We start from the raw sequence: 144,179 nt of genomic DNA on the forward strand, positions 1-144,179 counted from the left end.
TATATTAGTCTATGGCGACTCGAAAATTGTGCTTTAAAATGGTGGTAGAAAGGGCTAGGGAGTTAGAGCAGGGGCATTATTCTTACTGAGTCTCACTACTTCCGGGGCCGTTCATTACTCTCATACATATTTACTGCTTCCCCCACCCAACAGCAGTCCTAGCATTTCTGGTTGCAGTCAGACTGCACCCCGACCCTGTGTGACAGCATGTGCAATTGCTTGGAATCACACACTGTCTGCATCTCTATAGTGGTGTAAAAATAAATAAATTAAAAAAATTACATCATAAAGCCGACAGCCGCGGACTGGTATTCTCAGGGTAGGGAGACCTCATGTTATTAGCTCCCTGCAGCTGCCCAGAATTGTCGCATGTATTAGATGTGACAATCCCGGCACTCTTCCTCGGATCATCCTGATTGTCCTGGTGTGGTGGCAATCGTGGTAATATAATAGGTTAATCACAGCTCACAGCTGCCACTAAGCCCTAGATTAGTAAAGGGAGCAGTCTATGAGACATTCATCCCTTTATTAACCCCTGAAAACATCCAGATCCGACGTAATCCACACGAGGGCCCATGATGACTCCAGCTCTGCTATTTCCTGTAGTCGCAGTGCGCGGGCACAGAACATGACGCAGCTGTACGCAGTGACATCACTGAGTTTGTGTGACCAGAGCTGGAGGTTCCCACGGAGCCCCACCTGTGACTGCAGGTGAGCTGAACCCAGGTGACCTCAGTGAACTCAGTGACCTCACCTCATGTGAATGGAGTTCAATCAGTCCTGCATCTCCTAGCAGAAAACCGCGGGGGAAGGGGGGTTGCTAAGAGATAGAAATTTGGTGTTGAAATTTATACACCATATTCCAGCACCAAATCTGCATCTTCTGGCAGAAAAATGCATCCAAATGTAAAGCAGTTTTGATGCAATTTTTTTTTCCAGGTAATACAGATTTGGTGCAAGAATATGGTTTGTAAATTTCAGCACCAAATCTGTATCTCTTGGCAAAAACCCCCACACAAAACAATTTTGATGCCATTTCCATGCAGTTTTGTCAGGAGATGCAAATTTGGTGCTGAAATGTCTTCCCAGCCTGAGAGTACCAGCCCCCAGCTGTCCTCTTTATCATAGCTGGATATCAAAATCACACACTGTTTTTAAAAATTATTATAAAAAAGCCAAATGGGGTATGTTGCAGCCAAGATAAAAATACAGCTAGGGCTGCAGCCAGTAGCCGTATGCTTTATCTGTGCTGGGTATCATGATATAGGGGGACCTTATGCCAATTTCTTTCTTTATGTTTCCACCTCTATGGAGACGCAGACAAGCGTGTGTGATTCTAAGCAATCACATACGCTATCACACAGTGTGAAGGAGCAGTCTGACTGCAACCAATCAGAGACGCTGGGGCTGCCGGTGAGCAATGGAAGCAGTGAATATGTATGAGAATAATGAGCTTGGGGTCAGTGCACGGATTCTAGGTATCCAATATGGATCCCGATTTTACAGTCCAGGTACGCCCACCTTTTATTGGCATTGCTCCGTTTCCGCGGTGCCATATTGTGACCGTTACCTTTAACTTCTGGCAGTCAGAAGTTGTGGTCTTAAGCTCTAAATGCAAGTATATGAGAGCCGGAATGAGGCTCTCGTAGCCTTGCATTGAAAATTGAACTCCGTTTTGCTCCAGCAAACACCTGGAGTGATCTGACATGTCATACATTGCTGGTGAGTGCTGGAAGCAGCGGCGACAGAAGGTGAAGATGGAAGCTGGTAAGTATGAGCAGGGGACTTAGATTAGAAGCACCACTACAACGACAACATTTTATTTAAAAAAAAAACCTTGCTGAGTTGGTGCTTTAAAATATGAAGCCAGAAATTACACTTAGTATTTTATGTATTGCATTTTTGAATTCTACCACATGAGGGCAGCACAGCCTTATCTAAGTGGCTCCTTGCTGGTTCTGCAGCTTTTTATTTATAATCATGGAAAGCTTTTGTATACAATATTTATATAAGTTCTTGGGCTATGACCACATACAAGTCACTAAGGCATTCTATGGATACTTAACATGCATAATATTCTTTAATGCAATATCTAGAGACAGTGCCCATGTCCAGTAGCACGTCAATATGGGATACCATAGAATTAAGCCACAGGAGTTTTGGGGATCTGTTCTTTATGGGTCTACAGAGCACCAGTATGTCTGCTGAAGAATTAAGGACACCATAAAAATGAATGAATGAAGCATTGTGGTGGCTTGGTGATGTTCTGGGGTTGCTTTGCTCCCTCTTGTACTGGATACCTGCAGAGGGATTTAATCAAGTGCTATGAAATCCTGGGAGACAATGATTAGCCTTCCGAAAGAAAGCTGAAGATCGGAGAACATTGAACCACACCTACCAACTTTCAAAGAACAGTAAGGGCTCATGCGCATGTAACTGCTGATTATTCTGCAGCGATTTGACAGCACATGTGCGCTTCAAATCGCTGCAGAAACACTGCATAATGGATGCAGTTTTTTTGTACAAAAAAAGCCGTTCTCATGCGCTATGGCTGCTGCCCCCACCATAGACAGAGCGGGAGCTGCATCCAGAATGCAGGAATAATTGACATGCTCATTTTATGAACGCACGGATTTGGGTCAAAATTCTAGCACCCAAATCCCTGCGTTCAAAAAAGCAACATGCGCACGTATCATGCACAATCTACATAGATTGTGCTGGGGACGCAGGACGCATACATTTACGCTGCAGTGCTATACGTAGCGTATATGCATGCAATTACGCAACGTGTACGAAGAGCCCTTAAAGTGACAAACTGCAGCACGCTGTGGCAAATTTTAACCACGCCCTTAGTCACACTCCAAGAGCCACACCCATTTGGCAGTGACAATCTGCAGATTCCCAGGACTGTTTATTCATTCATAGCCGTAGCAGGCAGAATTTTCCTATCTGTAGCTTTACTGTACAATATTTGGCTTTTTGTTTGTTTGTAAGGCCGTGTTCACACATTGCATAAATACTGTTTTTTGTTCTCTGCAGGTGTCCGCACCAAACTACTCAATAGTAATGTTCACTGGTTATTGTGTTTTTGCTGTATTTTGTAATGCTTTTTCAAACTTATTTGATGAGTTTGTGAAGCCGCGTTTTCAAGTGGTTTTTATTTACAGAACAGCTTTGATTATGCACTTAAAAAGTAACTGCAATTTTTTCATGCTTTTTTTAGGTTCCGCATAGAAGCCTCCAGAGAAAAAAAGCACAAAACCACAGAGTTCAGCAGCGTCTTTAGGCTATGTTCGCACGTTGCGTTTTTTACCGCGTTTCTGCAGCGTTTTTAGCAGCAGCGTTTTTGCGCTAAAACGCATGCGTTTTTGTTTTTCAGCAAAGTCTATGGGAAAAGCAGAAATCCTGTCTGCAGTTTGCTTTTTTTTTCTGCAGCGTTTAATTTGCATATTTGTGGTCAAAAACCATGCTGAAAAAGAAGCAGCATGTCAGTTGTTTTTGCCATTTCTGCAGCGTTTCCTTAACATTGGAGTCAATGAGAAATGGCAAAACGCAACCAAAATCACAATTCCTGCGTTTTTCATGCTTTTTACTTGCTTTTCCACTGCGTTTTTGGCTCCAAAAACGCATGCTTTTCTGGCCAAAAATTAATGGGTTCTAATGTTCCTTTACACACACAATAACCGAAAATTTAAATGCTAAAAAATAATAAACTTCACCTATTTTTCTGTTAAAATGTGCATAACCACTATTTTTTCATTAAAATTGATAATTTCCCATATAGTTTTATTAAAAGTTAATTTTATACTTTTTTTCTCTTTTTTCATTCTTTTTGACTATTTCAACTTTATTTCTCAGTGTCTTGATCTACAAAACGCATCTGCAGAAACGCAGGTGAAAACGCAGGTAAAAAGCGATAAAAACGCATGCGTTTTTAGCGCTAAAAAATGGTCAAAAGCCATTTGGTCAAAAACCAAGGGAAGGAAAACGTGCAGAATAAACTGCAGGTACTCCGACGCAACGTGCGCACATAGCCTTAGGTGCACATTGGGTGAAGTTTTCATTGAATCACATCCATTTTGCTTGGATAGTTAAAGGGATCTGTCAGGTCAAAAAAGCGTTATAACCTACAAGCAGCAGCCTGTGTGAGCTATTAACCCCTTCCTACCCATCAATCTCTTGTAAATTTGTCTAATATGAAAGTAATAAAATACATTTTATTACTTGCTGCCTATGTAAATAGCACAGGTCTCTAGTCCCATGGGCACTGCATCGCCCTGTGGGCGTTTGCATGCGTTCCATGGTATCACAACCCTGTGGGCGTGATACCATGGATTTACATGAGAGATGTCACGTCTGCTCCTTCACAATCTCGCATCCGCGCGCTTTCCATTCTCGCCGCCACCTCATCCTGGTGCCTGCTTCTTGGCTTCTGACGTGCACTGCGCATGACAGGAACCGCAGGAATCATCTGAGCATGCGCAGTGCGCGTCAGAAGCCGACCAGCAAACACCAGGAGGAGGCGGCGGCGAGAATGGTAAGCACGCGCTCGCGAGATTCTGAAGGAGCTGACGTTGACGTCGCTCATGTAAATCCATAATATCACGCTCACAGGGGCGTGATACCATGGAAATCATGCAAACGCCCATGGGGCTAGAGACCTATGCTATTTACATAGGGAATATGTAAATAATAAAACATTTTATTACTTTCATATTACACATTATTACAACGCAGGGATGGGTAGGAAGCGGTTAATAGCTCACACAGGTTCCTGCTTGTAGGTTATAACACTTGTTTGACCTGACAGGTCCCCTTTAAACCGGAATGTCAGGACAAAAAAAGCTGCAAAAAATATGCAACAGTTAGGGTATATGCGCACACTGCAGTTTTGTTTCCTCTGGCAGAGAAAACGCATGCGATTTTTACCTCGTTTTCGGTGCGTTTTTGCCGCGTTTTGGACCATTTTTACCATTTTTTAAAATGGTTAATGGCAAAATGCAGGGAAAAATGCAGAAAAGAAGTGACATGCTGCTGCTTTTTTCTGCAACCAAAACTGCAGGCAAAAAAAGGCAATGTGTGCCATAGCCTTTTGGATTTCTGATAGACTTTACTGGGGAAGGATAATACATGCAGTTTACAGCAACTAACTGCACCCAAAACTGCACCAAAAAAGCAGCGAGCACACATGGCCTTACACTACATGTGAACATGGACTTGTGCACACGCTGCGGTTTTTTGGGTGCAGTTTTTTGTCCTAAACTATATACAGTCCTTCCCCAACAAAGTCTGTTAGAATTCAGAAAGGCTGTGTGCACATTGCTTCTTTTTTGCCTGCAGTTTTGGGTGCAGAAAAAAGAAGCAGCATGTCAATTTTTCCTGCGTTTTTCCCTGCGTTTTGAACCCATTGACTTCAATGAAGTCATGAAAAAAAGTATGGCAAAATGCAGGTAGTTAATTTTTTGCGTTTTATTACGTTTTTACCGCATTTTCCTGCGTTTTGTCCCTGTATTTAGGAGGACTGGCAGATCAATCCCCCACTGACTCGGGGTTGGCGGGGGATTGATCCACAGTATCTGGCTAGATGCTGGTCCTCGTATAAAGTTCATGGGAACCAGAATCCGACACAAAGGGGTAGGAGCAAGCAAGCGCTTCATACTGATCACCAGGGTGGCTGTCGCACTGCTCTCGCGACCTCTCATTCTTCTTCCCTACCCGCTCATTAGGCTCATACATATTCACTGCACCCGCTCATTAGGCTCATACATATTCACTGATTCTCCCAACCACCAGTTTCTCAACGCTGGCACCCTAAGGTCAACCATCCTTACCTATATAGTTACCTGCCAGTGTTGAGAAACATGTGATGGTGTCTCCGCGGCTTCCTTGCTTTGCATATTTCCCAGGGGGCATTGCTCTAGAATCACTGCGTTGAGAAAACACGTGATGGTGCTCCACAGTGCTGGATGTTGACCCTAAGGTCAACCATCCTTACCTATATGTGATTGGTTGTAGTCAGACATGCCCCCACGCTGAGTGACAGCTTAGGCTACTTTCACACATCCGGCTTGAGCTCTGCGGCTCAATCCGGCTGTGAAAGCTATGCAACGGATGCGGTGAACACACCGCATCCTTTGCATAAGTTTTTCCTTTGCGGCCAGTCCGGTTTTTGCCGCTTGCGCAGTGGCAAAAACTGCATGCGGCGGCCGGATGCGGTTATTGCCGCATCGCGCCGCATCCGACCGCCATAGGCATGCATTGAAAAATGCGCCGCATCGGCCGAATGCGGCGAGATGCGTTTTTTTTTTGCCGCACGAAAAAACGTGCCAGGCAACGTTCCATCCGGCCGCCGCATCGGCTAAATCTGCCGCATGCGGCAAAAAAACGGACCGAACGGGAGCCCATGCGGCACAATGCGGCACTAATTAAAGTCTATGCAGGAAAATCGCAACCGGCAGCAAAAAAAAACGGTTGCGATTTTCCTGCAAAGTGCCGGAGTGTGCCGCATTGCAAAAACCGGAGATGTGAAAGTAGCCTTACTGATTGCAACCAATCACAGATGCTGGTGGGCGAGTCTATATCATACAGTAAAATAAATAAATACTTTAGAAAACGGCATGTGGTCCACTCAATTTTGATACCCAGCCAAGATAAAGCCCCACAGCTGGGGACTGGTATTTTCAGACTGGGGAGGTCTATAAAGTATTAGTCTCTCTTTAGCCTAAAAATATCAGCAAGCAGTCGCCAGTAATTGCTCCATCCATTAGATGCGACAGTCCAGGCACTTTACCAGGCTCTTCCCTATTGCCCTGGTGCGGTGGCAATGGGGGTAATAAGGAGTTAATAGCATCCCATAGCTGCCACTAAGTCCTGTATTACTTATGCTAGGCGTCTGAGACACTCCCCATCATTAATCTTAAGTGACAGTAAATAGACAGCTGCTGCTGTGGCTCGAGGGTCTCCGGACCCGGGGGCTTACAACCACTTCAAATGGAAAGGGGGGTATTTACAGGGGATAATAGTTTGTGATGCCCCCCTTGGTTTGCGGTAAGGGGAGTACCGCCGCTGCCGATGGGAGTACCCGGGGGAGATGGAGTGGGGCAGCCAGATGATGTTCCCTTCATGGGTAGGGGAGGCCCCAGGACTCTGGATTGTGGGGTGCAGGGGAGCGCAGGGCTAGGTGGTAGCAGAGGATGATCATGTACTCACTCAGACAGTGTCGGTGATGAAAAGCTGACTCTAACAACAAGGTAAACCAAGTCTCTGGGTGCCACTGCCCTCTTGAGACAGCCCGTCGGGGTATCTGTCCCCTACAGTACTGCCTGAGAGAGCCCGTCCAGAGCCTGCATCCGTGCACAAATTTGAAGTGTTCTGTTGGCATAAAGCTGTCCGGGCCCCGCTCCCTACTGTTAATAGTGGAGCTTTGCTCTCAAGGGCTCACGCTTGGAATTTCTGTGGGCTGCTTGGGTTGTAAAGACCTATCTCCCTCGTTGTGCTAGTGCCCCTGATCTCTGAGCTTCATGGGGACAGTCCATAAAGTCACTATCCGCAGGTTAATTGCCGGTTTGCTTGAAGCTACTCTCTGATCTAGGGTCCAGTACCCGCCGTGCTTTCGGACCCGGACCGCCTATTGAACTCGAGCTGCTGACCGTCCTCCAAGACTAGGTCCAGACACCCAGTCCCAATATCCTGCGACTGGGTCTCCGACTCCTCCGAGTCCAGACCACCATCTGAAACCCAACCTTTTACTCCCCGGGACCCACACACTCCCCCTAGCTCCTCACTGCTCGAGGGCTACTCTGTTCTCTCTCTTACTTCCTCTCCCTTTGCTCCCCTGGAGCCGACTACTCTGTCACCTCCCACCAGGCTGCCGGACCCCTAGGTGGGCGGCCCTATTCCAGCTCAGCAGGCTACTGGTGTGTCCGACAGGGTGTGGTGTAAGGTGTGATTGGGATTTTGGATGCTGATGGAGGCAGTACTATAGGTTGGGAACCCAGAACCATGGGGGGCTGAGTCCTGCACTAGAGATAAAGAGCGTGTAGTACCCTGTAATGACTCGACTAGTCCAGGGGCATCACAAAAGCACCCTCTTTCATCACTTTATTAACCCTCCCATACACCCCTCCAGGTCTGACGTAATCCACATGAGGTCCCACGATGCTTCCAGCACTGCTACAGCTGACAATCACAGTGAGCAGCCATAGAGCATTACTGCCCGTTGTGAGGTGACTCACTCAGGTGAGTCATCCACCTGCGGCTCACTTCAGTCGTGGCCTGATTTGCAGTCACAGGTGCAGGACTCCAGCTGTGACAGCAAATCTCCAGAGACTTGCTGTCGCACTGCTTCCGAGGCAGGTCATTCACTTCCCGAGCCACTGATTACCTTCATTGAATATGCATTGCTTTCCACACCCACCAGTGTCTGTGATTGGTTGCAGTCAGACGTTCCCCCACGCTGAGTGACAGCATGTCTGATGCTTCCAATCAGAGACCTGGTCTGTGGGTCTATCGTGCAGTAAAATAAGTAAAATTTCACACCGAGCGGCCATAGAGCATGATGCACGCTGTGAGGGTCAGGCAGAGACTGAAGGAGCTGCTCGATGAGCGGTAACTTGACCTCAGGTGAGTTCATTGAGGTCCCCTGAGGTCAGGTTACATGTGATCACAGATGAAGGACCGTGGAAAACTTCAGCTGTGGCCTCGGCTAACTTGAGTGATGTCGCTACTCATCGCAGGGCTCACTCAGTCTCTGCCTGAACCTCACAGTGTGCAGACATGTTCTATGGCCACTCGGTGTGAATTCAGATGTGGTAGAGTTGTAGTCGTCATGGGACTTCGTGTGAATTACGAATGACCTGAAGGGGTGTTTTGGGGGTGTGGTGCGGTTCTAGATGGTAGGTATATTTCTCCTGGCAACATACGGTTTTGCTGGAGCTCTGGCTAGAGAAAACAGAACTCTGGCCTGGAAGCCAATTGATTATCCATGTTTTCGGGGCAATGCCCGAAAATACAGCTGCAGCAATTAGGGAGGCATAAGGTGCTCTGTGTTCAGTGGATAGTGTGTAGAGAGCTAGGGCTGGAAAAACAGCTCAGTAGGTCACCAAGATTTCAAGGAGGAACTACTATCCCACACTGCCGGGCAGTGTCTGTACGTGATTACTGTGGTGTGACTGGCAACCTACCCGGGAAAGGGTGTGCTCCAGTCCTGTGGAACAAACAGGACTGAGGGAATGGACTTTCTTGTTGTTGTTTTTTTTTTCCTTTGGAACTGCTAACTGTCACCGTAAGTATGACTAAAACCTTTACGTTTTTGCACTATATGCCTGTGTGAGCCTCTTTACTGCATCCTGACCCGAGCAAATCGCTACATGTGGTGGAGAATGCAGGCATTGCAGTGAGGTCAGCGTATTTTTTTTATTTTTTTTTCTGCTGGGGATTGTTTTTTTTTTTTCTGGCTGGTCACCAGTAGATGTCCTGGGTGAAAGTTGTGGCGCAGGACAGTGGCAGAGATGGAGGCTGCAATTAAAGTACTGCTAGCCGCTACGCAACAGCAGCAGGCCGCAATGCAGCAGCAACTGGTCTTTAATCAGCAGCAAGAGACCAATCAGCTGTTGCTACGGCATATTATGTCAACACCAGCAGTGGGAGCTAACCAGGAATCCATGAGGTCCGGAAGGCGGTCCGTGCAGAGCTACCTAAAATGGAAAAAACGGATGACGTTGAGGCGTACCTGGAGACCTTCGAGAGAGTCGCCGAGCGAGAGAGTTTGCTGAAGGACCAGTGAGGGGGAATCGTCACTCCGTTTCTGGCACCCGGACCGATGAAGGCCTACATTGACAATCCGTCAGATTCCGACTGACTACGCCATCGTCAAGGGTGAGATAGTTGCATGTATTGGTGTGAATAACCCGGGCCCAGTGAGTGCATCAGTGCGAGTTTGACCCTTCCGAGCTGGCAAGGTCCCAGTACTATGATTTGTTGCATACCATGCAAAAGTGGTTACAGCCGGAGAAACTGACTTCTGCTGAGATGGTGGATCGACTTGTGGCAGATAAATTTTGGAGGGCTTTGCCATGCTCCCTCCAGTACTGGCTTGGTCAGGCATCCCCTACTAATGCACTGCTCATGGTACATCTCATAGAGCGATATGGGGCTACCAAGGAAGTCCAGGGTGGACCTCCTGGAATGGGGCAGGAAGGTTCCCTAAGTCCCCAACCCTGACCCACCGAGTGAAGCCCAGGAGGGCCTCTTCAGACCATTCAGAGGTTGAGCGGAGACCCGTTGTCTGCTGGCGATGCCAGGAGCCATGTCATGTAAGGGCAGATTGTCCTAATCTGGCAGTGCCCATGGACATGAACTTGGGTACCGTCAGTCCCCGTATGCGACGCAGCTCTGCGCCATTGTCACCCCGGAGGGTTCAAACAATGGACACTTATGTCATGTGAGTGTGGATGGTACCCCAGCGGTGGCTCTTCTGGATTCAGAGAGTCACGTCACCCTGGTGAGAGCCAACCTGGTGCCTTCCAGTGACTATACCAGACGGAAAGTGGGTGTCCTCTGCATCCACGGAGACTTAAAAAACTATCCTACTGCTTTATTCGTGATCAGTACACCTGCGAGAAAGCGGTGTCATGAAGTGGGGGTTGTTGAAAGTTTAGATTATGAGTTGATAATCTGGAGCGATTACCCCTTGTTTTGTTTTGTGGTTTCCAAAGGTCCCACATAGTGACCCTCCAGCGACACCAAGGCTGACAATGCTGTTTTCACCCACAGGGGAGCAGGAACCCGGTAGTCCTGAGGAGGAGGTGCTTGCAGTAGGGGTGACGTCCACTCAGGGGGAAGAGGGAGAACAGTCCCCCATAGAAGTGTTGGCCGGGGATGTAGACAATTTGCTGCCGGGACCTGAATTATCAGATTTAAATATCTCTGGTGACAATTTCGGTACCGTGCAACTCTGAGATCCCACGCTGGCTCATGCAAGAGAGAACATACTGTTTATTAATGGGGAGCCACAGAGTCCCAGGGCACATACAGTGTGGCCACGATTCGAGATGATGCAAAATTTGTTATACCGGGTAACCCGAATACGGGAAGAAATGGTTGAGCAATTGTTGGTACCAAGGGCACACCGTAGGTTGGTAATGGACTTGGCTCATACACATGTGTTGGGGGGACACCTAGGTGATAAGAAAACCCTAGATAAGGTCCTGCAGCGGTTTTTCTGGATAGGCATTTTTGAGGAGGTAAAACAATACTGTAATTCCTGTCCTGTCTGTCAGGTGACCAGTCCACTGGTGCCTCTGCCAATTATAGAGGTACCCTTCGAACGAGTAGCTATGGATCTCGTCGGTCCCGTGAACAGGTCTGCCCGTGGACACCAACACATACTGGTGATCCTTGATTATGCAACTCGGTACCCAAAAGCAGTACCCCTGCGACATACTTCCACCAAACTCATTGCCAAAGAATTGATGAATATATTTTCTCGGGTGGGAATTCTGAAAGAGATTTTGACAGATCAGGGGACTCCGTTTATGTCCAAGATTATGAAGGAACTATGCCGGTTACTAAGTGTAAAGCAGTTGCACACCTACGTGTATCATCCCCAAACAGATTGCCTAGTAGAAAGATTCAATAAAACCCTCAAAAAATATGCTAGAGAAGGATGTGCCTCAAGATGGGAAAGACTGGGATCTTTTACTGCCTTACCTATTGTTCGCAGTGCATGAGGTGCCACAGACCTTCACAGGGTTCTCACCATTCGAAATTTTGTATGGCAGACATCCCAGGGGCTTACTGGACATCACCAAGGAGGCATGGGAACAACAGCCCACTCCACACAAAAAGTGTTATCGAGCACATTGCAAAAATGCAGGAAAGAATGGAAACAGTCCTTCCACTGGTCCGGGAACACATGAAGTTGGCACAGCAGGCTCAAGGTCGAGTTTGTAATCGAGACGCATGGGTCAGGACCTTTATTCCAGGGGACTGGGTATTGGTTCTAGTACCCACACTAGAAAGCAAGTTTCTCGCCAAATGGCAGGGTCCCTATGAGGTTATAGAAAAAGTAGTGCCGGTGAACTACAAGGTTCATCAACCTAGACGGAGAAAACCTGAGCAGTTATACCATGTAAACCTTCTAAAGCTATGGAAGGATAGGGATCTTACTGATGGAGATAATCAGCTGCCAGCATTCCCTGTGGAGACTGCTCCATCATCTTCAAGGGTCTCGGAAGTTCGGGAGTTTGTTAGTAGGAATACGAATGTGTTTTCCGAACTCCCTGGTTATACCTCAGTCATCTGCCATGACATTGCATCAAACTTAGATAATAGTATAATGCCAAAAGCATACCGAAAAATATTGAAGCATACAATGAAAAATGCCACTTGCTAGCTTGAAAGTGTGAATAGCGAAATGCATACCTGCCATGAATATTAGGAAAAAGGAAATATTTAGCAATTGCATTGATCAATGTAACTGATCCCCCAAACCTCGTCAAGGTATATCTCTATATTGGGGTCCCTAGCTCTATGACCCAAGTTAGCAAGTGGCATTTTTCATTGTATGCTTCAATATTTTTCGGTATGCTTATGGCATTATACTATAATCTAAGTTTGATGTGCAGCCTTATCCTAATGTATTATGTATTTTTTTGGTTTGCACTCATAATATATATTAGTGCTTACTTCAGGTATCCTATTTAGTAATATGAAGTTTTTTTTCTGAATGTGAACAGAGCTCCGCCCCTTTCGGCCATGTTTTTTCCATCTCCTATATAAGCAAGTCCTTGGTTACCCCTCTCCATACACAGCAGTTTTTAATTGCACTGAGATGACACACAGTTAGGGCCATAGAGCTAGGGACCCCAATATAGAGATATACCTTGACGAGGTTTTGGGGCTCGGTTACAGCAGAGCTATGATGGACTTTATTCTGAAAAAGTAAGAAATAGTGCAGATTTTGTAAAACTGTCAACAGATTCATATATCCGAGTGTTGGGGACTGGGTATGGACTACGATATACGGACTATCTGCAGGTCTCCAGACTACTGATGAGCAAACCCGAATGGTAAAGTTGGGGTTTGTACTGGAGACCTGTTGTCTGGGGTCAAACTCAAACACTGCTTTTTAAAAAATAAAATAAAAGTCAGTGTCTGAGTTCAGGTGCTTTTCGTATGTGAATAAAGTTTATTGAAAGGGGTCACTTCTGGGATGGCTGCAGGCTGCTATTTTTAGGCTGAGAAGGACCAAATAACCATGGTCCTTCCCAGCCTTATAGTACCAACCCCCAGTACGGGGTCCCCACTATTTTTCATAAGCAGCCAAAGTAAAGCCCCATTACTAACTTTGATGACTCAGCGTCTGGCCCCTTGTGTGAGGGGTAAGCTGTTCTTAATTAGGCCAGACATATTGTTGCTTTTGTTTGGTAAATTACTGTCTCATGTCAGACTAATTGGAACCCCATTGTCTGTTAAATACAGATTGTTAAAAGTGTATTGCCTTAGCCCCTTTGACTACATAGTTCAGAGAAAAATGATGCAGTCAGATTGAACTAGCAACCAATGAGAGACCAGTGATCTCCCCCCAAACCTGTAAGAGCCAATACTCTGAAATGAGATCTGAGGGGTATAAAAGGTGCCTTGCTTCTGTCACCAGGTTGATATGCTGCAAGACTTCAATCTTGGACCTACTATTCCAGCTGGAGGATCAGAGAACTGCTTCAAGATTCATTAATTCTACAGGACTTCATTCTAGAATCCACAGTTCCAGCTGGAAGATCGAACAACTGCTTCACTGTTCTACTCTGAGTCCACAAATTTACCTGTAGAACCCAGATTGGGACAATTTGGTTGCCTGGCTACATATCTTGCAGTGTTCGGTCAGCTTCCTAAGCTTGCTGCTATCTCCTCTCAGCTGATATCTACCCTAAAAGTATTACCCTGATTACCAACGCATCAGAGCAATCAGGAAGACCTGGGCAAAACGTCAGAATTGGCACATCTAATGGTGAGATACTTCTGGGGCTACTATTTTTAGACTGGGAAGAGCCAAATAATTATGGGCCTTCCCAGGCCTCAGCTGTCTGCTTTACCTTGTCTGGTTGTCAAAAATAGGGGTGACCACATGCCATTTTTTAAATTATTTATTTAATTTAAAGAAAAAAAAAATGGCTTGGGTGCCCCTCTATTTTTAATAACCAGCCAAAGTAAAGCTGGCAGCTGCAGCCTTCAAAATTAGGGGGGATCCCAAGCCATTTTTTTTTTTTTTAAATTAAATAATTTACAAAAATGGTGTGTGGTCAAGCCATTGTTGATGGGAGCAGGGAATGGTGCATTTCCCTCTGGGGTGTGTTAAATTCCACTGTTAGAGATTGACAGCAGGATTTAGCTATTTAAGAGCAGCGGGAGGATCTCTGATCTGTGGAGTGCTCTTAAAGACGCAAGTCGGCTAATCAGATCAGCTGACATATGCAAAAAAAGATGCGGGCTCGGCATGCGAACCTACATCAAAGGGAGGGACACAACCTATGACGTACCAGTATGTCCAAGCTCATGAAGAGGATATGATACAAAGCATGTAAAGCAATTTTCAGCAAAATCTGCAGCAATATTCTGGTGGATTTAGAATAGTAAATCTCCCCATTGTGTTTGGACTTCGCTCTCAAATTCAGTGATGGAAAATATGGGGCTCTGTTTTTGCAGGCTTTTTGGCATTATGGACTTATTGTCAAGATCACACAACTAAGGCTGGTTACACACTATGTTTTTTTGACATGCGTTATGAACATTTTTTTGCTGCAAAAGCGGATCCTATTTTTCTAAAGAAAAACGCATGCAAACGCATGTGTTATTTTACAGGATCCTGCCACTTGACTTGCAGTTTATGGGTGGGCATTGGAATCATGTGATCGGGAATCAATGGAACTGAACATGACAGACTGGAAATTCAGATGTCGCTGGGGAGAGAGAGAGAAAGAGAGAGAGAAAGAAAGAGAGAGAGAGAAAGCGAGAGAGAAAGAGAGAGAATAATAGAATAAGAGAAAAAGAGAGAAAGAGAGAGAGAGAATAAGAGAAAAAGAGAGAGAGAAAGAAAGAGAGAGAGAAAAATAAAGAAAGAAACAAACTCACTCTCTGTGGGTTCTGGGCATGCTCAGTACACCAAACAGGATCCTATCAGTAAACCACTGTTCACATACGTTTGCGTGCTGTTTAGTCAGGATCCAGCGACTTGCAGTATTTGGACGCAGCTCAAAAACGCTACAAGTAGCGTTTTTAAACAATGTTAAAAAACTGCAAGTCGCTGGATCCGGACAAAACTGCACGCAAACGCATGTGAACGCAAGTCCATTGCAATTGCATTCAAATGAAAACGCATTTGTACTGGATCCGCTTTTGCAGCAAAAAAGCGTTCAGGACGCATGTTAAAAAAAACGTAATGTGAAAGCAGCCTAATATTCCATTCTTCTGTTGATACATTGTACAGGATTAATCCGGGCCATGTTATTTTCTTAGACACAGACTACAGCAGCTGTAACAGTGAGCAGAATGAGAGCAGAATTTTTAATACAGATACATAAAAAAGCATAAGATTTTCTATTCACAAGTAAATTAAGTCATAAAAACTGAAATACCTTTTTAAGCTCTTTTCTCATGCTATGTTTATGCGCACATCTCCTTTTGCATCTAGAAGCTACAGAATAGAGCCTAAACTCCATATTAGTTTTTTTTAATATATTGCACAGTGTATATTTACAATATTCGACGGAAGATTCATAGGACCAAACTCACAAGACAGATATATCAAAAGTCTCTGCCTGGTAATTGTCAAGTTTTCCAATTTTTTTTTTTGTGCTGTATAGATTAGTGCAGCAGAGTACGGTACATTCTTTCACACAGAGACATCTAGTGAAAGTTGTAAACTGCGGGGAGTTTAACCATTGGTGTACAAAGAAGCTTGTGGGTCATAATGCAAAATTTCAAGCAGTTCCCTTGCTAGATACTCAAGTATTGGAGTGCTCAGGTATGCTTGAAACTCGATCAATCATTGTGGGTGCTTGAGTGTCGCGAGCGGAGGAGGGGACGCCGCGCTCTCCCTACTGCTCGGGTCCGGCTGCCGCGGCTGCTGCGGCCTGCTGCTGCTCGGTGGCTCAAGCGATGGGCCGGACCCCGGGGACTCTAGCGGCGCTCCTCGCCCGTGAGTGAAAGGGGATTGGGTGTTGGGATATAGTTTATTGTCCGTGACGCCACCCACGGTTGTGGTGATTTCTTGACACCACCGCTGCTCTGTATGGGGATCCCGGGAGGGATGGTATGGAGCAGCCAGTTGTTGTGTTGCCCCTCCGTGGGTAGGGGTTGGTGATCCCGGGGCCCAGTGATGAGGTGGGAGATGCAGGGCTTGGTGGGCGCAGGGACGCGGGGGCAGCGCTGTGCCTTGCGGAACTGTGGTACTCACTCAGCCTGAGACGATGACACAGTTCTCGGTAAAACACACGGCTGGAAAGACGGTTCCCACGGACGGCTGCACTTGCTTTCCCCAGTAGGTGACGGTGACGGTCCCTCTGTCCTGCACCTAAGTTGATAATGGTTGCGATGTGTTCCCACCGGTAACCCGCTCCCCGGCTTGGATATGGGCCGGAGGAGCCCTACTTTGCCTGCAGGCGCTGGCCCTGAGAAACTGGTGCCCTGGCGGTGGCGGTGTCTCTCCGTAACGGTCGGACTGTTGCCTTCAATCGGGACTTGGTTGTTTGGAGACAGACGTCCCCTTCACTGACGGATTTGGCAAATTCACAGCGACTCCTAGCCTTGCCGGGGTCCGAAAGGCCCCTGCCCTGGTGCTGACTGTTCTTCGTATACTGCTCCAGACCGCCGGGCCACTACCCGTCCGCGGTCCTTCCAGCAACCTCCGAGCAGTCACCCCTGCGGACAATCACCGACGTCTGCTGACCTTGCTGTCTCTCAGTCCGAGGCACACACCCGGACTAACTTCAGGCTTTACAAACTGTTCCTTTTTCACTTTACTTCAGCTTCTCTCCTAAGCTCCTCTACCACTTCACTTCCTTCTACTTTCACTTCCTAAACTCCATCTACTTGTTTACTCCTTCCTCTAGCTCGTCCCTGAGCTCACTGCCTGGTTCTCCCGCCTCCAGAGCTGTGAACTCCTCGGTGGGCGGAGCCAACCGCCTGGCCCACCCCCTGGTGTGAACACCAGCTCCTGGAGGAAGGCAACAAGGATTTCTGGTTAGCTTAGATGTTCCTAACTGGAGTGTAGGGTGTGGTGGTGTGATGACCTGTGACCCCTGGCTTGCCCAGGGCGTCACAGAGCGCTATGCTCATGTCTGAGTCCTGCATGTTTAACGGCTTTTAGACAGCCAATCAACATGTGGGTATTGCCTGCCATACATGGTAATGCTGTAGCCATGTTTGCTACTGGCATTACTGTGATTGGCTGGCCACATCACATCATCGGATCTTATATAAAACCTGGTGATGCGATGCTCGGCTCTCTCTTGAAGCAGTTTAGGGAGAGTTGATGTAGGAGGGAGAGCTGACTTTAAAGCAGACATGTAGGTGTGACGCCCCTGAACTAGTCAGGGTGTCACAGGGTACTGCACCCCCTTTCACTTCTGGTGTAGGACTCAACCCCCCATGGTTCTGGGATCCTAACTTTTGGTATTGCTCCATCAGCATACAGATCCTAGTCACACCTAACACCACACCCTGTCAGGCACACCAGTGGGTGGTCTAGCTTGAACAGGGCCACTCACCTAGGGGTCAGGCAGACTGGTGAGAGGGAGGAAGTCAGAGAAAGGAAGTGGAGAGCAAAGCTCAGGCAGAACAGAAGTAGTTCCCAGAGAGTGAGGAGCTGGGAGTTAGAGCTCCCTGGAGAAGAGTAGTAGCTCCCAAAGAGTGAGGAGCTGGGAGTTGGAGCTCCCTGGGGACTTTTGGCTAGGTCGCAGACGATGATCTGGGACTGAAGGAGTCAGAGACGCGGTCGCAGGGTGGGTGTCCGACTTAGTTTAGGAAAACGGCTGAAGTACCTAGTAAGCGAACTGGTGCCGAGCACGGCGGGGTACTAGACCCTAGATCAGGGAGTAGCTTCACGCAACCTGATGATTAACCTGTGGAGGATAGTATCTTTATGAACTTTCCCCAAGAGCTCAGAGATTGAAGGCATAAAAACAAAGAGGGGGATAGGGCCATCTAGCTTATGCGGCCCACTGAAATCCCAAGTGTCAGCCATCGAGAGCACTGCTTCACTACTTAACAGTGGGGAGCGGGACCCCAACAGCTTCAAGCATAGGGCTCACAACGAACACTAAAATACAGTGCATGGAGGCAAGGTACAGATCATCAGCAATACCAAAGGGAGTGGACACCCGGACAGGGCTCCCCTGAAGTGGCAGCAGAACCCAGAGACTTGTTTTACCTTCATATTAGAGTCTGCTTTGCGGTCGCAGCACTACCAACACTGCCTGAGTGAGTACGCTGTCTTCACCTGCTTCCAATCTACACCACGCTCCCTATACCACCTCCATCATCCAGAGTCCCGGGGCCTCCCCTACACGTGGAGGGAACGTCATCTGGCTGCCCCACTCCATCTCCCCCGGGTACTCCCATCGGCAGCGGCGGTACTCCCCTTACCGTGAACCATGGGTGGCGTCACAAACTCTTATCCCCTGTAAATACCCCCTTTACATTTGAAGTGGCCGCGAACCCCCGAGTCCTGAGACCCTCGAGCCACAGCAACTGCCCCGGATCTGAGCGGTTCGACCGCTGCAGGGGCGGCACATAGGCAGTGTTGAATTTGTATTGCAGTAATTGTATACTGCTGCTGCACCATTAAAACAAAAGTCCTTTTTGGGCCTACATACTGTCCTTTCTTTATAAAAATTGCTGTTACCTTCAGTCAGTGTAGAGCTGGTGGAGGTATATAGGTAGGGTTTATTGTCTTCCAGTCCTTCTATACATATACTACTGCTGCACCCTAAAAACAAGTCCTTTTGAGAGCTAAACATTTTGTTTTCCCTATTAATAGCGAACGTTTGATACCACACTTGAAGCCAGCACATTGCAAACAGGTTGTTGGTTGGATGGCAGATAATGTTTCCAGCATATTTACTAGCGCCATGCTGTCTTTCACACCGTCCAAACTCACTAGCCTAGAGTCTGGACCACATAGTCCTCACCCTAATCCTCCTTTCTCCCACCATGGCAAGTCCCAGGAGACAAGTAATCACATACTCGGTCACTCCAAGAGGTCTATATGTGACGCCCTGGCCTATCAGGTTGTCACAGGGTATTGTGCAATCTGCCCTTCTGTACAATATCCACCTCCTCCTTGGTTAAGGGTCCCTAATCTTTGGTGTTGCCAAGTAAACAAGCTAATCAAAATCCTAGGAACTCTCTGCACAACACCCACCAGACACACCAGTGGACGGCCTGAGTGGAATAGGGACGTCCACTTGGGGGGTTGGTTAAAGGGGGTCAGGAGTGTCAGGAGTCAGTCAGTTGAGCAGTGACTCTCAAGAGGAGAGGTCACAAGTGCAGTGTAGTTTTGGAGGTGAAAGAGAGAAGAGGTCAGGAGCTGGGCTCCTTGGAACTACTAGGTGGTAGACGTTAGTCCGGGCCTGGTAGAAGCTGGACCCCGGTCGCAGGGGATCGTGACAAGGGGCACAGACTGTCGAGGAGGACAGCCGGTGGCCTTGTGCCATCACCGGGCAGGGGCCAAGGTACGTGGACCCTAGGTCAGGGAGTAGCTGCAGGCGTCCTGACAATTTACCCGACAAGGACACAGCCTTCAAGATCCGTTCTCCACCCGCTCCAAAATCGGGGTACTAGTGCAACGAGGGGGATAGGACTTTCCACACATACGGTCCAGAAAATCCCAAGCGTGAACCCTGAGAGCAAGCTCACCCAGTTAGCCATACTGGGGAGCGGGACCCGATTAGTTTCACACTAAAGGGACCAACTAGAAGACAAGGTGCCAAGGCAAAGGTCACAGACTAACAGGCAACACCAACGGGCACGGGATCTAGGTGTGCTCCCTCCCAGCGGCAGCGGTGTCCAGAACTTTAGTTTACTACAGTTGTCGGTGTCAGCGTTATTGTACTGAGTAAGTACACAAGTGACCCTTACCGTCCCAATGGCACATCCCTGTCCTCATCACAGAGTCCCGGGGCATTCCTTCTACCCGTGGAGGGGTTAAACACCTGGCTGCCCACACCATCACCACCGGGTACTCCCAACTGCAGCGGTGGTACTCCACCTTACCATTCACCACGGGTGGCATCACAAACTTTCCACACCATCTCTTGTATATAACCCTCTTTGGCTTGAGAAGCCACACGACCCCCGGGTCTGGAACCCTCTCAAACCACCGCGGATCCAGATCCGAGCAGCCTGGCTGCTGACATTGGGGCGGCACACCTCCATGTTCATTTATTGATTCTGGCCTCTTGCCATGCATGTTTCAAGAGGGACAAGAGAAGATCGTGTGTAATGATGCCCAAATTATTGAGCAGCCACGTTCACAAGAAGATGACAGTGGGGAACGGCAATTAGTATCTCAAGAGATAGAAAATGATGAGAAACAATTGCCAACAAGGGATGTTGATAAGTCAGCTAATCAGGAGGACCAGAGTGCGGAAGTGTGAGATGAGGTGGTGGATGATCAAGTCACTGACCCAACCGGGAAGGTGTCATGTAGTGTGAGGAGAGCAATGCAGGGGGAGGGATCCACAGCACTCCAACAGACTGGAAGAGGCAATGGGGTGGCCATAGAGAGAAGACGGGCAAGCAGACCCCATAGCACCCACACACAGCAAGATCCAGGGCTAATAGTTAGGTTTTCCTCCATTTTACACTTCTTTCAAGAAGGTGTTGACCATACCAGCCTGACCACCAGCATGCACATGCACGCCATCAAAGTAACAGACTAGGTGGGCCAAACGTCTGGGTCCACAATAAGTGTGTGTGGGTGAGACCACTGCCTATTCCCCTGTGCTATGTTCTTGCTAATCCTCTGTCCAGGATGGAGGTCCAGATGCCTCCTGCCCTGCACCTGTCATTGCTCATTAGAATGCACCATCAGCAACCACGTCTGGTACTTTGTCCCCGCGCAGTCTTCAGTTGTCCCTACCCCAGGCCTTAGAATGCAATTGTAAATACCCAGCCACCCACCCACAGGCCGTAACACTAAATAGGCACATTTCCATACTGCTTGTCCTGGAAATGTTGCCATTTAGACTTATGGACACTGAGACTACTAGTAGCCTCACTACTCGGTCTCCAACCACCATTATTTTTCCTGTTGTGCTATCCCTGCCTTACAGCAGCAAGTGTCCCTTAACATCACCCATGCCCAGACCAATGCAGTTACTTGGAAGGTCCATTTAATGACCAACACATGGACATGTGCTCGTGGCCAGGGATGCTACATTTCCCAGACAGCACACTGGGGGAACCTTTTGGAGACCAGGACCGACTCGAACCTTGAAAAGGCACACGTGTTACCAATGCTGTGGATTGCAGACCCTAGTTCCATCAGGGTTTCCCCCATCTCCTACACCAGTTCCTTCACCCCCACCTCCTTCTCATCCTCCATCTCTGAATTTTCATCTTGGAGCATGTTGTCAATATCACTCAAAAGCTGGAAACACTGCAGCACTGCCACAGTGAAGCAGCAACAAGCTCTGATGTTACTAATTTTTTTAGGTGACAAACACCACACCATTGCAGAGTTGTTGAAAGCTGTAACAAACCAAACAGATCTGTGGCTCTCACCACTAAACCTATAACCAGGCATCATGTGTGACAATGGCTGTAACTTGGTGGTGGCTCTGAAGCTTGGCAAGCTTGCACAGGTACCATGCCTAGCCCACGTGCTCAACTTAGTGGTTCAGCAGTTTCTGACAACCTACCTTGATTTGCCTGAGCTACTTGTGAAGGTATGCAGGGTGTGTGCCCATTTCCGCAAGACAGCTGCAACTGCGCTTGCAAGTGCCAGCTCACCAACTGGTCTCTGATTTGCCTACGCGGTGGAACTCTACATCATACATGTTGGCAAGGCTTCGTGAGCAGCAGAGGGCAGTCGTTGAATACCAGATACAACATGCCCGTCTGTATTCTGCACAGCCTCCGCAGTCCGCACATATGAACCGATGAGTGGGCATCTGTGAGATTCTCCAAAACTATGAGGAATCAACCAAGATGGTGAGTGGCAATGATACCATAATCGGCATAACCATCCTGCTTTTGTGTCTACACAAACGATCGGTGCTCACATGTAAAGAGAAAGCATTGCATGTGGACTAGGTGGAGATACAGCAAAAAAGTATACAGGATGATTCTACCCAAACCAGTGTCATCTTTTCTTCTTAGGCTAAGTTCACACATTGCGTTTTTTTGACACTGCGGTTTTGTGCATTTTTTTGTGTCAAAAAACGCACAAAAACGAACCCGCGGCAAAAAAACGCAGCAAAAACGCACACATTTTTACCGCTTTTTTTGCTGCATTTTGCTGCGTTTTTATGCGTTTTTTTTTATCAGTGAACAATGCCATTAAAGATTGTTGAAAAAAAAAAAGGAAAAAAGGTCTGATGTCATTTCCTTCTTCAATATGTTCTTCATTCTCCACTAGTGTATGCAGGAGACCAGACAGCTGCAGAACTACAAGACTCAACATGCTCCATCCAGGAGTGTATGCTGGAGGGAGAGGCAGTGGGAGCAGAACTACAAGGCTGAGCATGCTCCATCCAGGACTGTATGCTGGAGGGAAAGGCAGAGGGAGCAGAACTACAAGGCTCAGCATACTCCATCCAACAGTGTATGCAGGAGAGCAGACAGCAGCTGCAGAACTACCAAGCTCAGCATCCTCCATCCAATAGTGTATGCAGGAGAGCAGACAGCTGCAGAATTACAAGGCTCAGCATGCTCCATCCACTAGTATATGCAGGAGAGCAGACAGCAGCTGCAGAACTACAAAGCTCAGCATCCTCCATCCAGGACTGTATGCAGGAGTTTTTTGCCCACCCCAAAAAATGACGTGGGCTTTGCCATATTTTTGTATGCTAGCCAGGTACAGCAGGCAGCTACGGACTGCCCCCAATCCCCAGCTGCCTATTTGTACCCGGCTGGGAACTAAAAATATAGGGAAACCCTTTTTTTTTAAATTATTTCATGAATTTCATAAAATAATTATAAAAAAATGACGTGAGCTTAGCCCAATTTTTTAGTCCAGCCAGGTAAAAATATGGAAGCTGGGGATTGGAATCCGCAGTGCAGTCCACAGCTACCCCAGAAAATGGCGCTTTCATAGAAGCGCCATCTTCTGGCGCTGTATCCAACTCTTCCAGCTGCCCTGATGCTGGGTGGCTCGCTGGGTAATAATGAGGTTAGGGCTACCTGTATATTATTAGCTGGCCCTAAGTCCGAAATTCATGGTGTCACGCCAATATTAGACATGGCCACCATGAATTTCTAGTAGAGATTAAAAAAAACACAACACAGAAAAATATTTTTATTAGAAATAATACACAACACAATTAGTGACTCCATCTTTATTGAAATAAAGAACCCCCCTCCGCAGTAATCCTGGGTCAAGGGTCCCGTGCCGTCCAATCCAGATCGAATATCATCTGATCGGTTTGCTGGAAGACAAAGCGATCAGATGATGTGTCAGGTTCAAGGATGTGAATCACATGACACATCAGCTGATTGTATAAAAGCCGTTCATACAATCAGCTGATGCATCAGTGCAAAAAAAACCCCAACAAAATACTCACTTATGAGCTGATTACCGGCAGCTCCTGGAGCGATCGGACGGGAGTCTGATCCCGTCCGATCGCTGCAGGAGTTGCCGGTAATCAGCTGATGAAGTCTCCTGACGGCATCAGTTGATAGCTGGCCGGGCTGTAAAAAGCCAGCGTCACCGCGAGACTTACGATCAGCTGATGCGTCAGGTGACCGCATCAGGTGATCCACCGCCAGGTTCTGCAGCCATTGGACGTGCCTAGGAGCCGGCACACAGGTGTAGCGGGGGTGGCGGTACCAGGAGAGGAGCTGGGAGCGGACATGGCACCGGGAGACTGCTGACAGGTGCGTATGACTTTTTTTTTCTACTGTTCACTTTTGATTTTGCAGCAGCTTCCATCTCCCGTCCGGACATGGTGCAGGACGGGAGGTGGAAGCAGCAATGCCGGTACCGGGAGGATTCACGTTTCTGTGTTTACTGACAGAAGGAATCCTCTTCCTGTACATATCACTTTACTACCCACCCCTTGTGTTTATAGCTGCGTTTTTAGTCAAAGAAACGCACTAAAACGCAGCTATATTTGCAATTTGCGTTTTATATTGCGTTTTTGAACATCTCATTGAACTCAATGGGTGGAAAACGCAGTGAAAAACGCAAAAATAATTGACATGCTGCGTTTTTGTGGGCACCACAAAAACGCAGCTAAAAAAAAATGCTGTGTGCAGACAGCAAAAATGAAAACTCATAGACTTTGCTGGGGAAGCAAAGTCATGCAGTTTTCGGAGCAAAACCGCACCCGACAAACGCGCAAAAACTTACCCTTAGACGGGTTGGGTGATAATAAGGAGGAGTAGGTGAATGAGCAACAGGAGGTGGTAGTGTGGCTCCCTGGACTAGCCAGGTCATCACAAATAACACACAAACAGGGCCATCGGACCCCGACCAGGCTTGGAGCCGCCAACAATAGTCAAATCCGAATGTGACCGGAATCCCAGGGGTTTCCTAACAACCAAAGACCTGATAGAAGGCAACCGCCCACACCGTGAGGGTATACAGCTACCGCTTAAGGCTAGAGACCCAAGGGCCAGCGCCTGCGGGCAAACAGGCTCCTCCGGTATCCATACACCGGGGAGCGGACTACCGTTGGGGATCCATAGTAGTCAAACGAGAACATCAAGGTGCAGGGAAAGGCAGCCGCCATCACCTATCTGGGGAGAGACACTGCAGCCGGCTGCGGGACCCGTCCATCCAGCTGTTTGGTTTACCGAGGACTTTGTGCATCTCTTAGTGAGTGAGTACACCCGTTGCATCCGGCACCGTGCCGCGCTGTCCCTGCAACGCTGCACCTCACCAACCCTGCCTCCCCATCACATCATCGGGCCCCGGGACCACCGACCCCTACCCACGGAGGGGAAAAACAACATCCCAGCTGCTCCCTACCATCGCTCCCGGGATCCCCGTCACCAGCAGCGGTGGTGCCCATCTTCACCACGACCCGTCGGTGGCGTCACGGACTAAATCCCCCAAACCAACCACCCCTTTCACTCACGGGCGAGGAGGCGGCGTCCTTCCCCGCCCGCGACAAATTGGCGTCACGAACAGGATTGGACCCCTCTACTTACTAATAGAAGTGCGCCTTGTGATCTCCGCCTGCGGTGTCCGGCCAAAAATTTTGAAGCGCCGCCATCTTGGCACGAAAATCTCCCGCTCGAGCGTCTTCTCCGAGCAGGGAAGGCACGAAAGTGAAGCCCCGCCCCCAACAAGTGCTGAAGAGAACCAAGAGGGGGCAGGTGTGGGTCTGCCTAATGTAGCCGAGGCTATAAAAGCGGGGACGCCAGGACTCTGCAAACATAACCGGTTCCTGGAAGCAGCTTGCAACATGTCCGCACCATCTGAGAGGCCTGAGTCTCCGGAGCCTGCCCCCGGGACGGCGGCTTGGCTGAACACCCAAGTGATGCTGTTGTGCTGCTGTAACCGGGCCCCAAGTACGGGACCTGCTAGATTGCTGGACCGCTGAAATGGAGGAGCTGGCTGCGGTCGTGCGGGCGCATGAAATAGAGACCATGCTAGAGGAGCTGGTGAGAGATCCACATCCTTGTGTCCCTAAAGGACCGGCCGCTGTGGCTGAAGGACTCGGTCTACCCCTGGCTCCAGCAGGGCCCGACCCATCACCTGTGCTGACCGCCCGTACAACCCCGCTCAGACCGCCGTCCCCGATGGAGGTGGCGGAGTCCGTGTTGCCCCGCCAGGGCCCGGAGGCCCGAGAGGAAGCCAGCCAATCAAAAGAGGGAGGGGGTGACTAAGAAGAACCAATGGCAGACCTCCATACACCGGCCATTGACGGGCCACTCGCCATGGAGGAGCCACGAGTCTGGGCTCAGCTGGAAACAGTTACCGACCTGCCAAGCCCCACCATTAGTTCCCTGGAGTCGGATGACAGCAGCTCGGGGGCTGATACAGAACCGGTCTCAGAGTCTGAGGAAGCGGGTGAGAGTCTTCCCAACGGCGATGCGCCAGTAGCTTTCTATGTCCCGCGTGGTGGAGGGAACGGATACCGGGCGGCCCTCTCCCACCAGGCCTGCCACCGGATGTTTGCAATATTAACAGCAGAGAGCGAGGCCACCTCGGAGGAAGAGGTGGAATAGGCAGCGGTCCGCCGTTGCAAGCAAGTTGTCCCCCGTTGGGACCCTCAGCAGTTTAAATGAATGACATTAATCAACCGTGACCTTCATCTGATTGTCTACCTGATTATTCCGGCCGTTGCTGGCAGGTTGTCCCCGGAGGGACTCTGTGTGTTTGTACCACCTGCATGAGAGACTACACATGGACATGGCCGAGAACTGGCAGGCCACCCGCGAACTGGTGGGCATGTAAATAGTTTTATGGGATGGAAACCGTTGCCGCCTCCGGAGAGGCAGATTGGAGGAAGGGCCCGCAGCAGAGCAGGCTGGGGCCCGGCCACCACCAGGTCCGGTGGCCATCCTCCGGGGGTCAGGTGTCCCCCTGGACGTGGGGTCCCCTGAAGTGACAGCTGGGTGCGAGTAACTGCACCCGTTCCCGCTCGGGCAGCCTGAACCTGGACTGGGGTCAAGGGGTGCTGCCCACTTTTTAGGGGCAGCATCAGGGCTAGGTTGCTTGGGTGGGAGAGCGGAAGACATCCGTCCGTCCGTCCGTTATTATTAAAAATGTTTTTATATGTGCAACGTTTAAGTGTCCTAACAAAAATGCTTATATGTTTGAAATGTTTACATGTTATTTATATTTTTCCAGCTTTTGAAAAAAAAAAATAAAACCGGTGATGGACGGGCAGTCCGCGGACGGTCTGCATTTCACCAAGGGGGAATGTGGCACCCTGGACTAGCCAGGTCGTCACAAATAACACACAAACACCCCCCACCCCCATTAGACAGTGACACCAGCCAAACAAAAACCCTTGTGACCTCCCTCCAGTGTCTGATGTCCACACCAGGTGAGGCGGAGCCAAGCGGTTGGCCCCACCCACCGAGGAGTTCACAGGCCTGGAGGCGGGAAAAGAGACAGATAGAGTTTGGAGTTTGAAGTGAGAGGAGTAAGCACTTGGGTGTCTGGGTTTGTGGCCCAGGCACTGACAGCAAGGTTGGCAGACGGTGGTGGCCGTCTGCAGGAGTGGTGAAGCAATGCAGAACCGTAGGGCCGGGGTCGGGTGTTGGCCCGCCGTTACCGACCGGGGAGCGAAGTGAAGCCAGCACACACAGGCAGGGCCATCCGACCCCGACCAGGCTTTGAGCCACCAACAATAGTCAAATCCGAATGTGACCGGAACCCCAGGGGTTTCCTAACAACCAAAGACCCGATAGAAGGCAACCGCCCACACCGTGAGGGTATACAGCTACCGCCTAAGGCTAGAGACCCAAGGGCCAGCGCCTGCAGGCAAACGGGCTCCTCCGGTATCCATACACCGGGGAGCGGACTACCGTTGGGGATCCATAGTAGTCAAACGAGAACATCAAGGTGCAGGGAAAGACAGCCGCCATCACCCGTCCGGGGAGAGACACTACAGCCGGCTGAGGGACCCGTCCATCCAGCCGTTTGGTTTACCGAGGACTTTGTGCATCTCTTACTGAGTACACCCGTGCCATCTGGCACCGCGCCGCGCTGTCCCTGCAACGCTGCACCTCACCAACCCTGCCTCCCCGTCACATCATCGGGCCCCGGGACCACCGACCCCTACCCATGGAGGGGGAAAACAACATCCCAGCTGCTCCCTACCATCGCTCCCGGGATCCCCGTCACCAGCAGCGGTGGTGCCCATCTTCACCACGACCCGTGGGTGGTGTCACGGACTAAATCCCCCAAACCAACCACCTCTTTCACTCACGGGCGAGGAGTGCCGCTCGACTCCCCGGATCCGGCCCACCGCTCGAGCCACTGAGCAGCAGCCGCAGCAGCGCCGGACCCGAGCGTTAGTGAGCGACGCACAGCAGCGGCGGCGGCCTCCCCACCCGCGACAGTAGCCTGTGTTAACCAGGCTACTACTCACACCAACTTCATCCTGTCTGCTCAGCGTGGATGGGCTGAAGAGGAGAACAAGGGGGAGATGGAGAGTCGTTCTTCTTTTGGGGACAGGGAAGTCTTGCCTGTTGGGAGTCTGGCACACATGGGTGACTTTATCTGCTGCTACTTTTCCCGTGATCCTCGCGTTATACACATTTTGGCCAACAGTGATTTACTAGTTGTTCACCCTTCTCGACCCATGTAGCAAGGATTACTTTACATTTCTCCTTCCTGCGGCGAAGAGGGCTAGTAAAATAGTGCAATACCAAAAGGCCCCAGTTGAATAAGTAGTACAACAACACACTATTAGGATTTTACATGTTACTATTCTCCTGATATAAATTTATGTGTATGGGTTGCCTACCATAGCGTTTCATTTCATTTAAATGACGAAGGATAGTTTGCACCAAAATTGATGCACCCCAACCCTGCAGGACAACTTTAATTTCTTTGAAACTTGATTGGAGCTGCTTTTCCACCATGCAGACTATCCTGTGTTGCATCCTTTAATTTTCTTTTTTCTCTGAAGCCACATACAGGCAGTATACAGTGCCATGGGTTGTAAACGTCTTGATTATGTTGTGCATAATATTGATATTTTTCAACAATTTTGGTTCTGAAGTTTTCTTCTCCTCTTTTGGTGAGGCACATACAGATACACAATGCAAAGACTGAGTCAACTTTTCCCCTTTTTGTCTGGTTCAAGTGTGATTTTCAGATTGCCCACACCTGTTACTTGCCACAGTTTGGTTTGAGTGACCATCACGTGCAAAGTTGCTAACTCAAAATTTTGGAAAGGTGCCAACAATTTTGTTCAGCCCATTTTATGGGTTTTGTGTGAACTTACTGTATGTCCAATTTTTTTTCTCTGTGTTTTTTTCTGTTGTTCCAATACACACATAGGAAATAAACATGTGTATGATAAAAAAAATTGTAATTGCAATATGTTTTGTGAGAAATACTTCATTTTCTGGAACAATTTTAAGGGTGCCAACACTTTCATCCATGACTGTATATGTGATGAATAAGTCACCATGTGTTAGGGCCAGATGGACGGGTAGACCCTGGAGGTGGATCCACTGGGCCGAACTCCCGGATGAGGGAAAGGAGTCCGGTAGCCGGAGCACTGTAGGTAGCAGGACAGTCCGTGCACTGGGAGAAAATGGAGAAGTCCCTGGGACCACGAGGTCACTGATGGTGGTCCGGGTGACGGAGCTCAGGTTCGGAAGCCGTGATGGTGTCAGGCGGGGTCCGGAACCGTTGGAGCGAGATGATGGGTCACCGCAGGGATCCGAGATGGTACGGACTGTCAGGATGGCAGATGGGCAGCGTTCGGGGTTCGAGGTACCGCAGGACCGGATGGCGATGCAGGATCGGCTCTAGAAGACAGAGAGGTAAGTATCTCACAGAACACAAGGAGACCTGACTCCTAGCTTGGGAAAACACGAAGAACAGGCCCCGCTCCCTTGGACATTAACCCCCTATATACCCTGTACCTGTGTGCATCATTTCCTGTTAGTTGACACTGGCCCTTTAAGAAAGGGTCAGTGACCGCGCGCGCGCCCTAATGCGCATGCGCGCGGCTCGGGTGCCAGAAGCCAGGGCAGGAAGCTGAGAGGAGAACGCAGGGGAGCCGGCCAGGGACTGGGAAGCCGTCGGGCGCCGGGAGCGGAGACCAGGGGGCCTGGGAAGTACGGGCACCGGAGGCTGGAGAGCGGGGAGCGTGGCAGGTGAGCCGGGGAGCGGAGCAGAGGACCCAGGGAACGGGGCAGGAGACCCGGGGAGCGGAGCAGAGGACCCGGGGAGCGTGACAGTACCCCCCCCCACGCCCCCCTCCCCGCAACCGGGACAGGAAGGCACGGATCAGAGGAGTGCCCACGTTCTCCCTGGGCTCCCAGGACCTATCCTCAGGACCATACCCTTCCCAGTCCACCAGGAAGAACTGCCGACCACGTACGGTCTTCATGGCCACGATATCTCTTACCGCATAGATGTCGTCCTCAGCAATAGCAGGAGGAGCCGGACTGGCGGCAGCGGAGAAGGGACCAAGGACAACCGGCTTGAGCAGAGAGATGTGGAAGGAGTTGGGTATTCTCATCGTGGCCGGGAGCTGCAGTTTGTAGGAGACCTCATTGATCTTGCCGAGGACTTTAAACGGTCCGATGTAGCGAGGTCCCAGCTTGTAGGATGGTATCTTCAGTCGGATGTACTTGGAAGCAAGCCAGACGAGATCTCCCGGAGAGAAACACGGAGGATCCAGGCGTCTCTTGTCCGCGTGTCTCTTCATCCGCAGGGTTGCCCGTGCAAGGGACGCCTTAACTGAGTCCCAAATGGTTGTAAAGTCACGGAGTACTGCATCAGCAGCAGGGATGTCCGAGGACGAGGATACAGGCAATGGGACAGACGGCTGAAGTCCGTAGACGACATGGAAGGGAGAACTGGAGGAGGACTCACTGACGTGGTGATTATGGGAGAATTCAGCCCAAGGAAGAAGCGTGGACCAATCGTCATGATGGGCGTTCACGTAGTGACGTAAGAAAGAGGTCAATATCTGATTGACCCGTTCCACTTGGCCGTTCGACTGAGGGTGGTAGGCCGAAGAAAAGTCCAGAGTCACTCCCAGATGTTTGCAGAGAGCCCTCCAGAAGCGGGAGGTGAACTGAGTTCCTCTGTCGGACACTATGTGTGATGGAAAGCCATGCAAGCGGAAGATGTGATGTATATAGGCATCCGCGAGTTCCTGAGCAGAGGGCAGTCCAGCCATAGGAACGAAATGGGCCATTTTAGAGAACCGATCCACCACGACCCATATGACTGTGTATCCGGAGGACAATGGCAAGTCCGTAATAAAGTCCATCGCTATGTGTTGCCAGGGAACTGAGGGTATGGGCAGAGGCAGAAGACGGCCGTATGGCAGGTGTTTGGGTGTCTTGTTCCTGGCACAGGAGGAGCAGGCAGAGACAAAAGAGGCGACGTCCGTGCGAAGGGATGGCCACCAGTAATGACGTACAATAGCGCTCCATGTTTTCTTCTGACCTGCATGACCGGCTGTTTTCGAGGCATGGCCCTAGTGTAACACTTTTTGCCTGTCAGTCTCCGAGACATAGGTCTTCCCGGGCGGTATCTGGGCCAGGGTGACAGGAGCCACCGGAATAATCTTACTTGGACAGATGATGGGTTGAGATGTCTCTTCCTCCTGTTCCACGGGCACGAAAGACCTAGACAAGGCATCAGCGCGTACATTCTTGTTCGCGGGTCGGAAATGAAGCTGGAAGTCGAACCGGGCAAAGAACAAGGACCACCTGGCTTGCCGTGGGTTCAGTCGCTGAGCAGTCCGCAGGTATTCCAGATTTTTGTGGTCCGTGTAAACAATGACAGGGTACACTGCTCCTTCCAGAAGATAGCGTCATTCCTCCAGAGCCAGTTTGACCGCCAATAGCTCTCGGTCACCGATGGTGTAATTGCGTTCAGGCGCGGAGAAGCTCTTGGAGAAGAAACCGCACGTCACCATCTTCCCGGAGGAGGACTTCTGCATGAGCACTGCTCCGGCTCCCGAGGAGGAGGCATCCACCTCCAAGGTGAACTGGCGGTTTAACTCTGGACGGTGGAGTACAGGAGAGGAGGCAAAGGCTCGCTTTAGAGCGCCAAATGCGGCGTCGGCCGCAGGTGACCAGTCCTTTGGATTAGCCCCCTTCTTGGTCAAGGCGGAGAGAGGAGCAGTCAGAGCCGAGAAGTGAGGAATGAACTGGCGGTAATAGTTAGCGAATCCCAGAAAGCGTTGGATTGCCTTCAGTCCAGAAGGAGGAGGCCAGTTGAGAATGGAGGAGACCTTCTTTGGATCCATCTGCAGTCCGGTATCGGTGATGAGGTACCCCAAGAAGGGGAGAGAAGACTGTTCGAAGACGCACTTCTCGTACTTGGCGTACAGACGATTCTCTCTCAGTCTTTGTAGAACCAGTTGCACGTTCTCTCGGTGGGTCTGGAGGTCCGGAGAGAAGACAAGGATGTCATCCAGATATACCACCACACAGACGTAGAGAAGGTCCCGAAACACATCGTTCACTAATTCTTGGAAGACTGCTGGTGCGTTACACAGGCCGAAGGGCATCACGCAGTATTCATAGTGCCCATCGCGAGTGTTGAACGCGGTCTTCCATTCATCCCCTGAGCGGATACGGACCAGGTTGTAGGCACCCCGAAGATCCAACTTGGTGAACACACGAGCTCCTCTGAGCCGATCAAACAATTCGGGGATGAGCGGCAGGGGGTACTTGTTTTTCACGGTGATTAGGTTCAATCCCCGGTAGTCTATACATGGGCGTAGGTCACCCTCTTTCTTCTTTACGAAGAAGAAGCCTGCTCCAGCAGGAGAGGAGGATCTCCGAATGAATCCCTTAGCCAGGCTCTCTGTGATGTACGTAGACATGGCCCTTGTTTCGGCTGGAGACAGTGGATATATCCGTCCTCGAGGTGGTGTAGTTCCCGGGAGCAGGTCAATGGCACAATCGTAAGGACGATGTGGCGGAAGTACTTCGGACTCCTTCTTATCAAAGACGTCCACGAAGGACCAATAGGCTGGGGGCAGTCCCGGTAGGGACTCGGGAACCGGAGGTCGCCGGATGGGTTGTATGGTCTTCAGACACCTCTCATGGCAAGAAGACCCCCATCGAGTGATATCGCCAGTGCCCCAGCTGACTGAAGGCTCGTGTGTCCGCAACCAGGGAAGGCCCAGCAGGATTTGATGTGACATATGTGGGAGGACGTAGAGAGCGATGTTCTCGGTGTGCAGAGCACCGATACGCAGTTCAAGCGGCTTGGTGATCCAGGAGATGGTGTCAGAGAGAGGTCTCCCATCCACAGAGGCAATCACAAGAGGTTTGGCGAGTGGAGTAACAGGCACCTGGTACTTGTCCACCGTGGCCTGCTGGATGAAATTGCCTGCTGCCCCAGAATCGAGGTACGCCTCAGCCGTAAACCGCGTCTCTCCCGTTGTCACTTGCACAGTCCATGTAACTGGATCTGAGAGAGTCCCAGCACCTAGGGTGGCCTCTCCTACCAACCCTAGGCTTTGGAGTTTCCCGGCCTCTCTGGACAGGCGCGTAGCAGGTGTGTGCCCTATCCGCAGTAAAAGCAGAGACCCTTGGCGAGCCGCTCTGCTCGACGTTGTTCAGACTGTCGCACTCGGTCGATCTGCATGGGCTCATGGACGGAGACACCAGAGGCCGTTGACTGGAGTACGGCGGGCTTCTGTGGAGGGGAGGAATGCCGTACCGGACGTCTCTCACGGGATACCTCTTTGGACCGCTCCTGAAAGCGTATGTCCACTTGAGTCGCTAGGGTAATCAGGGCGTCCAGGGTGGACGGTACATCACGTCCAGCCAGCTCATCTTTGATTCGACCCGATAGTCCTTCCCAGAAGGCGGCGGTTAGGGCCTCGTTATTCCACCCGAGTTCTGAAGCCAAGGTGCGGAAACGGATGGCGTATTGACCCACCGTCTGTGTTCCCTGACGTAACCGGAGAAGTGATGACGCAGACGCGGAGGCGCGTCCGGGTTCGTCAAAGGTGCTGCGAAAGGCCTGCAGGAACTCCTGGAGGTTCTTGGTCATAGGTTCCTCCTTCTCCCACAAGGGGTTCATCCACGCCAGTGCCTCGCCCTCTAGGTGAGACATGATGAAGGCGACCTTGGCTTGGTCGGAGGCAAACAGATGTGGCAGCTGCGTGAAATGGAGGGAGCATTGGTTTATAAACCCCCTGCAGGTCTTGGGATCTCCGGCGTACCGGGGTGGTGAGGCCAAACGCAGTCTGGAAGCATCCGAAGAGGCAGCCACGGGAGCGGGGGTCGTGGCTTGACTAGTGGAGGCTCGGGATGTTGAAGACGTGACTGCCGCTTGTAGCGTGGTCAGGCGGGTGTCCACGGAAGTCATAAAGTTCAGCATGCGGGTCTGGACTTCACGCTGGCGTTGGAGTTCCTCATGCAAGGCCGCTAGTGCTTCGGCGGGATCCATGGCCTGTTCTTACTGTTAGGGCCAGATGGACGGGTAGACCCTGGAGGTGGATCCACTGGGCCGAACTCCCGGATGAGGGAAAGGAGTCCGGTAGCCGGAGCACTGTAGGTAGCAGGACAGTCCGTGCACTGGGAGAAAATGGAGAAGTCCCTGGGACCACGAGGTCACTGATGGTGGTCCGGGTGACGGAGCTCAGGTTCGGAAGCCGTGATGGTGTCAGGCGGGGTCCGGAACCGTTGGAGCGAGATGACGGGTCACCGCAGGGATCCGAGATGGTACGGACTGTCAGGATGGCAGATGGGCAGCGTTCGGGGTTCGAGGTACCGCAGGACCGGATGGCGATGCAGGATCGGCTCTAGAAGACAGAGAGGTAAGTATCTCACAGAACACAAGGAGACCTGACTCCTAGCTTGGGAAAACACGAAGAACAGGCCCCGCTCCCTTGGACATTAACCCCCTATATACCCTGTACCTGTGTACATCATTTCCTGTTAGTTGACACTGGCCCTTTAAGAAAGGGTCAGTGACCGCGCGCGCGCCCTAATGCGCATGCGCGCGGCTCGGGTGCCAGAAGCCAGGGCAGGAAGCTGACAGGAGGACGCAGGGGAGCCGGCCAGGGACCGGGAAGCCGTCGGGCGCCGGGAGCGGAGACCAGGGGGCCTGGGAAGTACGGGCACCGGAGGCTGGAGTGCGGGGAGCGTGGCAGGTGAGCCGGGGAGCGGAGCAGAGGACCCGGGGAACGGGGCAGGAGACCCGGGGAGCGGAGCAGAGGACCCGGGGAGCGTGACACCATGCATATTTGTCATAATTATGGATTTTCTAATATGTGTAATATTTACAGTATATTTCTAATAATTTGTTCTTTATATTCGACAAAATCATATTTTTTCTTTATTATTTATTTATTTTACATTATGTATCACCATTTAGTATGTGCTCCATGATGCCTTGAACAGCCATTTGAGGGTGAATATGTCTGCGCTTGATATCAGCTTGTTACATATTTGGAAGAATAGGTAATGGATCTAAATATGCAGCTTGCAAGACTCAGGAGCATTGCAAACCTGGAGAGGAGTTTGGAGCTCACTGATCATGCTCTGGCTGGAGACAGTAATTTAAAGGAGGGTGGAGGTGGGGAAATTCAAGACCCAGAATTAGGTGCTGGGTAACAGAAGAAGGGGCAAAGGGAAAAGTATCAAGGAGCCTAGTCCTGACCTGGCACAACCTAGTAAATACACCTGTTTGGCTGATATTGGGGATGCAGGGCCAGGACTAGGATCACTACAGCAGGACGTTGCTCCTAGCAACAAGGAAAACGACTGCTGTAGGAAGAAGTGAAATAGGAGAGCAGGAAAGGCCACACAGATGTTAGTGGTAGAGGACTCTATAATTTGGTGGACAGACAGGGTCATCTGTCGCTGAGACAGTGAATGCCGAACAGTGTGTTGTCTGCCGGGTGCTTGGGTTCGGCATATTGCGGATGGCATAATCAGATTGCTGGGTGCGGAAGGGGAAAACCCAGAAGTCATGGTGCACATTGGTACTAATGACAAAGTTAGAGGGAGGTGGAAGGTCCATAAAAATTATTACCGGGAACTAGGAAAAAAGCTGAAGTCCAGGACCTCCAACGGTGTTTTTTTCCCGAAATACTACTGGTGCCAAGAGCATCACTAGCAAGACAATGGGAGCTTAGGTAGATAAATACATGGCTTACAAATTGGTGCAGGAAGGAGGAGTTTGGGTTCATGGAGAACTGGGCCAACATCTCTGTCGGCTACAGGCTCTATGATAGGGATGGGCTGCACCTCAGTGTGGGGGGGCAGCTGTACTGGGGGAAAAAATAGTCAGAAGGATGAGTAACTTTTAAACTAGGATCTTGGTGGAGGGAGGTTAGTTGTGTAAAAAAGTAAAAAAATACAGTAGTCAGAGAGAGTGAGACAGTAGGGGTCAAGTCAAGTTGGGAGGTCAGGGACATACAAAGAAAATAGGAAAACGAGGAAAAGGAAATGATTAGTTTTAAATGTCTGCTGGCAAATGCAAGAAGTCTTGTAAACAAAATGAATGACTTGGAGACTCATATGTCAACCACGGATTACGATGTGGTGGGCATTACAGAAACCTGGCCTGATTAGAGCCATGACTGGATGACAAATGTAGAGGGCTACACCACATTTAGAATGGACAGGAAAGACAAAAAAAGGTGGAGGAGTGTGTATATTTCTCAAATTTAACTTAAGCCCTGTCCTCAATGCTGACATTGGGGGGGAGCTGCGACAATGTAGAGTCAGTATAGGTAAATATACATGGGAATGGCAATAATGAAAAACTAGTAATTGGAGTTTGCTATAAGCCACCTAACATAGCTGAATAGATCAAGTATGAAATGCTGCAAGAAATTGAAAAGGCAGCAAATTATAATATTAATTGGGTCCTTACTATGGGGATTTCAACTATCCAGATATTCAGTGGCACATAGACTTTTCGGGTTGTGCTAAAAGCTGCAAGTTCTTATCTACAATTCAAGACAATTACATCTCTCAGATGGTAGATGAACTGAGCAGTGGATATCATTTGCTAGATTTGGTCCTTTCAAAAAGACCAGATATAATATCAGATATAGAGGTCTGGGAGCACTTGGGCAGCAGTGACCATAATATGGTAAGTTTCAATGTAATATTCAGTAGAACATTTGAAAGGGGAAATGCTAAAACCTGGAATTTTAGGAAAACTAATTTCAATAAATTAAGGGAAGAGCTTAATCATGTAGATTGGGACAATATCATGGTAACTGGGGAAACCAAACATAAATGGGGCAGGATTTAGGATATACTACTAGAATCCTATAACAAAAAACGTATACCCTCTCGGAATAAAATATCCAGGAATGAAAAGAATAAAAAGAAACCACTGTGGATAAATAAGACAGTACAAAAAATATAATAAAATAAAAATTAAGGGCATTTAAAATCTTGAAGGCTGACAATACAAAAATAGCATTTCAGGAGTATAAAACTCTCAATAGGAAATTTAAAGAAGAAATCAAGCTATCAAAATTAGGTACTGAAACAAGAATTGCCAAAGACATTAAAATAAATGCCACCAAATTTTACAAGTACATCAATGCCAAAAGAAAAAAAAAGGATGGTATCGTCCCCATAAAAGATTATAACAGGGTAATTTTAGAGGACAAAGAAAAGGCTGAGATATTAAAAAGGCACTTTTCATTGATGTTCATCAAGGAACTGACTTTTCCAGGGATCATTCAACAAGGAAAGTCCCCCCAATATAACAAATTTAACACAATAAGAAGTACGCCTGCATCTGAGTAAATTAAACATTGACAAATCCCCAAGGCAAGATGGCAATCATCCACTGATAATGAGGGAATTGAGCTCAGTAACTGACAGACCGGAGTATTTTATCTTCTTAAACTCTCTTGTAACAGGGTTGGTACCTTAAAATTGGAGAACAGCCGACGTGGTACTAATATTTAAGAAAGGTAAGAGGGTGGATCCAGGCAACTACCATCTGGTAAGTCTGACATCAGTGGTGTGCAAGGTTTTTGAGGACAGTTAAGAGAGGGCATGCAACAATATATGAGAAAGAATAATACTATAACTGATAACCAGCATTGATTCTTGAAAGATAAGTTGTGTCTAACCAACATGCTGAGTTTCTATGAGGAGATAAGTGCAAACAGCTGATGTGATTTATTTGGACTTTGCAAAGTCATTTGATACTATGCCACATTACAGTATTGGAATAAAGCTACAGAAGCAAGGACTAGGGGAAACTATAAGCAGATGGGTTAGGAGTTGGCTAAAAGATAGGAAACAAAGAATAGTCATAAATGGTACATTCTCTAAATGGGCTATAATCAGCAGTGGGGTGCCACAGGGATCTGTGCTAGAACCAATTATTTTTTATCTCTTTATTAATGAACTTGTGGATGGGATTGAGAGTAAAGTGTCAGTCTTTGCTGACGACCCCATACTATGTAGGATGGAATGGGCAGACACTTCACAAATGAGATTTAACCCTAGAACGCATACCTGGGGCCTCGCAGGCCTGCTAGGTCACTTGTTTTCTATGGTAGATTTCTATGGTTGCGTGTTCTAGGGTTAATATTGATAAATGTAAAGTAATGAACCTAGGATGGAGTAATCTTATTGCTGCATAAACATTAAAGGGAAGTAAACTCAGGACTACAGAATAGGAGAAAGACTTGGGTATTCTGGTTACAAGTAAGCTGAGCACCAGTACTCAATGTCAGGCAGCAGCTGCTAAGGCAAAGAAGATTTAGGGTGTATAAAAAGAGATTAGAGCCCGTGATCCTAGCATATTGTTACTCATTTATAAATCACATGTAAGGCCACATCTGAAATATGGGAACCAGTTTTGGGCTCCACAATTTAAAAAGAGTATTCAGAAGTTAAAGTCAGTTCAAAGGCAGGCAACTAGATTATTACAAGGATTGGAAGGCCTCCTATATGATGCAAGGTTGAAAAAGTTGGATTTGTTTAGCTTAGAAAAAAGACGTCTCAGAGGAGGTCTCATTTATACGTATAAACAGGGCTGGCGTCAGCACCCGGCATACCCGGGCAAATGCCCGGGCCCTGGAGAGCTGGGGGGGCCCACTCGGCCTCGTCACTTCAGCTGCCCCCAGGCCCTGCCCACTCTCCTCCAGTTCTGCTACCCCCGGGCCAAGTTCCGGGGACCCAGTCCTTGGCAGGAAACTGTGGCTGCCGTCTCTTAGCTAGTTTCACACTTGCGTTGCAGAAAGTGTGATAATAAAGGCCACGGATTCCAGTGAAATAACGCGTTGCGTTAAGTTTTTTTTAACAGAGAGAGAGCCCTCATCATCACCGCACACATCCCGACATCACCGCACACATCCCGACATTACCGCACACATCCCGACATTACCGCACACATCCCGACATCACCGCACACATCCCGACATCACCGCACACATCCCGACATCACCGCACACATCCCGACATCACCGCACACATCCCGACATTACCGCACACATCCCGACATCACCGCACACATCCCGACATTACCGCCCTCATCTTCACTGCACACATCCCGACATTACCGCCCACATCTTCACCGCACACATCCCGACATTACCGCCCACATCTTCACTGCACACATCCCAACATTACCGCCCACATCTTCAATGCACACACCCCGACATTACCGCACACATCCCGACATTACAGCCCACATCTTCACCGCACACATCCCGATACTATCGCCCACATCTTCACCGCACACATCCCGACATTACCGCACACATCCCGACATTACCGTCCTCATCTTCACTGCACACATCCCGACATTACCGCCCACATCTTCACCGCACACATCCCGACATTACCGCCCACATCTTCACTGCACACATCCCGACATTACCGCCCACATCTTCAACGCACACACCCCGACATTACCGCACACATCCCGACATTACAGCCCACATCTTCACCGCACACATCCCGATACTATCGCCCACATCTTCACCGCACACACCCCGACATCATCGCACACATCCCGACATCCCCGCACACATCCCGACACTACAGCCCTCATCATCACCCTACACACCGGCACTACCGCACCCATCATCACCACACACACACATCAGCATTACCTCAGTGACGTCCCCAGTTGCTACATGGAGCTCACAGGAGCCGCGGTGTTCTACTGCAGCTCCTGTCAGCTTCATGTAGCAGAGCTGGATGTGGGACCTCGTGTGGATTACGCTGGACCTGGAGGGGTATTTGGGGATTATAATAAAGTGGTGAAAGAGGGTGGGTTTTTTTGTCTTTTATTCCAAATAAAGGATTTTTTCGGGTGTATCTGTTTATTTACTTTCACTTACAGGTTAATCATGGAAGATATCTCGGGGAGACGCCTGCCATAATTAACCTAGGACTTAGTGGCAGCTATGGGCTGCTGCCATTAACTTCTTATTACCTCGATTGCCACCGCACCAGAGCAATTCGGGATGAGCCGGGTTGAGTCCTGGAACTGTCACATCTAATGGATGCGGCAATTCCGGGCGGCTGCTGGCTGATATTTTTAGGCTGGGGGGCTCCCCATAACGTGGGGATCCCCATCCTGAGAATACCAGCCTTCAGCCGTGTGGCTTTACCTTGGCTGGTATCAAAATTGGGGGGGACCGCACGCCGTTTTTTTTAATTTATTTATTTATTGTACTGCATGATATAGACCCGCCCACCGGCGGCTGTGATTGGTTGCAGTGAGACAGCTGTAACTCAGTGTGGGGGTGGGTCTGACTGCAACCAATCATAGGCGCCGGTGGGCGGGGGAAGCAGTGAATACGAGATTGAATAATGGGCAGCCGGCTTTTTCAAAAGAGAAAAAGCCGCCGGAGAAGTGTGAGTGTGTCTGTATGTATGCAGCAGAGCAGTGTGTGTCTGTATGTATGCAATAGAGCTGTGTGTGTGTCTGTATGTATTCAGCAGAGCTGTGTGTGTCTATGTATGCAGCAGAGCTGTGTCTGTATGTATGTATGCAGCAGAGCAGTATGTGTGTGTCTGTATGTATGTATGCAGCAGCAGTGTGTGTGTCTGTCCGTATGTATGCAGCACAGCAGTTTGTGTGTCTCTGTATGTATGCAGCACAGCAGTGTGTGTGTCTGTATGCAGCAGAGCTGTGTGTGTCTGTAGGCATGTATGATGTGTATCTATGTACAGTATGTCAGTGTATATGACTGTATAGATTTTTCTGTTTATATGTATTTTGTGACTTTGTCTTTAAATATGTATATGTACGTATCTGTGTATGTGTGTGTGTCTGCGTGTTTATGGGGCCCACTGGGACTCTTCCGCCCGGGGCCCACAGAAACCTGGAGCCGGCCCTGCGTATAAATACATGTGTGGTCAATACAAATTACTGGCACATGACTTATTTCTTCCAAGGACAATACTAAGGACCAAGGGGCACTCACTGCGAGTGGAAGAGAGGCGATGATGGCAGCTGAATAGGAAAGGGTTTTTTAGACTGAGCACACATGGGGAGAAAAATGGAGCGAGTGGAATGTCATAAAAAAATCGCTTTCCACCCGAACCCTTTACTCTATGGGCCCAAACCGGACTGAGAAAACAATCGCAGCATGCTGCGGGTGGAACTCGATTCATTTGCAGTCGCACCCATACAAGTCTATGGATGCGAGAGAAACATCGCATTGCACTCGCATTACACCGGTGTAATGGAAGTGCAGTGCGAGAATCGCATCAGCTGACAATGAAGGAGATGGGGAGATTAATCCCTCCCTCTACTTCGCAACACCCGCCCTGTCCTCCATGGCTGTGCTGCGATCGCAGGATCGCATCACAGTGTCATGACAGTCAAATGACACTCAGCTTACACTCAAGCAGAGCAGGAGCAGAGTGTTATGTGATTGTCTCGCATTAATGCCCGTGTGTCCCCAGCCTTACAGTTAGAGTAGTCAGATTGTGGAAAACCGTTCTGAAAGAGGCAGTAATGGCAGACACTATAACAGCTTTTAAAAAAGGGCTGGATGATTTCCTCAGTACACACAACATTGTTGGTTATAAATGATTTAGTGACAAAATGTAGAATTGGTGAAGGAAGGTTGAAACAGATGGACCTAGGTCTTTTTTCAACCTATTTAACGATGTAATTTATGATTTTGTTATATTTGCATATATATTTTTTGTAGGCCAAGATCAAGGACATGTGACCAAAATGTTGGCCCATTTGTTCTATACAGACTTACGTCAGTCTTTGTATTGCTACTTCCTGCCTCCTAAATAACATAAATGTGTGGTGGTTGCCTTTTACTTTGGGCGTGCACAGTGACCTTTTGCCTTTATTCCACTGGCTTGACCCACTAAGTCCACCTTGGACCTGTGATATACAATCTGAGCATATCATCAAACATTTTATTTTTTTTTAACCATAAATTTTATTGATTTTTAACAATAAAAATTGAACATACATGTAATGAGTTATTTTGACCAGTCGGTTATCCTTAATAAAGTAAGTAAAGATTTTCCATTCCTAGTCATTCGTTGCTAACAATTGAACTGTCAACATATAATATCAAACCCCAATGATTATACCGCCACTTCAGCACCAGATGGACGTGAGCATCAGCATTCCCCTTCTCCTATTCTCACCTGGAATCGGAATAATCTAGCCACTTCCCCTGTTACGTCGAACTTGAACCCTCTATTGTTTCTAATTGCAATCATCCGCTCCATGCTACAATTGTGTTGCATCTTGGCCCTTATTTCTTGAGCAGTCGAAACCTGCGGTGTTTTCCATTTACTCGCAATGCACACTCTTACCACTGTCAGAAATTGTACGGTTATTATTACATCATTGTAATCCATGTCTTCCAGGCCTATGAACAACAGAGCTTTTTCGGGGCCCAGCTCCATATTATATCCCAGTATTGAACTTAAGCACTGTTGTGTTTCTGTCCAAACTGGTTGTATCATCCCACACTCCCACCAGATGTGAAGCAATGTACCTGACTGGTTGTTACACCTCCAACATTTATCTGAGTTCCGAGGATATATTTTCTTTAGCCTTACTGGTGTGTAGTACCACCTATATAGGAGTTTCCTTGATATCTCTAAATGGATAATACAATGGGACATTTTTTTTGTGTATTTGAAACGAATACTCCCATTGTTCTTCCAGGAATTGAGTTTGCAAATCTTTTTCCCATTTCTTCACATATGGTAAGGAGTGCGGGTTTTGTGTGTCATTCTGGGCTTCATACGCCCTTGATATCCCCCCCTTTGTGTCTTTGTTAACCTCAAAGAAATTTTCATATGATGATACCAACTCCTGTTGTTTTGTTTTCACATTTGACAATAAGTGTCTAATTTGGAGGTATTTGTAAAAGTCCCTCTTATTTACCCCAAATGTGGTAACAAGGTCACCAAACGGTCTAAGCTCCAAGTTACTCATGATGTCTCCTACCTTGGTTATCCCTTTTGAAATCCACTCCACCAGATTCATATTTTGGATCATTTTACCAATAATGGTTATCGGGAGCTTATGTGTTCTTGTGGGGAGTAGTCTCTGCCCCATCTTCTGTGATAACCAAATGTTTGCTCCCGCTCGTATTGTGGGGTAACCTGGTGATTGCTCTTTTTTGGCTAAACGGAGATACCACATATATGAGGCCATAGAGGAATGTCCCACCAGTTGTGCTTCCAATTTTACCCAGGTTTTTGGGGAGTTCCCATCCCACCAGTATCTCAGTTGATTTGGAATAGTAGCTCGGTAGTATGCACGTACACACGGGCATCCTAGCCCCTCTGACCTTATTGGCATGAACAGGAATTTTTCCAATACTCTCGCTTTTTTGTCGGTTCCATATGAAACTCATTAGAGCTGAGTGGAGCTTATTGAGGGTGTGCAGTGGTATTTGAATAGGTAGGTTGCGAAAGTAATATAGGATTTGGGGTAATAACATCATTTTTACTACTGATATCCGGCCTAACCAGGATATCATTGCCTTGGGGGTATGCTTGTATTTCCTTATTCATATTTTGCAATAGATTTGCATAGTTTATTTTTCCCAGGTTTTTGATCGGATAAGTTAATTGAATCCCTAGGTATGGGATTTTGTCTGCCTTCCAAGTCAGTGGATACTGATCCATTAGTTTCTGTTTTGTGGCCTGTGGGATACTCATATCAAGGATTAAGCATTTACTCAGATTAATTTTATAGTAGCTAACTTGCCCAAATTGGGTAATTATTCTAAATATATGAGGTAGGGAGACCTCAGGGTTCGTGACACATAGTATGACGTCATCTGCAAATAGGCCTATCTTGCTCTCCAAGTCTCCCACACTGATCCCGGAGATTTCTCTCTCCTTCCTTATGGCCTGAGCAAATGGTTCCATCAATAGAACGAATATCAGGGGGGAGAGAGGGCACCCCTGCCTCGTTCCATTTGTTATATTAAATCCTGAGGACAAATACCCATTTGAATATACCTGGGCCGAGGGCTTAGAGTATAGTGCCATGATGGATGATAGGATCGATCCCTCAGAACCAAAACCACGAAGCGTCCTTTCCATGAATCCCCAGTGGATTCTGTCAAACGCCTTCTCCGCGTCCAAAGATAGGAGCAGAGAAGGCGTTCGACTCCCCTCCAACTCAGCGATCAGGTCAATAAGGCGTCGGATTCCGTCACTGGTTTGTCTATTTTTGACAAATCCAACTTTGTCCCAGTGAATTAGCTCAGGGAGGATGTGCAGGGGCCTTAGAGACAATGCTTTAGCATATAAATTGACGTCCGTATTTAATAACGAGATTGGCCGAAAATTTGCTGGAGTGTCTGGGTCTTTTTCAGGTTTGGGCAGGGTAATAATATGAGCATTCAGCATTTCTATAGGAAAGGAGCTGTTCTTGGTGGCCTCATTGAACACTCTTACCAAGTATGGTGAGACTGAGTTTTTATACTTTTTATAGTAGTCATTTGGAATGCCATCTGGTCCCGGGGCCTTGTGTAATTTCAGGGTATCTATAGCTCTATGAATTTCCAATGTTGTGAATGCCTGGGATAGCGTTTCCTTCTGTGTAATTGATAGTTTTGGTAGATTTACTGATTCTAAGAATGTCATTATTTCTGCGTCATTTGGTTGGTGGGTCCGTTTGTCTTCTTTTAAGTTGTATAGGGTTTCGTAATATTTAGCGAATTCGTTTGCAATTTGTTGAGGGTCCATTATTTTTTCCTTGTTGGGGCCGATTGAATATGGGATTTGGGATTTTGCTGCACGTATTTTCACCTGTTTAGCCAACAATTCCCCCGATTTTATTCCTTGCCAATAATACTTCATTTTGAGTTTTTTGAGGGCCTGCTTGTATGTGTGTAGATTAAGCTCATGTAGCTGTTTATGTAGATCTGAGATCTCCGCCGCTCTAGTGGGTGAGTAGGATTGTTTATGCAATCTATGTAAATTCCCCAGCTTGGTTTGGATATCAGTTACTGCCATTTGCGTAGTTTTTTTGTAATGTGAGGCCTGTTTTATAAAATGCCCTCTCATGACCGCCTTGTGTGCACACCATAGGGTTGTGTCCGATACTTCTCTATTGTCATTTTGTGCAAAATAATCTTGGATGGCTTGCTGCGTTTGTGGTGCGTAAGTAGGGTGGTTCAAGATATAAGTATTGAGCCTCCATATTGGAGATTTATCTATTTCATGCTCCTCCTCTATTTCCAGCGTGATGGGAGCGTGATCACTCCAAGTGATATTTCCTATTTTTGCAGCTAACACTCGTGGAATTACTGTTTTATCAACTAGAAAGAAATCAATTCTTGTGTAGGTATTGTGTGGGTGTGAAAGAAACGTGTAATCTCTTGTGGATGGATTCTTTAATCTCCAAACGTCATATAATTCATGTGTGTGAAACAGTTTTGTAAGTGGGCTAGGGTTAAGCTTTTTTGATCTCGATGTGGAATCCATGTTTGGCCACAGTGCTACATTGAAATCCCCTACTAGTATTAGAGGGCCCTTTTTAACTTTGTTGACTTTTATTATTGTTTTCCTAATGTGTGTATATTGTTCTTTATTAGGGGCATATACAGTTTCTAGTGTGTATGGGATATTGTTAATTAAACATTGTAACATAATATAATAATATATCCATGAGGATCTATAATTTGGTTTGTTTGAGAAAAAGCAACCGAATCCCTTATTGCAATTGCCACCCCTCCTTTCTTCCGATCAGCTGGTGGCAGTAGCACATGCGGGAATCTTTTATGTTTTAATCTACTCGTATCTCCACTGTTTAAGTGAGACTCCTGTACACACAATATGTCTGCATTGTTCTTCAATGCTTCTTTCCATAATGTTGACCTCTTGTATGGGGAATTTAGACCTTTGGTGTTAATAGATATGAATTTAACCCCCATCTAAATGTTTTGTCTTGTTTGCTACATGTCTCTGCTGTGTATATTTTGTACCTTTTCTCTTATGTGAACTGATGGGGCACACTGTTACACTCTCAATTTCATACTCCTCTACATTACTGATGCCCACGTCTATCGTATGACCACGTCGCTTCATACCCCCCTCTTTCTTTCCCGCAATTCCGACTGGAAGTTTTTTCAGCTGTAAATAAAAAAACAAACACAAGTAACTGTTGCACAAGTAACCTTGCTCTCAAGAGCAAAAACATAGGGTGCCTTTATGGGCTTCCCATATCGGGTATCAGGAGCCAAACTTAGGCCTAGCAAACAAAATTTGGCCTGGGCTCTGACATATTCCCCAGGAGTAGACCAGGAAAAAGAAAAATGCCTGTAAAAAGAGAAACAGAAAAATAAAACAAAAAGAATAAAAAAGGAAAGAATGTAGGAAAAAATTCAGGTAAATTCCCAGTGTAGAGAAAAGAAAAAAAGGAGAAAAAACAGAAAACCAAGATCTCCAAGAGATCTAGGAAAAAGGTTCATGTCCAAGTCCCGATATTGTATGGGGTCCATGCCATAAGTGACCCCCGTCTTCTTCAGACTCGAATTTTCTTCCCAAAGAGGGGCCTTACTGCTCTCAGTCTGTTTATCCAGATGGCGAATCCTAAAGAACTCTTCTGTAAAGGATCAATTAGCAGAGTTCAATTCCGGTTTTTCAATCTCTGTTCCTGGCGGCTTAAACACTTTCTCTACATGCAGAATTCATGCTTTGGACCATTCCTCCGCGATTTGTCGTGGTAGTGGGTTTCTTTCCGGGCCTTCCCTGGCTGTAGAGGGTAGATTCCACTCCTTGCACAGTTGTAAGGCTTGTTCCGGGCTGCTTGCCACATGCTTGTGCCCATCTTTAGTTATTATGAGCTTTACTGGGAAACCCCATTTGTATGGGATGTTGTGATCCCTTAGTATCCCTGTGCATGATGCGAATGCCTTTCTGCGTGTTAAAGTGAATGCCGATAAGTCTGCATATATGGATATATCTTTAAAACGATCAGGCAGAGATGGTGGGTTTCGAGCTGCCTCCATCACTTTTTCTTTGACGTGGAAGAAATGTATTCTAACTATTGTGACGCCCTGGGCAAGCCAGGGGTCACAGGTCACAACACAACACGCACCCCACATTCCCTGCAGGTACACCGAAGTCAGAACAGAAATCCTTGTTGCCTTCCTTCAGGAGCTGGTGTCCACACCAGGGGGTGGGCCAGGCGGTTGGCTCCACCCACTGAGGAGTTCACAGCTCTGGAGGCGGGAAAACCAGGCAGATAAGCTAGGGAAGTGAAGGGGTAAACAAGCAGATTAGCTTGAGAGTTGAAAGTGAAAGGAAGTGAAGTGAAGTGGTAGAGGAGCTAAAGTAAGAGCAACAGAGAAAGTACAGCAAGAAGCCTGAAGTTGGTCCGGGTGTGTGTCCCGGACTGAGACAGCAAGGTTGGCAGACGGCGGTGACCGTCTGCAGGCGAGACTGATTGGAGGTTGCCGAAAGGACCGTGGGCGGGTGGTGACCCGGCGGTACCGGAGCAGTATACGAAGATTAGTCAGCACCAGGGCAGGGGCCTTTCGGATCCCAGCAAGGCTAGGAGTCGCCATAATTTGCCAAATCCGTCAATGAAGGGGACGACTGTCTCTCAACAACTAAGTCCCGATTGAAGGCAACAGTCCGACCGTAAAGGGGAGACACCGCCACCGCCAAGGCACCAGTTTCCCAGGGCCAGCGCCTGCGGGCAAGAGTGGAGCTCCTCCGGTTCATAACCAAGCCAGGGAGCGGGTTACCGGTGGGAACCCATCGCAACCAAACAACAAAACATAGGTGCAGGAAAGAGACCGTCACCGTCACCTGCAGGGGATATCGGCAGCGCAACCGTCTAAGGGACCCGTCCAACCAGCCGTTTGTTTACCGAGAACTGTGTTGTGTTTACTGGCTGAGTGAGTACCTCCGTGCTGTGCGGCGCAGCGCTGCCCCTGCGCCCCTGCACCTCCACAGGCCCCATAGCCCGCCTGTTCACCATCCCCAACCCACATCCCTGGGCCCCGGGATCATCAACCCCTACCCACGGAGGGGCAACACAACAACTGGCTGCTCCATACCATCACTCCCGGGATTCCCCATCCAGAGCAGCGGTGGTGTACATCACTTCACCACAACCGTGGGTGGTGTCACGGACAATCCACAATCCCCACACCCAAAACCCCCCTTTCACTCACGGGCGAGGAGCGCCGCTAGAGTCCCCAGGATCCGGCCCATCGCTCGAGCCACCGAGCAGCAGCAGGCCGCAGCAGCCGCGGCAGCCGGACCCGAGCAGTGGGAGAGCGCGGCGTCCCCTCCTCCGCCCGCGACAACTTGGCGTCACGAACAGGATCTTACCGCTCTGCCGTTAGAGGTGCGCCTTGTTACCGCCGGAGGTGTCCGGCCAGAAAATTTCAGAAGCCGCCATCTTTGGCGCGAAAAGTCCCCGCTCGAGCGTCTTCTCGAGTAGTGGAGGCGCGAAGGCCAAAACCCCGCCCCGATAGAGGAGGGGCCGGAAAGAAGCTAAGGGGGACGGAAACAAGATGTCTGCGCCCGACGGAGCCGCTGGAGGAGCGGTGGTCGCAGCCGCAGGGGCACCCGTGGATGGGAATGGACCTGCCCCGGTCCCGGCCGTGCTGGTGGGAGGTGCCGCGGCCCCCGCTCTCGCTCAGGTGATGTCGTTCTCTTTGCCCTATGCGCCCGGAGCTACCTGGCTACCGCAGTATGACGGGAAACCTGATGCTTTACAGGTCTTCCGGAAAAAGTTTAATCCGCTTTTGGAATTGTACCCCCTGACTGATAAGCAACGTGCAGCGGTAGTGCTGGGCCAGCTAACCGGTGCGGCTGAGCAGGAAGCGGAAACCTGGGCCGAGGGGGACCGGCTCTCTGTAGCCACCATATTTGAGAAGCTACAGACTGCCTTTGAGACCCGTACCGAAGCTGAGCTGAGGATGCAGTTTTACCAGTGCAGGCAACGGCCTGTGGACAGCATTCGGGACTACGCCTTACGTCTGCAAACCGCTCTTCGCACCCTAAAGTGGGTAGATACTATCAATGAGGCGGACAGCAACAAGATGCTAGTAGAGCAATTCGTGCAGGGGATGAGGTCCTCTGAGGATCGCAAACAGCTCCGGCTGTGGGCCCTAGAACACCCTGATGTGGACTTTGCTGTGTTAAAGGAACGGGCCATTAAAGCACTGCAACCCCCAGCTTCGGAAACCTCGGAGCCAGCCTCGTGGCCAATTGAGACAGCCCCCGTTGTGGTGGCCCCTGCTCCACCAGCCTCCCCAATGCCTACAGCTCCCAGCAGCACAATGGAAGAACTGGCAGCCCAGGTCCGCCACATTGATGGAGACCTCGCCAAGATTCTCGCTGCCCTTCAACCTTTGACCAGATCCCAGCCTCCACCCAGGATACAGCTAGCCGACAGCCCTGAGGATTTTCCATGGATGCAGCGGAGAAGTGCTAACAACTCACGGAACAGGCCTTCCACCTGCTACAAGTGCAACAAGCCTGGCCATTACTTCCGACAGTGCCCGTTAAACGAGCAACCCCTGGGGCCACGGGCCAATCCTCAGGAGTAGAACCCCATGGCCCTCCAGACTGGCGGGACCGGTACATCGGTGCCCGTCCCATCATCCCCGTGGCTGTGGACGGCATCCCGGTGATGGCTCTCTTGGACACTGGTTCACAGGTAACCACCATACCATACACCTTATACCAGCGGTATTGGGGGACAGACGAGCTGGCACCCCCAGATACTAGTATAACACTGATTGCCGCTGATGGACTCCCATTGACCCAAATGGGGTATAAACAAGTGGCTATGACTGTGGGGCGAGCTGAACTGCAACACCAGGGTATGATTGTGATTATGAACGAACCCAGTGACCGTTACCCGAAGATAGTGCTAGGAACCAATGTGATGGAGCACTGCATGGGTGATGTGTTGGCCCTATTGCAGCAGTTGGCCGCCACGGTGGCGGGAAGCCGGCAGAGAGCTGTGCAGCGTGAGATCCGAGCCCTGATGTACCGCCAACATGTGTACTCAACAGGAGGAGAGATTGGTGGAGTGAGAGTGATGGATGCTGCTCCATTGATTGTACCCCCTAGGAGTGAATTGATGATTTGGTGTAGGGCGGCGGTAGGGCCTCAGGGGCGTGACTACCCTGCCATGATAGAGCCCATGCCCACTGTAATGGCCGCCCGAGGGGTGGTAGATGTAAAGAAGGGGAGAGTGCCTGTGAGGGTGCTGAATTGTGGGGAGGAAGAAGTCAGGCTTCCCCGGTATGCCACCCTTGCCAAACTACTCACCCTAGATCCCCACATGATTCACGAGGCAGCCCCCCCGGTCTCTCCACCTACTGCCAGCACTCACCCGCCCCAAGGGGAGTTAAACGAGTGGCACCAACAGCTACATGTGGGCACTGACGATACCCCTACACATCACAAAGAAGGGGTGTACAGGGTGGTGCGGGAGTATGAGCAAGTTTTCAGCAAACATCCCTTAGACTTTGGGCGGATTAAAGGGGTCCAACACCACATCCCCACCGGTGAGCACCCCCCTATCAAAGAGAGGTACAGGCCTATTCCCCCTGTGCATTATCAGTGCGCCAAAGATATGTTGAGGAACATGAAGGAGGCAGGGGTTATTCGGGACAGCTGTAGTCCCTGGGCTGCCCCGTTGGTGCTGGTCAAGAAGAAGGATGGCACCATGCGGATGTGTGTGAACTACCGGAAAATCAACCAGATAACGCATAAAGATGCTTATCCGCTGCCCCGTATTGAGGAGTCTTTGGCCGCACTGAGGACTGCAAATTACTTCTCTACCCTTGACCTTACCAGTGGATACTGGCAAGTGGCAGTGGCACCGGAGGACCGGGAGAAAACCGCCTTCACCACCCCGATGGGGCTCTGTGAATTCAATAGTATGCCGTTCGGGCTGTGCAATGCCCCAGGAACCTTCCAAGGGCTGATGGAGTGCTGTCTGGGACACCTAAACTTCGAGACCGTCCTATTATACTTGGATGATGTGATTGTGTACTCCCAGACGTATGAAGCCCATCTGGAGCACCTGGCCGAGGTGTTCGCGTCCCTTGCCAAATACGGGATGAAATTGAAGCCCTTCAAGTGTCACCTGCTGAAACCCAGAGTGCAGTACCTGGGGCACGTGGTAAGTGCAGAAGGTGTCGCCCCCGACCCTGAGAAGATCACTGCCATCCAAGGCTGGCCGAGACCAACCACAGTGAGGGAAGTAAGGCAGTTTCTGGGTCTGGTGGGGTACTACCGTCGCTTTATCAAAGGGTACACGAAGATGGCTGCCCCCATGCAAGATCTCCTCGTGGGACAGACCAAAGGTGGTAGACCCATCGGAGCCCCACTGGTGTGGGAAGAAAAGCATGAGGAATCCTTCTGCCAGATGAAAGCGGCCTTGACCGGAGAAGAGGTCCTAGCGTATCCTGACTATGGCTGCCCGTTCATCCTCTACACAGACGCCAGCAATGTGGGATTAGGGGCAGTCCTGTCCCAGGTCCAGGATGGGAAGGAGAAAGTGATTGCTTATGCTAGCCGGAAGCTTCGGCGAACTGAAAGGAACCCTGAGAACTACAGCTCCTTCAAGCTCGAGCTCCTGGCATTGGTATGGGCTATCACAGAGCGGTTCCGCCACTACTTGGCCGCAGCAAAATTCACCGCTTTCACGGACAACAATCCGTTGACTCACCTGGACACGGCCAAGTTGGGCGCGTTGGAGCAGCGGTGGGTGGCCCGGCTGGCCAACTATGACTTCACCATCAAGTACCGAGCTGGTCGTGTCAACATTAATGCTGATGCACTCTCCCGAATGCCCCATTTGTCAGAAGAAGGGTGCGAGCATGACGACCTCGAGGAGATCGAGTTGCCTGCATTTCACCAGCCACCAACTGAGAAGGTACATGTACACCAACAACGGGTGGACCTGGACCCACGGCCCAGTCAAGAGTGGCAGGAAGCTCAAAACCAGGCGCCGGCTGTCCGCCTCGTCAAGACCCTAGTGGAACAAGGTGCCGTTGGGATGGACCCTGCCGCCCCAGCTGAAGCTCAACGCTTGTGGAAGGAATGGAAACGGCTATATCTACATCAAGGGAAGCTGTACCGTGAGCTGATCAACCCGAAGACTCATGAGAAAATCTGCCAGTTGGTGATTCCCCAAGCTGATGGGGCCACTGTTTTGCGGGCATACCATGATGGTGCCGGACACTTCGGGTGGAAGAAGCTGGAGATGCTGTTGAGAGAGCGGTTCTACTGGAGTGGGATGCGGGCGTCGGTAGAAGCCTGGTGCCGAGAGTGTGGTCCTTACACGCTGAGGAGGAAGGACGAGGCCAGCCAGAGGGCGCCCCTACACCCGATCATCACACATCAGCCGCTGAAGCTGGTCGCCCTGGACCATGTCAAGCTCACCCCCAGCCGAAGTGGGTACGCCTACGCGTTGACCATCGTAGACCACTATTCAAGATTCATGGTGGTTGTCCCAGTCAAGGACCTAAATGGTCGAACTGCTGCTCGAGCGTTCCAGGCTTATTTCTGCCGACCACATGGATATCCAGAAAAGGTGCTTACTGACCAAGGCCCGGCTTTTGAAGCAGAGGTGTTCCACGAATTCTGCCAGTTGTACGGCTGTAAGAAGATCCGGACCACCCCTTACCATGCTCAGACCAACGGCATGTGTGAGAAAATGAATCACTTGGTCCTGGGACTCCTCAAGACGTTACCGCTGGAAGAGCGGAACCTGTGGCCGGAAAAGCTACCCGACTTGGTCGATATGTACAACAATATCCCGTCCAGCTCAACACCCCAGCATATCTGATGAGGGCTCGCCCCGGCCGCCTGCCGGTGGACCTGGAAATGGGATTGGAGGCCCCTGAAGCACTCCCTTCGACAGCTGAATGGGAAACGCGGTGGAGAGCACAATACCGGCAGATTCAAGAATATGTCGAGAAGAACTTAAGTCGAAGTCGGGAACTGCAGGAGCAGCGCTTTAATCAAAAGGCGTCTGCTGGCCCTTTTCAGCCCGGAGATGTCGTACTGAAGTGGAAGAGGATTTGGAGGAGCGGGTAAGAGACCCACGCCCCTGTATTTCTGAGGGATCGGCCTTTGGAGCTGAGGGGCCCGGCCGGCTTCCGCTCACCCTGCCTATCTCCCCGCTACCCGTGATAGCTGCTGCTGCTCCGCCATTAGGCCCGCTACCTGCCCAACCGGTAGCAATACCCTGCCCAGCCGCTCCGGCGGACCAGCTGGCTGCAGACGTCCGGGACGTCCCTGAAGTACACCAGGGGAAACCGCTAGAACCGCGGCCCATTAACAGCATGGTGCCAGAAGTCCCTGTAGAGACTGTGCCAGACCCTGAGCCCGGGACCGTGGCCTGGATGAGGGCCCGGGTGATTCAGTTCCACCAGCGTCAGCAGGAACAAATCCTCCAGATGATGGAGCAGTGGACCAGCGAGGTGGAGATGCTGACTACGACTGCCCCGAGGTACGGAGGGGGAATGGATGTAGCAGAGTCGACTGGTGACCCACGTCCCTATGTCCTACCTGGACCGGCCGCCGCGGCTGAGGGGCCCGGCCTAGTCTCGGCCTATGCATCACCCTTGCCGTTACTTATGGGGCGCCTCAGTGTAAGCTCGCCTAATTTGCTGCTCCGTGCTACCGCAGAAGGGGCTGAAGTGCTGGATGCTGGAGGCCAGGAGGCTGCGGCAGCTGGCGGTGACCCGCCTGACGCAGGAACAAGAGATGATGACTCCGGCCCCAGCCCCGGGTCCGCTGCTGAGTTGGAAAAGGCAATGGAGCGTGCCCGTTATGTAGGAGGTCCAGTGGTCTTCCACACCCCGCGTACCGGTGGAAATGGGTACCGGGTGCCCCTGTCACAGCAGGCATGTCAGTGAATGTTTGATATGCTGGTGGAGGGTGATGGATCCGCTCTAGCTGAATACCAGGAGTAATGGCAGCGGAGCACCGTTGTCCAGTCCCCGTTGGGACCACCACTGAGTTTTTGTTGAAAAAGTTTGAAAAGTTTTGAAAGTTTAAAAATGATGAGATAATTATCGAACAATCACCAGATTGTCTAACCGTGATTGAGAGAAAACCGTCCGTTGCCGGCACCGTTGTCCCCGTGGGGACCGTTTAAAAGTTGCATGGAGAACTTTCCATGGACAAGCCCGTGAACTTGCAGGGCAACCACAAATGTTAGTGGCTTGTAAATAAGTTGTATTACCGTTACCGTTTCCGCAGTTGCCGCCTCCGGAGAGGCAGGTTGGAGGGAGGGCCCGCAGTAGAGCCAGCTGGGGCCCAGCCACCACAGGGACCGGTGGCTACCCTCTGGAGGGGAAGGACAGATCCCGCTCGGGTAACTTGTGCTGGACTGGGGTCAAGGGGTGCTGCCTGGGTTTTAGGGGCAGCATCAGGGCCAGGTTGCTTGGGTGGGAGAGAGCGGAAACCGTAACCGTAAACCGTTTGAAACCGTTTAAGTAAGAGAACCTCCCGATGTGGGATGATGCCATAAGTTGTAAATATGTTACCGTTTTACTATTTTCACAGAAAACAAAAAGAAAATAAAACCGGTCTTGGATGGGCAGCCCGAGGACGGTCTGCGTTTTGCTAAGGGGGAATGTGACACCCTGGGCAAGCCAGGGGTCACAGGTCACAACACAACACGCACCCCACATTCCCTGCAGGTACACCGAAGTCAAAACAGAAATCCTTGTTGCCTTCCTCCAGGAGCTGGTGTCCACACCAGGGGGTGGGCCAGGCGGTTGGCTCCACCCACCGAGGAGTTCACAGCTCTGGAGGCGGGAAAACCAGGCAGATAAGCTAGGGAAGTGAAGGGGTAAACAAGCAGATTAGCTTGAGAGTTGAAAGTGAAAGGAAGTGAAGTGGTAGAGGAGCTAAAGTAAGAGCAACAGAGAAAGTACAGCAAGAAACCTGAAGTTGGTCCGGGTGTGTGCCCCGGACTGAGACAGCAAGGTTGGCAGACGGCGGTGACCGTCTGCAGGCGAGACTGATTGGAGGTTGCCGAAAGGACCGTGGGCGGGTGGTGACCCGGCGGTACCGGAACGGTATACGAAGATTAGTCAGCACCAGGGCAGGGGCCTTTCGGATCCCGGCAAGGCTAGGAGTCGCCATAATTTGCCAAATCCGTCAGTGAAGGGGACGACTGTCTCTCAACAACTAAGTCCCGATTGAAGGCAACAGTCCGACCGTAAAAGGGAGACACCGCCACCGCCAAGGCACCAGTTTCCCATGGCCAGCGCCTGCGGGCAAGAGTGGAGCTCCTCCGGTTCATAACCAAGCCGGGGAGCGGGTTACCGGTGGGAACCCATCGCAACCAAACAACAAAACATAGGTGCAGGAAAGAGACCGTCACCTTCAGGGGATATCGGCAGCGCAACCGTCTAAGGGACCCGTCCAACCAGCCGTTTGTTTACCGAGAACTGTGTTGTGTTTACTGGCTGAGTGAGTACCTCCGTGCTGTGCGGCACAGCGCTGCCCCTGCGCCCCTGCACCTCCACAGGGCCCATAGCCCGCCTGTTCACCATCCCACATCCCTGGGCCCCGGGATCATCAACCCCTACCCACGGAGGGGCAACACAACAACTGGCTGCTCCATACCATCACTCCCGGGATTCCCCAGCCAGAGCAGCGGTGGTGTACATCCCTTCACCACAACCGTGGGTGGCGTCACGGACAATCCATAATCCCCACACCCAAAACCTCCCTTTCACTCACGGGCGAGGAGCGCCGCTAGAGTCCCCGGGATCCGGCCCATCGCTCGAGCCACCGAGCAGCAGCAAGCCGCAGCAGCCGCGGCAGCCGGACCCGAGCAGTGGGAGAGCGCGGCGTCCCCTCCTCCGCCCGCGACACTATTACATCTCTGGGTATTGAGGCTGGGAGATGCTTAGGCTTAGGAAGCCTGTGGGCTCTGTCCAGAACCAGATCCATCTGCGTAGAGTCCAGCATCAGGCATGAGGAATAATCAGTGAGAAATTCTTTGAGAGTATCTATTTTAACCGTCTCTGAAATACCTCTCAGTCTGACGCTATTGCTGCGTGATCTGTCCTCCATATCCGCTATTTTGAGCTTTAGTGCGTCTACCTCTTCATCTATAGACACAACTGAATCCACCACCTCATTATGTGCCGTTGTTAGCTCCGCCATCTTATCTTCTATGTGAGACGTGTGTTCTCCTATGGCATTAATGTCCCTTTGCATAGATCTAAGCATATTTTGCATATGTTTTTTAAATGTGGACATTATTTCAGACATAAGCTGTCTCATAGTATGCTCATTGAGTGGCTCTGCAGCTGTAACATTTGTATTGCGATGCCTGTACTCTGTAGTGCTGCTGGTATCTTTCAGGCCTCTTCCAGGAGAGGAAGCCTGGGGCTGGATTACTGGGTCCTCCCCCTGGTCCCTCTCCTCCTGGCCTGTGTGCTCCCTGAGTGTATCCCAGTCCTGTTCCTCTTCCCTGTGGTTATAGGGGCTGCTCCCTCCATGTTTCCCTTTTGCTGTCTCCTGCATGATGTCTCCTACCTCTCCCAGCCTGCATGGAGTTGTGGATTTCAGCGCTGCCACATTGTGCTTGTGCTTTTCAGCACCATTTTGAGTGCCCTCTGCTGCAGGGTAAAACTGGGTGAGTTTGATGAGGCTTTTCCTTCCTTTGCTACTGCCGCTCCGCTGCTCTTTCATGGCTCCTTACTCCTCCTGACTTCTTCCTCTGACAATCGGGTCTGGAGCTGCTGCTAAATAACGCTGTGTGCCGCTGTATGGGGTCAGTATGCACCGGAGACTCACTACTGTGCTTCCTTCTCCATGTGCTGCTGGCCACGCCCCCCCCAAACATTTTATTTTAACCCACCCATTGTTTTACCATTGGAAGCAACTAATTCGCCTTCTCTCAATGCTGCAAAAAAATGCTAAAGAGAAATTTGCCTGTAATAACTTAAAGAGGTTGTTCTCTTTCAATAAATGGTAATACCTGGCTGCAGGTTATACTAAAGACAGTGACAGCACAGCAGACAATCAGTGAACTCCTACAAGTCACCCCAAACTAACCTTGTGAGCTCCAAAATACACAGCAACAACTTGAATGAAACCGGACGCCTGCTATCCTATCCTTTATGGCAATCTCCCGCTTCCATCGTTTTAAAATCTGCCTAACTACAAAAACTTTAACATCCACGCATCACCAAAGTTTTAACATTAAATCTACACCTAATACACCTTTACCTTCTGCAGCCAACACACCAGAAGCCACTGTTTCACCAAAATTTCCAAAGTAACCATAAAGTACTTGCATAACCTGCAGGTAAAACCCTTAGGCGGGCTTTGCACGTTGCGACATCGCAAGCCGATGCTGCGATGTTGCACGCAATAGTCCCCGCCCCCGTTGCAGGTACGATATCTTGTGATAGCTGGCGTAGCGAAAATTATCGCTACGCCAGCTTCACGTGCACTCACCTGCCCTGCGACCGTCGCTCTGGCCGGCGACCTGCCTCCTTCCTAAGGGGGCAGGTCGTGCGGCGTCATAGCGACGTCACACGGCAGGCGGCCAATAGCGGCATAGGGGCGGAGATGAGCAGGATGTAAACATCCCGCCCACCTCCTTCCTTCCGTATAGCCGCAGGCGGCAGGTAAGGTGATGTTCCTCGCTCCTGCGGCTTCATACACAGCGATGTGTGCTGCCGCAGGAACGAGGAAAAACATCGTACCTGTCGCGGCAGCGTAATTATGAAAAAGTCGGAGCCTGCACCGATGATACGATTATGACGCTTTTGCGCTCGTTAATCGTATTATCTAGGATTTACACACTACGATGTCGAAAGTGACGCCGGATGTGCGTCACTTTCGATTTGACCCCACCGACATTGCACGTGCGATGTTGCAACGTGCAAAGCCGCCCTTACTGCTATTTCCAACCATACTTCCCAATGCTTGACCCAAGTCGTAGGGCAAATAGTGATCCTGGCAATCTTCCCCTTCTAGATGGAAATTCCGGAATGCTGACATCTGAAAATAAGAGAAAGCAGCTGCTGCTAAATTATTCACACTCAGTACATGCTTTGCCCTAAACCAAATGTTGAATTGCATACATCTCAAAGCCAGGTGACACAGCAAAACAAGAATTGGCAATGAATTGAGTGACAAAGTAATTACTACGTGCACAGCCGCCATGCTATCTGTCCAAATACAATATGTCTACCACTATCAAAACTGGAAAAAAACTTTGAGGAAGGTGAGGTTTTAGAAATGACTCCAAGATAAAGGCCAACACCATCTCCAGTATCTCTGTACACAAATCAAAATCACGTTAGATACTTCAGGGAACTGACAACCTAACACGTCAATGAAAACATGTAAAAAGGCCTGCTACACTATAAGGTTCTCTTGCAAGGCAAGCTCCTGATGACCATGCAAAATGTTCTTGGTGAGAAATATTCCTAGTTGCCAGAAAAAGGCACCCATAGAATTCTTTTATTAATCTACCATGGAAAAACATCAATCCCAAAAGAGATTGCAACAAAGTTACTTTTAGGGTATGTGCGCACGTTGCTTTTTACCTGCTTTTTACCTGCTTTTTTGCTGCTTTTTCTTCTGCGCTGTTTAATGCCAAAATGGATGTGTTCTTCTATTCAAGCAAAGTCTATGGGAATTTGGGTTTCTTGTTCACACTATGTTGTTCAAAATGCTGCCTTTTTGTGGCAGAACTTTGGTCAAAAACTCAGCTTTTCAAAGAAGCAACATGTCAATTGTTTTTGCCATTTGGGTTTTGCACTGCAAAGCTGAGTTTTTGACCAAAGTTCTGCCACAAAAAGGCAGCATTTTGAACAACATAGTGTGAACAAGAAACCCAAATTCCCATAGACTTTGCTTAAATAGAAGAACACATCCATTTTGGCATTAAACAGCGCAGAAGAAAAAGCAGCAAAAAAGCAGGTAAAAAGCAGGTAAAAAGCAACGTGCGCACATACCCTTATAGCTAAAATAACTTGATCAAATGTGCTGATTTATCAGCAGGTAAATGAACACCTATCAATTATATCGAATATTATTCACTACAAATAAAGGAAACAAACTTTTTAAAATAACTGTCAGATCAGATGATGAGTTGGACAGGACTTACTTTGCTCTTTTTTGGAAAGCAATCCCAGCTTAGGGGAAAACAAATCACTAAAATTTGAGGGCCTATCATCCTAACCAATTTATCCTCCTGAACCAACTAATTGTGTGCTATCTGTAAATTGTCATTGACCAATTTTAAATTAGCTGAGAAAGACAACACTGGGGAATATTCATGAGGAATATAGAACCCCTCACAGAACCCTTTAATAAGAAGCTCTCCCTCTCGTCTCTTTTAATAATACTGCGCTGCGGTTCAATGCGGCAATGAAACACAGTTTGGAAGTCTGGCTTGACAGAAACAACGAATTGCAGGATGGGTGCCTCCACAGATGGCGCACTCGTCGTAAAGTTTACAGGTTCAAAAGAATCAGCAATGGCTCTCCGATGTAAAGCCAGCAGGCTCCATTGGGACTTTGCACCATGGCTCTGTCACGCTCACCGGCCCCCCTGCCATGCTCACCGGCTCCCCTTCCACGCTCCCCGGCTCCCCGGCCACGCTCCCCGGCTCCCCGGCCACGCTCCCCGGCTCCCCTGCCACGCTCCCCGGCTCCTTTGCAAGGCGTCCCCCGCTCCACGGCCTCCATGCATACTCACCTGCGTCCTCCAGGCAACCCGATCCTCGGTCCCGGCGCCCATCTGCGATGCTGAACGCTCCTGCCTCCTGTGCACCGCTCCCTGCTCTGGCTTCTGGCACCCGGGCCTCGCGCATGCACATTAGGGCGCGCGCGGTCATTGACCCTCTCTTAAAGGGCCAGCGTCCTCCAACAGGATATTGAAGATTCAGGTGCAGGGTATATAGGGGGTTCCTTTCCAAGTGGGCGGGGCCTGTTCTTCGTGTTTCCTAAGCTAGGAGTCAGGTCTTCCTGTGTTTTGCCTCGTACTCACATATCTCTCTTGTAGAGTCGTTCCTGCCTCGCCAACCGGTCCTGACGATTCCTGAACCACGAACGGTGACTGTCCGCCGTCTCGTCAGTCCCTACCGTCTCCGGATCCGTGTGGTGACCCACCTCCTCGCTCCGTTGGTTCCGGATTCTGCCTGCCATCATCTCGGCCTCCGAACCTGAGCTCCGTCACCCGGACTGCCTTCAGAGACTCCGTGGTCCCAGGGACTTCTTCACTCCACTCCTCTGAACGGACTGTCCTGCTACCCATAGTGCTCTGGCTACCGGGCACCTCGCCCTCGGTGAGGTGTTCAGCCCAGTGGATCCACCTCCTGGGCCTACCCGTCCTCCCGGTCCTAACAGGCTCCAGTAGTTGTACCGGCAGCCTTGGTACCATCTGAAAAAAGATTTGGTATTGAGCTAAATGAGTTGCAGCCAAATATCAGTTGCCTTCAATGCCCAACCAATTTAAGGCACTAGCGTTAGCTGATGGTGATTTTTTTTTTCATATCGCCACTAAACCACATTGCTGTGCAGCTAGTGGGCACTGAAGATAATGTCTAGACAGAAAGCTTAGTTAGTTTTCTGGAAACACTGGCAGATGACGTGAGCCAAGATAGCAAAACCCTAAAGCTAAAGGCCCCTTTACACACTGCAACATCGCTAGCGATATCGCTGTAACATCACCGGTTTTGTGACGTAATAGCAACCTCCCCAGCAACATTGCAGTGTGTGAAACGCATCAGCGACCTGGCCCCCGCTGTGAGGTTGCTGATCGCTACACATCTCTCAGGAACATTTTTTGGTCCTTTGTTTCCCACTGCGCAGCATGCATCGTTGTGTTTGACACCATTACAACGACTTCGCTAGCGACTTCCCTTTCAGATAGCTGCTTTGACCCGTCCCGAACAACCAGCGAGGTCATTCTGCAGGTCCGTATCGCTACTGCGTTGTTGGCCAGGTTTGCCTATTTGACAGCTCACCAGAGACTTTCCAGCGATCCCGGCCAGGTCGGGATCGCTGGTGGGATCGCTAGAAAGGCTCATTGTGTAAAGGGGCCTTAATTTCCAAAGGTCTTCACAACTTTTGGTTTCCTATCCAAACACCACTCAAAACTGTGCTCCTTATCTATAGTAACATGATCAACTGAGACCAAGGACAAGATATCCACAAATTCTTTCTTCCAAATCTTTTCCCTATTGTCTGCCAAAATGTGTACCCGAGGGGGCAACACTGCAAAAATATGAGTTCCGAAAACACAAAAATGAAACAGTGGGTTGTTCAGTTGGGGGGTGTCATCCTACTTACTGTAGAGACACCACATTTTAATTGCTTTCAAATATTTTAATATGATGCATTTTCAATACTTTGTGATGTGTTATACAACCGTATTTTTCGGACTGTAAGATGCACTTTTCCCCCCCCAAATGTTGTGGGAAAGTGGGGGGTGCGTCTTATAGTCTGAATGTAGGGCATAACTGCGGGGAATGAGGGTGCTGCGGTGGATTGGGTCATTGGCAGCATGAGCAGGCTGTAGCAGCGCCTACCGTGACCACGTGGGCCCGCTCATTTCATATGCATGCATCCTCCCGCCCATCATCTCTCAGCGCTGAAGCCGGCGCTGACAGGTGGGTGGGATGATGGGCAGGGGATGCGCGCATAATTAATAGCCGGCCCGCGTGATCACCTCTGGCAACTACAGCCTGTAGTGATCATGTGTGGCTATATTCACTGCCCCCCACGCATCATCATCAGCACGGGGGGCAGTGAATAAGTACGGTATACTCACTGGTCACCGTTCCCTGCAGCATCGTGATGTCTTCCTGTCTGCTGGCCCGCTGATGTGTGTGGAGAGCGCTGTGCACAGCGATGATGTCATCCGTGTGCGCACCAGTCTCCACACACATTAGCGGGCAGGCAGACAGGAGGACATCGTGATGCTGCAGGGAACGGTGACCGGCTCCACACAGGTCAGCTGCTGCTGGCACAGACAGGAGGACGAGCGATGCTGCGTGGAGTGAGAAAAGGTGAGTATAAACATATATTTTTTGTGTGCCACAGGATGCAGGCCATATACCAGGATGGGGGTATATATCAGGATAAGGGTATTTATCAGGATGGAGGTATTAATCAGGTTGGGGTATATAGCAGGATTGGGGTATTTATCAGGATGAGGGTATTTATCAGGATGGGGGTAATTTATCAGGTTCGGGGCTATACCAGGATGAGGGACATATGCATATGCAAAGATGGGGATCATATACAAGGCAGGAGGATCATTACCAAGATGGGGTACCTTAGAAGAGAATTTGAGGACATTACCCCCATAACCGTGTCAGCAGCAGATCCTCGCCCCATAACAGTGTCATGACCACATTTTTTGCTTAAAACTTTATTTTCCTATTTTCCTCCTCTAAAACCAGGGTGCGTCTTATGGTCAGGTGCATCTTATAGTCTGAAAAATACGGTATATTAACACTATGAGAGAAGGTGACTCACCACACCATGCTTTAGCAATGAAGTCAAGGATTCAGAGTACGGAGGGTGCAGATCAGCAAGGAACAATAAAGGCAATTAGAGGAGGAGGGAAGAGTGCAGCACAATTCATCTGGCATATTAAAACATCCAATTTATTGGTCTACATTAAGGCTATGTTCACACTAGAAAAATGATTTTTCTTAAGAAATTTCTTAAGAAATTTCTTAAGAGTGCACCTGTGTTAAAAAACGCACCAAAAACGCACCTGCGTTTTTGCCGCGTTTTCGGTGCGTTTTTGGTGCGTTTTCGGTCCGTTTTTGGTGCGTTTTTACCGCTGGTTGCTCCCTGCGTTATTGTGCCAATTATCTATGGCAAAAAACGCAGTTAGCTGCAGAAAAGAAGTGACATGCTCATTCTTTTTCTTAAGAAAATCTACTGAAAGAATTTTCTTAAGAAAAAAACGCAGTGTGTGCACAGCTAATTTTTTTTGCCATAGGTTTTGCTGGGGAATGTCTGCAGAAAGGTTACAAGAATTTCTCAAGAAATTTCTGCAGCAAAAACGGACCCAAAACGCAGGTAAAAAACGCAGTGTGTGAACATAGCCTAAAAAGCAAAAATGAGCATATTGCGAATTAGACATCACTGCTCTGAAATGTTACTGCAGCACTTGAGAATGAATGCAAGCTGCGGAAACGTCTACAGTCTGTTGTAAGATTGTTTCAACTGGTGTCAGAGTGGCCGGAGAGACAGAAGACACTTGGCATGTACATCAGAGTCTCTTGGTATAAAGACTTTCGAGATCCCTTTATTATAGTAGAAATTGGTGACACAGATGACTAATGAAAATTCATAGTTATCAGTCTAGTTAAAATAAATAATTCTATAAATGTACTTACGTGGTTGTGTTACATTACATCAATATATTAAAGTTCATAATTTTTATGATGCTGAAAACTGCTTCCTGAAAACATATTGCTAAACTTATTTTACTTATCAACGTCATTTTCATTTATATTGAAATATCACAAGTCCTACATCTCAGAATTAGGACAGAAGTCTTGATGTGAAAATAGACCAGAACAGAAGGCAGAATGGAGTATGTGAAAACAATATTATGTTCATTGTTTCAGGTTATCTTCTTTTCATAACCATTGAATAAAGCTACATAATAGTAATATTTGTAAATGATGTGTTTCACTTTCCCTTACTTTGTCACATCTGTTATTTAGCCTATTGATCTTTTGGCTTCCATTTTCCTTCTCTAATGACCTTACCTCTCCCATCCCTACTAATTGGCACAGATAGCTTTTACAATAATATGATTAGAATAGAAGATTTTCTCACAATGAGTTTGTTCTGATGAGCCTGTTTATGGTCCATCTGCTGTCTGTGTGCTCAATGGACCGCACATGGAGCAAGTGTAGCCAACGTGCTAGTGCACATGGACGATTTTACACACAGAATGTTGGCCCATGTGCCAAAAGTGGCAGTATGCAGAATTCTGGCCTATTTTATAGGCCAGAACAGTAAAAACAATATAAAGCAGATCCTGTACCATACACAAGAGGGGGTTATGTCTGTTATTTGTATCTGGCTGTCTGGATCCGGCGTTACGTAGCCATAGCAGTGCTATATACATGGAGATTAAAGTTGGTGAATTTTATAGAATGCTTGCCTTGAATGAACTCAATTAGAACAAGTAAAACCCACAGTATAAAATGAAAACTGTTCACATCTAAAGCACAAGCTATATTAGATCATTTTCATTAAATTACTTTGGGTATTTTTCCAAAACAGCAGAAATCCCTGTGCATTTGCTTATCCATTAGTTGCACATGTCAACCTTAGTCTCTTGGCACTAGAACGGTTCTTTTTTATTCTCTTTGCCAGTTGGTTCTGTCACAACCATCTGCAGTAGAAACACAAGCAGCATTTAGCTACTATTCCCAAAGTCACGTATATTGATCTACATGTTTATAGCCGTATACCGTACATGACTCACCAAGCACGGATACGAATTACTCAGTTGACATTAAATAGAGCATCATTGTGAGATAGTATAGTACTAACCATGAAAGGAAACTGCAATATTACCATTTATCATGTTCTAATTCTCATATATTTGACAATTGACTATTGAATATTCTATACTCCACTTCTATTATGAAAGGACTGAGACAAGACCATGGCAATGAGACGCAGATAAAGGCAACATGACAGATTAAGCAGATGCAGCAGAAGCAATCCAATGAGAGAGATCTAAAAATGGTGTTGGCGTACACCGACTTGCTATTGCTTCCAGGGGAAATGAAAAAAAAATGTGTGAAGTTGCCAAGAGACATTGAGACTGTTAGTTTTATGCTGGGTGCATGGTGTAGAATCCATGTCTATTATGTTTGTGCACTTTCCAAGAGATAATACATGAATAACTTTCCAGTATCCTTTCATCTTTTAGTTTTATAAGGAAGGTATTTGGTGACTATACAGAGACAATAACTCTGAGTACAATGGTAAGTGTAGTCATGTGATAAATAGTGATGAGCGAGTACTAAAAAGCTCGGGTGCTCGAAGCTCGGGCCGAGCCTCCCAAGATACTCGTGTACTCGGGCCGAGCAACGAGCCCAATGTTATCCTATGGGAGACCCGAGTATTTTTGTGAAATGACCCCCCGGCAGCATGGAGAAACCCTAAAAATGTCACAAAAGTCTCAGAAGAGTGCTCAAATGACATGGCAACAGCATGGGGAAGACCCCTTGAAGCATTTATCACTGAAAAGTCACAGCTGTGAACAATTTTGTCCGCGTTTTACGCCATTTTTACGGACTCACCAGAAAACCTTCCGAAATGACCCCAAAATGATTTTTCATGGCGGAAATGTTAAGGGCACATACCCAATAGTGAGATAGAGCTGGTGTATGTTACTTTTTGAGATTAATACATGAAAGATTTTACGTGAAAACATTGTGTGGCACTCCGATGTCCCTGAGAAGAGACGTACATGAAGGCCTCTTGAGTCTAATGTGCCCATTTTGAGGAAGTGAGTCTTTGTAGTATTTTCCTTTGCCAGGGCAGTCCAAAATTGTGAGGTTCACCAATGCCCCTGCATACAGACGTGCATGAGGGCCTGTAAACCTGAAGTGCCCATTGTAAGGAAGTGGGTCTATTGTAGTATAGCCCTTAGGCAGGGCAGCCAAAAATTGGGAGGCTCCACGTTGTCCCTGGGTAGAGACGTGCATGAGGGCCTCAAAACATTAAGTGTCCATTGTCAGGAAGTGGGTGTATTATAGTATAGCCCTTAGGCAGGGCAGCCAAAAATTGGGAGGCTCCACATTGTCCCTGGATAGAGACGTGCATGATGGCCTGTAAACCTGAAGTGCCCATTGTAAGGAAGTGGGTCTATTTTAGTATAGCCCTTTGCCAGGGCAGCCAAAAATTTGGAGGCTCCACTTTGTCCCTGGATAGAGACATGCATGATGGCCTGTAAACCTGAAGTGCCCATTGTAAGGAAGTGGGTCTATTGTAGTATAGCCCTTAGGCAGGGCAGCCAAAAATTGGGAGGCTCCACGTTGTCCCTGGGTAGAGACGTGCATGAGGGCCTCAAAACATTAAGTGTCCATTGTCAGGAAGTGGGTGTATTATAGTATAGCCCTTTGCCAGGGCAGCCAAAAATTGGGAGGCTCCACGTTGTCCCTGGATAGAGACGTGCATGATGGCCTGTAAACCTGAAGTGCCCATTGTAAGGAAGTGGGTCTATTGTAGTATAGCCCTTAGGCAGGGCAGCCAAAAATTGGGAGGCTCCACATTGTCCCTGGATAGAGACGTGCATGATGGCCTGTAAACCTGAAGTGCCCATTGTCAGGAAGTGGGTGTATTATAGTATAGCCCTTAGGCAGGGCAGCCAAAAATTGGGAGGCTCCACATTGTCCCTGGATAGAGACGTGCATGATGGCCTGTAAACCTGAAGTGCCCATTGTAAGGAAGTGGGTCTATTGTAGTATAGCCCTTAGGCAGGGCAGCCAAAAATTGGGAGGCTCCACATTGTCCCTGGATAGAGACATGCATGATGGCCTGTAAACCTGAAGTGCCCATTGTAAGGAAGTGGGTCTATTGTAGTATAGCCCTTAGGCAGGGCAGCCAAAAATTGGGAGGCTCCACATTGTCCCTGGATAGAGACGTGCATGATGGCCTGTAAACCTGAAGTGCCCATTGTAAGGAAGTGGGTCTATTTTAGTATAGCCCTTTGCCAGGGCAGCCAAAAATTGGGAGGCTCCACGTTGTCCCTGGATAGAGACGTGCATGATGGCCTGTAAACCTGAAGTGCCCATTGTAAGGAAGTGGGTCTATTGTAGTATAGCCCTTAGGCAGGGCAGCCAAAAATTGGGAGGCTCCACGTTGTCCCTGGGTAGAGACGTGCATGAGGGCCTCAAAACATTAAGTGTCCATTGTCAGGAAGTGGGTGTATTATAGTATAGCCCTTAGGCAGGGCAGCCAAAAATTGGGAGGCTCCACATTGTCCCTGGATAGAGACGTGCATGATGGCCTGTAAACCTGAAGTGCCCATTGTAAGGAAGTGGGTCTATTGTAGTATAGCCCTTAGGCAGGGCAGCCAAAAATTGGGAGGCTCCACGTTGTCCCTGGGTAGAGACGTGCATGAGGGCCTCAAAACATTAAGTGTCCATTGTCAGGAAGTGGGTGTATTATAGTATAGCCCTTAGGCAGGGCAGCCAAAAATTGGGAGGCTCCACGTTGTCCCTGGGTAGAGACGTGCATGAGGGCCTCAAAACATTGTTCCCATTGCAAAGGAGCGGGTCTCCTGTCGTTGTAATGTCCATTCTGCAAAGAATGGGCGAAAAAATTTACCACTGGGGGTATACCTGAAACAAAGGCCTAAGTATTGCAATTTGTAACGGTCATCATCATGGTGGCGCATGAGGAGAAGGAGGAGCAGTCCAGCGATTATCCAAAGTCCAGAAGTGTGTACCCATGGGTGAGTGGAGGTACATGGCAAACTTTAAATTCCGCTCTCATTTGCTGGTGGTGTGGTGAAGTCTGGCCCAATCCAACCCTTGTTCATCTTGATCAGAGTCAGCCTGTCAGCATTTTCAGTTGACAGGCGGGTGCGTTTATCTGTAATGATTCCACCTGCGGCACTAAAAACACGCTCTGACAAAACGCTAGCAGCAGGGCAGGCCAGGACTTCCAAGGCGTAGAGAGCCAATTCATGCCACGTGTCCAGCTTGGATACCCAATAATTGTAAGGCACAGAGGAATGTCGGAGTACAGTTGTTCGATCTGCAAGGTACTCCTTCAGCATCTGGGCAAACTTAGGATTTCTTGTGGCACTACCCCGCACCTCAGGGGCTGTGGTACGTGAGGGGCTGAGAAAACTGTCCCACATCTTAAAGACTGTTCCCCTACCTCTGGCGGATTGGACTTGTGCCTCTCTCGGCTGTACGCCTCGGTTGTCCACTGATTCCTGACCTATGCCGCTAGCGTTTTGTGAGGGGAATGCTTTGCCTACTTCCGTGACTATGGCCTTCCGGAACTGCTGCATTTTGGTTGACCTCGCCTCCACGGGAATAAGAGACAAAAAGTTCTCCTTGTAGCGTGGGTCTAACAGTGTTACCAACCAGTAATGATTGTCGGCCAAGATGTTCTTAACGCGAGGGTCACGAGACAGGCAGCTTACCATAAAGTCAGCCATGTGCGCCAGACTCTTAACAGCCAGGACTTCAGTAGCCTGACCAACAAGATGACTGAACATGCTGTCCTCCTCCTCCTCCTCCTCCTCCTCCTCCTCATCTACCCTGTCCTCTGGCCAGCCACGCTGAACCGAGGATATGACTGGGGTGCATGTCATATCCTCAATTTGGCCGGAGAGTTGCTCCATGTCTTCATCCTCCTCCTCGTCATAGTCCTCCACTGCACGTTGTGATGAGACGAGGCTGGGCTGTGTGTTATCACCCACACCCACTACTGTTTCTTGCTGCAACTCATCGCGCTCCGCCTGCAATGCATCATGTTTGTTTTTCAGCAGAGACCGTTTTAGAAGGCAGAGTAGCGGTATGGTGACGCTAATAATGGCGTCATCACCACTCACCATCTTGGTGGAGTCCTCAAAGTTTTGGAGGATGGTACATAGGTCTGACATCCATCTCCACTCCTCAGGTGTTATGTGTGGAGTTTGACCCATTTCCCGACGGCTTAGGTGATGCAGGTACTCAACAACTGCCCTCTTCTGCTCACATATCCTGACCAACATGTGCAGAGTTGAATTCCAACGCGTGGGAACATCACACACCAGTCTGTGAACCGGAAGATGCAAACTGCGCTGAAAGCCGGCAAGGCCGGCTGAAGCAGTAGGTGACTTTCGAAAATGTGCAGACAGGCGGCGAACTTTTACCAGCAGATCAGACAGCTCTGGGTATGACTTTAGAAACCGCTGAACCACGAGGTTGAGCACATAGGCCACGCATGGAACATGTGTCAGCTGGCCTCGCCTCAAAGCCGCCACCAGGTTCCGGCCATTGTCACACACGACCTTTCCTGGCTTTAGGTTCAGAGGTGTGAGCCAGTGATCTGCCTGCTGTTTCAGAGCTGTCCACAGCTCTTCTGCATTGTGGGGTTTGTCACCTATGCAGATTAGCTTCAGCACAGCCTGTTGCCGCTTCGCCGAGGCAGTGCTGCAGTGCTTCCAGCTTGTGACTGGTGTGGAGGGTACAGTGGATGAGGATGCGCAGGAGGAGGAGGAGGCTGAAGAGCATGACATTCCGGAGCTGTAGAGTGTGGGTGAAACACTGACTGAGGTAGGGCCTGCAAACCTTGGTGTGGGAAGGACGTGTTCCGTCCCTCGCTCAGACTGGGTCCCAGCTTCCACAATATTAACCCAGTGTGCCGTCAACGAGATGTAGCGGCCTTGCCCACAAGCACTTGTCCACGTGTCTGTGGTTAGGTGGACCTTGGGTGAAACAGCGTTGTTCAGGGCACGTGTGATGTTTTGTGACACGTGGTTATGCAACGCGGGGACGGCACACCGGGAGAAATAGTGGCGGCTGGGGACCGAGTAACGTGGGACAGCTGCCGCCATCAGGTCACGGAATGCTTCTGTCTCCACCAGCCTAAAAGGCAACATTTCCAGCGCAAGCAGTCGCGAAATGTTAGCATTTAGAACTGTGGCATGTGGGGTGTTGGCAGTGTATTTGCGCCTGCGTTCAAAGGTTTGCTGAATGGATAACTGAACGCTGCGCTGGGACAAGGACGTGCTTGATGATGGTGTTCTTTCTGCATAGGCAACTGCAGGTGCAGGAGTGGAGGAGGCTTGTTCGCAGGCAGCATGGACAGGGGATTGGCTCGCATGCACAACCAGCGAAGACGTAGCAGTGACATCAGCAAGCACTGCTCCTCGACTCTGTTGTACTTCCCACAAAGTCGGGTGCTTGGCTGACATGTGCCTGATCATGCTGGTGGTGGTCAGGCTGCTAGTTTTGGTACCCCTGCTGATGCTGGCACGGCAGGTGTTGCAAATGGCCTTTTTTGAATCATCTGGATCCAACTTAAAAAACTGCCAGACTCGGGAAGACCTAACATTTGTACAGGCACCTTGTGTCGTCGTGTTGTTCCGGGGAACGGTTGCCTGACTTCTGCCTGGGGCCACCACCCTGCTTCTTACTGCCTGTTGTGATGCTACGCCTCCCTCCCCCTGTGCACTGCTGTCCTCGCTCTGCATATCCTCCTGCCAGGTTGGGTCAGTTACTGGATCATCCACCACGTCGTCTTCCTCTTCCGCACCCTGCTCCTCCTCCTGACTTCCTGACAATTGTGTCTCATCATCGTCCACCACTTGTTGAGACACGTTGCCAACTTCGTGAGAACGTGGCTGCTCAAATATTTGGCCATCTGTACAGACGATCTCCTCAGGACCCACTTCAATATGAGCTGGCGAGAGGCCAGAATGTGTGAATGGAAACGTGAACAGCTCTTCCGAGTGTCCAAGTGTGGGATCATTAATGTCCGAGGAGGACGTGTACTCAGCCTGGTGGTAGGAAGGAGGATCAGGTTCAGAAATGTGCGGTGCAGTATCACGGCTACTGACACTTGACCGTGTGGAAGACAGAGTGTTTGTGGTGGTGCCAATCTGACTGGAAGCATTATCTGCTATCCAACTAACAACCTGTTGACACTGGTCTTGGTTCAAGAGCGGTGTACTGCTGCGTTCCCCAAGAATTTGGGACAGGACGTGCGAGCGACTAGATGTGGCCCTTTGTTGTGGCGAAATTAGAGCTTGCCCACGACCTCGGCCTCTGCCTGCACCACCATCACGTCCACTTCCTTGTTCCTTGCCAATGCCCTTGCGCATTTTGCAATGCTGTGCACTGCTGACGTGTATATTCACTACTTGTGCGTTATATCAAAGTTTGTGGAAATTGCACACAAGTGCACCTGTACGCTGCCACCAACAGGCACACACGTGCGGTTTTAAAAACCAAGCACGGACGCAATAAGAACCTAACAGGTTTTTTTGGGGAGCGACAATTACAGACAAGTCAGACACTATCTGGACTGTTTTACACTGTGTACACCAGCCCCAGATATGATGAAGGCTGGTATACGGTCACCACTACCCTGCCTGCCTGCCTGCCTGTATACTGGTACAATAGTCCTGACAAGGACTCTTCTGGTCTCTAGCCTGAATTCAGACCTGGCTATACCCTGCCTGTATATAGCAACAATAGTCCTGAGAAGGACTCTGCTACTGTACTCCGACCTGGCTATACCCTGCCTGCCTGTATACAACTAGAATAGTCCTGAGAAGGACTTTTGGTCACACTGTTTGCAGCCCTGCAACTGAAAAAGCTATAAAGGGCCGCAAAGCTTTCCCTGAATCAGCGACACTCTCCCTGCACTGACTGTCTGGATAGCTGTGAGCAGAGCACAGCGCGCCGGCCGGTATAAAGGCTCGGTCACGCTGTGCAGGCCGGCCAATCACTGCAATTCCACAACTAACAGGGCTGTGGCATTGCAGTGGTCTGCCAGCCAATCCCTGCATGAGGGCTGGCTCTCAAAAGAGCGCCAACATGCAGAAATGAAGACCACGAGTACAGCACGAGTATCGCGAGATTACTCGGTCCCCGCCGAGCAGCCCGAGTACAGCGATACTCGTGCGAGTACCGAGTAGTTACAAGCATGCTCACTCATCACTAGTGATAAAGTAATTTTGGATTACTCACAATCTAAATAACCTGTAGGTATGTGTAGAACATACAAAATCCATTGTAATATTGTCCTTGCTAGGATATGAACCTGAGTTTTTGAAGAAGACCTTTCACAACACTTTTTATTTTAAAGAAAACCAACCACCAGGATTTCTCTATATGAAGTAAAGTCATGGCCATACTGGCACTAGGATACTGAATCCAGGCATATCGGTTGTAGAAAGATGGGATGCTTGGTTGTAGAAATATCTTTAATCAAAGTTCCAGAAATGCACTGCACTTTGATTAACAGGTGCAAAGAGGGTGGGCCTTTATGAGTCTGGTCCTCACTGTAAAGTCCTCCTCCAGCATCCTCTATGACGTGCCGCCTTTTCTTTATTTGCCATTGCTGTTGTTGGCGGCGTGTTCACATTGACACAGTAATTCTGTTGTCATTAAAATGGTGCCGGAGTCCGCGCATGTGCGAATCGCGATCTCAGACGACGTTTGATTTAACACACTGTGGTGAAGACTGTGAGCAGCAGGGGCACGTGTGCAGATGTAAAAAAAAAATAAATCTGCACACGCGCTGATGCCTCTCATAGTCGCAATGAAGGTGCAGCAGTGGCATACTGCCAATAGAGGAAGGCCACACGACTGCTATTGTAGTCAGGGGGTCCCGGTGCCAGCACTGACACCGGGCTCCCTCCCCCCTTGTGGGCCCCCCACTGAGGGACGCCCTTTCAATTGCATCACAGATGCCGATACAATTGAAAGCAATGAAGAGAGAGTGATCACCGTTGTGTCTTCTCCCACTGTGTCTATGTGGCATACTAACGTGACAGCACAGAGCAGAGCAGTGAGATCACTAGTGCGCGCCTCTGTGCTGAGATCTTCAGAGCGGCAGAACAATGGACACGTTGAGGAGACCGGAGCAGCGGTGAACAAGGAGAAGTAAGTATATGTACCCTGTTTCCCCGAAAATAAGACGCTGTCTTATATTTTTTTTGCCCCGAAAAAACACTAGCTCTTATTTTCAGGTGGTGTCTTATTATTGAGGAGACATGGTTTGGGGCCTGTTTACCCCCCACAAAAATCAGGACCCCCCCCTTCCGAGGATCATCATACTTACCAGCCCCGGGTGTCTATATGGCTCCCAGATCTCCCAGCACGCCGCGCTGCCCTGCGTCTGTCTGACACACATACATCAGAACACACATTCACATATCAGATAGCATACACTCATATACACACACACAATCACACATCAGATAGGATACACACATATACACACACACATCAGATAACATACACTCATATAGACAGACACACAAACATCAGATTCCATATCATTCCTCCCTGGGATCTCTGTGCTGCATGCCTCCCCTGCATTTGGCTGACATACATACATCAGAGCACACTCACACATCAGATAGCATACACACACACAGATTCCACATCATTCCTCCCTGTGATCTCCGGCGGGAGCTCCAGGCAGCTGTGCTGCACGCCGTCCTTCCCTGCATCCGGCCTACACTCACACATCAGAACACACAGTCACACATCTGATCGCATACACTCACACATCAGACACCATACGCTCACACATCCAATCGCATACACTCACGATATCGCACATACCTGTACAATCGCGCGCACGCACTCACAACATCCGGAGATACCACGTGCTTCCGGGCATGTGATCCTCTCGCAGGTCCTGGAAGATCCACCGCACTGCACAGTATCGCCGCTGAGAAGCAAGCAATATCGCTGGATGTGGTGAGTGTGTGGATGCGATCCATAGTGTGTGTTTGTGCGCACGTTCTCATGTGTGTGTGTGTGTATGTGATTTGTGGGTGTGTATGTTCCGCCGCAGGACCTTGTTGCGCTCACCTGCTCCCGGTTGGCGTCTGGTGAGTATGACTGCGGGGTCTTCTATCTTCTGTGTTCTCACTTCTAGGGGTGTCCGCTGTCTATAATGAAGTGTCCTGCAGGGTCTTTAACTTTTTTTACCGCTGCATGGACACTTCATTATTAGGGATGATCGAATATCACAAATATTCGGCAATATTCGGCTTTGCAAATATCTGACGAATAGTTCGCCACTATGCGAATATTCCATGCGCAATGTAAGTCTATGGGAAGCCCGAATAGTTGCTATTCGGAAACTATTTGGGTTTCCCATAGACTTACATTGCACATCGAATATTCGCAAATCGTCGAATAGTGGCAACCTATTCGGCGAATATGGGCGTTGCCGAATATTTGCGATATTCGATCATCCCTATTCATTATTGATCGCGGCTAGGTCTTATTTTCTGGGGATGTCTTATATTTAAGTCTTGACAAAGAACGCAGGCAGTGTTCGAAACGCGTAGCCTTACGCCGCATATGGGCTCCCTATTTTTGTCATCGCATTAATTTTTACGTCCTCTAATAAAATTGCATCAGTTTTACTAATACGCCGGAAGCTGGATTTTTCTTTCTTCTACTTATATTTAAGCCTCCCTGAAAACTCCTGCTAGGTCTTATTTTCGGGGGAGGTCTTATTTTCGGGGAAACGCGGTATTTAATCACGGTAGCCAGAGGACTATGGGGGTGCATTAAATGATATGGGGTTGCATCAAAATTTATGGGCTGAGCTGCATAATACTATATTGGAGTGCACAATATAGGAGTGCACTATATGGGGGTTGCATACTAGTATATGCAGGAATATAAGGGGTGCATACTACTATACGGAGCAATATAAGTGGGGCATACTACTATATAAGCTAGAAAAATTGATGGCACTTTTTAATCTCATAGTCTGAACTGGTGCATACTGAACATGATATACAATTTCTAAAATAGCAGTTGCACTCAAGTAAAGGGAAGGAGAAAACACAAGAATGTAGATTGTGAACATTTTAATATGAATCTGCATTACTGCGAAGAAAACATGAAAACATTTTTTTGAAAAATATGAGTTACTTGGCAATTAAAAGCGGGCAAATTTACTTGTGTCCTGATACCACGTCAAGGTGTAACTCTCATCAGGGTCCTACTCTAATTTCTAATTTCTATTTCTATGCAGGTTCCATTCTAGCCCATATAAAAGGTCAGTTTGGACAAGAGAAGCATAGAAATTAGAGTAGGACCCAGATAAGAGTTACACTTTAATGGGATGTCTGGGCACAAGTAAATTTGGCCACCTTTATTTGCTGAGTAAATCATATTTTTTAAAAAAATGTTTTCATGTTTTCTTGATAGTAGTACAGATTCATATTTCACTGTTCCCCATCTACATTAAAATAGGTAATTAAGGTGCATAATACTATATGGGGAAATATAAGTGGTTCAAAATACTATATGGAGGAATATAAGTGGTGCAAAATACTATATGGAGGAATATAAGAGGAGTATATTACTATATGGTGAAATATAAGGGGTGCATAATACTATTTGGAGGAATATAAGATGTGCATAATACTATATGGAGGAATATAAGGGGTGCAAAATACTACATGACGGAATTTAAGGTGTGCATATTACTACTGTATATGGAGGAATATAAGAGGTGCAAAATACTATATGGACTAATATAACACGTGCATAGTACTATATGAAGGAATATAAGGGGTGCATAATACTATATGGAGGAATATAAGTGATGCATAATACTATATGGGGAATATAAGGTGTGTATACTACTATATGGAGGAATATAAAGGGTGCATAATACTATATGGAGGAATATAAGGGGTGTATACTACTATATGGAGGAATATAAGAGATGCATATTACTATATGGAGGAATATAAGAGGTGCATAATACTATATGGAGGAATATAAACGGTGCATATTACTATATGGAGGAATAGAAGAGGTGTATACTACTATATGGAGGAATATAAGGAGAGATAATAATATATGGTGGAATAGCAGAGGTGCATAATACTATATGGAGGAATATAAGGGGTGCATAATACTATATGGGGGCTGCATAATGCTATATAGCAGCTGCATAATACTATATGGTGGAATATGAGGCTGCATACTGCTGTATGGAGGAATATAGGGTCTGCATAATACATGGAGGAATATGAGGCCTGCATAATACTATATGGAGGAATATGTGGGCTGCATTATATTATATGGCGCGATATGGAGTGCATTATAATACAAGGATAATTATGGGTAGTGCATTATCTATATATATAATTGCCTTATTCTGTCTGTCTGTCTGTCTGTCTGTCTGTCTGTCTATCTGTCTGTCTGTCTGTCATGCTCCAAAATTGTGTCCTTACGGTGACACAAAGCTGATTGGCCGCTGGGCTCGCCATGGCCCCGCCCCCCCACACGGATTGGCCGCTCGCCCAGGCTGCGCCCCCACACGGATTGGCCAGCCGCTCGCCCAGGCTCCGCCCCCCCCACAGATTGGCCTCTCGCCCCGGCACCCTGCAGGCATTGGCAATTCAGCCACGCCACGCCCCGCCCCCCTCACGCAATGCACGTTAGCTCTGGCCCCACCCCCTCCCTCCCCCCGCGCATTTCTCTAACTGACACGGCTGTCACGGAGGTGAGTACGGTACTCCCTATCCCCCCCCAACCCTCCCCCCCCCCCGGCCCCCGCTCCCAAAGGGGTGGTGTGGATACTCGCATGGTTACAAGCGCTGTCACGGAGGTGAGTACTGTACTCCCTCCCCCTCCCCCGGCCCCCGCTCCCACGGCAGTGGTGGGAGTGGTGTGGATACTCGCATGGTTACAAGCCCATCAAGGTCCTGCTGCGCCGGAAGGTCCACACGCACACACACAAACATACACACACATCAGATCACACTCACACTCACTCTCATACACACCTCACACACACCTCACATCGCATCCACATACTCACGACATCCTGGGATATCGCTTGCTTCTCGGCGGCGAAAATGTGCTGTTGTGATCTTCCAGGACCTGACGGAGGATCACATGGCCAGAAGCATGTGATATCCCCGGATGTTGTGAGTATGAGCGCGTAAGTGCGATATCGTCAGTGTCTGTGTGTGTGAGTGGATGCGATCGGGTGTGTGTGAGTGGATGCGATCGGGTGTGTGTGTGAGTGGATGCGATCGGGTGTGTGTGTGAGTGGATGCGATCGGGTGTGTGTGTGAGTGGATGCGATCGGGTGTGTGTGTGAGTGGATGCGATCGGGTGTGTGTGTGAGTGGATGCGATCGGGTGTGTGTGTGAGTGGATGCGATCGGGTGTGTGTGTGAGTGGATGCGATCGGGTGTGTGTGTGAGTGCATGCGATCGGGTGTGTGAGTGTCGGCAGAGGAGCAGGGCGTGCTGGAGGAGGCTGGGAGCAGAGAGGCTGATCATGGGGAAGAGGGAAATGCTGATGCTGAAGGAGGCTGGGATCGGAAGGCTGGGAAGAAGGAGGCTGGGAGGAGAGAGGCTGATCCTAGGGAAGGCTGGGGAGAGGAGGCTGATGCTGAGGGAGGCTGGAAGGAGAGAGGCTGATGCTGAGGGAGGCTGGGACGAGGGAGGCTGATGCTTAGGGAAGCTGATGCTGGAGGAGGCTGGAAGAACAGAGGCTGATGCTGGTAGAGGCTGATGCTTGGGGAAGCTGATGCTGGGGGAGACTGGGAGAGGAAGGCTGATGCTGAGGGAGGCTGGGAGGCGGAGGCTGGGAGGAAGGAGGCTGAGAGGAGAGAGGCTGATCCTTGGGAAGGCTGGGAAAGGGAGGCTGATGCTGAGGGAGGCTGGAAGGAGAGAGCCTGATGCTAGGGACAGAGACGCTGATGCTGGGAGGAGAGAGGCTGATGCTGCGGGCAGAGAGGCTGATGATGCGGGTAGAGAGGCTGATGCTGGCGCAGCATGGCGGATGGAGCACGTTTGGTAATGCGCAGCATGGCGGATGGAGCACGTTTGGGAGTGCGCAGCATGGCGGATGGAGTACGTTTGGGAGTGCGCAGCATAGCGGATGGAGCACGTTTGGGAGTGCGCAGCATGGCGGATGGAGCACGTTTGGGAGTGCGCAGCATGGCGGATGCAGCACGATGGCGAGTGCGGAGTATGGCGGATGGAGCATGTTTGGGAGTGCGCAGCATAGCGGATGGACCACGTTTGGGAGTGCGCAGCATGGCGGATGGAGCACGTTTGAGAGTGCGCAGCATGGGAGATGGAGCACGATGGGAGGTGCGCAGCATAGGGGATGGAGCACGATAGGGAGTGCACTGCATGGGGGATGGAGCACGATGGAGAGTGCCCAGCATGGCGGATGGAGCACGTTTGGGAGTGCGCAGCATGGCGGATGGAGCACGTTTGGGAGTGCGCGGCATGGCGGATGGAGCACGTTTGGGAGTGCGCAGCATGGATGATGGAGCACGATGGGGGGTGCGCAGCATAGGGGATAGAGCACGATGGGGAGTGCGCTGCATGGGGCATGGAGCACGATGGGGAGTGTGGAGTATGGCGGATGGAGCACGTTTGGGAGTGCGCAGCATGGTGGATGGAGCACATTTGGGAGTGCGCAGCATGGCGGATGGAGCACGTTTAGGAGTGCGCAGCATGGGAGATGGAGCACGATGGGGAGTGCGCAGCGTGGCGGATGGAGCACGATGGGGAGTGCGCAGCATGGGGAATGGAGCACGATGGGGAGTGCGCAGCATGGCGGATGGAGCACGTTTGGGAGTGCGCAGCATGGCGGATGGAGCACGTTTGGGAGTGCGCAGGATGGGAGATGTAGCACGATGGGGGGTGCGCAGCATAGGGGATGGAGCACGATGGAGAGTGCACACCTCCCCCCAACACACACACACACACGCGCGCGCGCGCACTGCACAACACACCACACACACACACTGGAAACCACAAACAACTGCCCTACACAGACACCCACACACAGACAACGCTGCACACACAAATATACGCACATACTGCACATATATATAACAAAAATCATACATGAACTACACAATACGTAAATTCTAGAATACCCGATGCGTAGAATCGGGCCACCTTCTAGTAATATATAAAGGACTATGGGGGTGCATTATAATATATGGAGGACTATGAGGTGCATTATAATACATGGAGGACTATGGGTTGCATTAGATGATATGGAGGACTATGTGGGGTCTATTATACTTCATAGAGGACTATGGGGGAGCAGATTATGCTATATGGAGGACTGTGTGGCCCATTATACTATAAGGAAGGCTTTGTGGGGCCGACTATATTATTTGGAGGGCTATGAGTGAGCCTTTATAACTTTACCTACAGTTATTTGAGGGCCATTATAAATTGCAAAAAAAATTGCCAATAATTGTTTTGTTTTTTAATTTATGTTAACCATACAGTAAAATTTAACTGGTTATATGATTCTCCAAGTTAATTTCATTACGCAGATACCAAACATGCAGTTTTTTTGTTTTTTATGTAAGTAGTGAAAATAAAAAAATAAACAATACAAAAACCTTTTTGATGTGTCACCATTTTCCGAGACCGTTATCATATTAAATTTTCATGAAATAGAGCTTTGTGACAGCTTATTTTTTGCACCCTGAACTGATATTTTTACTGATATCGTTTAGGGGTAGATACAATCTTTTGATTGCCTCTTATTCAATTTAAGTGCAATGTTGTGGTGGCCAAAGAAATATAATTCTCAATTTTCCTTTTTTTCACTTTACATTGTTTACAAATCAGATTAATTTATTTTAGATTTTGATAGATCAGACTTTTATAAATGCAGTGATACCAAATATGTGTATTTTTTCAGTTTTATTTTTAATGGGGAAAAAGCAGGGTGATTTGAAATTCATTTTTTTTCCTCCATATTTTGAAAACATTTATTTTAAACTTTATACTGTATTTAATATTCCCCTTAGGGAACTTTACGCTGCGATCATCTGATTGTTTGTTCAACACATAGCGGTGCATAAACACTGCTACGTATAGCAAAAATCACAATCTTCTATGAATGCCAAATAAACTCTGGTTTTCACGGGAATATCATAATGACAGGCACGGGAGTCTTCAGCAGATGGGACCCTATCATGACAACTCATCGGCGCCCCGTAATTATATCACGGGGGTGATGATTGGTGCATGGAATGACGCACCCCCTAGTCGGCGCCAGGTAAATGCCGCTGTCAGAGTCTGACAGCTGCATTTAACCAGTTAACATCTGCGGGCAGAGCACCGCTACACCCACGTCTGTTAAAGGCACATGATCTGCCGGGAAATAGGCGGGATTGTCGTGTGAGCGCACATCAAAGTTAGGGACACAACATATGATATAAGTTTACATCATATGTCGCAAATGGTGTCAAATGAGCACCAAACACAATAATTGCCCATGTGTCCTTCTCTCTACCATCAAGTAAAATCACAGAAATTGTAGACGAAAGAGTAGTAGAGGATCTCATAAAAGCTGCTTGCTTCCAATCATTACGGTGGTACAGAGGAAGCTGTTAGTCAAGGAGTAGGGGGAGTGATTACAGCACATTTGCTGTGTAATTGTGGTGTCCATGAGGCTCAGGTCGCCACAGGGTACTGCACCCCACTTGGAGTGTGGTGCTGATCATGGATCAAAATAGAGGTCAGTACTGGTTTCATCATACACAACCACATACTGACATGGGTTGCCCCTTCCCCACTCGGGACTGGGCTAGGTTTGGGTATAAAACGGGTTTCCAACAGTGTGGCATTTACAGGATGCCATCACAATAGGGGCCCCAATCCACTAGCTTAGGACCTGGATAGGGGATGGAGCGGCCACAAGGGGGAGTTAGGAGTCACACACAGTTTACAATTTTCAGATTTTCAGAGAGTTCTCCCACAGGAGTGACAGTGAGCAGACGTCTTTCCCGGTAACTCCTGTGGGACATAGGACTTTAATGGTCGCTGAGGAGGATACCGTGTCAGTTCCCCCAGGGCCAGCATTGTTCAGGGTGCAGCACCCTAGGTTGGTGTAATTCCACGTTGCATCACCAGATTCTGCCGGACGGAGGAGTTCCATGCTTCTCCGTCCACACAAGTTTCCAGAGCCAGGTGGCATATAGGACTCCCGGGGCCTAGATCACTGTCAATCTCAAGGGGATCCCCGCTACTGGAATAGGGAACAGTACTCTACCTAGTACAGAAGATACTCTAAGTGTGTCATGCAACAGGGACCCGCACTAAAAAGCGCAGTGAGGAAGGGCCCACAGACTACCGGACCGGTTCTGACCTCCCGCGGATTTGGGATCGACCTGAGTCCATCATGGCAGTGACCAATGTGACTGGGCTGGCAGGTGAAGTTGTGAGTAAACTACACCCTGATCTCGCAGAGACTGTGTTGGCTCGTCCTTACCGGCGCCCCCGCCCAGTCCTTAGGCGCCAACGGCCGTTATAACTAGGGATGGGCGAACCCCCCGATGTTCATGTTTGGGAGACTCACCCGAACGTTTTGTAAAGTTCACGTTCTGATATAACGCAAACTTGCATCCGAACACCGAACTTGGACTTTACAGTTATGGGATGGGGCATAGGGGCTGTAAAATAAAGAATACAGTTAATAATAAACATTGTCATTATACTTACAGATCCCGTGATGCATCCTGCAGACTCTGTCTCCCCCCACTTCTCCTTTCGAGTTCGATCATCGCTGTGCCACCCGGTAACAAAAGGACCTTCCGTGACGTCATAGCATGTGACCAGTCACGTGTGAATGTTGTATTATCTCATTGGCTATAAACTGATCACATGGCTATGATGTCATGCTAGGTCCTGTCAGTACATCTCGCCGTTACGCGGTGCTCACCCAAGCATCTCAGTACTCGATATACTCGACCAGTGCCATGTACCAGCGAGATGCTCGGGCACATGGTCGGCTCCCCGTCCCTACATGTCAGCACTCTTTACAGAGTCAGCCCACATGCAGGGATTAGCTGCCACAGACAGTGATGAATAGCGGCTCCGGGAATCAGGTGATTGGAGATCACCGTTGCTATAGTAACCCACCCGTCAGGTTACTTTGGCAACGGTGGCAGCGGTGACGTCACCGCTTACCAACCCACAGCTTCTGCTCACTCATTGAGTGATTACAAACCACAGGGGAACAGAAGCGTTCTTCCTCCCCTATACTGTCTGATATAGCAGAGCTGCATGGGTTGAAGGAAGAAGACAGAAGACCAGGATCATGGAGGGGTGAGGAGTAATAAACATGGAGTCCCTAAGTGTATCTGTGTATTTATTTCTAATAAAGTGTCTGTGTATTTATTTCTAATAAAGTATTTTTTCTCTGTGTGGTGACTTTTATTTTTTTAACCCTTTATTGGAGATTCTTAATAGCTGGGTCAAACTTGCCTGACATTAAGAATCTCTGGCTTAATACTAGCTAGTAAAACAAAGCTGGTATTAAGCCCTTATTACCCAGCGTGCCACTCGGCACCAGGGCTGCTGGAAGAGTTGGATACGGTGCCAGAAGATGGCGCTTATATGAAAGCGCCATTTTCTGGGGTGGCTGCGGACTGCAATTCACAGCCGGGGGGGCCCAGAAAGCTTGGGCCAACCTGCGCTATGGAATCCAATCCCCAGCTGCCTGGCTTTACCTGACTGACTATCAAAATACGGCGGGAGCCCACGCATTTTTTTTTTAATTATTTTTTTAAATAAAAAAAAATTAATGGGCTTCCCTGTATTTTGATTGCCAGCCAAGGTAAATCAGGCAGATGTGGGTGGCAGCCCCTAGCCGTCTGCTTTATCTGCACTGAGAATCAAAAATACCGCTCAGCGCTACGTCATTTTTTTTTAATGATTTATTTATTTTTACAGTACTGTGATGTCAAGCAATCAAAATACAGGGAAGCCCATTTTTTTTCTAGTTATTTAAATAAATAATTAAAAAAAATATGCGTGGGCTCCCGCTGCTTTTTCTTTTGCTAGCTAAGGGTAATCCAAGCAGCTACTGGCTGCCAACCCCCACTGCTTGGTGTTACCTTCACCGGCAATGGAAAATCCAGGAAACCCTTTTTTTTTTTTAAGTTTTTTGCCAAGAAAATAAAAAAAAAATGACATGGGCTTCGCCATATGTTTGTATGCTAGCCAGGTACAGTAGGCAGGTACGGGTTGCCCTCAACCCCCAGCTGCCTATTTGTACCCAGCTGGGAACCAAAAATATAGGGAAGCCCTTTTTTTTAATTATTTCATGAATTTCATGAAATAATTAAAATAAAACGACATGGGCTTCGCCCAATTTTTGTGTCTAGCCAGGTACAAGTGGGCAGCTTGAGGCTGGGATTCTCGGCAGCCCGCAGCGGCCCCTGGAAATGGCGCATTGTTTCTTAGCGCCATTTCCAGGCGTAATACCCAGCTAATCCAGCGGCCGTGATGGTGTTGGCTCGCTGGGTAATAAAGGAGTTAATACCAGCTTTGTATTCTCAGATGGTATTAAGCCCGAAATTCATGGTGTCATGCCAAATTAGGCATGGCCACCATGAATTTCTGGGAAACAGTAAAAAAAACACAACACAGAGAAATTTTTTTTTAGTAGAAATAAAACAAAAAAAAATTTAGAAACTCCATCTTTATTATAAAAAATCCTTAGTCCGACGTAATCCACATGGACAGCAAAGTCAACTCTGCTTCATCACTGTGCACAGACAGTGTCTATACACAGTGAGAAGCAAAAAGCAATGTCAACTCAGCTTCATCACTGTGCACAGACAGTGTCTATATACAGTGAGCAGAAAAGAGCAATGTCAACTCTGCTTCATTACTGTGCACAGTGTCTATACACAGTGAGAAGCAAAGAGAGCCATGTCAGGTCTGCTACATCGCTCTGGACAGAGCAATGAAGCAGTGGCTGAGAGTGAGGGGATGACTCGTGCAGTCTCGCATTGCATCACACCACTGTCCCAACAGCAGTGCCTCAGCTGTGGAAATATATGCAGCTGACCTGATGCTGTTGGGAGATTGTCATCGCATCATGGCGCACACTCGCATCACGGCGCACCAGGACATTTGATGACATCATACTCACATGACCAGTCTGTAGCCAATGAGGTAATACAACATTCACAAGTGACTGGTCACGTGGGTATGACGTCATGGTCGCGACAGGTCCTTTTAGCCAAATGTTCTTACCAGGGGGCACAGCAATGATCGGACGGACGTGGAAGCAGAAGCGCTGGGAGACAGAGTCTGTAGGATGCGTCGCGGGACCTGTATGATCATAATGTTTTTTTTAATAGCGTGCTTTTTTTTTTTAACAGCCCCTGGACTCGAACTGTAATACGAACTGTAACACAAACATCCCAGAAAGCTCGTGTTTGGGCTTGTGTGCACGAACACCATGTGTTCGGTACGGACCCCGGACTTTACAGTTCGGGTTCGCCCATCCCTAGTTATAACCCTCATCATCCACCCGGGGCCTACTCCGCCTGTGGGGAGCAACACCATCCCGGCTGGCATAACACCTGCCCCGGCGAAGATCCCGGCAGCGGCGGCTATTCCATGGCCGCATGCCACAGGTGGCGTCACGACAAATTTTCCTAATACCCTGCTTCCCCCACCAATTTACTGTAGGCCTCGGGGCAACGGAACTGGGCAAGGCCACCGTTTGACTATGCCTGACCCAATCCGAAATGGCCCGGCAACGAGTAGGTTAACCGCCTGCCCTGTGGGGCGTTACATAATGAGCCGTGACTATAACAGCCACTGCACCACCTCGACATGAAAAATAAAAATTTATTTTCTCCCTGAAGTCACTCTTTCAATATCATGTTACATATGGTACCTTTAGATTACCACTATGGCAGCAGGCAAATACCTTTTTTTCTGACAGGTTTCCATTAAATGTTTTATGACACCAAAACAAACATAAGTAATTGTGAATATAAATGGGTGTAATTGTGACGCCCTGGCCTATCAGGTCATCACAGGGTATTGTGCAATCTGCCCTCCTGTACAATATCCACCTCCTCCTTGGTTACGGGTCCCTGACCTTTGGTGTTGCCAAGAACAAGCTAATCAAAATCCTAAGAACACTCTGCACCACACCCACCAGACACACCAGTGGACGGGCTGAGTGGAATAGGGTCGCCCACTTGGGGTGTTAGTTAAGGGGAGGTCAGGAGTGTCAGGAGCAGAACAGTGTAATGTTGGAGGTGAAAGTGAGAGGAGGTCAGGAGCTGGGCTCCTTGGAACTACTAGGTGGCAGACGTTGGTTTGGGCACGGTCGCAGGGGACCGTGACAAGGGGCACGGACCTTCGAGGAGGACAGCCGGCGGCCTTGTGCCATCATCGGGCTGGGGCCATGGCATGACGGGGTACGTGGACCCTAGGTCAGGAAGTAGCTTCAGGTGTCCTGGCAATTTACCCGGCGAGGACGGAGCCTTCAAGATCCATTCTTCACCCGCTCCTTAATCGGGGTACTAGCGCAACGAGGGGGGTAGGACTTTCCCACTACACGATCCAGAAAATCTCAAGCGTAAACCCTGAGAGCAAGCTCACCCAGTTAGCCATACTGGTGAGCGGGACCCGATTAGTTTCACACTAAAGCGACCAACTAGGAAACGAGGTGCCAAGGCAAAGGTCACAGACTAACAGGCAACACCAATCACCCTTACCGTCCCAACGGCACCTCTCTGGTGCCCTCATCGAGTCCAGGGGCATCTCCCCTACCCGTGGAGCGGTGGTACTCCACCTTACCACACACCATGGGTGGCGTCACGAACTGTAACCATACCATCCCATGTAAATACTTCCCCTTTTATCCTAGTGGCCGCGCGACCCCAACCCCCGGGTCCGGAGACCCCTTGAGCCACCGCAGATCTGGATCCAAGCAGCCCGGCTGCTGACGCGGGGGCGGCACATAATCATATTTAATTTCTACATTAATAGAAGAGCTGGACTTTCTGATGTGTTTTGGAGCATACCGTGTTCTATTTCTTTGACCTGTCTAATCTGCTGCTAGCTTCACATCACTGTAAAGCACGAAATCCAGGCCAAGCCACAAGATTTCTATCTTGTTTCATCTAAAGCCTAAGGCAGTGAATAGGATGGGGAGAAAAAAACCTTTAAGATTATAAAACTATTGCAGGAATTCAGAGAGCTGTTACCTCTCAGCATTACTTCAAGATTACCTATATACATTTTTTATCACTTGCACTAAAATCCAGGCTTTTGCTAGCAAACCACATGATGACAAAGCTTTACGTTGAATAGTATTTATATTGTATTATTTTTTTCCATAGGTTGCTGTGTTTCAAATTCTTTGCTCCCTCTTTATCCTAAATATGGCCATACATACCAGATGAGTGATAGCTATCCCATCCAGCCACTCCACCCCAAACTCATCATACACCCGGCGCGATGCAGTGAACATGTATTGTGACTGGTGAAAGTGGAAAAACCACTGTGAGACACCTCTTGTGGCAGTGGCTCATCTTCAGGAAACACAAATGGAAAGGCCTCGGATATTTTAACTGTCTAATCCTTCTCAGTCGAATCAGGAGGTCCCTGTGCGCATAGCCTGGAGGCCTCACTAAAGCAGCTGATTTGGTCGACTACTGTATATGGGCTTTAGATACCTAACTAACTTTACAGTGCTTTCTGTAATTTTGATGGCAAAAATAATGCACCATGTAGTATTAGCCTTGCTGCGAAAACGATAAGTACCATAATACAAATCCAATGACCCCAATGCACTAGGCAACAATGTCTGTTGTAAATAGTATTAGAGTGACTGACTGATCATACTAGTGATAAGAATGTTGTTTATAATGACACCAGTGGCAGTGCAAAAGCTAAAGAATCAGGGCACAATCCCCAGATGTCATGCCCGATGCCAGGTGCCTTCATACCCGAGAGCCACTTTGAACTGGCATGGTATAGGCATGATTTCTATACAATTCAATTTTGTGGTAAAGCAGGGGGCAATAGGCTACAACTCAGTCTTGTAGGCTGCTGTAGGCCTGTGACATTCAAAACATCTCCATTTCACCTCAAGTGGCACAATAAAGTCACTACATCGTGCTGCCTGCAAAGGCCTGCTCCTGAGTACACCTGAGTACAGGGAAGAAGAGGAGCCCCCACTAGCCAGATTCCTACTCCACACTGATGAGGGGCAAATACCCCGAAACGGCTGTCTGTGGATGGATACCATGTTTGGTATAGGTGGTCTCCTTGACTGGAGACTGCCCTTCCCGTGGTTGTTCCTTCCCGGTGAAAGACCTGGCTAGTTTCCTGGCAGCGTTGAGAAACACGTGATGGTGTCTCCGCGGCTTTCCTATTTGCATTCTTCCCAGGGGGCGTTGCTCTAGAATCACTGCGTTGAGAAACACGTGATGGTGTCTCCGTAGTGGATATGTTGATCTCCCTAAGGTCAACAATGCTTGCTTAAGTAGTCTTTTACTAGGCATTGCCCCCACTAGCCAGATTCCTACTCCACACTGATGAGGGGCAAATACCCCGAAACGGCTGTCTGTGGATGGATACAATGTTTGGTATAGGTGGTCTCCTTGACTGGAGACTGCCCTTCCCGTGGTTGTTCCTTCCCGGTGAAAGACCTGGCTAGTTTCCTGGCAGCGTTGAGAAACACGTGATGGTGTCTCCGCGGCTTTCCTATTTGCATACTTCCCAGGGGGCGTTGCTCTAGAATCACTGCGTTGAGAAACACGTGATGGTGTCTCCGCAGTGGATATGTTGATCTCCCTAAGGTCAACAATGCTTGCTTAAGTAGTCTTTACCTGTCTGTGTCTGTCTCTTAACCTATCTCTCTCTTTCCCTCTCTTTCCCTGTCTGTCTATTTCCCTGTCTGTCTGTTTCCCTGTGTCTGTCTCTGTGTCTGTCTCTTTACCTGTCTGTGTCTGTCTCTTAACCTGTCTCTCTCTTTCCCTCTCTTTCCCTGTCTGTCTCTTTCCCTGTCAGTCTGTCTCTTTGTCTGTGTCTGTCTTTTTGTGTCTGTCTCTTACCCTGTCTATGTCTGTTTCTTACCCTGTCTGTGTCTGCCTCTTTCCATGTCTGTGTCTGTCTCTTTCCCTGGCTGCATTGTGACACGCCAACATTCCATATAAGGGCATGGCTGCGCATTCTTCTGAAGTTCTGGCTGCACTGTGGCTCCAGCTCCATTCGCTTTAATGGAGGCAGGTTTTTTGGCGATTAACTGTAAAGCGCGGGGTTAAAATTTCCCCTCAAAACATAGCCTATGACGCTCTCAGGGTCCAGAAGTGTGAGTATGCAAAATTTTGTGGCTGTAGCTGCGACGGTGCGAATGCCAATCTCAGACATACATACATACATACACACACACATACACACATTCAGCTTTACATATTAGATTAATGGACAACATTTTCAGTACTTTGAAACATTATTTTTTTTTTTTTAAATATAAAGATGCAGAATATTTTGTTACGATAATTTTCTGATATTTATTTAGGTGGAAACTTAGTAACAATTCAAATAACTAAAGCATGTCTAAACACTATTGTGAATTATACACAGTTACAGAAATTGCACTACAAAATGAGGTCCTCATTCAGTGACAACCCTTTTTTTGCTTGTATCATACTCCTGCATTGAATCCTCTTACAATAGTCCATAGTCCAATAGTAATCTGCAAGCATTGATGGATTCCATTTTCCTTTATAACTTTTCTCCATTGCCACAATATCTTGGTGAAACCTCTCACCGTGCTCATCACTCAGTTCTCCGTAGTTTGGTGGAAGAAAGTCTACATGCGAATGTAAGAAATGAATCTTTAAGGACATCTTACAGACAAGATCCTTATCTTTGCTTCTGTCAACCTTGAAAATATATCAATGAGATACAGTACTTGAATGCTTTTGCATTTTTATCCATTGCCTTTACAAAGTTCTTCGTTAGGCCCAACTTGATATGCAATGGTAGTAACAAAATATTATGTGGGTCAATAAGTGTTGGATGCAGGACATTTTTACTCCCTGGCTGAAGTGAATGTCGGAGAGGCCAGCCTCCTTTATTGTAGTGATATTCTCTTGCATGACTATCCGAATCACACAGAAAGCAGCAATAGTTTATGTATCCACTCTGGAGATCAAGTAAGAGGGCAACTACTTCTAAGTAACCACAGAATAGCCACAAATGTTGGACATAGTTCAGGCACCTCAACAGCTGTTTCATGTTGTCATAGTTTTTTTCATATGGACTGCATAACCCACTGGAATTGAAGGTAGCGCATTGCCATTATGCAGCAAGATGGCTTTTAGGCTTGTTTTAGACGAATCGATAAAGAGCCTCCATTATCTGTATTATGACTTATCTTCAGATCTTCCATTAAACTGTTGATGTTGGTGCAGGCCACAAGATCGCCCTCCATGAAGAAGTATTGGACAAGATTTTTATCACAGTTGCAGAACAAAGAAATCCGAACATCACTCGCTAGGAGATTCCACTGCTGTATCTTGGAACCTAAGAGCTCAGCCTTAGGGGTACTTCTCACATAGCGAGATTGCTAGCGAGATCGCTGCTGAGTCACAGGTCACTAAGCAAGGCGCTTTGCTTAGTTACCCGATATTTACCCTGGCTACGTGTGCAGGGAGCCAGCGCTAAGCGGTGTACGCTGGTAACCAGGGTAAATATCGGGTAACCAAACAAAGCGCTTTGTTTAGTTACCCGATATTTACCCTGGTTCCAAGCACAGAGTCGCTGGTGGCTGGTCACTGGTGAGATCTGCCTGATTGACAGCTCACCAGCGACCATGTAGTGACGTACCAGCTATCCTGACCAGGTTGTATCGTGGTCGGAATCGCTGGTACGTCATTTAGTGAGACGGTACCCTTACTCTTGGGCAGATCCAAATTTCTAACAAGATCATTCAGATCACTTTGTGATATAAGGTAAGGTTGAGGTTTGGTGACAGAAAGTCTGGATCGAGAGAGGAAGATGCTTCATGACACCAAGCGCCTACTTCTTTCTCACTTGACTTGACTGAAAATATTTCTGGTGCTTTCGGAACCAGCAGTTCTTCTGTATGTGGTACTGGGTGTATTGCAGATGGAATGTTTGGATACTGTAAAGTCTAATTCTTTCTTGAAACTCCATTCCTAATAGGGGGCATCATGCAGAAATAGCAATTGGTAATGTGATTGGTTTGATCTCTCCAGATCATTGGCTCTGCAAAAAGCATAGATTGCCTCTTCCTATGCAACCACTGTGTAAGCATATGTGTGGAGCCCAACTCTTGTCCTGATTTCATATTCTGCAGCCAAAATACAGGTTGTAGGCTTTCCTTATGGTAGTCATGTTGTGCCTTTGTGACGCAAAAGTGACTTCCCGCATAGCAAAAACTATTCTCTTTGTTAAATGCAAGAATGAGGCATATCTGAAAAAACATATAGAAACATGTGAATATCGTAAGAAACTAAGCTACTAAATCCTAAAACTTTATACCTTACATTTATAAAAGTAGGTGATGTAACTGTACTTAGGATTACTCATCACAACTTAGTTGGCGTTTTTTGATTGGTCACTCTAAAACGATAGAATACTGAAGGCTCAATAGATGATGTAAAAGACTACTAACAAAGCAATAATGCTTTGAAAGAGACAGAAATAGAGACAGACAAGGAAAGAGACAGACAGGGAAAGAGACAGACAGGGAAGGACACGGACAAAGGGATGGACAAAGACAGACTGGGAAAAAGACAGGAAAAGAGACGGGGAGACAGACGGGGAAAGAGACAGGCCTGAAAAGAGACAGAAGGGGAAAGAAAAAAAGAGATAGACAAAAAAAGAGACAGGCAGACGGGGAAAAAGATAAACTGGGGAAAGAGACAGGCAGACGGGGAAAGAGACAGACCGGGGAAAGAGACAGACAGGGAAAAGAGACAGACCGGGAAAGAGAGAGAGAGACAAACAGACACAGACAGAGACAGACAGAGATAGAGAGTGACAGACACAGAGACACAGAGATAGAGACAGATAGACTGATACAAAGACAGACAGAGAGATAGAAACAGATAGACAGAGACATAGACGCAGACAGACAAGGCAAGAGACAGACAGAGAGACAAACAGACAGCGACACACAGACAGAGACTGGGAGAGAGACAGAGAGATAGTTACTATCCCGGGCAAGGCCCGGGTACTACAGTTAGTGAAATAATAAAGACGCAATTTTTTTTGTAAGCCTGCATAAAAAGGCCATAAATAATTACAACCTCCTTTGGATCTTGAAAATTAGAGCAAATCAGCAAATTTAAGCATCATATTCATTTTCAGCACCACAAGATGAGTTGAGTTAAACTATTTTAAGGTGGTGTCAGTGTGGCGCCCTGGACTAGCCAGGTTGTCACAGGTACTACAACATACACCCCCACCCCGAGACAGGCACATCAGCCAGACACAAAATCCTTGTTGCCTCCCTCCAGGGGCTGATGTCCACACCAGGTGGGGTGGAGCCAGGCGGTTGGCCCCACCCACTGAGGAGTTCACAGTCCTGGAGGCTGGAAAAGGAAGCCAGTGCAGTTAGGGAAGTGAAGGAGTGAGGAGTGAAGGACGAGTAGAGGAGCAAACTGACCATGTCCGGGTGTGTGGCCCGGGCACTAAGAGCAAGGTTGGCAGACGGTGGTGGCCGTCTGCAGGAGAGGCAGATCAACGTGGAACCGTAGGACCGGGGACGGGCGGTGGTCCGCCGGTATCGAACCGGGGAGCGAAGTGAAGCCAACACACACAGGCAGGGCCTGCGGACCCCGACCAGGCTTGGAGTCACCATTAGAGGTCAAACCTGTCAGTAACCAGAACCCCAGGGGTTTCCTAACAGCCAAGGCCCGATTGAAGGCAACCGTCCGACCAGCAAAAGGAAATACAGCTACCGCCACAGCTAGAGTTCCAAGGGCTAGAGCCTGCGGGCAAAAGGGCTCCTCTGGCACATATACATGCTAGGGAGCGGGTTACCGGTGGGAATCCATCGGGACCGAACATACACAAAGGTGCAGGGAAAGGCAGCCACCACCAACTGTCCGGGAGAAACCACAGCAGCCGGCTGCGGGACCCGTCCATCCAGCCGTTTTGTTTACCAGAGACTTTGCGTACATTTGTGGCTGAGTGAGTACAACCGTGCCATCCGGCACCGCGCTGCGCAGTCCAGGCGACCCTGCACCTTGCCAACCCTGCCTCCCCGTCTCCTCACCGGGCCCCGGGACCACCAACCCCTACCCACGGAGGGGGAAAACAACATCCCAGCTGCTCCCTACCATCGCTCCCGGGATCCCCGTCACCAGCAGCGGTGGTGTCCAACCTCACCACAACCCGTGGGTGGCGTCACGGACCAAATCCCCAAACCAAACTACCCCCTTTCACTCACGGGCGAGGAGCGCCGCTCGAATCCCCGGATCCGGCCCACCGCTCGAGCAGCCATCGCAGCAGTGCCGGACCCGAGCGTTAGCGCAGCGCAGCGGCGTCCTTCCCCGCCCGCGACATCAGACATAGCGACGACGACAACGACGTCGTTGCTAAGTCACCATTTTCTGTGACGTAGCAGTGACGTCCCATTGCTGTTGCTGTGTGTGACATCCAGCAACGCCCTGGCCCCTGCTGTGAGGTCGCCGGTCATTGCTGAATGTCCTGCTTCATTTTTTGCTCGTCGCTCTCCCACTGTGAAGCACACATCGCTGTGTGTGACAGCGAGAGAGCGACGAACTGAAGCGAGCAGGGAGCAGGGAGCCGGCGTCTGGCTGCCTGTGGTAAGCTGTAACCACGGTAAACATCGGGTAACCAAGAAGCCCTTTCCTTGGTTACCCGATATTTACCTTAGTTACTACCGTACGCCGCTCTCACGCTGCCAGTGGCGGCTCCCTGTTCCCTGCACTCCTAGCCAGAGTACACATTGGGTTAATTACCCGATGTGTACTCCAGCTACGTGTACAGGGAGCAGGAAGCCAGCGCTAAGCGGTGTGCTCTCACGCTACCAGTGCCGGCTCCCTGCTCCCTGCACACGTAGCTGGAGTACACATCGGGTAATTAACCCGATGTGTACTCTGGTTAGGAGTGCAGGGAACAGGGAGCCGGCACTGGCAGCGTGAGAGCGGCGGACGCTAGTAACTAAGGTAAATATCGGGTAACCAAGAGAAGTGCTTTCCTTGGTTACCCGATATTTACCTTAGTTACGCTTCCACTCGTCGCTGCTGACTAGAGGCTGGTCACTGGTCGCTGGTGAGATCTGCCTGTTTGACAGCTCACCAGCGACAATGTAACGACGCAGCAGCGATCCTGATAAGGTCAGGTCGCTGGTCGTGATCGCTGCTGCGTTGCTATGTGTGACACCACCTTTAGTCTCTGAATCAATTTGGCTGTAGAACAATAGCTATCAATCAATTTGCTGGGGAGAAATCACAAGGCGTTTACTGTATAGTGAGCAGTGATTGTTATAGTTTCTTGCACTGCCCAAATGACTTGAAGAAAGTGGCTGCAAGGAGAATAATACTTCATTTTCTACTTGTAGCTGCTGGTGCACATGGTTTTAATGTTATTTATTTGCAGATTACCACTATATCGGTAGATAAATTGTATTTATGGAAGTGACAAGTTAACCTTAAGTGGTGGAAGGGTGTATAAAGGTGGTGTCACACACAGCGACAACGACGTCGCTGCTACGTCACCATTTTCTGTGACGTTGCAGCGACGTCCCGTCGCTGTCGCTGTGTGTGACATCCAGCAGCGAGCTGGCCCCTGCTGTGAGGTCGCCGCTCGTTGCTGAATGTCCAGCTTCATTTTTTGGTCGTCGCTCTCCCGCTGTGACGCACAGATCGCTGTGTGTGACAGCGAGAGAGCGACGAAATGAAGCGAGCAGGGAGCAGGAGCCGGCATCTGGCAGCTGCGGTAAGCTGTAACCAAGGTAAATATCGGGTAACCAAGGTGGTTACCCGATATTTACCTTCGTTACCAGCCTCCGCCGCTCTCACGCTGCCAGTGCTGCCGGCTCCGGCTCTCTGCACATGTAGCTGCAGTACACATCGTGTAATTAACCCGATGTGTACTGTAGCTAGGAGAGCAAGGAGCCAGCGCTAAGCAGTGTGCGCGGCTCCCTGCTCTCTGCACATGTAGCTGCAGTACACATCGTGTAATTAACCCGATGTGTACTGTAGCTAGGAGAGCAGGGAGCCAGCGCTCAGTGTGCGCGGCTCCCTGCTCTCTGCACATGTTGCAGCACAGCGACGCGTGTCGTTATGATTATTATTATTATTATTATTATTATTTATTTATAGAGCACCATTAATTCCATGGTGCTGTACATGAGAAGGGGGTTACATACAAAATACGTATACAAGTTACAGTAGACAGACTAGTACAGAGGGAAGAGGGCCCTACCCTTGCGGGCTTACATTCTATAGGATTATGGGGAGGAGACAATAGGTGGGGTGTAGGTCAGGCGGCAGCTCCGCACGGTGGTCGGGCGGCAGCTCCGCACGGTGGTCGGGCGGCAGCTCCGCACGGTGGTCGGGCGGCAGCTCCGCACGGTGGTCGGGCGGCAGCTCCGCACGGTGGTCGGGCGGCAGCTCCGCACGGTGGTCGGGCGGCAGCTCCGCACGGTGGTCGGGCGGCAGCGAGTTCATTGTAGATTGTAGGCATTTCGGAACAGGTGCGTTTTCAGGTTCCGTTTGAAGTTTGCAAGGGTAGGGGATAGTCTGACGTGTTGAGGCAGCGAGTTCCAGGAGACTGGGGATGCTCGGGAGAAGTCTTGGAGTCGGTTGTGTGAGGAGCGAATGAGAGAGGAGGAGAGGAGGAGATCTTGGGAGGACCGGAGGTGACGTGTTGGAGTGTAGTGAGAGAGTAGTTCGGAGATGTACGGAGGGGAAAGATTATGCACAGCTTTGTAGGTCAGTGTTAGAAGTTTGAATTGGATACGGTGGAAGATTGGAAGCCAGTGGAGGGACATGCAGAGAGGAGAAGCGGGGTGGTATTGAGGAGAGAGGTGGATAAGTCGGGCAGCAGAGTTAAGGATGGACTGGAGAGGGGCAAGCGTGTTGGCAGGGAGGCCACACAGGAGGATGTTACAGTAGTCGAGGCGGGAGATTATGAGGGCATGCACTAGCATTTTAGCTGATTGCAAATTGAGGAAAGGGCGGATTCTGGAAATATTTTTGAGTTGAAGACGGCAGGAGGTGGTGAGGGATTGGATGTGTGGTATGAAGGATAAGGCAGAGTCAAAGGTCACTCCGAGGCAGCGAACTTTGGGTACTGGCGAGAGCGTGGTGTTATTTATTGTAATAGATAGATCAGGTGGAGAGTGTAGGTGAGACGGAGGAAAGATGATTAGTTCAGTTTTGGCCACATTGAGCTTTAGGAAGTGAGAGGAGAAGAAGGAGGATATAGCAGATAGACATTTCGGGATTTTGGACAGCAGAGATGTGACATCTGGGCCAGAGAGGTAGATCTGGGTGTCGTCGGCATATAGGTGGTATTGGAAGCCATGGGGCTTTATGAGTTGTCCCAGGCCAAATGTGTAGATAGAGAAAAGTAGGGGTCCTAGGACAGAGCCTTGAGGGACGCCAACAGAGAGATGGTGGGATGAAGAGGTTGTGTGGGAGTGGGAGACACTAAAAGTTATGATCGCTGCTTGGGCTGCTGTGTTTGACAGCTAAGCAGCGATCATAACAGCAACTTACAAGGTCGCTGCTACGTCAGAAAATGGTGACGTAACAGCGACGTCGTTGTCGCTGTCGTTTAGTGTGACCCCAGCTTTAGAAGGCATCCCATTGATTTGAGTTTGATTTACGTTTTGTCATGTCAATTTATATCAATATCGATATAGCAGGCAATAGTAGTTATAACACTTGCAATGTCTGAAATTAAAGAATATACTACTAAAAGCAGCATTACTTATTGATGATATTCATGCTTTATTAAAGCACTTCCTCAGCCAAAAATAAAGAGCTCCTAAATCCTTTATGCTTAGTAACTGTAGTTAGATGCTGTAGAAGACAAAAAATAATGAAACATTGAAATGAGTCATTAAAGGAAATCTGTCAACAGGTTTTTGCCACCTCCTCTGAGAGCAACATGATGTAGTCATTGAGACTCTGAATCTAATGATGTATCACTTAGACACTGGGTGCAGTCATTCTGATACAATCAGAATTTTTAGATTTATCATGAAGCAGGGCTGAGAGAGCTGTCCCTCCCACAACAAGCTCTTTACAGAGATTGTACATTAACAATAAGATGTCAATCACAGGAGGGGGAGTGCCGGACTGCCATACATGTGACATTGTAGTCCGAGCAAAATACTGCTGTATCCTGCTGCTTAACAAACATTCCTGGAAAACAACAGATCAGACCTTGACAAGACAGGTGTACCAGAATTCTATGTTTCAACTCTTGCAGCATGCTGTTTTCAGCTTACATAGCAAAAACCTGCTGACAGATTACCTTAGGAGTTTTTAAAATGTATATGTAAACAATGTGTAATGAATAATAAAATGTTATGTAGATTACTAATATACAATGGGAAAATAACTGCCAATATTCCAAGTTTTCCCACCTACAAAGAATGGAGAGGTCTGTAATTTTTATCATAGGTACACTTCAATTGTGAGAGGCAAAAAAAAATCCAGAAAACAACATTGTAGGATTTTAAAATAATTATCTTCCATTTTATTGCATGAAATAAGTATTTGATCACCTACCAACCAGCAAGAATTCTGACTCTCACAGACATGTTAAGTATTTTTATTTTTTTTTTAAAAAAGCCCTCCTACTCTCCACTCATTACCTGTATTAACTGCACCTGTTTGAACTAGTTACCTGTATAAAAGACACGTATCCACACACTCAATTAATCACACTCCAACCTCTCCCCTATGGCCAAAACCAAAGAGTTGTCTAATTACATCAGGGAGACCTGTCGGGTCCCTGCACTACAATGTGCCGGCCGCCAATTAAGACCATGAATATTCCCTGCTCCCCATGCTCATAATCCCCACACCCATAATGGGGAGCAGTGAATATTCTGAGACGGCTGACAGCACTGTAAGCGGGCGCGCATGACAGTGACGTCATGCGTTGAACCGCTTACATGCTGGTCAGTTGCCAGCATGCCAGTGTCGAAGGACACCAGGGGAGCGGCGGGAAGGTGAGTGAAATCATTGTAGGTCTTTTTTTACTGAGGATAGTATGCTGTGGGGGATCATAATTACCAGGATGTAGACATATACCAGGATGGGGCTATATACCAGGATGCAGACATGATTGGGTCATATACCAGGATAGGGCTATATACCGGGATGCTGCCATGATGGGGACATATACAGGATGGGGCTATATACTAGGATGGGGACATGATTGGAACATATATCAGGATGGGGATATACACAAGGATGGGTACATGATGGAGACATATGCCAGGATAGTGCTATATACCAGCATGTGAACATATACCAGGATGGTTGAAAAAGAATCCAGCGCTGGACAGGTAAATTAAAAGTCCTTCTTTTATTTAGAAAATTATTAAAATCCAGCAGGTCAATTTACATAATAAGGAACCGTACAGAACAACGTGTTTCGACGCTCAGTTCTTAATCATGTTCTATTAGTAAATCATTGCCGGTTTCCTTTTGAAAGATCCGCCCGTGTCTCATAATCAGTAACACCTAAACAGGTTGTTCAAGACAACTCCAGAACTAGTGATTACGGGAGATCTGACAAATAGGAATTAAACATAAAAATCGTGTTATTAAAATACAGATTCATAAAATACAAAATCTGTAAGTAATTGTGGATATGTTCATATAATGATCTTAAATATATAGCAAACGGACAATCTATACAAATACTATTGATGTAAATATTACATATGTATAATAATTATATGAAGTCTATTAGAAAAGTACTATTTCAACAATTAGATCAAAAATAAACTCCATAAATCTACAACGGGTATATGTATACTGTATTCCAAAAAGATCTCACCATAGGAAATAGTATAATAAATGTAATAAATTCAATAAATTCAATAGAGGAATTCTTCATATTATATTATAGTGTTATTTTCAGAATTTAACCAATCCCACCTCATTCATATACGACTAAATACATGTATGTTGTTATGACATTATCAATATGAAATACATTGTAGATGTGCAAGGCATATCTCTCTTGAATAAAACAAAGGATATAAACCAAGATGAACCACAATACATTTCATAGTATTAATATAAAAATCCATTAATAGTGTAATATAAGATCCTGGCAGTAATTCATACCTTGCGGTTGTCTCATTTCCAGGGTGAAGATCCAGAAAGACTCTCTGTTCAAGAGTCTTCTCCTGTGATCTCCACCCCGGATTGGTCTATACATCTGTTCGATGCCAGTAAACCGAAAACCCGCAAGATCACCACTGTGTACAGACGCAAAGTGTCTGGACACAGCAGATGAAGAAACCGTAGTCAGATTAGTGGCGTCAGACAGGTGTCTTCTGATTCTAATTTTTAGTGGTCCTGATGTGCATCCCACATATTGAATTTTGCAAATAACACAGGTTATCAAATGCACTACATATGTAAAATTACAATTTATTAAATTATTGATATTAAATTCTTTTTGGTTAGTAGTGAAAATTTTGCCTTTCTGAACAAAAGAACATGCCTTACAACGATTAGCCCCACATTTATACAAGCCTTTCAGGTTTATCCAGGATGATTGCTTTGGAGTTTTTATTTCACTAGTTAATAAACTTGGTGATAGAATATTATTTAGTGTGGGAGCCCTTTTGGCCACACATCTCACATTACCCTGAACTATTTTCTTTAATTTAGGATCTTCATTTAATATGGGTAAATATTTTTTTACAATGGCTGATATACAGTTAGGTCCAGAAATATTTGGACAGTGACACAAGTTTTGTTATTTTAGCTGTTTACAAAAACATATTCAGAAATACAATTATATATATAATATGGGCTGAAAGTGCACACTCCCAGCTGCAATATGAGAGTTTTCACATCCAAATCGGAGAAAGGGTTTAGAAATCATAGCTCTGTAATGCATAGCCTCCTCTTTTTCAAGAGACCAAAAGTAATTGGACAAGGGACTCTAAGGGCTTCAATTAACTCTGAAGGCGTCTCCCTCGTTAACCTGTAATCAATGAAGTAGTTAAAAGGTCTGGGGTTGATTACAGGTGTGTGGTTTTGCATTTGGAAGCTGTTGCTGTGACCAGACAACATGCGGTCTAAGGAACTCTCAATTGAGGTGAAGCAGAACATCCTGAGGCTGAAAAAAAAGAAAAAATCCATCAGAGAGATAGCAGACATGCTTGGAGTAGCAAAATCAACAGTCGGGTACATTCTGAGAAAAAAGGAATTGACTGGTGAGCTTGGGAACTCAAAAAGGCCTGGGCGTCCACGGATGACAACAGTGGTGGATGATCACCGCATACTTTCTTTGGTGAAGAAGAACCCGTTCACAACATCAACTGAAGTCCAGAACACTCTCAGTGAAGTAGGTGTATCTGTCTCTAAGTCAACAGTAAAGAGAAGACTCCATGAAAGTAAATACAAAGGGTTCACATCTAGATGCAAACCATTCATCAATTCCAAAAATAGACAGGCCAGAGTTAAATTTGCTGAAAAACACCTCATGAAGCCAGCTCAGTTCTGGAAAAGTATTCTATGGACAGATGAGACCAAGATCAACCTGTACCAGAATGATGGGAAGAAAATAGTTTGGAGAAGAAAGGGAACGGCACATGATCCAAGGCACACCACATCCTCTGTAAAACAAGGTGGAGGCAACGTTATGGCATGGGCATGCATGGCTTTCAATGGCACTGGGTCACTTGTGTTTATTGATGACATAACAGCAGACAAGAGTAGCCGGATGAATTCTGAAGTGTACCGGGATATACTTTCAGCCAAGATTCAGCCAAATGCCGCAAAGTTGATCGGACGGCGCTTCATAGTACAGATGGACAATGACCCCAAGCATACAGCCAAAGCTACCCAGGAGTTCATGAGTGCAAAAAAGTGGAACATTCTGCAATGGCCAAGTGAATCACCAGATCTTAACCCAATTGAGCATGCATTTCACTTGCTCAAATCCAGACTTAAGACGGAAAGACCCACAAACAAGCAAGACCTGAAGGCTGCGGCTGTAAAGGCCTGGCAAAGCATTAAGAAGGAGGAAACCCAGCGTTTGGTGATGTCCATGGGTTCCAGACTTAAGGCAGTGATTGCCGCCAAAGGATTCGCAACAAAATATTGAAAATAAAAATATTTTTTTTGGGTTTGGTTTATTTGTCCAATTACTTTTGACCTCCTAAAATGTGGAGTGTTTGTTAAGAAATGTGTACAATTCCTACAATTTCTATCAGATATTTTTGTTCAAACCTTCAAATTAAACGTTACAATCTGCACTTGAATTCTGTTGTAGAGGTTTCATTTCAAATCCAATGTGGTGGCATGTAGAGCCCAACTCGCGAAAATTGTGTCACTGTCCAAATATTTCTGGACCTAACTGTAGTATTAAATTGATTGCTATAATTTTTTGAGAATACTATATTATCATTATTTTTCGGGTTCTTTTGTGATGATTTATTAGCGTATAACAGTTCATTTCTATTGATATTACTCACTATTGATCTATTTAATGTCCACTGTGGGTAGCCTCTATTGAGAAGTCTATTACAGACATTATTTTCCTCTGTAACATAATCGCAATGTTGTGAACAATTGCATTTTGTGCGAATCAGTTCACCTACTGGAATATTATATTTTGTATGTGAACTATGGCATGAATCCGCCGTCAAAATTGAATTACAAGCAGTAGGTTTACGATATGGGGTAACAATAACTGAATTATCATCACTGATAGGGTAATATCTAGAAAGTTCATAATTTTTGGATGGTTAGATGAAGTAAATCTCAAATTAAATTAATTTGAGTTAATAAACTCCATGAAGTTGTCAATCAAATTTTCTGGACCAGACCAAACTAATAGCAGGTCGTCCAAATACCTGCCATACCATTGTATGTATTCAGAAAAAAGATTATTATCATCATAGAGAAACTCCTCATCCCACCTCGCCATAACTAAGTTAGCAAGCGAGGGGGAGAAACGAGCCCACATGCTGACTCCCCTGCATTGCAAATAGAATTTATTGTCAAAGGAAAAATAATTATGTCTTAATAGAAATTCAACAGATGAAATAATGAAATCTTTTAAACAGACATCATAATGCCTAAAACTGTCTAGATGTAATGATAAACAGCGTATTGCCACATTATGTGGGATGGAGGGGTACAAGGAAATAACATCACAGGACAAAATGTGTTTTCCATATAAATCCATCTAAAGCTTTTACTACTTCCTTGGTGTCCTTAATATAGCCAGGAATATCATACGAGTATATCAATGGTTTTAAGAATTCATCAATCCACCCCCCAAGGTTTTCCCCCAATGACCCAATACCCAAAACTATTGGTCTAAAGGGGGGAGGGGAAGATGTTTTTGTGAACCTTGGGGAGGGAATGATAAATCGGCACAACCGGACGTTTATTGAATAAGTAATCTTTAGTTTTATCATTGATGGCTCCTTTGAAAACTCCCTCCTCTAAATTTTTCAATAACAAGTTATTAAAATGTCTGGTAGGCTCTCCCTCTAATTCAAAATATGTAATCACATCCTGTAAATCTTGTAAGATCCGTTTTTTATATAGTCCCAAGTTGAGCAAAACAATGGCACCCCCTTTGTCAGCACCTCTAATTATCAAATCGGAGTTAGATTTTAACTCCTCTAGTGCCAATCTCTCTCCTTGAGTTAAATTATCCCTATGGGGGGGCATAGTTCTGCTCAACTCTATAAACTCCGTTACAATCAATTCCTGGAAAAGGTCTAGTATCGGTGGTCGCGATTGAATGGGATAAAACTCCTGGTTTGACAGTTTAGGGTTAATAACATTCTCAAATCCTTCATTAGACTCCGTATGTGGTAATCTCAAATTCATCAAACTTTTTTGTTCACGAAAGGAAAAATAATTTTTGTTGAAGAAAACATCGTTTTCATAATTATTATCCTCTTCTGGTGAAATCTCTTTATTGTCATTAAAAAAGTGGCATTTTAATGTGATGTTGCGTGCAAACTTATTTAGGTCTAGTATTGTCTGAAAGATGTTAAAGTTCACGTTGGGGGCAAATCCAAGACCTCTGCTGACTAACGATATCTGATTTTCAGACAGCGCGTAACTGGAAAGATTCCAGACTCGTTAAAGTTTCTGACTGTGGCTGTGAGCAAGGTAAGTGTTGTTTTTTATGCTTCCTACTCGTTTTTCTCTTGCGTTTTTTGACCTGTTATTAGAAAACACTTGTGGCGAGTTTTTGTTTTTATATTATTTTGAGCGGGTAGTAATACCAGATAAGTCATTAGAGGAGCTGAAAATATCAGTAGCTCTGTCTGAAGTAGACGCAATAGAAAAATCAGCTGAAGAATTCGTATTCTCAAAATTAACTCTATTAAAGCTGGAATGGCGTCTCCTCCTTAAAATTGGTTTGGGTCTGTAATTCCAGGTATAAATTTCATCTCTAGCATAAACGTTGGAGTCTTTCAGGAATTTTTTCTTTTTCATTTCCATAATGTTATTTTCCAATTTAGAAAGTTTAATTTGAATTTTATCATAGGATATTTTATAATCCTCCAAACAATTAAACTTCTTAAGGGACTCCTTGATCTTAGCTATATTAGATTTAATTTGTACCAGTTCCGACTCCTTTTGTTGTACAATGAGTTGCATCGATTTCATTGAACAATCGTTCAGTATATTATTCCAATTCATTATAAACTCATTGTTATATCTACTGGTAGGGAACTTTTTCATGCGTAACCCCCTAAGGATCATACCTTTTTCAATGTAGGTTTTAAGCAAGGTTGAATCCCACCAGGTTTTAAGTTCCTTCACCATATTCCGCTCTAAATCCAACATGTGTTCCTGGAAGGCATCCTGTTCAGCCACCAGTATTTTTTCAACCACATTAAAAATTTGTGCCACTTTGGAGAGTCGGTTGGAATAGTCCTCTCTGTCCGCACGGTTATCCACAATACGTTCCAACATGGTAAGAAATATCGTTAATATGTCCAAAATTTGGTTTGAGGGTTAATCCCACGTCGGGAGCACGGAGCCACAATTGACTGCACACAAGATAAAGAATAAGTCCAGCTCACCGATCAGATCGGCTGCAGTGTTTCATTCCAAGCGTAGGTCATTGAAACACTGCAGTGGGTCTGATCGGTGAGCTGGACTTATTCTTTATCTTGTGTATACCAGGATGGGGTTATATACCAGGATAGGGACATGTGACGCCCTGGCCTATCAGGTCGTCACAGGGTATTGTGCAATCTGCCCTTCTGTACAATATCCATCTCCTCCTTGGTTACGGGTCCCTGACCTTTGGTGCTGCCAAGAACAAGCTAATCAAAATCCTAGAAACACTTTGCACCACACCCACCAGACACACCAGTGGCTAACCTGAAGGGAATAGGGTTGTCCACTTGGGGGGTTGGTAAGGGAAGGTCAGGAGTGTCAGGAGACAGACAGTTGTGGAGTGACTCTCGAGAGGAGAGGTCAGGAGCTGGGCTCCTTGAGACTACTAGGTGGCAGACGTTGGTCTGGGCCTGGTAGGAGCTGGACTCCGGTCGCAGGGGATCGTGACAAGGGGCACGGACTGTCAAGTAGGACAGCTGGCAGCCTTGTGCCATCACCGGGCAGGGGCCAGGGAATGACGGGGTACGTGGACCCTTGGTCAGGGAGTAGCTTCAGGCGTCCTGACAATTTACTCGATGAGGACGGAACCTTCAAGATCCGTTCTCCACCCACTCCAAAATTGGGGTACTAGTGCAACAAGGGGGATAGGACTTTCCCACTACATAGTCCAGAAAATCCCAAGCGTGAACCCTGAGAGCAAGCTCACCCAGTTAGCCACACTGGTGAGCGGGACCAGACTAGTTTTATGCTAAAGAGACCAGTTAGAAGAAAAGGTGCCAAGGAAAAGGTCACAAAACATTGTATCCATTTTGTCATAGTCGGTTTCCTTGACTGGAGACTGCCCTTCCCGTGGTTGTTCCTTCCCGGTGAAAGACCTGGCTAGTTTCCTGCCAGCGTTGAGACATGTAATGGTGTTTCCGCGGCAGTCCTGTTTTGCATATTTTCCAAGGGGGCCTTGTTCTAGAATCACTGCGTTGAGAAACATGTGATGGTGTCTCCGTGGTGCTGGATGTTGATCTCCCTAAGGTCAATCATCCTTGCTTATGTAGTCTTCTACTAGGCATTGCTCCCACTAGCCAGTTTCCTACTCCACACTGATGAGGGGCAAATACCCCGAAACAGCTGTCTGTGGATGGATACCATGTTTTGTCACAGGCGGTTTCCTTGACTGGAGACTGCCCTTCCCGTGTTTGTTCCTTCCCGGTGAAAGACCTGGCTACTTTCCTGCCAGCATTGAGACATGTAATGGTGTTTCCACGGCAGTCCTGTTTTGCATATTTTCTCAGGGGGCCTTGTTCTAGAATCACTGCGTTGAGAAACACGTGATGGTGTCTCCGTGATGCTGGATGTTGATCTCCCTAAGGTCAATCATCCTTGCTTATATAATCTGCAGACACGACGTCCCATGACAATCCTGACTCTGCTACATCCTCTACATAGAAAACGTGACCAATCACTGAGGCTTCAGGGACACACTGACAGAGCCGCAACTCTGACAGCAGTGATGTCAGTGAGTAGACCTAACATCACAGCTGTGATTCCCAAGGTATCTCAGCTGTGACCTCTGATGAACTGACCTAAGGTGAACTAATTGAACTCAGTGATGAAGTAATTGAACTCAGTGCTGAATTAGGCGATATGCGCACATTGAGTATTTGGTTGCAGAGATTTCTGCAGCAAATCTGCAGCTCCTGACAAAACAATGCACCGAAACTGCATCAAAACACATGCAGGATCAGTGCAGCTTTTTGCCAGGAGATGTAGCTTTGGTGCAGGAATGTCTGCAACCAAATACTCAATGTGCACAACATGCCTAATCTGGTAATCCAGCATTGTGTTCAAATACTTCACTTGAGGTCACATCTGTGGTTCTCATGGTATCCCAGGTGTGATCTCAGGTAAACTGACCTTAGGTGAACTTATTGAACTCAGTGATCTCACCTCAGGTGAAGTCACTACAGTCAATGCTGGATTACCGGATTAGGCAATGTGCGCACATTGAGTATTTGGTTGCAGATATTTCTGCACCAAGTCTGCAGCTCTTGGCAAAACAAACGCATCAAAACCATATCAAAACATGTGCGGTATTGGGGTGTTTTTCTCCCAGGAGATGCAGATTTGGTGCAGAAATGTCTGCAACAAAATACTGAATGTGTGCATTTAGCCTAATGCAGTAATTCAGCATTGAGTTTAATGACTTTACCTGAGGGGAGGTCACTGAGTTCAATGAGTTCACCTCAGGTCAGTTCACATTGAACTCAATGCCGGATTAGTGGATTAGGCTATGTGCACATGTTCAATATTTGGTTGCAGACATTTCTGCACCAAATCTGCATCGTCTGTCAAGAAAACAAACTGTATATTTCTCACCCTTCCCGGGTCCAATGCTTAATCTCCGACATTGCTCCCGGTGTGCATCACTGATGGCACATCTACAGAGCTCCCTCAAATCAGCAGCTCTGAGCAGTTTATGTCGTCAACTAGGGCAGAGCTGGGAGTTCAGATATTGTTTGCAGCACTGTCAATGTCACATCAGTGCTGCAGACAATATCATAAACCAACAACAGCTGCGAGACTCAGTGCTGTACCCATGGAGGGTGAGTAAAGCAGGGCTTGTTTGTAAAAAAAAACAAATTACAGCTGAGAGAACAGTTTACTGAACTCAAAAACCCCTTTAACAACTGCTTTTATTCGTTTATAAACATTTACATTGTATCCGATATTTCATTCTTTTTTTTGCAGTGTACTGAGACAGTAGTTATTACACGGATTTTGTATTCTTTATAGGAAAAGAACATGATAGATCTTATTCCACTGCTTCCCTACTAGTCACCTGCATCCAATTTTAGGGCTCCGTTCCTTGATGGACAGCAGTTTGATTATCAAGTTCATCTCTGGCTAGTGGTTTTCTGCCCCAGATTGACCCTAATGTCAAGCAGTCACTTATCCATCAATTTGCTCCTCTGAAAACCATAAGCTTCATGTTCAGGCAGTGATTACAGAAATCAGCACAGTAGGAAGGGAATGAAATCGGTGTAATATAAGAGCTATTTTGTTGAAATGCTAGGAGAATTGATATTTTTTTTATATAAAACAGCCGCTTCATCTACTTACCTGTCGAAAGAGAACTGAGCCAATCACGTCTAACATTGAGTCACACAGGAAATAATTTTATGCCATATTACGTCTTAATAATTTACTCATTACCTGGCAATTTTAATTCACCTCGAATTACATATTGTCTGTATTGTCAATGTTCAAAAAAAAGAAGAAAAATATATAAAAATTGGTATCTGAGCAGACTCTTTTTCTGCAATCCTGCCATCCTTTGCAGGCATCAGGAGGACATATCATTGGCGCATTCTCATTGGTTACTTGCTTACCAATTTTCCTCTAAATTAGAGGTGCATCTCAATAAATTAGAAAATCATCAGAAAGTTAATTTATTTCAGTAATTCAATACAAAAAGGGAAACACATATATTATATAGAGTCATTACAAACAGAGTAATCTATTTCAAGTGTTTATTTCTGTTAATGTTGATGATTATGGCTTACAGACAATAAAACCCAAAATATCATTATGTAACGCCCTGGCCTATCAGGTCGTCACAGGGTATTGTGCAATCTGCCCTTCAGCACAGTATCCACCCTCCTTGGTTACGGGTAGAGATGAGCGATGTTCGAGGCTCGAGGTTCGCCAATTTCATGTTCGAGTGATTTTGGGGGGTGTTCGAGACGTTCGACGAACTCGAGCTTTTTGCTAAAAGCTCGACAGTTTGAGTTACGTTCGAGAACGGTTCGAGCACCAAAAATGTGGCTTTTCACAGTAAGGCTATGTGCACACGTTGCTATCTGCATGCGTCCTGCATCCCCAGCACAATCCCTCTCTCTTTCCTACTCACCGATCACGGGCGTCTCGCTGCACAGCTGTCAAAAAACTCCAGCGGCTTTTCCTCTTTTGAAAATGGCTGCCGCTTCATTATTCAATTATTTATTCTGTGCTTTCCCCGCCCACCGATGCCCATGATTGGTTGCAGTCAGACACGCCCCCACGATGAGTGGCAGCTGTCTCACTGCAACCAATCACAGCCGCCGGCGGGCGGGTCTATATTGTGCAGTAAAATAAATAAATAAATAAATAATAAAAAAAAAATATGCAGTTCCCCCATATTTGATACCAGCCAGGATAAAGCCGCACGGCTGAAGGCTGGTATTGTCAGGATGGGGAGCTCCACGTTATGGGGAGCCCACCACCCTAACAATATCACCCAGCAGCCGCCTGGAATTGCCGCATCCATTAGATGTGACAGTCCCGGGACTCCACCCAGCTCATACCAAATTGCGCTGGTGTGGTGGCAGTCGGGGTAATAATGAGTTAATCATGACAAGCGTCTCCCCGAAATACCTTCCATGATAAAACTGTAAGTGAAAGTAAATAAACACACACAACAAAAAATCCTTTATTTGAAATAAAAGACAAACAACACCTCATTTACCTCTTTATTAATCCCAAAACAACAATCCAGGTGCAAAGTAATCCACACGACACTGTCAGCTCTGCTACATGAAGATGCAGGGTGCAATCTGTGCCCTCTCCACGTAGCACCTGAACTGAACCGCGCTGTAATCTCAGACTTCAGTCTGCAATGCAGAAGTCAAGATTGCCAAATCTGCCTGTTTTTCATTAGAGCCAGTAGCTCAATGGTTAGAGCACTCGACTCAGAAGCATTAGTTCACGAGTTCTAGTCCTGGTAAAAAATTTTGTTTATTTTTAATTTTAAATTAGAATTTAATCGCTCATGGGTGCTCGCACATAGGTTAATATTGGTCCGAGTGGAATGCGATGTTTAATCGCATTCCACTCGGTCCGATTTTCATGCAGTGTGGCTTAGGCCTTATAGTTGTGATATGACTGTGTTTTCATCCTGTTTTATAACATAATGCTATCCTTTCCATACTGTGACATCAATGTGTGCAATAATCCTTTCCTATTACTTAGTGTTTATTTGTGCTGTGACATCACTATTGGATATTCCACTTCTATGACTGAAGTGCATTATCACAGTATAGTAATAATACATTCAGACCATGATTACCATTCAACTTCCATTTATTTTTACATCATTGTGTCTATTATTCCTGTGTTACTTCATTCCAGTTATTGCACTTTGTGCGATCTTAATTTTACCTGTGCAGAGATATCATTGCTTATTATCCCTCATTATCATATTGCTGGATCTGTACTCTGTATGGTGACTTTACTGTGTTTATTATTATGTTTGTTATTCAGAATTTGTGATATAACTGGAAGAAATCCACATGGTGCATTTTCAGTCATATAAGCAGTGTCGGACTGAAGAACACAGAGCCAACCAGAGCACATCATTCTTGGCGCCCAATATCCAACAGTATAGAAAAAAGACAGGACAAAATCTGCAACAAAAAGGACAGCGCTATGAAGATAAAGCGAGTGAAACGAAATATCACAGATTTCATTTATCTCATCATTATTTATACTACATTGGATTTGATTAACTACATTGCGCCAACATAGGATGTAGTGAGTCAATAAAATAATCAAGGGGTACGGTGTAGGGTAGTGGTTTTTCTTTTTACGTAAAGTATTTTTTTTTGTAACACTTTAGTATAGCATTAGTAATGGAGGAAGCTGACATACACATTTACATTTTAATCGCTAGGACTTAGTATCAGCCAATGTTGTTTTCTTACCTCAAAAACTGACACCACCCTCACTATTAATTCACTCCCAAATACACAAGGGGAATTGGGACGGAGTTTGTTACTCCCAGAAACAGACCATCAATGTCATAGTTTGTGCCTAGAACGGCTGCAAGCTATTATTTTTAGATTGGGAAGTAACCAACATCTAAGGCTATGTGTCCACGATGCGTCGAGCTAGGTGCAGTTCTAAACGCACCCTCTGGCAGTAATTGATTTTGCCAACGTTGCTTTTTACCATAAAATAGTGCTAAAAACGCATGCGCATTTACCGCGTTTTAGGTGCGTTTTTAGCGCTTTTTACATGCTTTTCAATAGCGTTTTGACAGATGCGTTTTGAATATAAAGACACTGCTAAATAAAGATTAAACAGTCAAACATAATGAAAAAAGAGAAAAAAAAGGACAACATATATAATTTATTAAAAAAAAAAAGAAAATAGTTATATTTCATATAATTCTAGCGGTTATATACTATTTAGCGGTAAAATAGCAATAAATTGATATTTTTCATTAATTTAATTGTCGGACTGTGTGTGTGTGTGTGTGTAAAGGGACATATCAAATCTTTATTTTGATGTCCAAAAAGCATGCGTTATGTTAGTCCAAAACGCATGTTTTCTGCACCTAAAAAGCATGTAAAAAGCTGGAATTTTGATGTTGCTTGCTTTTTGTAAATTAACATTGACTTCAATGTTATCAAAACGCAGCCCAAATGGCAAAAACAATTACATGCTGCTTCTTTAAATGCTGAGTTTTTGCCCAAAATTATGCAAATTAAACGCAGCATTTTAGGCCATGTGTCCACGTTGCTTTTTACCTGCTTTTTTGCTGCTTTTTCAACTGCAGCGTTTAATGCCAAAATGGATGTGTTCTGCTTTTCAAGCAAAGTCTATGGGAATTTGGGTTTCTTGTGCGCACTATGCTGTTCAAAAAGGTGCCTTTTTGTGGCAGAAATTTGGGCAAAAACTCAGCTTTGCAGTGCAAAACGCAAATGGCAAAACAATTGACATGTTGCTTCTTTGAAAAGCAGAGTTTTTGCCCAAATTTCTGCCACAAAAAGGCACCTTTTTGAACAGCAGAGTGCGCACAAGAAACCCAAATTCCCATAGACTTTGCTTGAAAAGCAGAACACATCCATTTTGGCATTAAACGCTGCAGTTGAAAAAGCAGCAAAAAAGCAGGTAAAAAGCAACGTGGACACATAGCCTTAAACTGCATGGTGGGCACAAGAAATCCCTATTTCTCATAGATTTTGCTGGGAAATCCCAACGCATGCATTTTGGCATTAAAAAGGTGCAGTTCAAAACGCTGCAAAAAAGCATGTAAAAACACAATGTGGACACATAGCCTAAGGCTATGTTCCCGTTTTGAGCTTTTGGTGCGTTTTTGATGCTGTGTGTTTTTGCAGTGTCAAAAACGCAGCATTTTACAGTTCCAGTAAAGTGAATGGGATTTATAGAAATCTCCTGCCTACAGTGCTTCTTTTTTACGCTGCGTAAACTGAACTGGGGAGAATTTTCAAATCTAGATTTGCATTAAATGTGGAAAATCCGCAGGTAAAAAAATGCACATGCGCTTTTAGTGCATTTCTGCAAAGAAAACACATAAAAAACACATGTAATCCACACATAAGAATGATAAAAAAACGTTTTCTCACAGCCAAAAACCAAGATATTTAAAAAACAAAGCGGCTTTACTTAAAGCATGACATACCAAAGAGAGACAAAAAATTCAGCATAAAAAATGGAATTAAAAGTAACCCCTGTTACCCCTTCACCCCCGGCCAATTTTCTGTTTTTTATTTTTTGTTCCCCTTCTTCCGTGAGCTGTAACTTATTTATTTCTCCACCATATGAGGGCTTATTTTTTTTTGTGTGATGAGTTGTACTTTTGAGTGAAACCATAAGTTTTACCATATAATGTACTGTAAAATGGGAAAAAAATCCAAGTGTGGTGAAATTGAAAAATAAAGTGCAATTGCACAAAAGTTTTTGGGGTGTTTTATTCACCATGTTCACTATATGGTAAAACTGATATGTCAGTGTGATGCCTCAGGTCAGTATGAATTTGTAGATACCAAACATGTATAGGTTTACTTTTATCTAACAGGTTAAAAAAAGTTCAGAAGTTTGTCCAAAAAAAGAATAGCACTTTTGTCGTCATTTTCCGCGACCCAAGACATTCTCATTTTTCAGGATCTGGGCTCAGTGATGGCTTATTTTTTGCATCTTGAGCTGACGTTATTAATTAGCTATTAAGAAAGAGAAAATTGGTCCATGGCAGGCGTGGACAGAGGGTTTTTTAAGCAATTTTTATCGGTATATGGCTGGAAAACAAAGTTGAAACACCATCTCCTCATGTGGTCAACCTGAGGAATGCTGGTAGACAATTATAGTTCTAGTTAGTATAACTCTCCCTGTAATATCACTGTCACATAGTCTGTGCAAGATTTGTTTTATTACTGCACATATTTGGTTTAGCACTTCACAAATTGTGTATTACTGCCCACTAAAAACACAACACTTTGTGTATTGACACCATCGGTGCAACCTACACTGCCGCACAGGGGCCCGCGAGGTAGGGGGACGCACTTCCATCCCTACAGCAGCAAACAGCTTCTGTTATTCATGCATAAAGGGGTGCATTATTGGAATGTAAAGGGTCCAAGTACTGTTCTTATAGGCGCTCTTTGTCTGTCTGTGTCTGCCCTTGGTCCATGGTAAATATACCATTTCAACAAAGTTAACATTTTTATAAATTCAAAGCAACTAATCTACTAGTAGTAAAATCACCACCGGGAAACACACATTGAATTACCTTCAATTTAGGGAATACTACAATTCTGCTTGGAAAATTGTTTTCAACACTTACTGTAGTTACAAATTTTGGGGAAGCCTATACTATAACACAGTGATACACAAAAGAGCTGGCCAGGGTGCTGAACTTTATCTCATTTTATACTGGGATATTTTTTTATACAGTAATTCTCTATATAATAGGCTCTGATCCATCATAGAATTAGTGATTCAGTTATTTAAGCAATGGACATTATATAATGCTGAGAGTCATATTCATATAAATGGTAGAATATACAAGTCTATAGCTGTAATAGTAGGTAATGGAAGAAATGATAAGGGTAGAAGTGTTGTAAGTTCTCTATAAGCTGGTATTAACATTAATAATAACAACACATAACCACAAAGCATGGCTGTGTACAGAAGAACAATCCCCCATCTACACAATATTTCTCATAAAAACACATGCTGGTGTGATTTATCATTTATACATACACAAATTTATGAAAACCAATGCAGAGCCGTAACGTATTTATTTTTCCATCAATCTTGCCACATGAGTGCTTGTTTTTTGTGGGACGAGTTGTACTTTTAAATGAAAACATAAGTTTTACCATATAGTGTACTGGAAAACGGCAAAAAAATTCTAAGTGAGGAAAAATTGAAAACAAAAGTGTGATTTCACAATTGTTTTGGGGGTATTTTATTCACCGTGTTCACTATATGGAAAAAACTGATGTGTCATTGTGATGCCTCAGGTTGGTATGAGTTCGTAGAGACCAAACATGTATAGGTTTACTTTTATCAAAAGGGTTAAAAAAATTAAAAAGTTTGTCCAAACAAAGTGGCACACTTTTTGGGCCATATTCTGTAACCCACAGTGTTTTCATTTTTCGGGATATACAGCTCAGTGATGACTTATTTTTTGCATCTTTCTTGAGCTGACATTTTTAATGGTACCATTTTTGTGCAGATGTTGTGCTTGGATCGCCTGTTATTGTATTTTGCGCAAAATTTGCGATGACCAAAAAAATCGTAATTTTGGCGTTTAGAATTTCTTTGCCACTACACCGTTTACTGATCTGATTAATTGATTTTTGATTTTATATTTTGATAGATCGGGCATTTCTGAACACTGCGATACCAAATATTTGTATATTGTTTTAGTTTTTTAACCCTTTACTTTTCAATGGGGTCAATGGGGGGTGATTTGAACTTTTAGGGTTTTTTTTGTTTTTTTAAAACTTTTTTCCACTTTTTTTATTTTACTAGTCCCCCTAGTGATTTTACTAGTCCCTCTAGGGGGCTATAAGGATCAGCAGTCTGAAACATTTTTAAATACTATATTAATTTTGGTTGAGTCGTTAGTGTGAAAAGTGCTAAAGATTGTAATTTTAAAAAAATATATATATATAGTGATGTGAAAATAAAGTATCAAACATTTTGAAATACAATTAACATAAAAACCTGACAAACTATTATTGGTCGGGGTCCGGCACCTGGCACCCCCGCCAATCACCTGTTCTAGGTGCTGTGCAGTGGCAGGTGGCCAGAAGTGCTCAGATCTGGATCTGCTCGGTCTTCTGATAGTGGCAGCAGCCTCCTATTAAAATCAATGAGGTGGATGTGCAGTGCCCGGCTGCGGACACAATCAGAGGATGGAGTAGATTCAGAAATAAACATTTCCGGCCATCTGAAGCAAGAACAGCTGATCAGTGGGGGTCCCATTGCCCTCACATCAGAAGTAATGCGCAAGTGTGACCGAGGCCTAATGATGGTACATAGTCAGTATCATAAATAAACATTTACATTCAGGTACCTTATAGATGATGTTGTCTCTGAGTCATTTCTTTCTGTTCTTCATCTTTTCCTGAGCCATGATGACTTTTCATATTCACATTTCATCTCTGCAGATTTCCATCTTCTCCAGTCTTCCGCAGCACATCCTGACACGATGCCCCTAAAAATAACAGAATCATTATAATACTTCTAACTAAAAAAAATATGTCCTACACTGTGCCCCAGAATAAATAATGACCCCTCACTGTGTTCTCTGCACAAAATATGATCCACACAGTGTCCATCTTATGATACATGCCCCACACACTACCCTCTCCTTTCCATACTGAGCCCACTCTTCACACTGTCCTTTACACTGTGTCCCCCTATACTGCCAAGTCTTTATACTGTGCTCTGTCATCACACACTCCTCCTTGCTATCGCCTCATATTGTACCCACAGGCTATTCCCTCTCCATATCGCCCCACGCGCCACTACCCAGTCTCTATTCTGTGCCCCCTCACATTTTTCTCATCCCTTGCTGTCTTCTCACTACCTCCTTTGTATCCATATACTTTTCTTCCTCACTCCCCATACCATGTTGATCTTTATTCTGTGTCCTCAAAATTTCTATCCCGTTTGCTCTACATTCCCCCAATTGCTCCACATGCAATGTCTGTATACATTCCCCCTCACCGTCGCTCCCTATACTATGTCTTTATACATCACCTCTCACTTTCTCTTCCCCCATACATCACCCCTCACCCTTACTCCCTATACTATGTCTGTATACATCACCCCTCACCCCCACTCCCTATACTATGTCTGTATACATCACCCCTCACCCTCTCTCCCTATACTATGTCTTTATATATCACACTCACCCTATATTATGTCTCTATACATCACCCCTCACCCTCACTCTCTATACTATGTCTGTATACATTCCTCCCTCACCCTCGCTCCCTATACTATGTCTGTATACATCACCCCTCACCCTCTCTCCATATACTATGTTTGTATACATCCCTCCTCACCCTCGCTCCTTATACTATGTCTATATACATCACCCCTCACTCCCTATACTATGTCTCTATACATTACCCCTCACCCTCTCTCCCTATACTGTCTGTATACATCACCCCTCACCCTCTCTCTCTATACTATGTCTGTATACATCACCCCTCATCCTCTTTTTCCCCATACTGTGTCTAAGGCCTCTTTCACATGTCAGTATTTTGCATCAGTGTTTCATCAGTGTGTCATCAGTATTTGGATGCCAAAACCAGGAGTGTCTTCAAAACACAGAACAGGTGTCAGTCTTTCAATTATAGTTCTTCTCTATTAAGTTCCATTCCTGGTTTTGGCATCCAAACACTGATGACACACTGACGAAACACTGATGCAAAATACTGACGTGTGAAAGAGGCCTAAAGATACTCCCCCTTCCCCATCCTCTGTTCCCACCATACTGTGTCCACAGATAATTCCCTTTCCCACCCTCTCTCCCCCATACTGTGTATATAGATGTCAGCGTGACAGCCAGGACTCAGAATAGCATGCGCCCACTACAGGGGCGATAACACACAGCCACCGATGAGACTCAGACCGCAGAATCAGGCGGCTCAACAGTGCCCCCCCTGACAGCTGCGCCCAGGGCAGATGCCCCACCAGCCCCCTCTAGATATGCCTCTGCACGGGGCAAGGGTTGAAATACTCATCACCGGGCCAGTGATGTCGGGTCTGGGGTTTCACGGGTGGCCCTGCCCAGCTTTGTGGCCCCTAGGTGTACACCAAAAGGGGGATTAAGGATGGGATGATTATGTTGGGAGCAGTAGTTGTCTCGTGATGCCACCTGCGGTATGCGGCCAGGGATTAGCCGCCGCTGTGGTGGCTGGCCTCTGGGGCGGATGGTGTCACAGCTAGGATTCTTCAGCTTCCCGCAAGTGAAGCTAGGCCCCAGGGAGGATGATGGAGGCAGTAGTGGCCGTTTGCACCGAAGCGCGGGGCGCCGGCAATGAAGGGCTGACACAGTAGTTGCAGTTCCAGGTCTTTACTCACTGTCCATGGGAAGTGGTGCCAGTCTCCGCCATGATGGGCTTCAGCCGATCCCGGATTAGTTAGAGGTAGCCACCGGTATTTGAAAGTGACCTTTCCGAAGGGATGCCCCTTCAGAAGTGAGGAACCTGGGCTAAGCTTCCTGCTCCAAGCCTCAGGCTCCGTTAAGAAAGAAGGAAGAAAGTGGTCTCATGTCGCCAGAACTGTTATAATGAGCTGGGAACACTGTCCCCTAAGGGGTTAAATGAACATCTCAGCTTTGCACCCTTCTTACGATGAGCGTCTTTTTCTCTTTGTCTCCCTGTTTTTTTGTGCCTTGTTTTTAATTATACCTTTTTGTCCTTTTAAATTCTAGATAAACATTTTTTTCTGGCACTCTGCAACTTACAGTTAGGTCCAGAAATATTTGGACAGTGACACAATTTTCGCGAGTTGGGCTCTGCATGCCACCACATTGGATTTGAAATGAAACCTCTACAACAGAATTCAAGTGCAGATTGTAATGTTTAATTTGAAGGTTTGAACAAAAATATCTGATAGAAATTGTAGGAATTGTACACATTTCTTTACAAACACTCCACATTTTAGGAGGTCAAAAGTAATTGGACAAATAAACCAAACCCAAACAAAATATTTTTATTTTCAATATTTTGTTGCGAATCCTTTGGAGGCAATCACTGCCTTAAGTCTGGAACCCATGGACATCACCAAACGCTGGGTTTCCTCCTTCTTAATGCTTTGCCAGGCCTTTACAGCCGCAGCCTTCAGGTCTTGCTTGTTTGTGGGTCTTTCCGTCTTAAGTCTGGATTTGAGCAAGTGAAATGCATGCTCAATTGGGTTAAGATCTGGTGACTGACTTGGCCATTGCAGAATGTTCCACTTTTTTGCACTCATGAACTCCTGGGTAGCTTTGGCTGTATGCTTGGGGTCATTGTCCATCTGTACTATGAAGCGCTGTCCGATCAACTTTGCAGCATTTGGCTGAATCTGGGCTGAAAGTATATCCCGGTACACTTCAGAATTCATCTGGCTACTCTTGTCTGCTGTTATGTCATTGATATAGAAGGGTTAATAGTTTCTCTATTTCTTCATTAAAGATTTATTGTTATTAGTAAGTATATCTGATGGTAGTTCATAGTCATGGAGCCTACGGAATAAGAGACAGGCTCAAGGACTATTATGGTCTCTAAATGTTCTTCTTATCTTCTTCTTATCTCATATGCATGACTCTACATTTTTGTTTTGCTAAAACTTAAAGGTCATATGAGCAACTAGTAAAGTTCAGCTAGAAGTTTTTTTTCTTTTTCTTTGCAATATCACATTGATCTTTAAATGGTATAAATAAACTGTACTTTGATTAAATAAACAGAAGAAATTGATCATGCCCACATGGATGCTGGTCTTTTCTCTCCGAGCGCTCGATCTGGATTAAGGTCTGAAGAGGCCTAATTCAGAGGACCTCACTGGTGATCCCATAAGCTGACTTGTGACAAAACAGAACAGCTACAACAGTTTTTGGCGCCCAACGTGGGGTTGTTTTGGATCCTGCTGGAGCCCCACGCTGCACACTGAACAAGTTGCCCATGGCTTCAACTTATTCCCACACAGCCCACCTTTCTGCAAATGCCCTCTCAGTGTCCCTGAACCTTGTTAACAGGCCACACGTCTCCTGGCAAGTCAGAATGGGCTCTCAAGTGGTAGCAAGAAGGCTCAATCAGCATTCACTCTCACCTGCTACACTTGTAGGGCGTATTGGGAAGGGTTAAAAACACCTCTCACCCAATAGACCAGATGACTAAAGCAGGAAGGACCAGGTGTGATAGTCCTCTCACCTGCTAGACCACCTCCATGTAAGTGGGAAGGCCACACGGCTCTCTAACCCACTTATCTTTTATCCAACCTCTCTTTTCTTCCCTGAATCTGTGCCATTTCTCAACATCCAAACATCCGTACTCTGGCATGTCTGCCTTTTTGAGTATCGGTCTGACATTTTTCACTGCTTCTTTGCCTTCCCTTTCTTGCACTATCTGTTTGGCTGTTTTTGCCTGTAAAATGGGAAAGGTTGGTTTTCAGGGTCAGGTAACTGTTTCAACATAGCTAGCTGGTCAGAGGGGCTCCAGGGGTAATATTCCTGTGTCTGTCTGATTCTTGTGACCTTCCTCGGTCGGGATGTATCTGATATTTTTGTACTGGTCCAAGGGCGTTCTTTCCTTTCCTCACCGTCAGCTTCCTCCCCAAACTCAATTCCTTCGCTACCTCTGTCTCAGTGTCAGCGTCCTCTGTCATCACATGTGACCTGGCTCGAACAGGATTTAGTGCAATCTGCTTAGGGCGAGTAACATTACACGTAGCACAAGTACCTCTCCAGTCTGGGTTTTTCTGACTACAATGTTTACAAGTCCATTCATCTGGTCTGGGTTTCTGCTTATGTGAAGGGGGGCGGTAGCAGTCACAATTCCTGCTTTTGGTGCATTAAAACATTCATAATACACCTTATCTCCCGCTGTGGTCTCTTTATATCCACAATGCTGCACCTCTTCAGCCACTGGAGAAATAATGAGGGACATTATGCAGGCCCTGGGAATAGAGCAGGCATTCCATACCCCTTATCATCCACAGAGCAGTGGAAAAGTAGAGAGATTAAACGGGACACTTAAACTAAAAATTCAAACGGCCATGGCAGAGACAGGAAAGAATTGGGTAGAGTGCTTATCCCTGGCACTCTTTTCAGTCAGACACACTCCAAATAGAAAGACAGGCTTGTCTCCTTTTGAAGTCCTTTTTGGTAGTGCCCCAAAAACAGGTCTCTACTTTCCACAAGTGTTACAGATGCAACACGGCACTATGACAGCCTACGTCCAGGCCTTACAGGAAAGACTTAATGTGGTGCATAAACATGTCTTTTCATCCATTCCAGATCCCAATGCAAGTGCAGATGTGCATCAGCTGAATCCAGGTGATTGGGTGGTCATGCGCAGACACGTGAGAAGGAGCCTAGATCCACGCTTTGATGGCCCATTCCAAGTCCAGCTGACCACATCCACCTCAGTGAAACTTGAGGGAAAACCCACCTGGATCCACGCCAGTCACTGTAAAAAGGTCACGCCACCGGCAGAATGACAGTTTTGCTAATTATCCTGCTAGGTGTAGCAGGGTTGCTCCGCCAAACAAAGACACTGAGCGAACTTTTAACTACGGACTGGGATAATAAACTCATTCGCCACCATATTTCTCTTACTGAGGACATGGAAGGAGAAAAGCCAAAAGACTGTTGGATCTGCACACACAGTCCTATTTCTTCAAAGACTATGCCTTATTTAGCCTTCCCTCTGGAACCACAGGAGGTATTGGTACCAGACTGTATACACAATGAAACCTGGACTCAATCTAGATTTTTGGGAGAAGATGTACCTCGTGATGTATCTGCTACATTGACTATAGTTGGATGGGTCACTAAACCCTGGTTCCAGCTAAATATCACACGACCCGATGGATACTCGTGGTGGATGGAATACGATTCAGACAAGGGCATAATTGCCAAAATAAAGACTAAGATTCCTCATTCGGGCCCCATTCCTCATGATGGATTATGGTTCAGTCTTCAATACAATGGTGTTGGAAATTGTGGAAAAGACAATAACTGTTTCTATATACATACACATGACTTAACCAAGGACAATGAGACAGTATATCAGAAGGGTATTGAGGGCTCTACATCATCATTTATTAGACGGACTTTTAGGAGGGAGCGGGGTAGCTGTATCTCGGGTATGACCGGAAAACAAATGAACAATACATGGTGTGCTCATAAATTCATGAAGGGGCTTCTGAATCTGCTTTATTGTGTACAAAGTCAAACTCACTTTTGTATTTTCCCAGAGGGAGTGTTTTTGGTTTGTGGGAATCGTGCTCACAAGTGGGTGAGCCCTGACATGAGAGGGGTTTGCACACTTGCCAGACTAACACCAGCCACTTTTATAGTCCCTCATAGTGAAGTAGATGTAGCAGCTGTCCCAATTCATACCTTGTATAAACGAGCAGCAGATAATAAACCCCGGCCAAATGGTAGGCCTCATGTAGTAGAAATGGGAAAAGCAAATAAGGTATTTAGTGCTATTTTCATACACCCTTTCTTAATGCAAATGTGGGACAAGCTAGTAGAGTCCACTGACTACCTGGATGATCAAATTTTTCGGGTTCTTGAGATTCTAAATGCTACCAATGCTATACAAAAACAATTAATTGTAGTCACTAACCAGCATACTATAGTGCTAGACTTTGTGACAGCAAAAGACGGCGGAATGTGTCAAATAATTGGTCCTGCCTGTTGCCATTACATTGACCCTGCAGGCAACCTCCAGGTTAGAGCAGATATACAGAAAACAAGTGAACTTAGGGATAAATGGTTAAAAGAGCACGATGCCAACAAGGACTCCTGGTGGGGAAATACATTTTCTTTTATGAATCCAGCCAATTGGTTTAAGGGCCTAGCAGGTTGGGTTTCTGGCATTATACAAACCTGTATGCAAATATTGTTGTTCTGTCTACTGCTTTATATAGCTGTAAAAACATTGATATATGCATTACCTAAACTAATGAATAATGTATGTTCTAAGAGTCCCAGCATTGAACCCTCTGTAGTTTACTACGGACCCCAAATGGCTTCTGCTGACCGGGAGTAGGTGTCCACACTGAGGGTGGATGGGTGAAGTGGTAGGAAGACCCCTCATGGGTACTAGGCCCATGAGCCAGCAGCTCCTGTTTGGACGCCTACTGACCCTGTAGTGAAGGTTATACCATTTACAAAAGGGGGAAATTGATATAGAAGGGTTAATAGTTTCTCTATTTCTTCATTAAAGATTTATTGTTATTAGTAAGTATATCTGATGGTAGTTCATAGTCATGGAGCCTACGGAATAAGAGACAGGCTCAAGGATTATTATGGTCTCTAAATGTTCTTCTTATCTTCTTCTTATCTCATATGCATGACTCTACATTTTTGTTTTGCTAAAACTTAAAGGTCATATGAGCAACTAGTAAAGTTCAGCTAGAAGTTTTTTTTCTTTTTCTTTGCAATATCACATTGATCTTTAAATGGTATAAATAAACTGTACTTTGAGTAAATAAACAGAAGAAATTGATCATGCCCACATGGATGCTGGTCTTTTCTCTCTGAGCGCTCGATCTGGATTAAGGTCTGAAGAGGCCTAATTCAGAGGACCTCACTGGTGATCCCATAAGCTGACTTGTGACAAAACAGAACAGCTACAACATCATCAATAAACACAAGTGACCCAGTACAATTGAAAGCCATGCATGCCCATGCCATCACGTTGCCTCGACCATGTTTTACAGAGGATGTGGTGTGCCTTGGATCATGTGCCGTTCCCTTTCTTCTCCAAACTTTTTTCTTCCCATCATTCTGGTACAGGTTGATCTTGGTCTCATCTGTCCATAGAATACTTTTCCAGAACTGAGCTGGCTTCATCAGGTGTTTTTCAGCAAATTTAACTCTGGCCTGTCTATTTTTGGAATTGATGAATGGTTTGCATCTAGATGTGAACCCTTTGTATTTACTTTCATGGAGTCTTCTCTTTACTGTTGACTTAGAGACAGATACACCTACTTCACTGAGAGTGTTCTGGACTTCAGTTGATGTTGTGAACGGGTTCTTCTTCACCAAAGAAAGTATGCGGCGATCATCCACCACTATTGTCATCCGTGGACGCCCAGGCCTTTTTGAGTTCCCAAGCTCACCAGTCAATTTATTTTTTCTCAGAATGTACCCGACTGTTGATTTTGCTACTCCAAGCATGTCTGCTATCTCTCTGATGGATTTTTTCTTTTTTTCAGCCTCAGGATGTTCTGCTTCACCTCAATTGAGAGTTCCTTAGACCGCATGTTGTCTGGTCACAGCAACAGCTTCCAAATGCAAAACCACACACCTGTAATCAACCCCAGACCTTTTAACTACTTCATTGATTACAGGTTAACGAGGGAGACGCCTTCAGAGTTAATTGCAGCCCTTAGAGTCCCTTGTCCAATTACTTTTGGTCCCTTGAAAAAGAGGAGGCTATGCATTACAGAGCTATGATTCCTAAACCCTTTCTCCGATTTGGATGTGAAAACTCTCATATTGCAGCTGGGAGTGTGCACTTTCAGCCCATATTATATATATAATTGTATTTCTGAACATGTTTTTGTAAACAGCTAAAATAACAAAACTTGTGTCACTGTCCAAATATTTCTGGCCCTGACTGTATATTTTCATGACATCGGCTGTTTTATGGATATATCATCTATTCACTCTTTGTGAGCCATGTTTGGGGCTTTCTATGAAGCGGACCACTGAAGATTCTGTGACTTCATATTATAGGATTATGGCTTCTTCTCCCTGTGCTCGCGATTACTCGATTTATTTGTTGGTGTGTCTTACCTGATCGCTCTGGCCCCTCCTCCCCTTCTCATCATGCGGCTGCATCTCTGTATGTACTGGCCCGGCGTCACCGGCATCATTATCGCCCGTGCGCATGCGCGGATTTCGGGTGACGCGTCCCCGTACCCGCGCATGCGCACAGCCATTTGTGGGCGTTGATTGCTGGGGACGTCCGGAAATCCAGTTATGATTGGTGCACCCGCGCTGACACTCTGGGGGTGGAGTGGCAAGAGCGATGAAGCGCCATGTTTAAAAAGCACGATGTTTCCACATGGTGTTCCACCTTCCTTTCCCCTGATGAAATGATCTAAAATCTTTCAAGATCGTGAAACGTACGTCAGGGTCCTTGCTCCAGGGGGACCTCTCTGCTGCTCTCCACCTGGCTGTGTTTAACTATGGGTATGCCTATTTTTATGCTACCGATTATGCTGCCCATAGTCTTTGATTTACTCTGCTGCTAAGACCATGTGTTACTTGGATCTATAACGATCACTGACATGTATGTATCAGTTAACTTGGCACCTGTAGTACTACCTCTTTTGTAACAGTTATACTCTACTATTTATTCATGTTTACGGTTTATTTGCTTTAACGATGTTGTGATCTGCAGCTAGTATAATTCAGATTGCAAATTTTTATATTGCATATTTTATTACATGCTTTATAATAGTATAACGCTTGTTATACACATGCCTAGTGAAGTGTGCTGCCGACTTTTATATTGTGCCAGTCGTTTTGTATTAAAATTATCCAATTTTCCACCATACTCTTGTTCTGTTCTCCTGTTTTCCTATGTCGCCAGAACTGTAGTCCCAACTTGACTGAAGATCATATCAAGGTTGCTCCTACTTCTACCCCAAGTGGTTCCCGCCTCCCAGGTGGTTGTCCTAGTGACAGGGAAAGTCCCATACCTCGTGATAGCCACCCCCCAGCCTACCTCAGTCCAGTCCCCAATGAGAAGGTACCTAAGCTGTATGTAAGGTGAAATTTGTGATTAACCCCCTCCATACCCGAGATGAATACTGCACCTTAAGTGAGGTGTAGTACCCTGTGGTGACTGAAGCCTCAGGGGCACCACAGATTCTATCAGCAGGTTTTTGCTACCTCATTTGAGAGCAGCAAAATGTAGGCAAAGAGATCCTGAATCCAATGAAGTATCACTTGGTTTACTTGGTGTAGCAGTTCTGACACAATCAGAGTTTTTAGATTTAGCATATAGCAGAGCTCATAAAGCTGCCCCCGCCCATACCAGGCTCTGTATGTACAATGTCTATAGACAGTGAGCTGCTTTTCATAGCAGGGGGGCATGCTGGTCTAGCTGAAGTCTAGCTGAGCTAGTTTGCAATAATAATCTCCTGAAGCTAAAACAAACATTACAGGTAAACAACTGCGCACAGGGTGATAAGAGACTTTGATGACATTTTTGTGTTAACCCCAACACCATGCTGTCTTCTAATGACATAGCAAAAACCTGCTGACAGATTCCCTTTAATGCACAATTTCCCCAGCTCCATCTTAGGAGTTTCAATAGTATCAGGCTAGTTACCTGAAAGGCAACAAATTGGTCCATCACTTTTACATCTGTTTACTTGGAGCGTTCAGAGGAACATGTCATTTTGTCCTGTAATTAATTACAAAATGGTGTTTCTTGAACGGTGAACATTTGTCCTGGCACAAAGGTAATACATAAGATATCTCCTGGCCTCTGCTACAGCCTATTTGAAAATGTGATCTCCAACTACAATACAACACATTTTCATCTGACAGCAGATAATTACAATGTCAGTGTCCTTTGTAAAGGGATAAGTTAAATACAAGTTCTGCATTCATAGGTGTTCCTCTTGAAGAAAAGAGGATCTTTTGCCAGCAGATTACATTTACAATCATGAGATATAACTATTTTTTACCCTTATGTTAAAATATATTTTTCTTGTACCATCCTGATGTTAGATTTAAAGGGTTCTTTGAGAATTAGGATATACCATCAAGGCCTGTGTTGCTACTGATAACCACCGCAGCGACTGGAGACTAAACAGTATATAGTGATGTGACTACATTATGTCACGCTTCCCGGTCCCCGTGCCCCGCTCTCCGGTCCCCATAGCCCGCTCCCCGGTTCCCGGCGGCGTCCCCTGCTCACCACTCCGGTGCCGGCCTCCTCTTCCTCGCCTGCACCCTCCATGTGTCCTGCTCCCCGCTCCCGGCGCCCCTCTGCGACGTGGGACACACAGCCGGGCACTTCTGCTTCCTCTGCACCGCTCCCTGGACTGGCTTCTGGCACATGGGCCTCGCGCATGCGCATTAGGGCGCGCGCGCGGTCATTGACCCTCTCTTAAAGGACCAGCACCTAGAAACAGGAAATTGCATAGACAGGTACAGGGTATATTAGGATTCTCTTTCTTGGTGGGCGGGGACTGTTCTACGTGTTTAGTAAGCTAGGAGTTCAGGTCCCCGTATTGCTGTGTCCAGTATTAACCCCTGTCTGTCTCGCAGAGCCTGTCCTGCCACGCCAGCCGGTCCTGATCACGTCCGTTCCAGTACTCCTGACGGTGACTTCGGCGGATGTTCCATCACCTCTGCAGTTCCGCCAGTCTCCAGTCCCTGGCTCCGTTTGGTGACCCATCCCCTCGCTCAGCAGGTTCCGGATTCCGCCTGACCCTACAACCCGGCCTCGGACCCTGAGCCTCGTCACCCGGACTACCGTCTAGAACTCCGTGTTCCCAGCAACATCTACTTTCCGGCTCTCCTACGGACTGTCTTGCTACCAATAGTGCTTCGGCTGCCGTGCATCAAGGCCCTCTGGCGGGGTGACCGTCCTGGCTGCCTCACCAAGGGAACCCGGTGTACGGTCCAGTGTTTCCACCACCCGGACGTAACAGCTAGAACAGGCCATGGATCCCGCCGATGCACTAGCAACCCAGCTGGCTGGATTACAGCAGGAACTCGGACGACAACGTGAGACCCAATCCCGTATGTTGGCCTTCATGACATCCGTGGACACCCGCCTGAATACGCTGCAAGCGACTGCCACGTCTCTGGCGACACAATCCATGTCCGCAGCCCCCGTGGCAGCCTCCTCGGATACTTCCAAACTTCGTTTGGCCTCACCACCCCAGTACGCCGGAGATCCCAAGACCTGCAGGGGATTCATAAATCAGTGCTCCCTCCATTTCAAGCTGCTGCCGCACCTTTTTGCCTCTGACCAAGCCAAGGTCGTGATGTCCCATCTAGAGGGAGAAGCACTGGCCTGGATGAACCCTTTATGGGAGAAGGAGGATCCGGTAACCACCACATCCAGGAATTCCTGCAGGCTTTTCGTATTACCTTCGACGAGCCCGGACGCGCCTCCGCGTCTGCCTCATCGCTCCTCAGGCTACGTCAGGGGACTTTGACGGTGGGCCAATATGCTATCCGCTTCCGCACCTTGGCCTCAGAATTAGGGTAGAACAATGAGGCCCTAACCGCCGCCTTCTGGGAGGGACTCTCGGGCCGTATTAAGGATGAACTGGCTGGTCGTGACGTGCCTTCCACCCTGGATGCCCTGATCGCTCTAGCGACCCTAGTGGATCTTCGCTTTCAGGAACGATCCAAAGAGGTGTCCCGCGAGAGGCGTCCAATACGGCACTCCTCCCCACCACTGAAGTCCATCACTCCCCATTCGGCGTCACCTGGCGCTTCTGCCTACGAGCCCATGCAGATTGACCGCCTGAGGCAGTCTGAGCAACGCAGAGCAGAACGACTAGCAAAGGGTCTCTGCTTCTACTGTGGAGATGGCACACACCTGCTACGCTCCTGTCCCGAGAAGCCGGGAAACTCCAAAGCCTAGGCTTGGTAGGAGAGGCCACCCTAGGTGCTGGGACTCTCTCAGACTCCGTTACATGTACTGTTCAAGTGACTACAGAAGAGACCCGGTTCACGGCAGAGGCATTTCTCGATTCCGGAGCAGCAGGCAACTTCATCCAGCAGGCCACGGTGGATAAGTACCAGGTGCCTGTTCTCCCACTAGAAAAACCGCTGGTGATCGCCTCTGTAGATGGGAGACCCCTCTATGACACCGTCTCGTTGATCACCAAGCCTGTGGAATTACGTATCGGTGCCCTGCACACCGAAAATATCACCTTCTACGTCCTCCCGCGCATGTCTCATCAGATCTTGCTGGGACTCCCATGGTTACGGGCATACGAACCGTCGGTCAGCTGGAGTACAGGTGAAATTACCCGATGGGGCTCCTCGTGTCACGAGAGATGCCTGAAATCCATACAGCCCATCCGACGACCTCTGGTTCCAGAGTCTCTACCAGGACTGCCTTCTGCCTACTGGTCCTTCACGGACGTGTTTGATAAAAAGGAGTCAGAGGTACTACCGCCTCATCGTCCCTACGACTGTGCCATCGACTTACTGCCGGGAACTACGCCTCCTAGAGGAAGGATATACCCCTTGTCCCCTGCTGAAACACGGGCCATGTCTGCCTATATCACCGAGAGCCTGGCAAAGGGGTTCATTCGGAGATCCTCGTCCCCTGCTGGAGCAGGTTTTTTCTTCCTCAAGAAGAAGGAAGGTGATCTGCGCCCTTGCATTGACTACCGGGGATTAAACCAGATCACCGTAAAAAACAAATACCCTCTGCCACTCATCCCCGAACTATTCGATCGGCTCCGAGGAGCTCGTGTATTCACCAAGTTGGACCTCCGTGGGGCCTATAACCTGGTTCGCATTCGCTCTGGAGACGAATGGAAGACCGCATTCAACACTCGGGATGGGCACTACGAGTATTGTGTCATGCCCTTTGGTCTGTGTAATGCTCCGGCAGTCTTCTAAGAACTGGTGAACGACGTGTTCAGAGACCTCCTCTATGTCTGTGTCGTGGTGTATCTGGACGACATCCTGGTCTTCTCTCCGGACCTACAGACCCACAGAGAGAACGTGCAGCTAGTACTCCAAAGGCTTAGAGAGAACGGTCTGTACGCCAAGTACGAGAAGTGCGTCTTTGAAAAGTCGTCTCTTTCCTTCCTGGGTTATGTAATCTCGAACACTGGCCTGCAGATGGACCCAGAGAAAGTGCCTTCCATCCTCAACTGGCCTCCTCCTTCCGGACTGAAGGCCATCCAACGCTTCCTCGGCTTTGCAAACTATTATCGTCAATTCATCCCGCACTTCTCTGCCCTGACTGCGCCTCTCTCTCTGCCTTGACTAAGAAGGGAGCTAATCCTAAGGACTGGCCACCGGCGGCCGATGCCGCGTTCTGCTCTTTGAAACAGGCGTTTGCTTCTTCCCCGGTTCTCCATCGCCCTGAATTGAACCGACAGTTCACCTTGGAGGTGGATGCCTCCTCCTCAGGGGCCGGGGCAGTGTTGATGCAGAAATCCTCCACCGGGAAGATGGTCACTTGAGGATTCTTCTCCAAGAGCTTCTCGGCACCCGAACGCAACTACACCATCGGTGATCGGGAGTTACTGGCCATCAAGCTGGCCTTGGAGGAATGGTGCTACCTCTTGGAGGGAGCAGTATACCCCGTGATCATCTACACAGACCACAAGAATCTGGAGTACCTACGGTCAGCTCAAAGACTGAACCCGCGACAAGCCCGCTGGTCCTTGTTTTTTGCTCGATTTGATTTCCAACTCCATTTTCGGCCCACAGATAAGAACGTGCGGGCAGATGCCTTGTCTAGGTCCTTCGTGCCTGTGGAGCAGGAGGAGGAGACGTTCCAGCCCATCATCAGCCCCAGTAACGTTATTCCGGTGGCTCCTGTCGCTCTGGCTCAGATACCCCCAGGGAAGACCTATGTCTCAGATACTGACAGACAGAGAGTCCTGCACTGGGGTCATGCCTCGAAGATCGCCGGCCATGCTGGTCAGAAGAAGACTTGAAGTATGATTGTCCGTCACTATTGGTGGCCATCCCTCCGTAAAGACGTCACAACCTTTGTCTCAGCCTGTCCATCCTGTGCCCGGAACAAGACACCCAAGCACCTACCATATGGACGTCTTCTGCCTCTGCCCATTCCTTCCGTTCCATGGCAACACATTGCAATGGACTTCATTACAGACTTACCCTTGTCCTCCGGACACACGGTCATATGGGTTGTGGTGGACCGTTTCTCAAAAATGGCTCACTTCGTTCCCATGGCCGGGCTGCCCTCTGCCCAGGAGCTACCTGATCCTTCATACAACACATATTCCGATTGCATGGCTTTCCTGCACACATTGTGTCTGACAGAGGAACTCAGTTTACCTCGCACTTCTGGATGGCTCTCTGCAAACATCTGGGAGTATCCTTGGACTTTTCTTCGGCCTACCACCCTCAGTCAAATGGCCAAGTGGAACGGGTCAATCAGATCCTGACCTCCTTCCTGCGCCACTACGTCAACATCCATCACGACGATTGGTCCATGCTCCTTCCTTGGGCTGAATTCTCCCACAACCAGCACATCAGCGAGTCCACCTCCAGCTCTCCCTTCCAGGTCGTTTACGGACTTCAGCCTTCTGTCCCGTTGCCAGTATCCTCAGCTTCCGATGTTCCCGCGGCAGATGCTCTGGTCCGGGACTTCTCAGCTATATGGAACTCTGTCAAGACTTCCCTAGAGCGTGCTTCTTTGCGGATGAAGAGACATGCGGACAAGAGGCGCCTGGATCCCCCGTGTTTCTCCCCAGGTGATCTGGTCTGGCTTCCATCCAGATATGTCCGATTGAAGTTATCATCGTACAAGTTGGGTCCTCGTTACATCGGGCCGTTTAAAGTCATCAGCAAGATTAATGCAGTCTCCTACAAGCTGCAGCTCCCGGCCACGATGCGGATACCCAACTCCTTCCATGTCTCCTTGCTCAAGCCTGTTGTCCTTGGTCCCTTCTCCGCTGGTTCCGGTACTGCTCCTCCTCCCATCGCTGACGATGACATCTATGCGGTAAGGGATATCGTGGCCATGAAGACCGTGCGAGGTCGGCAATGCTTCCTGGTGGACTGGGCGGGTTATGGTCCCGAGGATAGGTCCTGGGAGCCCCGGGAGAATGTTGGCACTCCTCTGATACGTGCCTTCCTGTCCCGGTTGCGGTGAGGGGGGCGTGGGGGAGGGGGTACTGTCACGCTTCCCGGTCCCCATGCCCCGCTCTCCGGTCCCCATGGCCCGCTCCCCGGTTCCCAGCGGCGTCCCCTGCTCACCACTCCGGTCCCGGCCTCCTCTTCCTCGCCTGCACCCTCCATGTGTCCTGCTCCCCGCTCCCGGCGCCCCTCTGCGACGTGGGACACACAGCCGGGCACTCCTGCTTCCTCTGCACCGCTCCCTGGACTGGCTTCTGGCACACGGGCCTCGCGCATGCGCATTAGGGCGCGCGCGCGGTCATTGACCCTCTCTTAAAGGGCCAGCACCTAGAAACAGGAAATTGCATAGACAGGTACAGGGTATATTAGGATTCTCTTTCCTGGTGGGCGGGGCCTGTTCTACGTGTTTAGTAAGCTAGGAGTTCAGGTCCCCATATTGCTGTATCCAGTATTAACCCCTGTCTGTCTCGCAGAGCCTGTCCTGCCACGCCAGCCGGTCCTGACCACGTCCGTTCCAGTACTCCTGACGGTGACTTCGGCGGATGTTCTGCAGCTCCGCAAGTCTCCAGTCCCTGGCTCCGTTTGGTGACCCGTCCCCTCGCTCAGCAGGTTCCGGATTCCGCCTGACCCTACAACCCGGCCTCGGACCCTGAGCCTCGTCACCCGGACTACCGTCTAGAACTCCGTGTTCCCAGCAACATCTACTTTCCAGCTCTCCTACGGACTGTCTTGCTACCAATAGTGCTTCGGCTGCCGTGCATCAAGGCCCTCTGGCGGGGTGACCGGCCTGGCTGCCTCACCAAGGGAACTCGGTGTACGGTCCAGTGTTTCCACCACCCGGACGTAACACATTACTTGAAAACCTATGGCAATATTATTTTTTGCACAGATCCTTATGGGCGTAGACAACAATGTGATGATACATTAGAAAAGGTTTTAACTGGATTGAGTGTAGTATATAAAATAATTGAACAAGGTTAATGGATGGTGAATGTTAAGTCTAAATAAGAGATGAAAGATAATCACGACAAAAATGGTAGCTCGGGAAAGGACAATTGCTCAAATAATTGTTTGCTGGAATACCAAGGGATCTATAATAATAATCAATGCAACCAACTGAGATAACTACTTGCTACATTATATAGATAGGGACATATAAGAAGACCAACTTACTAAAGCCAACTTAAAGGGAATGTGTCACAATTGTTTTTTTAATGTTTGGAAATTATGTTATATAGTTTATGTACAGCTGCTCCTGCAACGTTCCTTGCTCTTTCTGCAGGTCCAACACTGATACTCTTGTACATCTAATCTCCCATCACCTTAATAACAGAAAGTGCGGCTGTTACACTGCTTCCGGGTTCGCGCATTACATCTCATGCATAGTCGCTGCTTCCCCCACCCACCCTCTGTGACAACGTCTGTGATTGGCTGCAGTCAGATTGCCCCCATGCCGCCATCTGTAAATGGTTGTGGATTATAAAAATAAATAATTGGAAAAAATGGCATAGAGTGCCCCGTATTTTGATACTCAGTGCAGATAAAGTAGACAGCTGGAGGCTTCAGCCCCCAGCTGCGTTCTTTATCTTGACTGTGTATTAAAATATGAGGGACCTCATACGGCTATTTTCAATTATTTAAATGAATCATTTTAAAAAATGGCATGTGGGTCCACCCAGCCAAGATAAAGCAAACCACTGGGAGATGGTATTCTTAGGCTGAGAAAGTCAATAGTTATTGGGCCATCCCCAGCCCAAAAATAGCAGCCCGGAGCCTCCCCAGAATTGTTGCATCCACTAGATGCACCAATTCTGGCACTTTACCTGGCTTTTTCCAATTGTCTTGGAGTGGTGGCAATCAGGGAAATATAAGGGGTTAATGACAGCTGTGATTTGTCAAAAAATCACAGCTATCATTAAGCCCGAGGTTATTAATGGGTAGGGATCTATGAGACCCCCCGATTACTAATCGTATAAGTAAAAAGAAATAAATACAACATACAGAGAAAAATCCTTTATTTATTTATTTATTTTTTTTAAAACACCATCTTTTTTTTTCAATTTGTTAACCCCCAAAACACCCCTGCAGGTACGACGTAATTCCCACAATGTCCCATGACGATCCCAGCCTGGCTACATCTGAGGTCACAGTGTGTGGTCACATTAGAAAACATGACCAATCACTGCAGACACACTGACAGAGTGACAGCTGTGAGTGGTGACGTTTCTGAGTTCACCTGAGGTCACAGTTGGAGATTCCTACTGTACATCAGTGTGACCTCAGGTCAACTTACCTGAGGTGAACTCATTGAACTCAGTGACTCAGTTCACCTAAGGTCACAGATTAGGTACCGTGGGAACCCCAGCTGTGACCTCAGGTGAAGTCATTGAACTTAATGCCGACTTACCAGATCAGCAATGTATGCACATTCAGTATTTTGGTGCAGACATTTCTTCACCAAATCTGCATCTCCTAGCAAAAAAAGAAGCACCGAAACTGCATGCTTTTTGAGGCGGGTTTTGGTGTGTTTTTCTGCCAGGAGATGGAGTTTTGTGCAGAAATGACTGCAACCAAATACTCAATGTGCACACGTAGAATAATCCGGCAATCTGTCATTGACTTCAATGACTTCACTTGAAGTGAGGTCACTCAGTTCATTGAGTTCCCCTGAGGTGAGTTCACCTGAGGTCACAGCTGCGGTAATGTCGGAACAGCTAGATGTGACCTCAAGTGAACTCAGTGACATCACTGCTTACAGCTGCGGCTCAATCATGGTGTTTTGTTTTTTTAAATTAAGGTTTTTTTCTATGTTTTGTGTTTATTTCTTTTTATTTATACGATCAGTAATGAGGGGGGTCTCAAACACCCCTCCAAATTTACTAACCTTGGGATTCATGACAGCTGTGATTTTTTGACAAATAACAGCTGTCATGAACCCCTTATATTGCACCGATTGCCACCGCACCAGGGAAATCAGGATAAGTTGGGTAAAGTGCTGGAATTGGGTTCACAAAGACAATAATCTTGGAATAGTCTCAAAGCCAATTAGCAATAGTACATTACATATCCCTATAAAACATTTCTTAATTCAATTAAAATCGCCCAGGTAGTCAGATAAGTACCAAAAATAAGGGGGACACAATGTGATGTGAGGTAGCCGTAAACCTTCTGAGGCTGGGGCAGTAGGGTAAGTGCCAATTAATATTGGATTATGATTTCCCTATTAATTCCCTGTTATATCCCCTGCCTACCAACAGAGGATATAACACCCTAACTTATCTGGGAGCCCCCGTTCTACGTCGGTTCACCCTCACTCACCCCTGGATCACCCTACCAACATAGAAACACCAAATACACTCAATAGTGACAAATATTAATTATTCTGGAGTGGGATAATTGTGTCTCTTATACAGAGACTACTTGCTAATGTTCATGCATAACAGTAAAAACCTGTCACCTTAAAAGATATAACTCAGGTCCCAGTCCTCTGTTAACGTGACCAAATTATAATACCTTTTCACAGCCGTTGATTGCTGTATACTTTACACAGGGGCAAAAAAACAAAGGTAAACATATATATACAATGCCCTGGCAATAAAGTGACTGGGTCCTTACTGGTAGTGACAGGCAGCACATCAGCTCAAAATGACCCCCCTTAACTCCAGAAAAATGTAATATGCATCATAAAGCCAGATAAGCATATTAGTCATAATAGACTATAAAGAAGAATCACTTCCCTTGACATGAGTGCTATAAGCACGGCCTCGACTCGTTTCCCCGCCCCTTTTCGGATCATCAGGAGGCCCGGGGGACAATAAGACAAGAGGAAGATTCAGGTGTCATTCTGGTAAAGTGCCGGAATTGGCACATCAAATGGATTCAACAATTGTGGGGCAGCTGTGGGATGCTATTTTTGGGCTGAGGATGGCCTAATAACCCTGAACCTCCCCAGCCTGAGAGTACCACCACCCAGCTGTCTGCTTTATCTTGGCTGGGTATCAAAATTGAGAGGGACCGCCACCCATTTTTAAAATTATTTATATAAATAATTGAAAACAAAATGCATGGGGTCCCCTTTATTTTGATATAAAACACACAATTGGTGGTCAAAATACAGTGGACCCTAAGATATTTTTTCCAATTATTTATTTCTTTTTACACTCCACAACCAGTCACAAACACTGGCAGCCTGACTGCAACCAATCACAGACGCTGTCATAGAGGGTGGGCGGGAAAGCAGTGAATATGCGTGAGATTTAAATGAGCGGACCTTGAAACAGTGTGACAGCCGTGTGGGAGACTCGGTAAGTATAATTATCCTGCTCTAATCCTTATTTTGCTTCATTTTGCAGCCCCATAGCCCTAACACCATTTTATAGTACTAGCGTTCGGTTCCCCATAGACGTATATGGAGTTCAGCGTCTGGGCTCATGCTTGGGTTGAAGTCCAGACCCGAACGTGACTTTTTTTAAAGTCCGACCGGACCTGCCGAACCTGAACATCTGCGGGTTCACCCATCTCTAGTTACAACTGTAGATGTCTATTTTTTCCTCTTTCAAAACTGTCTTTTTTATAATTGGAAAGCATTATAATGGGTCAAAGTACACACCCACAGAGTGGAATGAAATGAAACACCCTGTTGAATAAGAAAATTAGCATACTTGGCACTAGTCATTTCAGCTGCCTTTATCTCTACAAGGGAGTGGAGTAAAAGCAAAAGCTACTATATGTAGCAAAATACAGTTTACAAGGTCACAATATGTGGTCCTCTTTAAAGGAGCGCATGCTACGATACTTTTCACACGGACACTCGATTCATGTGAAATAATTGTCATCTACGCAGCCGCATTGGATTAAATTGGTCGGTGTGTTGTTCGAATTCTCACTCAGACAGTACACATCCATATAACATGCTCAATTGAAGTCTATGGGTGCTCAAAAAAAAATCAGATCATATAAGGATCACTCATATAGTATTGGCGATATATTGCAATTATTAAAGGCAATCTAACCCCAGGTTTTTCCCTTATGTGCTGCAGCCACCACCAGTGAGCCTTTATATAAAGTATTCTAGAATCTATATATATAATTGCCTTATTCTGTCTGTCTGTCTGTCATGCTCCAAAATTGTGTCCTTACGGTGACACAAAGCTGATTGGCCGCTGGGCTCGCCATGGCCCCGCCCCCCCACACTGATTGGCCGCTCGCCCAGGCTGCGCCCCCACACGGATTGGCCAGCCGCTCGCCCAGGCTCCGCCCCCCACAGATTGGCCTCTCGCCCCGGCACCCTGCAGGCATTGGCAACTCGGCCACGCCACGCCCCGCCCCCTCATGCAATGCACGCTAGCTCTGGCCCCCTGGAGCCCATATCAGCGCCCCCCCCACGACTCACAGGTGAGTACTGTACCCCCGGGAGCCCACATCAGCGTACGCCGCCAACCCAGCCGACACATACTCTCGCATTGCTGGGCCTGGCCGCCGTATGCTGGTGTGGGCTCCCGTGCGAGCGGGGGACGAGATACGCTGGTAACCATGCTAGCATAGTTACCAGCGCATCAAGGTCCTGCAGCGGCGTAACATACACACACGCACACACATAACAACAGACACACATCAGATCACACTCACTCTCACACACACCTCACACACACCTCACACACACATCACATCGCATCCACACACTCACAGCATCCGGCGATATCGCTTGCTTCTCTGCGCCGATACTGTGCTGTGAGCTTCCAGGACCTGCCGGAGGATCACATGGCCAGAAGCATGTGGTATCTTCGGATTTTGTGAGTATGAGCGCGTATGTGCGATATCGTCAATGTGTGTGTGCGTGAGTGTATGCGATCGGGTGTGTGAGTGCGTGTATGCGATCGGGTATGTGTGAGTGTATGCGATCGGGTGTGTGTGTGTGTGTGTGAGTGTATGCGATCGGATCTGTGAGTGTCGGCAGAGGAGCACGGCGTGTTGGAGGAGGCTGGGAGGAGAGAGGCTGATCCTGGGGAAGGCTGGGAGGGGGAGGGGGGAGGCTGAGAGAAGAGAGGCTGATGCTGGGGGAGGCTGAGGCTGCGGTAGGCTAGGCTGATCCTGGGGAAGGCTGGGAGGGGGGAGGATGAGAGAAGAGAGACTGGGGGGAGGCTGAGGCTGGGGTAGGCTGGAAGGAGAGAGGCTGATGCTGGGGACAGAAAAGGCTGATGCTGGGAGGAGAGAGGCTGATCCTGGGGAAGGCTGGGAGGGGTAGGGGGGAGGCTGAGAGAAGAGAGGCTGTGGGAGGCTGTGGCTCGGGTAGGCTGGAAGGAGAGAGGCTGATGCTGCGGGCAGAGAGGCTGATGCTGTGGGCAGAGAGGCTGATGCTGGTGCAGCATGGGGGATGGAGCACGATGGGGGGTGCGCAGCATGGGGGATGGAGCACGATGGGGGGTGCGCAGCATGGGGGATGGAGCACGATGGGGGGTGCGCAGCATGGGGGATGGAGCACGATGGGGGGTGCGCAGCATGGGGGATGGAGCACGATGGGGAGTGCGCAGCATGGGGGATAGACCACGTTTGGGAGTGCGCAGCATGGGGCATGGAGCACATTTGGGAGTGCGCAGCATGGCGGATGGACCACGTTTGGGAGTGCGCAGCATGGGGGATGGAGCACATTTGGGAGTGCGCAGCATGGCGGATGAACCACGTTTGGGAGTACGCAGCATGGCGGATGGAGTACGTTTGAGAGTGCGCAGCATGGCGGATGGAGCACGTTTGGGAGTGCGCAACATGGCGGATGGAGCACGTTCGGGAGTGCGCAGCATGGCGGATGGAGCATGTTTGGGAGTGCGCAGCATGGCGGATGAACCACGTTTGGGAGTGCGCAGCATGGCGGATGGAGTACGTTTGGGAGTGCGCAGCATGGCGGATGGACCACGTTTGGGAGTGCGCAGCATGGCGGATGGAGCACGTTCGGGAGTGCGCAGCATGGCGGATGGAGCATGTTTGGGAGTGCGCAGCATGGCGGATGAACCACGTTTGGGAGTGCGCAGCATGGTGGATGGTGTACGTTTGGGAGTGCGCAGCATGGCGGATGGACCACGTTTGGGAGTGCGCAGCATGGCGGATGGACCACGTTTCGGAGTGCGCAGCATGGCGGATGGAGCACGTTTGGGAGTGCGCAGCATAGCGGATGGACCACGTTTGGGAGTACGCAGCATGGCGGATGGAGCACGTTTGGGAGTGCGCAGCATGGCGGATGGAGCATGTTTGGGAGTGCGCAGCATGGCGAATGGAGCACGTTTGGGAGTGCGCAGCATGGCGGATGGAGCACGTTTGGGAGTGCGCAGCATGGGGGATGGAGCACATTTGGGAGTGCACAGCATGGCGCATGAACCACGTTTGGGAGTGTGCAGTATGGCGGATGTAGTACGTTTGGGAGTGCGCAGCATGGCGGATGGACCACGTTTGGGAGTGCGCAGCATCGCGGATGGAGCACGTTTGGGAGTACGCAGCATGGCGGATGGAGCACGTTCGGGAGTGCGCAGCATGGCGGATGGAGCATGTTTGGGAGTGCGCAGCATGGCGGATGAACCACGTTTGGGAGTGCGCAGCATGGCGGATGGACCACGTTTGGGAGTGCGCAGCATGGCGGATGGACCACGTTTGGGAGTGCGCAGCATGGCGGATGGACCACGTTTCGGAGTGCGCAGCATGGCGGATGGAGCACGTTTGGGAGTGTGCAGCATAGCGGATGGACCACGTTTAGGAGTACGCAGCATGGCGGATGGAGCACGTTTGGGAGTGCGCAGCATGGCGGATGGAGCATGTTTGGGAGTGCGCAGCATGGCGGATGGAGCACGTTTGGGAGTGCGCAGCATGGCGAATGGAGCACGTTTGGGAGTGCGCAGCATGGCGGATGGAGCACGTTTGGGAGTGCGCAGTATGGCTGATGGAGCACGTTTGGGAGTGCGCAGGATGGTGGATGGAGCACGTTTGGGAGTGCGCAGCATGGCGGATGGAGCACGTTTGGGAGTGCGCAGCATTGCAGATGGAGCACGTTTGGGAGTGCGCAGCATGGGGGATGCAGCACAATGGGGAATGTGCAGCATAGGGGATGGAGCACGATGGGGAATGCGCAGCATAGGGGATGGAGCACAATGGGGAGTGTGCAGCATGGGGGATGGAGCACGATGGGGGGTGCGCAGCATGGGGGATGGGGCACGATGGGAGGTGCACACCTCCCCCCAACACACACACACGCGCACTGCACAACACACCACACACACACACACACTAGGAACCACAGAACCACAAACACCGCCCTACACAGACACCCACACACACAGACAACGCCGCACACACACAACACTCAACACACAAACACCGCGGCATACATAAATATACGCACATACCGCACAACACACACATTGCACAAAACATACCTCCCCCCAAAACACACCACACCCACACAAACCGTGCAACACACACACAACGCTACAGACACACAGCGCTCCACAAACAACGCAACACACATACAACACCGCTCTCACCCCCCGCCACACCCAGACAACACCCACAACATGTACAGCCCCTACACAAACACTTAGCAACTACACGCAACAACATCTAATATATATAACAAAAATTATACATTAACTACACAATAAATTCTAGAATACCCGATGCTTTAGAATCGGGCAACCTTCTAGTGCTGTATATAAGAGCCCAGGCTGCTCTGAATAATGAAAAATACACCGTTATAATATTCACCTAGGGACGGGCTGGTCCGAATGTCTGTCTCTGCTTTCAGTCCAGTGCCTTCTCCATCTTGTGGGATCACCATCCTCCTGCCCAGCTCCATGTGCACGACGCCTGCATTGCGCTCCTGTGCAGGCGCACTTTGATCTGCCCAGCTGAGGTCAGAGCAAAGTACTGTAATGTGCATGCGCAGGCGGTCTTTGACTTTTTCTCGCGCCTGCGCATTACAGTACTTTGCATTCTGGAATGCTGTACACTGTGTGCAGACTTATTATGCAAATGAGTATTTTGATCACATGATACTTCTTATCCATGTTGTCCTACTCCAAGGTGTATAAGCTTGAGAGCCTATTACCAATTAAGTAAATAAGGTGATGTGCATCTCTGTAATGAGGAGGGGTGTGGTGTAATGACATCAACAACCTATATAAAGGGTGCATACTTATTAGGCAACTTCCTTTCCTTTAGCAAAATGGGTCAGAAGAGAGATTTGACGGGCTCTGAAAAGTCTAAAATTGTGAGATGTCTTGCAAAGGGATGCAGCAATCTTGAAATTGCCAAACGTTTGAAGTGTGATCACCGAACAATCAATCGTTTCATGGCAAATAGCCAACAGGGTTGCAAGAAGCATGTTGGGCAAAAAAGGCACAAAATAACTGCCCATGAATTGAGGAAAATCAAGCGTGAAGCTGCCAAGATGCCGTTTGCCACCAGTTTGGCCATATTAAAGAGCTGCAACGTTACTGGAGTATCAAAAAGCACAAGGTGTGCCATACTCAGGGACATGGCCAAGGTAAGGAAGGCTGAAAAACGACCACCTTTGAACAAGACACATAAGATAAAACATCAAGACTGGGCCAAGAAATATCTTAAGAATGATTTTTTAAAGGTTTTAGGGACTGATGAAATGAGAGTGACTCTTGATGGGCCAGATGGATGGGCCAGAAGCTGATCAGTAAAGGGCAGAGAGCTTCACTCCGACTCAGACGCTAGAAAGGTGGAGGTGGGGTACTGGTATGTGCTGGTATCATCAAAGATAAACTTGTGGGACCTTTTCCGGTTGAGGATGGAGTGAAGCTCAACTGCCATACCTACTGCCATTTTCTGGAAGACAACTTCTCCATGCAGTGGTACAGGAAGAAGTCGGTATCGTTCAAGCAAAACATGATTTTCATGCATTACAATGCTCCATCACATGCATCCAACTACTCCACAGTGTGGCTGGCCAGTAAAAGTCTAAAAGCTGAAAAAATAATGACATGGCCCCCTTGTTCACCTGATCTAAACCCCATAGAGAACTTGTAGTCCCTCATAAAATGTAAGATCTACAGGGAGGGAAAACTGTACACCTCTCGGAACAGTGTCTGGGAGGCTGTGGTGGCTGCTGCTGTTGATTGTAAACAGATCAAACAACTGACAGAATCTATGGATGGTAGGCTGTTGAGTGTCATCATAAAGAAAGGTGGCTATATTGGTCACTAATTTTTTGGGGTTTTGTTTTTGCATGTCTGAAATGTTTATTTCTAAATTTTGTGCAGTTATATTGGTTTACCTGGTGAAAATAAGTGAGATGGGAAAATATTTGTTTTTTATTAAGTTGCCTAATAATTCTGCAAAGTAATAGTTACCTGCACAAACAGGTATCCTCCTAAGATAGCCAAATCTAAAAAAAACCACTCCAACTTCCAAAAATATTAAGCTTTGATATTTATGAGTCTTTTGGGTTGATTGAGATATAGTTGTTGATCAATAATAAAAAAAAATCCGCTAAAATACAACTTGCCTAATAAGTCTGCACCCAGTGTATATAAGAGCTTACTGATGGTGGCCACAGCTCATAAGGGAAAAACCTGGTGACAGGGTCCCTTTAACCTGGGAAACTGTATTTGAACATGTACATTTTAGAATGTTGATGCATAAATGTGGATAACACATGATGTAAAATACAGACATATGGATGACGATACGGATTAAAATTGGATATTTCCTATGCTCTTCTGCCCCAATCCTTATGAATAGAGTTGTAGTTGGAGGCAGCCATCTTTTCTTTTAGGACATGAATCAAGAAACCTCCCCAATCTTTCCAGCGGTTTTGTGTCCTAAAGATAGGACCCCTACATATTAAACATTTATGGAGCCTGTAAGTAAGGTCTTTTGGATATCTGTAAATAGACTTAATCTATTGGCACTTTATTTCAATATATTTTGTTGACAATGTTACTTTCATGGTTATGTACAAGTAGTGAACAAAAAAGATTGAAGCTGCAACATGATATGTTAGGATAAGCAGTTATGATGTTTTTTGTGAGATGCCAGTTTATTTTTTTTTTCATTGGTTTGGCACATAAATCTCATTTTCACTATATAACAGTGTAGTAGCATTATAATATAGCACAGGTCACTAATTATTTCAACTGGATGGACTCAAGGTTGAAAAGTAAATTACATTTTTATTACATAGTGTAGATGTTATATTAGTGTATAGTCTATATTATAATATGTCGGTATGGATTTTGAAGGGTTTGGTTTTAGTATGCTGAATTTATTGAAACGTCATCTACGTTGCTGTTACTGTTTTCCTCTGAGAATACAACACCCAAAAATCCAGATGGAAAATTTGCAGCAATTCCACCATATCTGAACAAGCCCATATTGATAAAATAACATAGAATGTAAATCCAGCGCAATCACAAGAATTTTTTAAAAAAAAAAAAAATTTTTCTTCTTTATTATTGATTTTCCATAAAATCCAAGCAGGTACATGCAGCATAAGAAAATATAGATGTGCCCAGGTCAGAGCGACGCGTTTCAACAAACTGTCTTAATCATGGTCTGATAAAATAACATATGTGCAAAATACCACAACACAGGACTCTCAACTTTGTTACCAGGGAAATGTCTTTTTTTTTATTAGAGGTCTTTGGAATTAAGCCAGCAGCTCAATTTTACAGCAAGGTGTTAGACAGTGTTTTGTAGCTGTGACTGAGACACAAAAGCCCTGGGGACATGCTGTAAGACCACATATACATTATTAATCTCGCTAGGCAGATGACTAAGGCTATGTGCGCACGTTGCGTATTTGCATGCAGTTACGCTGCGATCTGCACCGCAGCGTAACTGCATGCATCCTGCATCCCCTGCATAATCTATGGAGATTATGCAGGAGACGTGCGCACGTGGCGTATTAGAGCGCAGTGCTTCAGCTGTTGCCCAAAGCGCGTGTTCTAAGAAGTGACATGTCACTTATTTCGTGCGCTCTGCATGCAGCTCCTGCTCTGTCTATGGGAGGGGCTGCAGTCAGAGCGTATGGAATCTGCTTTTTTTTCATTACAGACTCTTTCTGCAGCGATTTGAAGCGCACGTGTGCTGTTCAAATCGCTGCAGAAATTTCTGCAGGGACAGAACGCTACGTGCGTACATAGCCTAATTCTTAGTACAGAAAGTTTGGTTTAGGCATATTTCTATAACGGTTTTATAAATGTCTGAGCAGAAATTTCATCTTAAGGATATCCTCTGGCTGACATCACAAACTAGTAACAGTACATTCAATCTTTCAGAATTCTATTCTTCAACTCTCCCACACACTTGTCATGTATGAACTAATATAATCTTTGGAAGGATAAAGGTAGGGGATTAACAGAAAAGAGAGCCAATGACTTTTCTATCTTGTCTGACCAACAGTCAAAGGAGGTTATTGCAGGCTTCGCCAACTGTCATAGCAGTGTCAGAATCTGTGGAAACTACAGATTATGGCACTTTGCATCCTAACTTCTCTGATGTCTGTGATCAGCACAGGAAAACACGGGCATTGTCCAATAGACTTGTGGTTCATAGGCAGGCTAGCAAGAGTTAATCCCTGCTGGGATGGTTGTTAATCTCATTTTATCACATGCTGTGGGGGGGCCAGTCACATTCACTGCCCTCCTATATATGCTGGTTGGACAATTCCATTAATGCCAATTATAGTTAGTCTATACTGGTCTGATGGTATGAACCAGACTTACTGGTGGTTGTAGTACTTTATTGCTGTGAAAGGTTGAGATGTTAACTAACCCTTGTCCTTTTGTTGCTGCCTTACTTTTCTTGCTTTTCTCCTTAGTCTTTTACTTTGTTCCTGTGAGTTTGCAGTGTGTCTGACTTTTGGTTTTCCCTGTCTGTCTTTATCTGTGTTGCCATCAGACTCCTGTCCCTTCCTTACCTGGTGGGGAACAGATTAGTTCAGTTCAGGAGAATAGCCAGGCACAGGACTCGGGTATCTCCACCATTAACAAACACAGATTGTGGCACTTCAGTTGGTGAAGGTCTTGATTATATATGGTATGTTACATTTTTACAACTGAACTTTATCTAATACTGCATTTGGCTATGTTAGATGTTGTGACGGAACAGTTGGGGGTAATGGGGATAGGGGCTCCTAGACTGACCCTCGGGCTAGGGGGCCCTAGCTATCCCTAATCCCAGAATTACCTCTAATGGTGAGGCTGTCTGGGCTGCCACTCTGGCCCTGCTCCTGGCCAGCCCTGATTTAATACTGCCCAGGGGAGGGCTGTAACCGGAGTGGTAACCCACAGAAAATAGACAAACAGGGAACACAAAAAAAACCTCTATCACACGACAGGCTAACAGGGGTATAATAACACAGATAAAGGCAGACAGCAAAAGTATAAACAACCATCAGAAGCAGTCAAACACCAGATAGCACACAACATGGCTCCAAAAACAGAATCTGCTGCCTTACAGCAACCTTCCTGACTCCTCGGGTCATCAGCAGAGAATGAATCTATGTCCGGCATCACATGATGGATCATGTAAGTATTTAAAAAGGAGGAGAGTGGTCAGAAACCGGCTGCAGTTGCGATCTACTAGTTTGCAGCAACCTGCAAGGAAAAAACGACATTAACCCTTGCTGTGCCAAAAGAAAGAAAATATATATAATATGCAGAGCCTGAAAACTACATGTAAGGCTCGGACCACAGAACTGTAACAAACCTTTCTACAAGGGGCCTCAGGACCCTCAAAACCAGACTCATCTGGACACAACCAATGGAAAGGACACACTGATTCATTCGCGCTCCCCACAATTGACACCTGTCCCTCAAGGTTCACACAAACGTAAGGTGGTGGTAAGATGGAGATGCAGTCCGGAGATGTGACAACTTTTATAATCCACGACCTTTGGAAGATGTTATGTAACTTCAATACTGAGGGTAGCTCCACCCGAAAAGCCATAGAGTTAATAACATCCGCAACGCTATATGGACCAATAACCCTAGAGACTGGCACCCCAGATGCACACTTCCACCTGATGTTTTTGGTGACTACCTATACAAAGTTATTCACATGCAGGTCTGGACCTGAATGTTTATTACCATGCATCCGATTTTTCCGAGTAGGGGAAATGCTGCAAGGTCCCACAATAGAGGCATCCCCCTGTGCCTTAACGAACCTGACCTGAGGGTCAAGATACTTAGTGGGAACGACTACCCTCCCTTGACCAACCTTCTTGGGTGGGCACCCAGGCCACTGTTACGAAATGCATTGGGGATAATGGGAATAGGGGCTCCTAGACTGACCCATGTTGGCTCCTGCTCTAGAACAGAAATTGTCTCAGTTTTTTCACCAAACCTCACTTCAGCCACTATAGTGAACTGAGAAGTGAATATGGAGGAAATGTACACTCCCTGATCTCTTCCCTCCACACGACCAGGGGTTGCGGCTTACTAAATGATGTTGTCGTTTTGGGTATTGATGGACAAACTCCAATATAATGACTATTGAGACCACAATAAAATCATGCCCCGTCCCACGGCAAACCGCAAGAGACCTGATAATAGGGGAATTCCCCCCCAATAGCATGGGTTTATCGAGCTGTCACTGTGGGATTGTCTCCCTAGGGAGAATAACCGGAGGCAGGGTCACAGAAGATTTTTCTCTGAGGCATCTGTCTACTCCCATGGCAAGGGCCACTGCAGCCTTCAATGACTTCGGAGTAGCATACTGGACAAGAGAATCACAGAGCTTAACTGACAAACCCTCACAGAAATGACTAAGAACAGGGTCATTCCACTTGGTGTCTGTAAGCCACCTGCAAAACTCTGAGCAGTACTCCTCAGCCAGCCTCGCCCCCTGCTAGAGCCTACAGAGTTTAAACTCAGCAATGGAGACAATATCAGGGTCGTCATAAACAAGGGCCAAAGCCGCGAAAAAGATCGTCCACCGAACGTAATGACTGTGAGTCGGTTGGCAGAGAGATGGTCCAGGACTAGGGATCTCCCTTGAGGAGAGAGATGACAGTCCCCACCCGCTGTTCCTCACTTCCAAAGAAACGAGGCCAGAGCCTAAAGTATAGTTTTCAGGCCACCCTGAAAACCATAAATGTATCCCTTCCCCAGAAAACCTATCTGGGAGGGCTATCTTGGGCTCCGGCTA

This window comes from Anomaloglossus baeobatrachus, chromosome 2 (assembly GCF_048569485.1).
Source record: "Anomaloglossus baeobatrachus isolate aAnoBae1 chromosome 2, aAnoBae1.hap1, whole genome shotgun sequence".
Classification (NCBI taxonomy): Eukaryota; Metazoa; Chordata; class Amphibia; order Anura; family Aromobatidae; genus Anomaloglossus; species Anomaloglossus baeobatrachus.